Source organism: Struthio camelus, chromosome 12, assembly GCF_040807025.1.
Source record: "Struthio camelus isolate bStrCam1 chromosome 12, bStrCam1.hap1, whole genome shotgun sequence".
NCBI classification, from domain to species: Eukaryota; Metazoa; Chordata; class Aves; order Struthioniformes; family Struthionidae; genus Struthio; species Struthio camelus.
Genome location: NC_090953.1, coordinates 2,132,659 through 2,248,299, shown reverse-complemented (window position 1 = coordinate 2,248,299; position 115,641 = coordinate 2,132,659). Strand labels below are relative to the sequence as shown.

Here is a 115,641-nt window from a genome sequence, read left to right as displayed (position 1 = left end):
GGCCTACCTTATTCTGTCTGGAGAAACCTACTTTTAGTTGCAGTAGATCAAATTTCTGCTTAAAAATGAACTTGTCAACAAAAGGAAGAAAATATGAATACCAACGCACTATTGCATGGTTTGTGCAGCTGATATTGGTCTTGGTACGCCATCTTCTGACTTCACGTTCATCAAAGCTAAGTTAATATTAAGTGTTCAATGTGAGTCTCTTAAACCAAAACCAACCCAATAAAAAAACCCTAGCAGAGCCCTTGCACTGAGATGAATCTCTATGTACTGAAGTCTCTTAGGGTAATGGGTTTCAAATCCAGTTTCCTCTTTTTGGTCTTCTAATTATTTTGATTGATTTTTCCTGTTTTTCAGTATGCTTATGTTGAACTTAGAGCCATACTTGCTCCCTGGTGTTCTCTCTCTCTCTCTCTCTCTCTCTCTCTCTCTCTCTCTCTCTCTTTTTTTTTTTTTTGAAAGTTGTGCATGACATAGGAAAATCTTTTTTTTTTTTTTTTTTTTTTTAATAGAACTGGTGGGTCATTTGGGCTGATCCGTTCTTGTTAAAGAGTGAAATGTGTAAATAGCTGGAATGCATTTTTTCAGGAGATTCTTTAAAGTAAGAGTAGGGGGAGGGAAGGAAGTGATTCTCTTGTGTCCCAAAGTCCATGTCAGAGAGTAAATATTTCCTCTGGTGTGAAAAATATTTTTTTAACTGGTTGAAAGTGCAGGTAACAAGTTTATCAGGAAAGATAGTAAGGAATACAAAAATTAGCAGATTCTTGTCTGAATATCTAATGTCCAAACTATTGATTGCAGCTAGTAGCTTTGAGCATTGACAAGGGCCACCTTTTGCCTATGAAGTTGTCTCGAAATCTTGCATTGATTTAAAAAAAAAGAAAAAAAAGAACAAAAGAAAAAAAAACTTTATCCAAGTAGCATTAGGTATTGCTGTATGATCAGTTGTATGGTTATTTGAAAGGTTCACATGAATATGTGGCATCAAAATTGTTTTTAGTGTTTTTACAGCATCACTCTGCCACTAAATAGTTGACTTGAATTTTGAAAACAAATGTTTGTGTTTATATGTATATGTGTGTGTATATATGTATTTATAGATCTGTGTGTGTGAGTTAAAAGTGAGTTAAATAGTTTTTCCCATGCATGTGTATTTCATACATATCTGGCTGATATATATATATATATATATATTTCACCATACACCAATTTTATAATTTATTAAATGTCAGTTAAAAAAAATAAATAAAAGGATAGAAAATGGGAAATACTTATTTTTTAAACTCAGTCTGATTTTGAAGTGATTAAGCCTACATTAGGAATATATCTCATACATTTTAGTCATGAATGCTAACTGGGTAACTTCAGAGCATACGCTTGTAAATCCGTTTGTAAATCTGGAGTAACTTTGCTTCTCCCAGATTGCCGTCAGTGTACCTGGGAGCATGCGTGTCCCCAGCTTCTGAAACGCTTCGGAGAGAAATTCTGGAGAGCTTGTGGCTATTTTACCAACGATTGTGGCAACCTTTCCATTGACCGTATTGTTAAAGATGAGCTGAAAAGCTGTTTGTGTCAGTTTTGACAGTGGTATTAAAATCTTATTAGTTCACATATGAAATTAAATATAGCAAGTGAGTGGTAACAGAAAATCTGGCATCCTTTACACGTCTTTAGCTTTTGGAAAGTGAGGTCAACTGATGATGTCTCCCGCTTCCTCACAAGTGACCCTGAAGGGAAGGAAGGCTTTTCAGTTCACCTTTGTTATTTTTTAACCTCGTTGCCCTACAAAGAAGGGACGGAAATGCTCCTAGATCCTCCTTTGTGGTATTAATTCCATATGCTTTGTGAGTATTCATATTTCATACTAAGATGTTCTTTATAGTTGATAACTCTCTGTGCCTCTGACCACAGTTAACGTTACCTGGTAGAAGTCTCAGTCTGAGTTCGCTGGAAGTTCCCTGCAAATGTAAATCCAAAACTAAATCTCTGTTTGTTTGCATATTATTCAAGATGCAGTACAGTAATCCGGTGTTTGGCTGGCTTGCAGTCCTGCTAAATTCTCTGTAGATTACAAACTTTATGTAATCCTTAGACTAGGGGTTAACCTTTCTTGTCCTCAAATTCTTCCACTGGAGGGGGTGGGTGTGTGTGTGCACGTGTGTCTCTGTATTATGTATAGTACTGTATGTGTGTATGTATATATACACACAAATATGAGTAAATAGCTGTTGTTTGCATAGCAGGGTGGAAGTGGCTTTGAATCACTCTTGTGGGCATTATTGGTGCATCTTTTAAAAGAAGAAAAACCATGCTAAACTATAACCTATACTGTGCATTACAAACTTTGTAGTACTTCCATAATTATAGACATGATAGCAATTCCAGGCGTGCCCATTCCTCTCCGTGGCAAGGGTTCAATAAGCCTTTCAAGGATGGGATGACTGATAGATTTTCATTGAACTGTCTTGGAACTGCCTCCTAATGCAGAGCTAAGGACTGTGAGGAGAACATCTTGAAAATTAAGTCTTCGTTGCAGTTTAACATTTCAGGGTTTTAAGCACATTTTAAATATATCCAGAAAGGATTTTGTTTTATCAGTGTAACTGTTTCTTTCTCTCTCTCTTTTTTTTTTTTTTTTTTTTTTAACAGAGCTTAGATTTCTAACAAGGGAAAATTGCTGGTGGTCCCCGAAAGTGCTGCTGTTAATTGTTTTAATTAACAAAGGGAAAATGTATATAAGCAGAATATTAAAATTACCATTAATTCCATGAATTTAAATCTGTCATTCATTGCCTTAAAACTTTCTCTTAGTTTCCATATGGCATGCCAAACCCATAAATGGCTTTTAAAAATGTATAGTAGACCAATGTCAGTTTGTATAAAAGTACCAAGTGAAAATATTTATTATATGCATTGGAAAAAATGGTTTACCTATTGAATGTTACTTGTTTATGTAGAAATCTTTAGATGTAATAAAAAGCATTCAGTTATGTTGTGTTTTCTAAAAAAAAAAAAAAAAAAAAAAAAAAAAAAAGTGGGGGGGGAAGGGTTCTGTGAACTGAGAGTTGCAAGGGACCCTTTTGAGCAGGAATGCTTTGCTGCCAAATGTTTTGCAGCATGGAGTGTTTCACACTTGTGCCTCTAAGCTCTAACAATGATGCTTTGTTTTGTGAGTATGTGAAGTGTACTGTTCCTTTTGCTAGTTTTTATTTGGGTAATGTTTACCCAACCAGAGCGGGTAGTAACAGCCGGTTATGATACAGATGCATTCTGGAGTAGTCCAAAGTGATTTTGAGCTGATCAATCCCCATGACGTACAAGCTTTTATGTTGTCTGCAGCTGAAAGGATTTGTTAATCAACTGCTCTGGTCAGTGGGGAAGAATTAAACTGTGTATTGGATCATTTGTAATATGGCTATTGATGCCTATTGGAAACAAATGTTTCTAAATTAACTCCTTGTTTCATAAACTAATTGCACTCACTCTCAGAGCAACAGAAGTTTTTGCTCCCCTTCATCCCCAGGACTTGTATAGCTAAGGTCTGGAACAGCCTTTCAGCTCTGGTAGGCAGAAACCTTTCCACCTTCAAGCTGCAGGCATACCTCCACAAGGTGCTAGTGCACAAAGATCCTCCCTAAAGGCAGGGTGTGTTTTGTGGGGTTTTTTTTAATTTCTTTTTTCTTTTTTGTCCATAATGTTGAGATTAACTGTGAATAGTGGCAACAGAATGGCCAGGGAAATAGTATCTTTTGCTGCTAGTTGGAACCAGTTCTTGGTTTTCTAGTGAACCCTCTCTCTTTCACTGTATTCTGTTTTTCCTGGAGTGTTAGCTGAGTGTCAAACTGCTTGTAACTCTGCCTTCCAGAGAAACAAAGGATTTCCCTCCCCCAGAATAGGAAGAGCTAATGTAAGAAGTTGAGGGGTGCTGTAGATGTTATGCCACTCTTACATCTAGCAAAGTTCATTTCCCCTTGAATCGCAGTCCTTTGCTGTTCAGCAGACCTTTGTATAGATACTTGGTGTGTGAGGATTTGAGTTTGAGCTTATTGGGTTAGCTCAAAACTCATGTCTTGTGAGAGCTGCAGAAAGTTCAGCTTGGCTCCGAATCAAGGGAAGTTAGGCACAAAACTGCCACTTGTCTCAAGTCCTTCCATTCTTGCACAGCGTTCAGCAAGTCACATACCCTCTTGTACTTCTTTTCTCCTCATGTAATAATTTTCCATGAGAATAATACCCATTTCAGCTTCATAGAGATATCATTACTGATTTGGAAGGGTTAAAAAGATTTCCTGTACTATTATTTTCATTTTCTAACCAAGTTCATGTGCTGGTTAGTCATGGTTGTTTTCAAGTGTTGCAGCCATGTGTGATGGTGTTAGCAGAAACCCGAGTCTGCTGTGTTCGTGCTGTCACTGCATACCTCAGTGGGGGATAAACGTGCTGGGTTTGCTGTGTCTGTAATGATTTAATTGTTGGCCGTTTCACAAACAGAGCGAAGAGGGGTGAATTAGTTGCTTCAGGGATAAAGATTCAGAATTAATAAAAGGAGGGAGAGATCTGGATGGATGGGGAGAAGGATGGAGGAAAGGGGGCTCCCTTGGGTAGAAATAGCAGTGGACCTGGCAGGAATGTGCGGTCTACTAATGCTCTTTAAGAGGTTGATGTTAGTTCTGTTGTTGTGCTAAGATGGTCTCTGAAAATTTCCATTTGCCAGCGGAGGAGATCGGCAGTATGTTGTCCTCAATTTTGCATGCCAGCGTGTGGACCTTAAGGAAGACTAGCATGCCATAGTTAGAATAAGGTTAAAACCTACTGTTTTGGGGCAGTTTGGTTTTAATCAGTTTAAAGTCAAGAGAGACAGCCTTTTTTCTGTTGCAAAGCAGCTGAATTTTCCCAGCCGCTGCTATTCCCTGCCTGGCTGTCTTTGGGAGCGTGTTCTGGGCAGATAGCCCAGTACCTGGTGACAGATGCATTTGCCAAGCGCTGCGTTTTTCAAAGTGTTGCCTCGGAGTTCAGTGGCAGCTTAACTACATGGAGACTGGACACTGCAGGATATTGCATCTTGCGAAATAAATAATGTGTCAAAGTAGAGATACAGAGAAAGCTTATTCCTCATCCTCTTTCATTCCTCCAACATATGAAACAGTGATCCGAGTTCCTATGCTTTGAGAGCAGGAGTTGTCCTTCCAGTTTACTCTAAACTCAGTCTTGGTGTAGTCGGAAAAATCCGGACTGCTTGTCTCCGGCCCCTCTGAGTAGTGAAAAGGATGTGGTCACCCTTCAAGTGGCGCTGGTATCTTGACAACTTTGCGACAGAGCCACATGTGATTGGGAGCTACGTTACAGGATCTGTATCAGAGATGCCAGCAATGCTGGAGACCTGTGCAGTTACGCTAAACTTGCCACCATCAGGACATAATCGAGCCTCCCGAGGAATTTTTTGACACACGAAGAACTGCACCCAGGCTCCGGTGTGTGGAAATAGCAAATGGTTATGATTTTTTGTTGACTTTTTGGAATGCAGTCACTGTGCAACATTAACTATAAGTCATAATTTATGCTGTGATCTGTGGACTTAAATGCACTTTTGAAAGAACAGTTGTTTTGTAAGCGTGACACGTTATACACAAGGGAATGCTACATTCAGTTTATTTAAATGACTGAGAGCTCACATTTTCTAAGTGGCAATGTTTTTCTGGAAGTGGGGTAGGAGTTTTCTGGAATGGGTTTGTGTAAGCTAAACTCAAGGCAGAGTATGGATTCTTAAAGGCAAATAGTGATTCCTGAGTCTAAACAGTGACTAGGAAAAGTTGAAATCAAAGTTTCAGGTCCTGTTGTCATCAGATCCCTCATCAGGTCTCTTGCTTTGAATTTTAGTAGTCGGCTGCAGGAAGACTAATGGTGCGGACAAATTCTTCATATTTTATTGTTCCATTTGGTCCAATTTTGGCTTCTTTTAGCAGGTCATCCACTGAAAGTAAGAGAGAAAATATAAAGATAATTTTGGTTTGACATGTATCAGGAGTGTTGTGATCTTTTAAGTAACAGTAGTATGAGATTTGGGTTTTCAAACTTCTATCAGGAGCTGTAACTTCCAGTTGGATGAACCACCCAGATCGCATTTTTAAACTAGCATCAATTAGCACTCTAATTTTGATTTCAACTTTAAACTCTAATGAAACAGTTTGGAGCAGAGATGGCCTCCCCTTTGACTGCTGGTAAGTGTAGTGCTGGTGAAGGTGCTGGAGTTAATGCTGATTGACAGATTGTACCCAAGGTCAGGTCGGTTTGCACTGTGACCCTAAGGATTCCAGCGTCCCTTTTAGCATAGGCAGGTCTTTGGTGTTTGAAAGCAAAGAATACCTTCTCAGCTGTGGCTCTTAAGGCTCTCGCTGAAATACACTTCTGAAGAAGTGGTAACTGTACAAATTGCCACGTGAGTGCAGCGATGCTTTTCATTCCAGCTTTGGGGATGCCTTGGCAGTGACATCACTCACCTAACTTAAAATGTTCTCTTCTGTACAGGCTAAGCTATTAAAATTCATAGTTTGGTATTTTCCCCTTCCCAAATAATAAATGTCAATAAAATAGAAGTACATAAGTAACACATGGAAAAGCAGTATTAACTGTTGCTGAATGAAGTTGCCACTGGGAATTAGGTGCCATATCCTACACAGGAGAGGAGGAGGAGAATTCTCTTGCTTATTTACCCATCACATATAGCGGGGTGGGTGCTCAGACAAATCTAAGAGAATCCCAGGAGCTTGTGTTTGGTAGTGTTTTGGGTAACAATTCTTCTGATACGGTATCTAGTACAGTCCAGAAGAGTGTTTTTTGCTTGCATGCTTGCTAATGTTGGGTCCTGTGTGTCAGGTTTCACCGGTGTGGTGCCATTTTCGATGGTTTGGGCCAACTGCCTACGAACAATATCATGGCTGGAGAGAGGGCCAGGCTGGGCAGCCTGCCCTGCAAGGAAGCCCTTGGGTTGCGGACCTGCATTTATCATATGCTCAGTACTTTAGTGTTGTGCCTTCTAGGTGTTCAGAGCCCGTGAGCAGACTGAAACAGATGGATCTCAGGTGGCTATGAGGCCACCAACAGCACAGAGCTTCCTTGACAAGTGGGAATAACTGCAGGTCACACCTATCTGCAGACCAAAACAAGAGGCACAAAAAAATCTGAGAGGAATCCCATCCAATCCCCTGAATTAGACTCCTCTCCCATCTTCCACGTGCTAATTGAGTCCTCTGCATATCGCTCCTGTCCGGGCTGGAGCCACCTGGCCTTCCCGCGTGCTCTCCTCTGCCTGCCAGGAGAGCGACCCAACCCTGAAGCGTGTGAGGGCAGCTCTGTGGAGGCTGGCCTATGTTTTTACTAGCCAACAACTCGGCTGAGGTTGCCAGAACAGCTGTTCAGGCTGAAAGAGCCATGGGTGGTGTAAATAAGACTCCTAGTACCCATATTTGAGCACAAAATAACAGCTTTGCAGTTGCCAGTTGTGAAATCCTGGGGGAAGGTGGGGGAGGAGGAAGGGGAAAAATAAAAGGTTATTTTACTGTAAATAGTTCTGTATGGAAAGTCTCTATGGGCAGCATCACCTGCTTTCTCTCTGCTCTTGATAGGGTGTTGGCCAAGATACTGTTTTTCCCTCTGCACCTCTGTGTTTGCACACAGGTATCGGTATGTAAAAGAGGCAGCGCATCCCCGGTGGCCGCTGCTGCTGGAAGGACCTGGTTTCCGAGTGGGGTAAGGGAAGTGCTATGGTGAGAACGCCTTGCAGAGCTGCTGGGCCTGTAAGGTAAGTAACAATCCTTTGTTTTCAAGAGATCTAATCCTGCTTTCAAATGTGCATATCCTGATGGTAATCGTATACTTCCAAGGGCATAAATTCAAAAATAATTAATTCTTCCCAGAACAATTAAAAATATAACCCAGAAGAAAAATGTGTTGTTTCTCATTTGGTAAAAGTACATTAAATTAAAGTGAAGTGAAGGCTTTTCTGGAACCACCGTAAATGAAGGTACGTGCCAGTAGTTACTGAACAATCGCAGATGCTAATGAAATTGAGTCTGTTCTGGCATCAAATATTTATAGCAGCTTAGCAAGCTAGAGTTCATTGTGTCAAGCCAAAGGGGGACTTTCTAGTTGAGAAGAAACATGGCTTGCTGCCTTAGCATGTGCAGGGCCTGGTTATGAGTTGGTGTGTAAGCCACCTGTCCTCTTGCAGGATGATGGGGAATGTTGTCTCGCCCCCAAGCGTAATAGCAGTTCTTGCTAGGACGCCTTTAATTAGGGCTAATGTCTCCATGGCTTCACTATGTTTTCAGCTCTTACAATAGCTCTGCAAGTGTTTTCAGATGTAAATAGCTGTGCAAACTGTTACTCCAGTTAAATAGTTGAGGAAAATGCTCAGATGACCTGCCTTATTGGTATATCACCCATAAAGAAGACTTAGCCAGTGGGGGCGATAGAGCAAGGCCTGGCAGTCCTGATCTCGTGTAAACGCTGATGTTAGCAAAGACAGTTCTTGTGCCCTTTTGGAGCCTAACGGGCTCTGTACAAACTCCAGAACCCTGGTAAAACTCACTGCTGGACCATATCAGACGTCTGATAAGTTTTACTAATGCTCCATCTTTGGCAGAGACCGAATAATTTTGAAGCTCCAAAGCCTCCGCTCCGCCACGTGGTAGAAGGGGCGAGAGCTCTGTGCGAACCTGCAAAGAGCCGAACGCAAAGTGTGTGGCTGAGGCGTTTCTGAGCAAGGAAGCGACAGGAGCCCTTAGCACATCTGGGCTTGATAGGGAATTGCGCGATCTGAGAAACGGCACGGCACGGCTGACTTCCCTCAGGTCTAGGCTCCCTGGCTCATCCTATGAAATCCTGAAAGTATAGCATGCATTTAAAAAACTGTTTATGTACGTATATAAACTGGCTAGGCCAAAATCGGGTTCTGATTATTTTCAGCTTCCTGGAAATTCCCTCCAATTGAGCCCCTTGGGCAAATTTCTGACAAACCGGACAGTGGTGGGTTTTTGAGGTGATGGTGGTGGTTGTGTTGTGTTTTTATTTTTTACTCCTGATTTTAAAAGTCCCACTCTGCCGCTTTCAAGCTGCTCTGCCACAGAGCTAACCACAGTGGTGTCCTTGGGAAGCTGCCAGTTCCCCTGTGTATTTCTTCAAGCATCTCTAGAGCTGAGGACACGGCCGCTTTCAGAAGGCCCTTCGTGCCATAGATACTTGGTAAAAATAGGGAGTCATCTCTGAGCAGAAAAAATGTCACTCGGGAAGCAACTCGAAAAAGGGAAAAGCTCTCTTAGTTACTTGGCAGCTGGCTTAGCCCTTCCCCAAGATGCTGCAGCCCTGAATTTTGCTAGCACGGATGATTTGCTTTTTCCCAGCTAGGTGCCTTTCTGCTCCCAGACCCACCTAAGGTGGAAAATCAGAGAAGAGAGAAGTAGAAGATGAGTATTTGGCACGTCTGCTGCGAAACTGTACCTTCTTCCTCGGAGAGCTTTTCTCCTAGTCTTGTAAGCTTGGCTCTCAGTTCTGAAACGGTGATAAACCCTTTCTTCTGCCTGTCTATCATGGACAAGGCCGTGAGGATTTCCTTTTCGGGTTCCTCCTGCTTCATTTGCCTGTACATTATATTCAGAAAAGTGGAAAAATCCAGTTCTGCGTTTCTGTCTGGAAAAGTAACAGCAGGTTCCTTATGGACGTGGCAGCATCGTAGTTTGGATCCTGCCCTCACCGTTCCCTGCTCCCCTCCACGGCTTCCCTCCCTGGGGCACCTCTTCCTTGTCTGCCCGGCACGGTTTGGACCAGAGGGGATCTGTCTGGTTTCCGCCTCTCATTGAGGCCCTGCATTTAAGACCATTGCACTGTCCTGCCTGTTGCATGGCACCCTGTGGTACGTGCAAATCGGCCGGGTTTTCCTTTGAGGTTTGCAGACTGCTCTTGGCCTCTGCCTTGCCAGCGCTGCGGAGCGTCACTCTCCGCACTTGCAACGGAAGGAGCTTCTCCAGGTCATACCCTTGGGTGCCTGTGGCACTGCAGGATTAACAGAGCTGGTTGTTTAGGGTTCGTGGCAAACGGCAAGGGCAGCCAGAATTTAGAGCGAGCCCTCGTCTTGTCTGGTGTGTATCAAAAGAATGAAAAATGGCCATCTAGCGTAGCTATGTGCATGGGCAGAACGGAGCAAGGGGCCGTGGAGTGACCAGACTGCATTTGAGGTCGCCCCTCGGGCTTTCTCCAGGCCTGAAAACTTGTCCAGAGCTTTGCTAGACTTGCGCTCTGCAAGCTCCGTTTCCCTCACCTTTAATCCAACGCGCCTTATCTCATGGTTCTTCTTCGATCTTTGTGCTCCACTTTGAGTACATTTATATGTATTTGCAGATTAATATCTTTCTGATCTCTTCTACCTCTGGTTGGACTGGACAGTGTCCCAGTCTCAGAAACTCATAATCTATACTGCATGGTTCCCTTGAGCAGCTGCAGGATGCCTCCCCGCGCCTGTCTTGAGGCTGCTTTTTTTTGTTTGTTTGTTTGTTTTAACGGCGCTATTTTAAGCAATGTGCTTGACTGACTGTGTTCACCATCTTGCACGTTGGACCAGGTTTTGGTGGCTGCTCTTGGCTATGCTGTATTGCCTGGGCTTTTTCACCTGAGACCAAATCATCGATCTAGACTCTAGCCAGCATCATTTGCTTTGCGCACAGACTCCCGACCACAGAAAAGTGGAGTTTTAACAAAAACCTGCCAAGGCCAAATAGCTGACTCTAGGTTGCTCATCCTCTTTGAAAAATTTAGACCCGCTTTCTGGGGCTAAGCTCCAACCATAACCCCATATGTTTCATTAATGCACTACAGCCGTGCTTTACTCACCGATTTTGTGCAAGTGAAGGTGTTTCTGGACCTCCCCTGGCGTTGGGCTGGCTCCCAGGCACCGCATCACAACGATCAGGTCAGTGGCTTTTATCTTGCCTTTTTGTTTCTTATCGTACAGGGAAAAACATTCCTTGAACTCTAATTAAAAGCCAAAACTGTGTGTTATGCCATGTAGTGGTTACATTGCTCTACAAGTGACGCTTCTCCCACAATTGGCTGGTCAGACAGGGCTGGTAGGGTTCCAGCTGGGATATGGTGTCCCTCCGGGGGTGTCTTATTTCAGGAAAGATGATGGGCAGTGGGGGAGGACCCAGAGAAAGGACCAAGGGTAATTAGAAGTCTGGACCTGAGAATAACTGAGCTAATTGAGGTCTTTCAGTCTAACGAAGAAAGTCTGAAGGTGGAGCCAGGTTGTTCAAATACGTAAGACTTGAAAGTAATTTTCTCTGCCTTCATGATGGGTGGGACGTGATGTAACAGGCTTTAAGTTGCAATGAGGAAGACTTGAGGGTTTCTGTCCAGTGCCTGACCTAACCGTGAGGATGAACCGGGATGGACCGCCAGGGAGGAGCTAGCTCTGCTGGGCACCGCGTGGTGGAAAGGGGCTTGCCACCATGCACACCCCAGTTGGCGTCCCAAATGTGGGGTCTGTGCGTATGGGCACTGTCGGAGGAGGAGTAGAGTGGTGTATGGGAGCGTTTAAACTGGAGTTAAAGAGATTAGCTGTGCCCTGGCGGAGGGACTAGTCCGGTCACTGCCATCGTCCCGGCAGCGCCGGGCACTCGTCTCCGCCTGAGCCTGCTGCCGTGCAGATGCGCAGTTGGATTCTAATAAAAGACAGAAGAACTGAAAATCTAGCTTTGGTGGAGTCTGAGACTGCCAGCTGCGTGATTTTTGCAGATGAGCCTCGGCTGCTGCCTCCGCGGCCCCTTCTGGTGTTTGACTTTCACCCCTGTGCTCCTCCCTCGCCCCTGTGATCCCAGCCTGGCTCCTCGCCTTGCGCTCTCCCTGCTGGAATACCTACTTCACAGTTTTTAAATGAATAATTAAGGGTTGCGGCTGACCTAGATAACGCTGTAATCTCTCATCCTCCCTTCCCACTGAGCTCTCTGCAGGGGCCGGCTCCTCGCCTTGTGCTCGGTGCTAACCTGCAGGGTTGGCTGGACGGGGGTTCTCTGTCTGCAGAGCATCCTAGGAACGAAATAATCGGCCTTTCTTTGGTTTGATCACCTTCCTTCCCCCCTCGTCCATTTACTCTTGACCATGGGGCTGGATTCTCGCACTATGTCTGGAGGGAAGAAGAGATTCAGCAAGACTTGTGAGCCCTTACGGCAGGCACGAGCCGAACCGCCCTGTGCCGGGCGCTGCCTTTGCACGCCCACGGCATTGCACCGCGTGGCAAACACTCGCCACCCACAGCGTCAGCAAGGACCGACCGCTGCTGGACAGGAGACTTCCCTAAATATCCCTCCTCCTTCACCGAGTGCGTTACTGCACGGGGGAACGCGAGGGGCCCTAGTCGCGGGGGCGGAGGACGTGCGCTCGGCACTGCAGGGAAAAGGCATGCGCTATTCCAGAATAGCGTGCGTGCGTGTGAACGGTCTCGTCTCAAGGCAGGGCGAAGAAATGGATGACCTTTAGAAGTCCTTGGCCCTCTGTCCCACTGTTGATAGGAGCCAAGGTGGCCCGTGGCCACGGAGAGCCCAGCGGGGCCGGGCAGTCGGAGGCCCGCGAGCGAGTCCTTGCGCGGGAGCCGAGGTCTTGCCTGCTCTGGCCGCTCTGCGAGAGCGCGATACGCTCCGGGGAGCGCGGGGGTTATGCGTGACGCCGTGTCCCGGGCGCGCCAGCCTCGTCTCCCCAACCCCTTACTTATTTCCACGGCGAACGGCTGCAGTGCCCGACAGCGCTCCAAAGCCTTCGGTTTCTGCAGCCCCGCGGCGGCCGGAGCCGGCTCGGCCGGTCCCGCGGCGCGGCGGCCCCGGGCTGCGCCTGACCCCGAAGCAACGCTGCGGCTCCGCCGAGCCCCGCGGCGCTGCAGATTAACAGAGCTGCGATAATACTCTTATTTCAGCTCTCTGCCGTGGTTCTCTGCGGCCGCTGACCGAACCCTGCCTCGTTTCTGCTGGAGAGGGGAGCCCTGCCCCGAAGAGGCTGCGCCTTGCCCTGAGCCCCGCGAGGGCCGGCTGCCTCTGTGCCTGCTTCCTCCCCCTCTTCTTCCTCCTCGTGCCTTCGCTGGCTCCGTGTACGAAACCTTGCGGGACTCCACGCTCGCAAATACTGACCTTCAATATCATCTCGCCGCTGCTAGCTTCTCCAGAGCTGTTGTTTTTAAGAGGCCGGGAAGTAAATAGTTAAACCTTTTGCCTGCCTCACTGTGCAATCCAGCTTTTTGGATTTTAAAGAGCGCAGGTGGTGCGAGCGACCCCCGCCCCAGCTCCCCGGCCCGTCCTGGTGCTTCGGCCGGCAGCCCCCGGGCAGCGACTGCATCCGACGGGCTCTTAAGAGAAACCGCAGAGCACCGCGAGGACCAGGAGAAGGGTGAGCAGTGGAGTGAAACCCAGAGCGAGACCCTTTCGAGAGACATGCCGTTAGCTGTAAATGTGTTAAACTGCTCTTAATTAAAAAAGAGCAAAACTATACATACCGTTAATTTGATCCTGGGACAGAAATTTTGCCTGTAGCGTGGGAAGGGGGGAGAGAAGGAGAGGGAGAAAGAGAGAGAAGACACAACAGCAGCTTTAAAACTTGTAGCAGGGGAGCGGGGACGTGCAGCCTGTCACCCAAACCCCTTCGCTCACCATTATCCTGGGGTCCTTCCCTTGCGCTGCAGCTGGCCGCCAGGATGGGGTGCGTCCTCCTACCTGCTTCCTATTCGAAGAAGGGCTAAAGTCCGCGGCGCCGGGTGGAGCGCGGCCGGGACTGTCATAAATACCCGGCTGCTATGGCTACGCGGCCGAGGCCACGCTGGGGGCTGGATTCCCGCGGCCGCCGCCGCCGTTAATCGCCCCCGCGAGCACGCGTATTGGCTTTAGAAGACGGGCTCTCCCGAAACAGCGAGATTGCTGGGGGGACCCTGAGCGGTGACGCTGTCACCCGGAGCAGGGAGCCCAGCGAGAGCGCTCCTCTGGCTGCGTTTAACGCTGTTTCAGCCCTTGGGGCCAGGCTGGATAATGAAATGAGTCGGTTGAATACAAAAGGGTGGATAATCGCGAATAGAGCGCGCTGCACGGCTCACCCTGAGCTTAAATGCTGCCGCTTGGGGACAAATGCGGAGTTGCTGACATCCAAGGCGGCTGTTCGGGAAGGATGCAGGGGGATTTACGTCCTCTTGAAAGGGTTTTGCTGTTGGGCAGGAGAACGAGATGACTTTTTAACTGCACACCCCAGCCGGGCTCGGTGCAGGGTGGCCCCAAACATTGCCGTTTGTCCGGCCCGGCCGTGGTGCCGCAGCGAGGAGCGGGACGGCCTCGGCTGTCTGCAGGGGTCGAACGTGTGTCCCCGAGCGCTGGCAGGGCCGGAGGGCTGGGGATGCTAGAAACGGGCTTGAGAAGGGGTTTTTGAGGTGGTTTAAATGCTCTCAGTTGTCTATTTTTTTGTTTATTAACATTCAACTGATCTGGTTGGGGGCGTCCTCAGGGACGGCGAGTCCTCGTTCCCACCCCCTGCTGCGGCCCCGAAGGACTCGCTTCCCTCCCCGGAGGCCTCGGGGAAGAGGATGCTCAAGGTGTCCGCTGCCTCGTTGTTTTTTTCAAGCTTGGTGTGCGGGAGAGGTAGCAGCATCCACCTTTTGTGGAAGAGCCTCGACAAACAGCTGTATCTGGTCCCGTCTTCCGGTCCCTTCGAGGGCTGCGCGGGGGGGGATGCTCTGCCTCTGCGCTCCGCCGGTCGCCAACCGAAACCCGGCGGGTCCGCCCATCGGGCAGCAAGTCCGCAGGCAGGGCGGGCGAGTGCTCGAAGCCAGACTGCGACTGACAGAATAAAATTAGACTGACAGAATAAAGACCTGAGAATAAAATATTTAGAGGCCATAACGACCGCTGTAGCGTAGCATGAAGCCTAACGAGTGCAGCTCTTGGCTTGTTATAATTACATATCTAAGATACGGGTCCTTAAATCCTGCGGGACAAGGACTCTCCCTCTGAAGAGCAGAACGGCTTCAATAAGTAACTTGAGTCACACAACTTTTACCAAACGTCTTTATTCTGCGTGGTTTGCTAATAACTTTTTTTTCTTTTTACACTGAGGTTCTGTTGCACAGGGGTTTAATACAAATGTTATGGACATAAACCATCACAACGATTAAGCTGAAGAGTTTTAGGAGCTCAGCTCCATCACCTGAGGACTTGAGGATTAGCGAGCGGTGCTACAGGAAAGAACTACAGCGCGACCACCCGGAAGGGACGGCAGATGGGCGAGACTCACTGGGTCACGTACACACACGCGCGGCAGAGGTCCTCCACCCGCTGTTCCTTGTAGGTTGTGGTTGTGAAAATTACTGGATTCGCTGGGAAGTCGGAGGCCCCGTGCACGGCTGGTGTTGGCAGCAGGGAGCGCGGTCTCCGTCCTCCGGTGGGGAAGGTGCCTCCTGCCGGCTCCGTGCCACATCCCGGAGGTGCCGGATGCCCGAGCAGGAGCAGGCTCGCCAGCCACCTTGGTGACGCTTGTGGCTTCGCGTGATGCTGCCGAGCAGCCCGTACCCTCTCAAAGCCGCGGCTCTGCCTCGTGCGGGCGGCTTCCGACTCGTCCAGACGTCAGCTGAGCCCAGGGCCGAGAGCCTGGCGGGGCCCGGGCGCCCGGGCGTGCTCCGGGGACCCCTGCCTTGAGGAGGAGGTTGAAGGACGGGCGGTTTCACGCTCCATCTGTCTGAGCTGCAGGCGGGTGAGAACTGGAGCAGGGCTGGGAAAGGGCTTTGCCGCGTTTCTGGCGTTTGGGCAGCGCGCAGCCCTGTGCGACGGGCGCTGACGGAGCAGGATGCGGCTTGCCTGGCCCTTTCTGTCCAAGGGACAGCGCCAGGTCCCTGAACCAGGGCTATCGCCCTGGCGGTGATGTTAGCCCATTTTTCACCCGTAACGGGCTGTGCCAGCAGGCCCAGCCTGGGGGCAGACGCAGGGCTGGTGACCCCAGGGGAAGGAACGAGCCCTTTCTGCAGCCGCCTTCAACTCCAGTCTGCCTCCATCCAGGCCCTTCCTGCTCCTGCGTTCAGCAGAGGGCTGAACCCGAGCGCTGACAACCAAAGCCCCGGCACCAGCGCGGGGGCGGGTGCGTGTGCGTGGGGCCCAGCCCTGAGTCCCCGCACCCTGCGGTGGCGGGGAGACGGCCGGCGCGAGCAGAGCCTGCGGCAGCAGGTCAGGAAGAAGTGCCCAGCCTCCTCCGCAGCGCAAAGCCCTTCCCCTGCCTGTTTACTCGGGCTTGGAGCAGCGTAGGAGGAGGGGATAAATCTCTGCTGCTCCGTGCCAAGGTGCGGGGAGGATGAGCGCGCGCTGAATTCCTGGCAAACCGCTCTCGCTAGAGGACGGGAAGGCTCGCTGCGGTAGCAGCAGCGGGACGGCCGCTCAGCAGCAGCGTGGACGCGCGCGCTGTTACGTACCACCTCGGCGCAAAGCTGAGGGGCGCGCACGCACACAGGACAGAGCTGCTGAGTCTCTGCTCTGATGAGGAAGGGAATTGCTGCTGTCCTCTAAGCACCCAAAAAAGGTCCAGTATAGAGTTGCGTTGTCACAAACTAGAGATGGTTGATGCGAGGCTAGGGGAGGTAACTGTGCCGTGCTAGCAGCTTCTAAAGCGTTAACAGTCACAGGGACTCTCTTTCCCTTTTGTTCAAACCACCCCCCTCCTTAGCTAGGTCTGGTTAACATATGATATGCCTTGCAGCTAATGTTGGTCAGTAATTTATTTGAAATATGTCTACATTAGAAAAACTAGATATTTTTTCTTCAAATCACTCTAAAATATCAAAACTTATAAACTTTCCTTTGCTGCATGGAGGTTGTTCATGTGCAGGGTGTAAAATGCCCACGGCTCGGGGATATAGATCACGCCAGGGTACTTCTTCCTGAGAATTTTGTCATTCCACAGCCAAATCACCCAAACAGCAATTAGGACTAATGTTATGATGAAGGAGTAGAACAGAAAAAGCCCGTTGCTGTCCAGGACAAGTCCTTTGCGTTTCTGGTGCATCACTAAAGCCATCATGGCAAAGAAAGTGAAAATGTAGAGGATGAAAATCTGACCCTCTGTCACGAGATACCTACAAAGCAAAAAATACCCATTAGTGCCCTCTGGGAGGAAGCACAGAGCAACAGCAGCACCCAGCTCTTCTAGTGTTACTTGGGTAAAATGTCTCACCCTGAAGTCTCCCCAGGAACCTCCTGCGGGAGATGCGACCTTGACAGCAGGAACTGGCCCTGATGCTAATACCCAAAGCCCCCGTCTTCTGCTCAGACAGCTGTGTTGTGCCTGAAGAAGTGTTTTGCTCTCTAGCAAGCTTTCCTGGGGCAGATTTGCAAGCCAAGCGCTTGGGCACCCGTGATGAAGCTTATCTGACCGCCTTCTGCTGCGAGAGGCAAGTATGTACGAGAGCTGTGTGAACAGCCAGCGTCACGCTCAGCACCGTCTCCCTGCTCTGCGTCTAGGTAAGCAAAGCTGTGCTGCTGCTCTCTACTGCCATCTTTTAAACTCATTGGTTTTTAAGTTTCTTATCAGTAATTCATCAACAGGTTTCATTAACAGAGCAGGTAAAGAAACGTGTGTACCCGATATGGGTTTTTAAAGGTGATGGTCCCACTGTGTGAACCAGAAGCTTAAAGGCAAACCTGAGGCGAGGCTCCGTGTCTAACCCTGCAGGCGAGGGAGAGGGGCTCCGGTGGGAACCCGTGGCAGGCAGGGCTAACCCGCGGCCCCGGCCCCGCTTTGTTACAGGGCAGTGTTGCCCTTGCACGCTGCTCTTCATGGCTCTGTCCAGATTGTTTCCAGTGATGGTAAAAATAGTCATCGGCTCCTCGTTTTACACAGGGAAACTGAGGAACAGCAGGAAAGGTATTTTTCTAAGGGCCACAGTAAAGGTCACTGGTCAAATCAACCAGGGAGCCAAGGACTGTCTTAAACAAGGACAGCAGATGTACAGAGTGCTTGTACTCTCAACACCTTCTCTGTGTGGAGCCCCAGCACAGCACGGGAGGGTTTAATCCTAAACTCAGGGTTGAAGTAATAAATACCATGTCCTCCCTGTTTGGGATCTGACTGGGATACACAGATGTGTGGTCATTTAGTCCAAAATCCGTATCTCCCCCCTGTGCTGTATGTGGCAGTGGCCAGTCTTGGTTGCTTAAGGAAAAGGGTGTTAGTGAGACAGCAAAGCAAGTTACCCTTCTGCGACACACCTTCCTGACTGCTAATCAGCTGCTTAGAGACTTCCTGATCTGCAGGCTGCATCTGGGCCGTCCTGTCTGACTGCCACACGGGGAACTTGTCTTCCTTGTGTCTCTCTGGCTGTTCTGAGGCCATTCGCTCCCCGAGCCTCCCTGTTTCCTCTGGCAGCGAGTCCCACAGCTGTAATTACACGCTACATCAAGAAGCACTACTCTTTCATGTTCCTTCAAACCTGCTGCATGACGAGGCACTGGGTGCGCTCTAGTTCTTATCTACAAGAAACGGTGAATAATCATTACCAGGTCTTTCTTTGTTTTTCTGCATTGCACAGACCTCTGAGCATGAATCAGTACGGTGCTCTCAGTCTGGCAGAGTCCAAAGAGGCAGCAAGCTCATCAGGACCACTGGAAAGCAGACACTTGGGATGATAGCTCTTGAGAGAGCCCATCTGCAGGGGGTGGTGGAGTTAGCAAATGGGTGTCTCCTTAAATAGACCTGCACTGAGAAACTGCCAGGCTGACAGGAGGAAGTGAAGGAATTACACTTACTTGTTCTTAAATTGCTAGCACACAAACTGCAGTTTCACGCTGATGTATTTAAAGGAAGTGCAATGGGGTAACTGGGAACTGACCAAATCATCCTGATGACTTTGACTATCAAAAATTAATTTACTGTATAAAAACAGTCTCAGCAGGGGGTACAGCCATGGGCAAAAGAGAACAGCATCTCTGAAGATGAATGACAAGTTGTTTGGCTGCCATCAGGGAAACCATTTGAGAAGATGAGGCTAATGAAAATGGGAAATAAATAAGACCTCTCTCAAAAGGCTATTTGGACCCGCAGGGTGGGCTGCAGAGGCAGCGTAAGAGCATCACACAAATGGTCTGCGCTCTGTGTAAAACCTCCAGACGACTGATGAGACAAATCTCCATTACCACGAACAACCTGAGATCAGGTGGATGAGCTGCAGGCACTAGGTGACTGCCCCAAAATCTTTAAGGAACACAGTCTCCTTTGACAGCGACTAGCAGGCTTTAAAGACGGGACGACAGCAAGTACAATGGAGGCTGAAAGCCTGAGCTCCAGAGATAAGAATATCTCAGGAATCCTGATATAGGATAGAGGAGGAAAAATACTGACTTGACTGTTAATCAGGTGGGTTTGGAGCAACTGGTGCAGGGTGGAATCAGTGCCAGAAGAGACTATTTCCCACAACAAAGGGAGCGGACTTGTCTCCAGAATACACCAGCGTCAGGACCATCAGTAGAAGGGTTATTTATGTAGGATGGAAAGGTGCCCCATAGTGCACAAAGAAGCAGTTCTCCACTGCAAACGGATGACCTTTCCTCCGCTCAGTAGCGCTGCTTTCTGGATGAAAAACATACTTGTGACTCAAGGCCTTTGCCAGCACAGAGCTGAAGTCTTGCCCCTCTAAAAAAGAGGGTGCTGCCCTTGCAGAACCGGTTGGGCTGAACCTACCTGCTCCCACCCTGTTAGTCAGTGGGGGACGACACGGATGAAGAAACGCACCCCGCAGTGACAGAGTGCGCTGTGCTGACAGGTGAAGCTGAAGTTGGCCCAGCTGACCTCAGGCCCGGACAACTTGCACAGGCTAAACAGGCCGCAAATTCCAACAGACCTGGTTTGATTTCTGAGACCTGCACAGCACAAGCTACAGAAAATTCCACTGTGGAGAATGGAGAGCTCCTGCCTGCATGCCTTGAGCACATGCTGCCATCCCTCCCCTGTCCAGAAAGGACAAAAAGCACTTACCAGTAATAAAGGCTGCTTGGCCCCATTAGAAGCAATGCAGCCAGTGGCATCCTGCTCTCTTCTTCAACAGGAGTAAAGCAGCCAGTGAAATATATAAACAGTATCAGAAAGAAAGGGATGTACCTGTGAACAGAAGCAGACCTCCCATCAGAGGTGTGACGCTGGAAAACAGCATCTCTATGTACTAAGCTCTGGAGCCTACACTTTGCCCTCACTGCTGTATCACGGCCTGGCTGGTTTTCCACATGCATTCATCCGTTATGTCTCTATTATGGTCTCAGACGCAACGAAGGAACGGAGATCCTTGTGGTAACCGACTCTGCTTGCATTACGCCAGCATAGACTAGCCCTCAGCTTCCAAATGTGTTCGCTCTGCTAATCTTTCACCAGCAGGCAAGTGTTTAAACCCTGCCCCCAAATCTAAACGCTGCATGTAGACAATTCCTGTGTAGGAATTGCCAAAGAGCAGAACCAGAGGCCAGCCAAGCCTGCTCCAATCTTATGTGCTCGAGTTGGTGAAGCAATGTGTAACTGGACCGCCTGCAAAAACCATAAGGTCTAATGCCATAGTGTCATGCTATGACCACAGTGACTGTAAAGCTATAGCTTCTCTGCAAGTGTCACAGCTGTTGCTATGAGATTACCATCATGTCTAAGAAAGCCCGGCAGTGCCTAGTGTGGGGCTATTGTATGTCCTGGCTCTGCAGAGTGCTTCTGAAGATTATTAGACTTCTGGGGCTCTCACAGGAAAGGCCAGAGTTTGCTGATTAGATCAAATGCTGGGTTCAAGTGCTTGGTCGAACAATTGCATTTGTTACGCTCCCAGCCTCAAAAAGCTGCTTAAAAGTGCATCGTGTTGTGGTAAAAGCTAAACCACAGGAAAGCAGGACGTGGACCAGGATTTAAACAAACTAACAGAGCCCCTTTTTAAAGGAATGGAATTTGCTTGCTTTGCAGTTCCTGAGGAGAAGAGAAATCTGAAGTAGCCTGATGAGAGAAAGGCTTCCCTCTGCACTGTCAGAGAGACCTAAGGTTATCTGGCAGCAATAAAGGGATAGACAGTTCTCTCTGGGGTCTTCAGGACACGCAGAGCCGTGAGACCAGTCCATGCAGGATATGGGACATGTCTGCACTGATGGCTGCTGCTCTGCCACCGTCACTGCCTGGCTGCAAGAGCCACACCAGCCAGGAGGGTGCAGTCCTGGACCCGAGGCACAAGCAGGTGATCAGCACATCTGCAATACTGCAGGAACCTGGCCTTGTTGGTTCAGATGCAGCCCTCCAATAAAACACTCTCCATAGCAGCTTGTGCCCACGTGGATTTAATGTGGAAATAGGATTGTCAAGGCCTGCATCGGCAGGGCTGGAAGCAACCAGCACCATTCTGCAGAAGTCGCATATTCAAAAAGCCAAAGGTGCTCTAGCAAAAGCGTGCTGAGGTCCTGGAAGGAGAGGAACCTGCCTGAACTGAGATTGAGTGATTTAGACACATGGGGCTAAAATCACAGATCGGTGCAGAGGGTGGACACTTGTTCCCCTAGAGTGAATCTGTGCTCTGGAGCCAAGGGGGCAGTTCTGTTCTGAAGTGTGATCCTGCTGTCATGCTGAATCCAGCAATGGTACAGCCACGCATGACTAGGGGTATGTGGCTGTTGGGTCAGCAAGTTGATTCAGCATCACGTGCGGTCGCACAAGGGCTAGGTATACTCTGAGTAGGATGCAGCTGGAACTGCAGTCACGCTGGATTAAGCCTACTGTCAAACTGGACCAAGTACTGCCAGGATCAGCTGTTGACAACAATGCTGCCGTGGTGGTGAAATTAGAACTTGGACCTAACTGAGCTCCCTGAATCAGCAAGGCTGGGAGTGCTTGGGCCATGTACTCTCTCTGTCACTTAGTGGCATTGGTCTAGCTACATGAGCAACCCTCCGCTCTAGCTGGAGGGTTGATAAATGAATGCATGATAAAGGAGGGAAATGAGCAAATGTCTAGAGCATCCTGGAGAAACCAGGCAAAATCGAGCTGTTTTAAAGTCAACCTCTAGAGGAGCAAAAACATGGGTGGTCACAGTCAATGAGTTTGCCGAATCCTTAAACTTGCACTATAAACTGTCTCTTTATCTGGGTATCCCATAAAAGAGGCAACTAAGAGAGAACAGAGGAGCTGTTCCTCTGTTCACTGCAACTGTCAAACTGCATGTCCTAGAAATATCAGCGAGAATGGCAGATATGGTAGACACTAGTAGGAACAGGCAATTTTCAAAGCGAGAAATCCACGGTAATCACACTAGCTGTAAGAATGTTACCTCAACTATATCTCATCAGCTGTGTTGTTTTTCTTTACATATTAAGCTACGAACAGATCAGATCTGCCTTTCCTTGTGTTATGTCCTGAGGCCACTAGATAAACTGTAAAATGCTTACCACATTGAATGACCTAAATATTCATCGTAGTAGTACAGCAGCTCAAAGGAATCAATCTGAAACACAATGAAACATTTAAAATGGTAGAGGAACAGGACATTATTAAATAAGAACAAGCAATTAATATTTTTAAGTAAGCGTTTGCATCAAACACAGCCTCTTTACCAGTGTCTCTGGCTTCAAGTTTTTGATGATTGGATTCTCTCGTACAGACAGATGGTGCTGGTAGCCGCTGAAAATCAAGCGATGGTTTACAGAGTCTCCAACCAAGTGGATGCTTGCTCCCATGACAAACACGATGATGCTGACGTACACCATTGATCTTGGTAAGGTCTTAGGGGATCTTTCAATGAGCTAAAAATATAGAGACATACTGAACAGTGAGGAGGTTTGAGGAGGGAAGCACGGCGCTGTAACCAATTCTGCCCTCTCTAACTCAATCGTGGCTAGCAAAAATCATCTAAAACCAAGCAAAAGCCTGTAAAAAATACTGTAGGTTACGTTGCCATAGCAGAACTGAGCTGCTGTCCACAGCTGTTAGCACCCTGACTGGGAAATAAACATAGCCCATCATGGACAAATCAGTGTGACCGGACCAGAAGAGAACGTGTTTCTCTTATTGCAGTTTTGACCCCCAACACACATCTCCAACACATTTCCATTAGCCTATGTGGCTTTCAGTTTTGTGTACGCCTTCTATCCCTTTTTGCAACAAGGAAAACTGACTTTGTGGCCTTGTTAAACCTTTCTGCAAAGCAGCACCCCTTACTAGAGCCAATGCTTAGACTGAGTCAGTCATCCAGTATTTCTAATACAGTACTCAAGGCAATTTATTCACCAGATATGCTCCAAAACATGATTAATTAGGAACAATAAGGCAGCTGCTTTCTGTAGTTCCTTTGCTAAATCTATTGGAAAGCCTCTCTGTGCCCTCCAGTGGTGAGAAGAACCTCTAGCATCACTCCAACTGAGAGCACAGTGCACTTAACTCCTTTGGTTAAGAGACATTTGTTCATTTATAATTCTCTGCTGGATGTTTTTCAAAAGTCTCTTTTTTGATTGCTTGGGTGTTTCTTCTTCCCCTCCCTAAACCCCTCCCTAACGGAATTTGACTCATTGTTCTCTGTGCATTTGCTTCTAAAGAGGAAGCTTCATTTAAACCAAACTAATATATAGGAAAAAATATATTAACCAATAAAACAGGTTGGTGACTGAGGCAACCCTTTGAGTACCAGCAGTCAAATTTAATGATGGAGTGCTCCCTGTACCCTTTTGTGGTCTGCTTAGGTCTGGGTGGAGACACGTACGTGTGGCTGAGGGGGAGCCCCAGTATGACCCAGAGTCTGGGGCAAGCTCATGCAGGCCAGACTGGGGAAGAGAAGTAAGATCTATCTGGAAGGGAGCTCTCCACTAAAGTTGCAAAGTAAGAAGATATCAAAATGCATAAATCTCAGCTAACGTACTTTGTGATTTGGGACCCAGGAGATGGAAACCTGAAACATTCTCTATGCCTCAGAGAATGAACTGCAGAGACCTATCAAGAGAAAACAGCAATGTGACTACTTTTGCGGTCATTTCATAGAAGAGACGCATGCCTGGCTTGCTTGTTTGAAGTCGGCCCTGCTTTCCCAAAATCTCACTGCCTCTGTAAGGAAGGTGCATTAAGAGTAAATTCTAAGTCGGCCTCAAACGCTCGGGGTCAGCGTGAATGCGTCAGCCTTGCCCTGCTGGAGGATCAGCAGTGGCGACCTTTGCCCTTCTATCTCTGTGCTGCCAAATCAGCTTTGCAACCCTTCATAGATGGTCTCTATATGCACTGAAAAGCTCCTTATTTGTATTTAATTTTGAGGCTTAACTTTCTCTTTCTCTATAACTGCTGTATGAATGTCAAAGGACTCGCAGATAGGTGAGGAGAATAAAAGGCTCAGGTAAACTCTCATCTGACAAGAGAAAAGGTTGGACATTCCTTCGAGAGGGGATTGGATAAGAGAAACGTATCCTGAGTGACAAATGGCTTTTTTGTGCGTGCTAGTCCTTCATGCTCTGCTGCCAAGGAAGTCAAAGACAGCAAATTTTCACCCGATGAGTACCTAACCTGTAGAAATCAGTTGTGTCAGACTGAGACAGATTAGACTGAGAGTTTCATATACTTCAAACCGTCCAAAGGACTGGATATTGAATATTCTCTTTTTGGCCACAATGGCATTTAAAAACTCCCAGACTCCCAGAGAGAGAACCACTTATGACTCGGGACAAAATTCAATTTCTAGCTAATGAAGGTTAAAATATATTTATAATTGCTTTCTCATATTTTCCGGCTGCTAACTATTTAATATAAGAAGATTTCTAATGATATAACAGTCTTTAACCTCGTAAATGTTTTATATGATCCAGCGGCTGGCAGCTGAAGCTAGATAAATTCAAGCTGAAGATGTAATTCTAATGTCGAAGAGCAAGTGTAATTAAGCACTGAACAATTTAGAAAATCTTCTATAGTTCCAGCTTTGTTAAGGTCTTTAAATCATGGATGGATGTTGTCTTAAAAATATGCTTTAGCTCAGCCAGGGTGAAGGACTCAAAATTCTACTGAAGCTGGCGTTACTGTGGGAAATAATCTGCTTTGTATATGCAGGAAACATGATTAATAAGCAAAATGATTTCCTCTGGGCTTAAATTTCTGCCGCCTTCTCCTGGAACTTGTGCTGCTGCCAAAGGCTGGAGGCTGACTCAAAAGGGTCACATACAGAATCCAGTCTAACCATGTCTGCTTCAATTCATAAAAAACAAGTCAGAGGAACTAGTCTGGACTCCCACTAGTTCATGATAAACAAACTGCATAAAAATGAGAGAGACCAAACGATCTTTCTGTGGCCAGGACTGGCTGCTGTAAAACCTGCTGAAAACACTTATGTCAGCAGGGTGTGGAGATGGTCACGGCCTTGCTCTTTAAGAGACAGTACCTTGAATTCTTTCTGGAGTAGAAAAATTCTAACTACAGTAGGACTGGCTCATTTGCAGGAATTTGTGAGTAACTAACACTTGTTCAACAAGCTTCTGATAAATTCTTGTCCTTTAGAAAACTGTATTAGGAGCCCTGCTTTTACAGGTAATATTTCAAAAATGAAACACCTCTGCTTTGAGGTTTACCTTTAGCAGAAGAAATGGTGTGATAACATTGTAAGCCATGTGGAAATAATCTCCAGCACTTGGTTTGTTCAGTGGAAACCACTCCAAAGGTAGAATAATCTGAAGAGAGAGGAAAGAAGCACATCAGTACATGCTCACGACCCAGCGGGCAATTACCGTGTTTTGTTTTCAAAGCATCTGCAGCCCCCAGCAACTGGCTGAAAGACAGTGGGAGAAAGTCTTTGTTTTGGACTGCTGCTGCTTCCTACTTGTTACGGTTTGAGTTAACAGCCAACTAACTGGCTGACTTGACTTCACATGTTAATAACAAAATGGAGTAACTCTTCTTGCAGTAAACACAGCTAAAACATATTTTGGAAATATGCACTAAATGAACAGTATATTTACATCTCAGCCACTCACTCTTGCAGTGCCACCAAAAGCCGATGGTGTGAAGCTGTGTGGCTAGGTGAAAAGGGCATTCAGGAATCCTACAGTAACACATTCCCTGTTTAACACTTTGTCATGGTCAGATGCTGGTAACAAAAACAAACAAACAAAAAACCACACATACTTTGAAGGCAAAGACCACTTCTGTCCTGCCATGCGTTATCTGGAGAGCTGGATTCTCAAGAGTTCCTAAACTGCGGACCTACCGGCAGGGTAGGGTGAAGAACAGCATAAACCTCTCTAGTTAGCTTTTATGTTAGGAAAACATAAAGTTGCAGGATAAGTGACTTGGAACCAAGTTTCCCAGATACCTTCCTTTCTACTTGCGCAACACACTTGGTAACAGTTATTCACACCAATATACCCCAGAGGTCCTGATTTCAGAGACACGTTCCTCCAGGATGTCACTTTGGTGAAGGTACGCAGCGTGTAGAAACAGTCTACCAGCCTACGTGGGAAGTTCTGGGTTGAACTGTCACAACTCTGCTATCCTATATCCTAAACAAGCGAAGTGCACACACCCAGCGGGCCTGCCTCTGTCACACTCACCATCGCAATAGGACGCCCGAAGTCCAGCACCCAGTTCTGCAGAGTAAAGTAGAACCACAGATCAAAATGAAATTGAGGAGTCTTAAAGGTATCTTCACTCTTGACTGCTCCGTGCCTAATAACGACAGAAGTCAAAGCGTCAGTCTGCTGTGGTCCAGCACAGTCAATGACTCCAGTTTTGTACTCTTGAATGTGTGTGGGTTTTTTTTTTCCCCCTTCCTCAATCATCCCTCAAGATTTGTGTAAGACTAGGGCAGAGAGCATGTTTCAAGTGATCTGGAAAAGGACTATCTCGCTATATGCGGTGGTCACAGACCGTGTCTCAAGCAGCAGAAACTCACACAGCAAATAAAGCAGGGAGAAATGGGCCAAATATCTGATGTCATACACCAGGTTTCTGAAGAGGCAGGGGACAGAAGCCAAGTCTGCGTCCCTGCCCATAGCCTGTGCTGTCCTGGCTGACGGTGTATTTCCTGGGTTTGAGATCTGCGGAGGAACAACAAAGTTGAAACTCCTGACAGAGGAGGAGGCAGTACAGAAAGGCCAAGCATCATTAACAAAAACTGGTGCACGCCTGTAAGAAGGCTGTCAGTGGCGGCGAAGTGAGCACAACAGCAGGAGGAAAAGCTTTAAGCCTTGAATTAAGTGCCACTATTTTTAATTTTTGCATGACAAAGCAAAATTAAACTCCCCGAGCACTTCTGGTGAATGCTAAAATGCATTGATGCCTGGTGGTACTCAAGCACAGGGATACCCTGGATGTGCTTTCACCTTGAGCTCTGAAGATTATTCTCCTCTACTTCTGCAGAACAACTCTGCTGAAGCCTTTCCACCATATAACACCCCAGCACTGTCAAACCTTCACCTCCTTACAGGAAAAGCAGCCGTTTTATCTTGGCTGTGCCACAAAATGCTCTTCTGTGGGGCTGCGACCAGAGGGGCATGGCTGCGCCGCGCTACCTGAGCGCGAGGTCTGCACCTGCGCGAGGGCAGAGGAAGAGCGAGGGGGCCCTGGACGAGCCGGTGAACCTGGGGCACCCCGGACAAGCTGGAGGTACCCTGGGCGAGCGGCGGTTCCTCGGATGACCTAGGATATCCCGGACGAGCTGGGCACCCTGGACGAACCTGGCAACTGCGGGTGAGCTGGGGCATCCTGGATGAGGCGGGGTAGCCTGGAAGAGCTGTAGTTCCTTGGAGAGGGCTGGGGGCACCCTGGACGAGCTGGGTTTCTGCAGGAAATCTGCGGTAACAGGGATAAACTGGGGGTGCTGTGGATGAGTTGGGGGATCTGGACGAGGGTGGGGCACCCTTGTGAGCCGGGATATCCTGGACAAGGCTGTGGCAACCGGGACGAGCCGGGCAGCCCTGGAAGAGCCCGGGGAGGGGGGAGGAAGCAGGATGAGCTGGGGGGCCAGGACAGGCCGGAGGGCTCGGGGGCCCCGGGTGAGGCGGGGGCGCCTCTTCCTCCACCAGGCCCGGCCCGGCCAGGCCCGCCCCCCCCGCGCGCCCCCCGCCGCCGCCGCCGCCGCTCACCTGCCCTGGTAGAGGGGCCCGGCGGGCTGCGGGGAGCCCGGGGCCGCCGCCGGGTGCGGCCGCCGCCTCGCCGAGCCCTGCATGTGCCTGCGCCGCCCGGCTCGGCCCGGCTGCGGGCCGGCCCCGGCCGCCGCGGCTCCGCCCGGGCCCGCCGCGGCGCCGCCGCCGCCCCAGTGCGGCTGCGCGGCCCCGTCGCCATGGCAACACCCCCTTCTCCGCCCGGACCGGCCTCGGCGCCGCCGCCCCAGTGCGGCTGCGCGGCCCCGTCGCCATGGCAACACCCCCTTCTCCGCCCGGACCGGCCTCGGCGCCGCCGCCCCAGTGCGGCTGCGCGGTTCTGTCGCCTTGGCAACACCCCCTTCTCCGCCCGGACCGGCCTCGGCGCCGCCGCCCCAGTGCGGCTGCGCGGTTCTGTCGCCATGGCAACACCCCCTTCTCCGCCCGGACCGGCCTCGGCGCCGCCGCCCCAGTGCGGCTGCGCGGCCCCGTCGCCATGGCAACACCCCCTTCTCCGCCCGGACCGGCCTCGGCGCCGCCGCCCCAGTGCGGCTGCGCGGCCCCGTCGCCATGGCAACACCCCCTTCTCCGCCCGGACCGGCCTCGGCGCCGCCGCCCCAGTGCGGCTGCGCGGTTCTGTCGCCATGGCAACACCCCCTTCTCCGCCCGGACCGGCCTCGGCGCCGCCGCCCCAGTGCGGCTGCGCGGTTCTGTCGCCATGGCAACACCCCCTTCTCCGCCCGGACCGGCCTCGGCGCCGCCGCCCCAGTGCGGCTGCGCGGCCCCGTCGCCATGGCAACACCCCCTTCTCCGCCCGGACCGGCCTCGGCGCCGCCGCCCCAGTGCGGCTGCGCGGCCCCGTCGCCATGGCAATACCCCCCCCTTTCTCCGCCCGCGCGGGGCGGCTGAGGCCTGGCGGCTCATCACACGGCTGCGCCCTCAGCTCGCCTTAACGTTGTAACAAATAACCTCGCCGAGACGAGATCCGCGACACGCGAGCCCGCCAAGCCTCTGGGAGGGATTTCGGGAGGGAGAACCACGTAGTTAGAGGGCGAAGGCAGCAGAGGCCGAGTGGGTCGGGGTGAGGGCCGGGGGAGCTGCGCGCTCAGCTTCTTCCAGCAGCAATTCCCCCAGCCAAATAACCCGGCAAAAAGGCCGAAACAGCCCCCCACGGCCAAGCTGCCGGGTGGGGTTTGCGCTTTTTTGTACAGACGGGCCCCCCGAAGCGCAGCAACGCTTTAGGAGAGGTGTGGGTGATCTGGGCTTAGCTGCCGAGGGAGGGAAATCATCGCCAATCCGTCGAGCCCGCGACCTTCCCCCTCCCAGCGCCGTCCCTCTATTCCGCACGGAAAATCTGGGCAGCTTATTTTATTTGCCTTCCCTGGCCAAAGCACGCTCGGATAATCTTTGCTATTTTTAAAATAGAGGAAGGGGAGAAGGATGACGTTTGACGCTTTACATGCCGTTTGGCTCAAAAGCGGTTGGCCCTGAAGTAGCTCTGCTGTCTTTATGTGAGTCCTCAGCTTCTGGCCAACAGATTCAAAGGTGAAAAAAGGCCGACAGACAACGATGGGGAAAATACACATTGTCTCACGCGTTCGCTGTAGCATTTTAAGCACCAGGTTTAATTGCAATAAGGTATTAGAGCCTCATGTGGCTCTGCTACAGAGCTGGCTCGTTGCCATGAGCAAATCAGTAAATGTGGCGGGCCTCGTTTCCATTACTGCTGCAAAGAGAAACTTGTGTTTTGCACCTGAACGGTGTAAAACAGAAGGACCGTTCAGTCCTCTTAGCTCAAAGCTCTAAACATAGAAAGGACAAAACCTAGCATGGGAGGAATTTTGCATCTCTTCGTGCTGAGTTTGTTCTGATAGACCCGTTTGGCATTTTTTCCGTTTAGCTGCCAAGTCCAGCCAAGGCCGGTTGCCTGCCCTCGCCGGAGGCAGTTCAGGGGAAGGGACTTCATTCCAGCAAGGCGGGAGCTGTTGGTGCTGCTCCCGGCTGTGCTTGGCTCACTGTTACGCTATGTTTGTCCCAGATCGAATCCTATCAGGTCAGGATAAAACAGCGCTCACTTTTCACTAGTAGTAAAAGTGTGAGGCAGTGAAGAATTTGCACCCCGGGGCTTGTATTTGAGGGTCTAAAAGGGGAGCTGCGTCTGCTTTTGAAGCAAGGAGAGCTCCTCAAATGAACGTAGAGTCTTAAGACATGCTGCTCGTTAGGGGAAATGGATATGTAATGGCCTAAACTTCCCTGAGACTTCCCTCCAGCTTCTGACCCTACTCCCAAGTAGTTTAATGAAACAGACTTTGGCTTTTGAGGGCTGAGCACGAGGGAAATCAATGACTTGCACAGAGCAAAGCCCTCTCAGGGTCAGCTTCTAACAGATATTAGCAATAATTGCACTAATAAGTTAGTATTTCTGTTTCCTTGGCTGTGTCAGTCTACAGCTGAGACGGTGACTGTGGATGATAATAATTCAGAGCTGTGTAATAGCTTTCACACTGGTGGTGGGCCGTGGTGGGGACTGCCATGAGCTCTGTATGAGGAGTTTCCCACCGACTTTCCCATGGGGGCCCTGAGAAGCTGCGGCCCGGAGACCTCAATTTCTGTGCTCAGAGTGATGCTCTTCAGGAGGGACACTGGCCGCATTAGTGTTTCTTCAAAAGGAATCTCGCCGCACCTTTTCAGCCAGTAGGTTGGAGAACAGGAGCAGCGCTTGGAGACCTGCAGCTTTTGTTGGGAAAAAATTATTTCCATGAAAAACAAAGGAAATCCTTGAAGTAACGGAGACAGGTTCCACTTAGCGTGAACCCCGCGTTGTTGCACTGTAGCGTACGCGTTCCTGTGACTGTCAAAAGTTGATCCGTGTCGACCGAACAACTCCGAGCTGACCGTGTCCTGACTCGCACTGCTCCCGTCTCCTCCGGCCTCATTTTGGCAATCGCCTCCAGCACAGCCGGGCCTCATAATGCATGGCCCCGCTTGTACGAAGCTTTCCACAAAGAGCCGTGGCTCTAGTTGCATGATTTTAAATTAACTATTAATACGGCCGATGGCGTATCCCCTTTAAAACAAGGGCACGGAGCAGGCAGCGGCGCAGTTAAGTGCATCGCTTAAGTACAACGCCATGTATTCGTATCGTGTGCCGAGTCGCTGTGCGGCGCAGCGCCTAAGGGCTCCCGGAAAAAAAAAAAAAAAAAAAGGGATGCTCTGTACAAAAAGGGGCGAGAAGGGGTGAAATCCGGCTCGCGGTTTAAGCTGAGAGGAGCCTAACGAAGCTGCCGGGCGTAAGGCGAGAGGAATCGCTCCCGGGGGGCTTCTGTCCCGGCGGCCAGGGACGAGCCCCCGCCACCGCCGGTGCCCGGCGCGCGTCTGGGAGCTGAGGGCCGCCTGCCAGAGGGCGGCAGGGAAGCGAGGCCTCGCCCCGGGGAAGGGCGGGCGGCCGGGGGCGGCCGCGGCCTGGCGCCGCCCGCCCGCCCCGGAACGCCTCTGCGCCGCCGCTGTTTCCCGGGGGCGGCGGGCGCGGCGCTTCCGGGTTCGCTTCCGGCGGCGGCGGCGGGCGGGAGGGAGGAGCGGACCCGGGACGTCAGTCTGCGCCGCGCGTCCCTTCCGGCGCCCCGTAGCGGCGACCCCCCCCCTCCCTCGTCCGCCGCCCCGACCGGAGCGCGGCCCTCCGCCGGGGGAGGCGGGGGGAGGTGCCAGGCGCGTTCCGCGTTATTCGCCCTCGGCAGGTCCTTGCGGGCCCCCGTACGGGGCGGGGGGGAGGTGTGCGCGGGGCGGGGCGGGGCGGCGGCCGCCCCGGGGTCGCGGGTTCGCGTCCCCCCTCCGGCACCGGGCCCGGGGGAGCTGCGCGGCGGCGGCGGCGGCGGCACCCCGGGGGATGGGCCGGGGGACCGGGGCGGGCGAGCGCAGCTGGGCCTCGAGAGGCAGGTGAGGCGGCGGTGGGCGCTGGGGCTCCCTCGCCTCGATACCGGCCCGGAGGGGCTGGCCGGGCCCGGGGGGCTGCTCGCCCCGAGGGGGCCGCATGTGCCCCCCGCCGGGCACCGAGGCAGGACGGAGGAGGAAGAGGAGGAGAGAGAGGCCGCCCCGGCCGTGGCCCCGGCGGCGGCGGCGGCGGCAGGTAGGCCCGGGCGACGAGCCCGGAGCCGGGAGGAGGAGGAGGCCGCCATGGAGGGCCTGGCGGGTTACGTGTACAAGGCGGCGAGCGAGGGGCGCGTGCTGACCCTGGCCGCCCTGCTCCTCAACCGCTCCGAGAGCGACATCAAGTACCTGCTGGGCTACGTCAGCCAGCACGGCGGCCAGCGCTCCACGCCGCTCATCATCGCCGCCCGCAACGGCCACACCAAGGTGGTCCGCCTGCTCCTGGAGCACTACCGCGTGCAGACCCAGCAGACCGGCACCGTCCGCTTTGACGGGTACGTAGAGCGCGCCGCCTTCGCCTTGCCCTGTTTCCTTCCGGGCCGAGCCCGCTGCTGCGAAGGACCCGGTTCAACCCGGCCTCCGGTGCGCGCGTGTCCTTCCTGCGACTTGCTGAAGCTAATCGCGCTCTTTTTATTGCTCGGCCAGCGGCCGAGAAAGCCACGAGCGGCTGTGCTGGCGCTGGAGCACCTCACAGACCGCCTCCGCCGGCGTTCGTGTAGCGGCCGTAGGAGCTGTAGATGCCTTTGTTGTTCCGAAATTCCCCCAGCGGAAGTTACAGAAGGGATAACGGCCTAGCCACGGGCTGGAGAGTCCCCCGTCGTGGTGGGCAGGTGGCCTTTTCTTTCTCCGAGCTGCACCGAAACGCAGCACTCTGTGACATCACCTGGCGTCGTGGGTCACAGGAGGCTCGGGGTTGTCCCCCGGCGGCAGGGCGAGCGCAGGCTGAGTGCTGTCTGCGCAGCAGGAGCCCGGCCTCTGCCTGCTCGTACCGTGCCTTTTCCCACGTCCAGTTTGGACAAATGTGCAGGTTGCCCAGGAGTCCTCCCTGCCTTCACCGCTGAAGGCCGACGCGCGCGATGGCCCGGAGCGATATGTGATGTTTTAAGACAGGAGGTGGAGAAAAGTGTACCGTCTGTCCGATGCAGCAGGGGGAGGTAGGAGGAAGGGAACGCGTTGCCTTGAACTGGGATGGGGCCAGGACAGTGGTGTTGGTGCTCCTGTTCTTGGAAGAGGCTGGTTTCTGATCTCATGGAGCTGACTGAAGACAGGTTGTCCGGACGTATGGCACCCCGGGATGTTTGTTGTGGTGGTAGGCCAGCACGCTTAGGAAAAGGAAGAAGACGTTTTCATTGCTGGTAGCAGCTAGCTCTGGTAGCCGACGTCTGTATGTAGGCACTGTGTTGTCAAATCATGTTTGTAAATGGGTTTGTTCTGCGAAATGTGGCCAGGTCATTGCAGAAAGCCTGTTTCTAAACAAATTTTAAGTTCCTGACAATGCTGATGTGCATGTTTTGGTTCAGCAAACTTTATGTACTGAAGCGTTACTAGATTTTGAAGCAATGCTATCTGTACTCGGGTTACAACTGTAGACTCCTGTATTTACACGTTCCTGAACTTGTTTTCATTAGCGTCATTCTCCCTCTTGCTTTTAAAATCTCCCACAGTGCTCAGCAAGTACTTGCTCATCTGTGATTCTTGAAAGTGAGGCTGACTAATCATGAAGCTACGTTTGTTTTACGAACAGCTTCAGGTTTTGCGCGTTGCTAACTGTATGCTGCAGGTATAGAGAGGAGAGCTCGTTTCAGGTACTGAAAGAGGACTCCTAATGGGTCTCCGCTGATAACTTTGATCTGGCTCCTGCTCGATGGGCTGCAGTTAGGTCTGCGTAGCTCCACCTAACTAAGGAAAGCCTAATTTGATTCTCATATGCGGAGTGGAGGGGGAAAGGCTGACTTGCTCCTGTGATTTTTCTTTTTTCCCCCTCTTCTCCTTTCACAAACCAAAATTGGGAATGCCTAGGGTGAGGGGGTCTGGCCTGATTTTAGATAGAGGAAGGGCCTCTGCTGGCAGGAACATAGAAAGGGCCCCGCTTTGCTGCTGAATTTTCTCTTTGCTAATGCTGAACGTTGATGGGCTGGTGTCTCTGCTTGCCAGAGCCTCTGCCTGATAGAGATTAAAGGAAGTGTTGTTCGAGACACAATGGGCGCAATGTGCCATCACCTCTTCTCCGGCCTCAGTAGGAGGGGCAGCCTGGTGAGGAGAGAGGGGGCACGTGTCCCCACGTCATACTTGCCATTATTTTCATTCTTCTTGTCATAAGATGACACAGAAGATCCACTTGTTTGGACTTGTGAATATATACACCTGTAGCACACCTATAAATTACTTTGTTAACAAATCTCAGGTCCGGACTCTGAAATCTCTGCTCCTGTGTTAATATAAAAGTGCTTTAGTGTGGTTATTTGCAAAATAAAGAACTTCTTACTGTGAGTAAAGGTAGCCACATCTGTTCTGTAGACACTTCTGCATTCCACGTGGCCTCTGAGGCGTTGTCTAGAGGTGCTGGAGTTACAAATAGCCACACAACTATTCCTACTAAGCTACAACAGAGTCTTGTTAAGTGGTAAAAAGCATCGTTAAAACTAAGTTGGTGCGTTACAATGTTTTAACTTTGGCAAACGTGACTGTGTGGGCACGTGGAAATAAGATATTTGTCCTTCCTCTGTGGTTTGGGATGTGCTTTGAGTGTATATTAACTGCGGTGTGAACGCCTCCTGTTTCTACGTTTAAGTGCTGCTTCAAAGACCTGGCAGAATGGAAAGACCATCAGCCTTTATCTTTGTAGTTACATGACATGCTGAATTTGGGAACGCAAACAGCTTAAGAAACTGTGATTCCTTTGCTAAAGCTAACTGTCCCCTCATTTATGAGTGCCAGTAAGCTGTCTACCGGGCCATAATGTAAAACAGATCTCTGAAGCAAAACTGCTTAGAATAACCTCTGCTTATTTATTTATTTATTTATTTTTTAAACAGATTGCTGCTCTGGCTTACAGTGTGGTCTCGCAGACGTTGGCAGAACGGAGAGGGTGGCAAATGGCAGCACGGGGGCAGAGAACAAGCGCTAGGATATGAACTTCTTGGGCCAGCTTTGCTGCCAAAGCCAGTGTGTTGTATAGCTACGCCTCTATTCACATCTGCGTTCTGTCCTCTTTTTGTCAGTACGTGGACTTTAAGTTTTCCCTCTGGTGTGTCCGTTTCTCACATGCGGGATCAAATTGACAGTAATTCTTGTAACCGTTCTTCCTGAGGCCTGGGCAGGCTGGGGGCTGGAGCTTGAGGTGGGGTCTTTGAAGCAGCCCAGGAGGTGCAAGTGGAAAATGTGGCTAAACCCCGTGGCTGCTTTGAAGTCTCAGCTTCCAACGTTTCCTCCTTCAGGAAGTCCATGTACTTGATAAGCCTCGTTCTTTTACCTTGGCCATTCCAGTAAATTCCTTCAAGCATAAAAACAGGATGGCTATAGAAAATCCTTAATGGCTAGGTATGTGCTTCTTTGCATACTGTTCAGCTCTCTTTAAAAGAGCAGCAGTTTAACTGCTTGTTTCTGTCTTTACATTTTTAGCTTTGTCATTGATGGAGCCACTGCTCTCTGGTGTGCAGCAGGAGCTGGACACTTTGAAGTTGTCAAATTGCTTGTTAGTCATGGAGCCAATGTGAATCACACTACAGTGACCAATTCGACTCCCCTGCGGGCTGCGTGTTTTGATGGCAGACTGGACATTGTTAAATACCTGGTAGAAAACAATGCCAACATCAGCATTGCCAACAAGTATGACAACACTTGCCTTATGATTGCGGCTTACAAGGGCCACACGGACGTGGTGAGATATCTCCTCGAGCAGCACGCTGATCCCAATGCCAAAGCCCATTGTGGTGCGACAGCGTTACACTTTGCAGCTGAAGCTGGCCATCTGGAAATAGCGAGGGAGCTGGTCAAGTGGAAGGCCGCGATGATGGTGAACGGCCATGGGATGACTCCCCTGAAAGTAGCTGCCGAGAGCTGCAAGGCGGATGTCGTGGAGCTGCTGCTTGCTCACGCTGATTGCGATCGAAGAAGCAGGATTGAAGCTTTGGAACTTCTGGGTGCCTCGTTTGCAAACGACAGAGAAAATTATGATATAATGAAGACTTATCACTATTTATATTTAGCAATGCTGGAGAGGTACAGAGACAGTGAGAATATAATTGAAAAGGAAGTTCTTCCACAGATTGAAGCTTATGGAAACAGAACTGAATGCAGAACTCCTCAGGAATTAGAGTCTATTAGGCAGGACAGAGATGCCCTTCACATGGAAGGCCTCATTGTGCGTGAAAGAATTCTGGGCTCGGACAATATTGATGTGTCTCACCCCATTATTTACCGCGGGGCTGTTTATGCAGATAACATGGAGTTTGAACAGTGTATCAAGTTATGGCTCCATGCATTGCATTTAAGGCAAAAAGGCAATAGGAATACTCACAAGGATCTCCTGAGGTTTGCTCAAGTGTTTTCTCAGATGATACACTTAAACGAGCCTGTTAAAGCCAAGGACATCGAGAGTGTCCTGAGGTGCAGCGTCTTGGAAATAGAACAAGGAATGTCCAGGATCAAAACCACCCAAGACACTGACATCCACACAGCCATGGACAACTATGAATGCAATATTTTCACCTTCCTGTACTTAGTCTGCATCTCTACCAAGACCCAGTGCAGTGAAGAGGATCAGTCGCGAATCAACAAACAAATTTATAACCTGATTCATCTCGATCCCAGGACTCGGGATGGCTCTAGTTTGCTGCATCATGCTGTCAATTCCAGTACGCCGGTGGACGACTTCCACACGAATGATGTCTGCAGCTTCCCCAACGCGCTCGTCACAAAACTCTTGCTAGACTGTGGGGCGGACGTGAATGCGGTGGACAACGAAGGAAATAGCCCGCTCCACATCATTGTCCAATACCACAGGCCCATCAGTGACTTCTTGACGTTGCATTCCATCATCATCAGCCTGGTGGAGGCTGGGGCGCATACAGACATGACAAATAAGCAGAAGAAAACCCCTCTGGATAAAAGTACAACAGGGGTGTCTGAAATACTCCTTAAAACTCAAATGAAGCTGAGTCTCAAGTGCCTGGCTGCCCGAGCAGTACGGATCTATAACATCAGCTACCAAAACCAGATCCCCAGAACTCTGGAAGAATTTGTGAAGTTTCACTAGGCTACGTAAACTCTTTCGTGGTGGTGCTATTCCGTGAGGACATCAACTGCAGACAACAGAATACATATATATACACAGAGATTTGTTTTTCTCCATTCTTTGTTTGTTTGATTCCTTTACGTTCAGTCTTCAGCCTAAGTTCTTATGCAGATTTGGGGGGGGGGGAGGGGGAGAGGCCATATAATTTTCCTGTAATCAAATCTGATGTTTGAGATTTTGGTCTTTTTTTTTTTTTTAATTAAAATTTTGCTTTGTTATCTCTTGTTTTATAAACAAAATGAAAGGAATACAAATGTAATAAGTGCAAAATATTTTGTTTCAAATACACATTTCCACCTATGATTTGCAGTCGAGTACTTTAAGTAGTTATTTACAAAGGCAGCTCTGAAAGCCCCTGTCCCCATGCTACCAGTACAGTAGTTTTGCAAGTTGTAAATCTTCCTGGAGTGAGGTGAGAAAAAACAATTGGAAGTTATGTGGTAGCTGGCTACAAGTGAAGTCTCAACGTACAGAGCAGCCCGTTGCTCTCATACCTCACCATCTTTTTTATGCCTTTCAGTTAATGCTGAAGATAGTGGTAACATTTTAAATTTTTATTTTTTTTAATTAAAATTTGAACAGCAGTTATCAGCAGCTACAGAAGTATGGAATGCTCTGTTAGGAAATACAGGTTTCAATTCAACTATGGGTATGTTCATCTAAGAACAGTTGAATTATCAAGTTCTTCATTTACAACACTACAGTGAGTATTGAATGACTTCTGAGGAAGGAACTTGCACATTGATCTAAATGAACCTGGATCATGGTTTCTCTTTATGTAGCTAAGTTGCTCATATATAAAGATCATGCATGGACACCTAGAAAGCTTGTAGGGTATTTGTGTTTGTGTGTGTCCCAACATTTCAAAAATGCTTTTAACTTGTTTTTGTTATTTTAATGATGAACATGCACCTTTTGGACTCAAAGTATGTAGAAGTGCACTCTCGAATTCCAAATGCTGTATCTTCCTAATGGAGTAGTCTGTCGCCAAAGAGAGTCTTCCTTTGGAGCGTGGTACTGCTCGAAGCTGGTTTTCCCAATAAGCGTGGAGTCTGTGCCTCCCTGAATTGGACTTGAGAATTTTCCCATGATTTTTACTCCTTTCATTATGAAAACCTCTATTAAAACTGATTTTTAAAAAATTGTCCTATCACAAGATCTTCTATGATAAGCAACTGATTGTATAATAAAACTGTTGCTTGAGAAAGTACTTCTCCTTGGTAGAAGTTGCAGGTACTCCAACAGTAAAATGTCACTTGTTTTGACAGGCTACTGAAAACTGTTTATTTTAAATGCAGCTTTTTAACTGTCAGATGATGAAAGAATGTTCTGTAGGTTTTTTTAAACAATCTGAGTAGAACTTTAAGGCAAGATTTGGGCACACGTTTCTATTTGTATTACAAATAAATAAACATTGAATGTGGAATTAGTTTCTAACTCTAGTTTTTGTCTAGTGCCAAGCAGATTAGTGCTGCTTAGATTGTACGGTACTGTAAGCGTTGGCTAGTGTGTCTCCTTAAAGGGAAAAGCTTTAGAAAGACTGTGTCTTCTGAAGTGCAGACTTTATACTCTGCTAGAATGAAAACTAGCTCCTGAAATGGAAATTATGTCTGTTATTTATATCTCAGGTAGGTTGGACTACAGCATAAATTAAAAAAAGAAAAAAGACTCTGAACGCCGGGGAAAATGGCAAAGCCAAATTCAGCCGCCTGGGGCCTTAATGCAACAAGTGGACGTTATTACACAGTTAGGAAGGTTTTAGTGTTCCTGTAAACTGCTGTCCTCAATGTCTTCCGCCTGCGCTCTGAAACGTATCAATTCGAAGCCCTAAGGAAAGCTGGAGCGCTGTGTTTTTCTGGGACTGCACCATGGCGATTTTTAGCCTGACTGCTGGAAACCCAAAAAAGGGTTAACTCACTGTGGCTCATCTCATGAACTGGTAAATGCTTTGGGATTGTGTCCATTGCAGCGCAAGCTTTGGACCTGTAACTCGAAGAACTTGAGACCACCCACCAGATGGATTTTCCTTAGTCAAGTTGCTGGTAGTAGCTCACTTCGGTTAAAAGTAACCAAGACGTGAATCGATGTGTACGTGTTAGAGGGGGAAAAAGTCTTCTGGTGTGCTGTGCCACGGGCATCAAACAGAGCTCCAGTACCTGCTGATCCTTTTTACACGTGCACGTCTATAATTCGTCATGTGCATATAGTTAAAAATGAGAATCAGTGGTCCATGAATCTGTTTGACTTGGGAGAATGGGTGAAAAGAGGGGAGAGGGCTACGCACTCATTAGTGACTAATACCATTTGTTATATAGTTAGTAGTAGATAACAGAAAGGATTCGCCATTGCTCCAATGGAAGTAATTACCAATTGCTGGATGGTTGATTGAGACAGTATTTCCTCGCACTGTTTTTCTCAGGATCTGTTTCTGACATACAGAATAATCTGAGTGTTGTGTTCTTGTGAAATACCTGCATAAAGCCGTTCTTGGAACAAGCATGCATGTTTGAAATATCTGTCGATAATAATAAGGTAAAGGAAGCTCCTCCTCCCAAAATTCTGCTTTTTAATAAGAAAAAATTGTTACACCACGCAATCTTCTGGGAAAGCTGCTGCTTCCTCGCTGGCTGTAGCTCCGTGCACTGATCCGCTCCCACCTTTGGCACCATTGCAGCATATTTTCTGAGGTTCCTCTTGGATCATGCTGTTGCTGGGCTGATTTCAGTATGTGAAGACCTGAGGAGAGAATATGCTGTTACCCAAAAGCAGCAGTGAAACCTCGCGGCAGTAGTTTGCAAAGCACAATTGTGTAAAGAGGGGGGGGAGCGTGCCTAGCTGTGCTGGAGAGGTTGCTCTCGCCGTGGTGGGCGCTGTGCTTTGTCCTGGGCCCAGAGGCGGGTGCGTTTCTGCACCTGCAAACTGGGATGCGCGTGGTGCCCCTGCCGTTCTGCTACCTTTCGTACGGCAGTAAAAGCACGTGGCCAACGGGTTGGAAAAATCACTGCGGCTGGCCCGTTTCGCCAACTGCCCTGCTCTGTTCCTGCAGAAACGCCCGTCACGGTTCTCAGCATCCTTCCCGCGCAAGCCTTGATGGCTGCAAGCGGCCGCTTGTTCTCTTCCTGGAGGGTTATTTAAAGCTCTCGACCAAAAAAAAAAAAAAAAAAAAAAAAATCTGCGCAAAGCCCATGGGTGCTCCTTTGGCTGGGAAGGGGAGCGGGGTGACGCCCCCCGCTGCGTGCGCGTGGGTGCCTGGAGGTGGTGGGCTGCCAGCTAGAGCTGTGACCCCACCAGGGTCCAGCAGCAGGCGAGCCGGGGGCCGGGGGGGGGGGGGAGCCCCCGACGCGCAGGGCAGGGAGCCGGCGTTCCCCCGCCGCGCACGCGTCTCCGCGAGGCGGCTAAACTCAAGCCGCGGCCCTTTGCTGCTGCCTGGGGCCGAAGGCTCTGGTCCTGGCATCGTGCGGCTGCTTGGAAATCACAGGTTTTAACTTATTTATTCCATAGGCTTCTGCACCTGCTGCATGGAGGAAAATACTGCTCAGCTATACTTTAGCAGCCCAGACATCAGCGAGCAGCGGAAAGCACGTCACTGAATTAAAAAAAAAATTTTTCCTGAAAAACCGCTCTCACATTTTTTTTCAAATGGATGGACCCAAATTTTTGGGTTTGGCGTGCCGCTTGCCCGCTACTACTTTTAAGAGTTGCTTTGTAATCAGGCCATTTGTGGGGCTCGGGAACCCCAAGGATGTTGCTCTGTTGGGTTTATTTCACTCTTGTGGTCATACTGATGCCTTACAAACAGTGCATTTTTATTCCTTGTTTGATCCATTGAGTCCTGTTCTGTTGGTGGTACATAGGCCTTTTCCAAAGCTAAATGTGCGCAGTGCCGCCTGTCTCAAATACCTACAGGAAAAAAGTCCTGGGAGTACTTTTAATAAAAAGCGATATTTTATGGCTACATAATCTAAAATTTGCATCCAAATTTCCGGATTGTTTTTTTCTGAGAGTTCACCAATGTGATTCTTTTAGGTTCAGTGCATCTCGGCTCTGGCCTCGGCTGCGCTCGCGGGCAGCGCGCCAGTGCTGCCCAAAACAGCTCCTGCTTAGCCTATGTCAACCTGCAAAATTAAACTTTTATTTGAAGAAAAAAGAGACCAGTTTCTTTTTATCTGGGTCAATATTAAGGTGAGCCCTTAATATACACTTGATTTATAAGTGGTTTTTTTTTTTTTTTTTTTAAATGAGTTTTTTTTGGCTGCTCCAGTGCAAGCACCTGCCAAATGGGGACTTGGGCGCCTGGCCCAAGCTGCCGTCCTGTTGTCACTTAAATTGATTAAATAAAAAAAAAAAAAACTTGTTGGCATAAATAAACACACAATGGTTTTACCCGAGGTCTCAGTTCTGTAGTTATTTAAAAAAAAAAAAAAAAAAAAACCCTCTTTCTTTGCATTTTGTTTGGGCTTGAATTGAAGGTGGAGACCCGTCGCCCCTTGGCAGCCGCGTTTCGGGAAGGCGCAGCGCCGCGTGTCGCGCGCCAGCCATGGCTCCCGCATTTGCTTCCCGGGGCGAACGGGGTCCTTTGCAGCTCATAGACACTCTGCGTTTTGTGGCGGTTACAGAAAAAAAAAAAAAAAGGGAATTTTTTTTTTTTTTAATAGAAGAACCAAACCCAATTTGATAAGCACTTCTGACCCGTACTGACAGCTTTATAGCTAAACGTCTGGTTAAAGTTATTCTCCCTGCAGCTGTAGGAGAAACCTGTCGGAGAGCAGCAGCGCTTCCCGCTGCTCCGCTGCGGCAGCTCGGGCGTTGTGCAAAGCAAGCCGGCAGGGACACGTCCCTGTTTGGAGACCCCCGGGGTGACTAGGGGCTCTTAAATGTCTTGCTTTTTTTTTTGGTTAAAGATGTGCTTCTCTGCATTAAACCCATCCCCGGGCATGGCAATGGCGCTTGTTTTTTTTTTGGTACCCAGGCAGGAGCCGTCTCCATGGCTTGGCGTCCTCCTGCTTCGTGCTGAGCGTGTTTGGCCTGACGTCTAACAGCGATGCAGCTTCCCTTCCCAGGCCGGCTGGGGCTGTCCCAGCGCGGGCTCAGGGAGCCCCAGCCCTGCTGCACGAGCCCAGCGGGCGCCCAGCCGCTGCGCCCGCCCGAGCAGGGGTGCGGCAGCTCCTCCGGCCTGCAGTAAGCGATCGTGTTTGCGCTAGGGAGATGCAACTCAATTACCATCTCGCAAATTAAACAGGCAGCACCCCGGCCTCATCCCACGGTTGTTTCTTCCTGTTCCTTAGCCATCTCGGCCCGGCGAGGCTCCTGACGCGGGGGGCACCGTTTGCTGGCGACAGCTTTTGCTGACCTCCGGCGCCGCTGGTTCTGGGCCTACGATGCAGCGTTTCCAAAGCACCGTGGTGTGAGCCGGCTTTAACGATAAACCACGAATAACTAACTGACAGTTGAGCCCGTGTATGCAATGCTGAAAAATTGCATTTCCCAGTATTTCAGTGTTTACAAAGGTAGAGGCAAATATTTAACCGTGTTTACGGCCCCGGTATACAAGTGTATTGCTTGCAGAGCTTACAGCAGCTGCAGCGCTGGCGAAGCCCTTGGCCCGGCTGGAAGCAGCCCGCGGCCCTTGCAGAGCCTTTCCCGGGACGCAAAACACGAGGCTGAGCCGTGCGAGAGCTGGGACTGGTCGCAAACCACCCTTTCCTTGCAGCGCGAAGGAAATTAGCTAATCTGAGCTAGCTACAAAGCGCCAAGCTGGCCAGCAGCTAACCCACTGGCATTGCTATTTGCGGGAGCCCTTTGCAGGCAGCCGAAAAGCCGGCGGCCGGGGACGGCCCCGCTGCAAGATCAGGCCCGAACGATTTCTGACCTCCAGGTAGCTGTTATTTTTTTCCAGAGGGTATTGCAATTAAAGTATGGGGAGGGAGGAACAGTGTAGCAGAGCGAGAGCTGTTAGCCTAAAAGAGAAACAAATGTCTTCCTTTCATGGCACCAATATCCCAGACCCTTTCAGGCTTGAACCCTTGCAAAGCGGTTGTTACTTTTTTTTTGGACGAAATGCTGGGAAGAGACCTTCCGTACTCTTCAGGTATCCTGCCTCTGTGCTCTCAGTGGCATTATGAAAATTGGTTGTTCATGAAGAAGGAGAAAAAAAAAAAAAAACGGGTCTGCAAAGTTCAAGGTCTTTGGTGCGCTAGCTGGGCCGCGGGCGCGTTTGCCGTTCCCCATGCCGTAACGACTCCAAGGGAGCACATCCAGCCCAAACCACCCCAAAACGGTGTTGCGAAACCCCTCCCAGGACCTCAACGCCGGGATTTTTGGCTCTCCAGGCTAGCCCAAGACCCCAGCCGGGATCCGAAGTCAGCTAGAAAGCGACATCAACACTTTCTATTCCAGCTGAGGATGTCAGCAATGAAAACTGGATTCCCCCCCCGCTCAGCTCCCGATTTATTTAGTTGCCAACGTGAGCGAAGGCAAAGCTCAGCGGGGCTGAGCCTGGGCCACGTCCTCCTCGGCTCGCGGCACCAGCCCCTCGTCGCCCGCCTGACAGTGTCCCTTTAAAAGAAGGCTGCTCTGCAGTCATTCTGCAAAAGGCTGTACAGCAAAATAAATACGTGGGGAGCCAGGTTTAAATCCAGTCCTCTTCCGCTCTCTCTGAAAGGGATGCGAACAATTCACCCACTGATAAACCGGTCACTGGGGGAAGTGGGTTAACACAGAACGGTATTGGAAACTATGAATTTTTAAAATACTGTATTTTTAATCCTTAAAAAATACTGAGACAGTATTTAACAAACTTCATTACACATCAGGTGGACATATGCTTTGTTTTCATCCATAAAATTAATATTAGCATAAATAATTCTATTATGCAAAAAGAAAGATTTTTGTCAAACAGCACTGACCATCCGGTTTTGCATTACACCAAGTATATACAATTATAATACACGTTTGGATTCTTGCTGGACACATGCTCTTTGAAACTGCTCAGTTTGTAGAAAACACTTCAAACTGGTTTTTGATTTTTTTTTTTTTACATTTTTTGCTTTTTTTTTGTTTAAACAGGTAAATATGTTTAGAATAAGTATATACAGCTGGACACTGGAGATTTGCCTTAAGGTGCTTTAATTTGCTATTATTTGTATTCAGTGCATTAAAAAGAAGGCAAATTAAAATCTCCGTTCAATTGCTCCGTTTAGGCTGAGGCAAGCCGACTTGTGACCTGCAGCTTCGCAGCGAGCCGTCGCCCACCAGGCGCTGCAGCCTCGCAGCCCGCGGTGCAGCCCTGTGCAAACTGCTCGATCTGCGCTTGGCCAGACAATTTGGGGGGACAATTTTTGGTCTCTTTCCTTCGGCTGAGAAATTGCATTCCCTGGGGCATGCCCCGGGCGGGTGACGAGGCCGCGGGCCGGGTTCCCGCGGCGCCCGCAGCCCCCGCGGGCAGCAAAGCCCTGGGGTCTGAGACAGCTCAGCCGCGGAAATCAGCAACCCGCGTTTTCTGAGGTCCCCCCCGCTCTCGCCGCAGGGCTCGGGTAATTTGCTCGCCCTGGTCCTTCGGCCGCGCGCCCGCCGCGCCGGCTCTCCCACGGCGTCCGCACGCTCAGGACGCACCGCTGGCCCATCCCAGGCCGACAGAGCTGTTTTAAAACCAGTTTGAAGTACCTTTGCTGCGTGTGCTCCCGTGGCATAGGGCCACCAATGGTTTGGGTTTTTTTGGATTTTTTGGATTTTTTTTGGAACTGCTTAGGCAATTTCACGCAAAGGGGTGTTTTCTCATCTCGATGCAAACAGAGTTCAGCACACAAATCCCTCGGCATCAAGACGAACATATACTCCGTAATCAGTAAATTACTAGGAAGGTGGTGATAGATAGACGAGCTCTAGTGGCCCTCGCTGGGGAAGCCTCATTCTAACACTTTGGCACTCTGTTCCTGCTCCGTATCTCTCTTGCGACTGCCACTTTTAAAAAATCCAAGCTGTAGGAATTAAAGAGAAGACAAAAGAAAACCCCACCATTACTTCAGCTGATTACTTTGAAGTGCGTTTCTTTTAAAGGGATACTGCCAGGCAGTTTAGGCCCTAAATATTAATAAAATGAAAATCAAAAGAGGTCAGAGAAGCCAATTTCGAAAGAAATGTGTTTTTGATGTTAAAACGTTCAGCGCGCGTTACTGAGGTGGGTTTACGTTTAATACTTCCTTGCGATATTGCAGAGTCCTAAGAAGGCCGGCAAACCACCGCGGGAAGGTGTCTAGAAGCAGAAGCTTTCTGACTTTTTCTTTTTTGCAATCAGCTCAGACTCCTCCACCCCAGATGCACGAACAGATCGGAGCATTGCTGCCTTTACAGAGCAGCCCCGATCCCGGCCCTCCCCAGCCCTGCAGCAGGATGGCCCAGCGTCGTGGAGCCGGTGCAGAGCCCCCCCAGGGCACCCTGCAGCCCTCGGTTGCAGCAGGAGCCACGGGAGCCTCCCTGCAGCCTGCTGGGTCCCCAGAGCGAGTGCGTGGGGCTGGTCGCTCCCCCGTGGCTTTTGCCCCCCACCCCGGTGCGGGGAGCTCAGCGCACACTCAATGCAGCGGGCGTGCAAAAGGATTTCCTTGGCTCAGCCCCCCGGTGCCCAGGGGCCGTGCCGAAAGCTGACCGTGCGCAAGCCTACGGCGCAGAAGCGGGACCCCTGCCCCACTGCCAGCACAGCCAGCTCTAACCCCACCGGGTTAATAAACATCAAACGGCAACCCTGGCAGCCTGGCGTCCTCGCAGCAGCCTTCTCCGCCCTGTGCTGCCCTGCCGGCGTTCGCAAGAGCGGCCGGCCGGGTCTCAGCCCGTGGGAAATACCCGCGATCTCCTCGTCGAGGGCCTGGGAGGCTGAAGGGTTTGGGCGTCACTCCCCCACCTTCCCTTGAACTGTGGGGACCAGACCCAACCGTGACTGTTTTCCAGGCACTGGTGGCACTTGGACGTGTGGCCTCTTCCCCGGGATGCCCACGGACGCTGGTTGGGGCTCCATGGCAGGTGGCGAAGCTGGGGCTGGAGCACCAAAAGCCGCGTTTGCTCCCCAGCAGGGCCAGGGCCCGTGGGTGACAGGCTGAGGGACTCAGCGGGGCTGCTGGTACAGAGCAGGGGGTGGCCCAGGCCCCTGAACGCACAAATGGGAAAAGAAGTGCCCATCTTAAAAGAGCCTCCTCACCTTCCAGAGCGCGAGGACGAGGAGGGCGAGGAGCAGGAGGCCTCCTAACGTGCTCCCAAGGATGATCCAGATGGGGATCTGCGACTCCTCTGGCTTGGAGATTTCAAACGTTATCTGCAAGGCAAAGAGCGTAAAAAACATACTGTCCCCGGGGGCGAGAGCCAGGCTGCCGGGAACGGACAGGGCGTGGGGACGCTGCGGGCAGCAGGGATGATGCGACGGTGGGGATGCTGGGGACACGGGGGAGGCTGCCCACCCCGTGCATCAGGGATCGCTTGGGTTTCCACAGCTAAACCAGGGTGCTGCCAGGGCCCTGACTGGCTTGGGCTGCCCTGGCTTGGCCAAAGCTGCGCTGAGCTGCTCCGGGCTCTGCAGAGCCGGCTCACGGGCACCCAGCGCCTGGCGCAGGGAGGGTCACTCCTGCCGGCTGCTCTGGCACTTCCCTGCTGGCTTTACTGATGGAGGGCAGTCTCTGAGCATGGAAAATGGGTAATTCCTCTGCTTTCGAGCTATTTGGGGACCACTGCCGGGTCAGACGGGGCCAGCCTGGCTGCCTCGACCTGTCTAAACCGCTGCCGGGCTCCTTCGGTAGCTGCAGCGCGCACGGACAGGGCTAGGGCACCCGAGCATCCGTATCTGTCGTCTGCCGCGTTGTCGCTGGCGTTTCTCAGCCCTCGGGCCGGCCCCACGGCGGCTCACCTGGCGGCTGGGGTCCTCCTCGCGGAAGACGAAGGGGCTCCGGAAGCGTCGCTGGAGAGCGGCGTTCGTGGTGAGCTTCAGTGACTTGAACTTCAGCTGCGCAAAGAGAGAAGGGGCACCCGGGGCCGTGCCTGAGCACCGGCAGAGGAGCCAGCACCCCAGGCGGGCACCCGGGCGGCACCCGGCAGAGCCCCCGCCTGCACCCAGCCCGTCTCTGCTCCCGCACGGGTTTGCGGCTTCCGCTCTTCGGCCGCGCTCGGGACTGGCACTGAGGTTTCTGCCTGCAAGGCCCCGTTCGTGGCGGGAGGATGATGGAGCGAGCGTGTGTTAGTGAGTGTGGCTAAATCTCTCCCGAGAGGGCTGCGTGACTGCTCTGCATTAAATTCCCCCGATGCTGCGTGAGGTTTTGGATGCAGACAGGGCAGGGGGATACTGGCTCGTGCAGATGGAATAAACAGGATGTGAAAATGCAAATCGAGCCACGCACGCCGGGGCTTCCTGGGAGGGAAGGCAGTTGTAGGAGGGAAAAACAATGCATTTGCATTGTGCAAGTTTTCCTTTGGGGTATTTCTCCTCAAAGGCCACGAGTCTGCTTTTGTGGGACTTACTGCTTTCAGTGACTTCATCCACAGATTGCCACGTAAGTGAAAGTTCATCTCCTCGTTAGGTGCAAGTTTCACATTACAGTCGATAGAAATGACGTCAGAGTTACTGTGGTTCTGCAAAAGAAGAAGTTTACGTTCTGGTAACGTCACTGTCGAACGTGGCTGGGCTCAGCTCCTCCTCTACCCGTGCAGGATTAAACATATCCTGCACTGCCCTCACTACACAGCCAGGAAAAGAAAAGACCCTGCCGGCTGGCTCTGCTTTTCCTCTCGTTGCACACCCTGAGAAAAGGGGGAGAGGAAAATCTTGTGAGCGAAAGGGAGGATCAGACATCAAGCCTTAGAGATTGGACTTCAACCAAAATCCCAGGCGTGAGCAGCCTCCGAGTTTGTGTGGGAGGAGAGCCAGGGGTGAAGCTGCAGCTGGGCTTCGAGCTCCTCGATTTTTCCTGCCTTGACATTTGCTCCCTCGCTTTGCGTGGGCAGAACCGGCCCCTTGCAGCGGCAGGAGCCGCACGGCCCAGCACCAGGCACCGGCATCCCAAACCGGCCCTCTTGGCGACGGCTGACGCCTTGTTAGAGGCCAGAGAAGCCGATGGAGGCAGCGCCGGGCCGTGGGGCACCCAGCGGCACCACTCTACCACCCCTCCTGCCTGGCCTGCTCCTGCTCTCTTTGGAGGCCACGGGGAGTTGAGTTTGCCAGGCTCCCGCGGGGCCAGGGCAAGTCTGGGCTGCCGCTTCCCGTCGTGCCCTGCAGCCCGGCCAGCTGTGCACCGGCCAGCTGTGCAGCCCTCCCGGCCAGCTGTGCGCCCAGAGACACGGGAAGAGCCTGCCAGCGGGGCAGTGCCCGCTGCCGCTCACTCTGCAGCTCGTGCTGCCCGGGAGGGTCCCAGAGGGGCCGGGAGCTTGCGTGCCGATGGGGCATCCGCCTCCCTTCGGCTTTGTCTCACTTCTGGCCGACGGTCCAGCCGCCATGGGAGATGCGGCTCAGTCCCGGCGAGGGGCCGGGCCCGCGATGCAGCGTGTGCGCGCAGCATACCAGGTGGGGGGTCCGGAAGAGGTCCTCCTCCGTGGGTGTGCTTCGGTAGTCAGTGGTGTTTCCCCAGACGTTGCAGGTTGCGTTCTCCTTTGGAGGGGGAAAGCAGGAGGGCTCAGAGAGCGGCTTTGCAGAAGGGGCCGTGCACATACCCCGTGCGCCAGGAGGGCAGCCACAGCCTGTGCCACTTGTGTGCCTCTGATACCCTCTCCAGGAAGCCCCTGCCCTCCGTGGGGCGATGGAGAGCAGGGAAGCCTGGCACCTCCAGTACCTACAGGACTTTGCCAACAGCTCGGGGCAGCACCGACCCAGCACAAGCAGGGGCAGCTCCCACCTCGGCGGCACGGAGCCAGAGAAAGTCTCACTGCTAAACCCCGGCTCTGCAGCAAGGACGCTTGGGCGAGCATCAGAAACAGCATGCAACGGGCAGTGCAGGGCTCTCCTAACTAGCCTTTTAAAATTAAAATAGTGCTGTCTTTGGAGGAACGACGTTAGCCTGGCTCCTCACCCAGCTCTGCTGGAACAGGGCAGAGTTATCTGCGTGGGACTGCTCGGTTCCTGATGGTCTGAACTCACGCTCCCCGGTGCGTCACAGATCGTGGGCTATTTTTGTTCTCCACCAAGTAAACGCTGCCCGAAAGGAGGAGTCCAGCATCCTTGTGCAGAAAAGTTAATTCCCGTCTTTTGTGCCTTTTCCCCAACAAAAACAGGTCCAGCAGACAGCCTTCCCCAGGACATTGACTGTGTGCCCTGGGGTGTTTCAGGTGACACAGGGAGTTTGCCAGAGCTGGGAATACAAAAAACCCTGACTGAGGCCAAAAATAGCCCTTGACACACTGTCTGTTATGGAAGGCTGTGTTTTATTAGACGGTACGTGAAGTATGCATGGCTGCAGAAGCAATGTGAGTCACAGGATACCTAGCTGCTTGCTCCAAGCTCTCTTGCCACTTTATGGTCACTCAAGCCTCCAGCTCGTTCCAGAAAGTTAATTCTTTCAAGACCCTCAAGAATTCATTAAATACCAGAGGGAAGTTTAGCGCTGAGAACTATTTGGCCTAATCCCTTTGGCTGTAACCATTTTCCATGTTTCCAGCCAAGCAAACACCAAAGGGAGAAGCCCCAGGACAGCAGCAAGAGCCAAGGCTTTAATAAGGGCATCCGCCCAGGTGCGAGCACAGGATGGGAACTTGCCCACGGAAGGGAGCTACCTGCTGCGGGACGCCACCGCCGACCCGCCTCCCGCGGCGCTCGGCCGCGTTGAGGAAGCTGCAGCGGCAGCTTTGTCCCCACCTCACTGCTGGCCCTGCGGCCCGCACCCTGCCTAGGAGGGGACGATACGGGCTCCCAGCACCAGCGACTCACCCGGCGTTACTGGGGCAGGACCCCCCGCCTCCTACCTGGTCCGTAGTGAAATCAGTCAGCAGCAGAAGGCGATTCCCTCCTCTGGTGGCCACTGGGATGGTGAATTTGATGGTCACCTCCTCCACGGGGAAAAAGCCCAGGTTCTGCAGCTGCAACGGCGGAGGGGGATTTTAACACCGTCGGGATCAGCCCCCAGCGCGAGGCCACGGCTCCCGGGGCACCTCGTGAGGGTCGCACGGCTCCTTGCAGGAGAGGGCTTCTGGTGACCGACCTAAACCACCTCCTTACCTTAAACATGCAATGAAACGGGGGACCGATGCTGTCGTATCTCTCCAGGGAGCTGTTCGACTTGATTTCATAGTAGTCCAGGCTGGATGCCCTGTCGTGAAAAAGTAGATCAAGTTGCACCAGACTCAGAGGGAACAGGAAACAGCCTTGCACCCTGCACCTCCGCAAAGAGCGGCGACCCCACGCTGGGCCACCGAGGCTCCCAGCACCCTGAGGATGCCCCGCTGCCCGGCTGGCGATGCCCCAGCGCCCGGCGCGAGGCCACGCTAGCTCCTCTTGCAGGCGTCTTTTCCAAAAAGAGGGCTTCTTGCCTGGCCTCTTCTCGAGTGGAAACCGTTCCCTGTCTGTACCTTACGAAAATTAAAAAAAAAAAGGGGGGGAAGGATTTTCACGCTATTCTGCCTCTGCAGTATTTTCCCCTTCATTATATAATTTTTCTCACGTCTTTAACATAACAGAGACATCCAAGGCCTTGATCAGCGGTTTTAACGTCACATATAAATCTAAGCAAGTAAATCAAATTTATATTTCGCAGCTGGAGAGGAGGGGAAGGAGCCAGGAGCATCTGATCTGTGAACTGCCCCGGGCCGCCCACGCCAAGGTGGCGTGCCCCGCCAGACAGCAGCGCCGCGGGAAAGCACCAGCACCGCTCCGCGCGCGCTGCTGCCAGCACGTGGGGCAGCGGCCAGAAAACCCAAACGCCCTTCAAAATGACTCCTTTCTTTTTCTCCTAAGGTACCCAAACGTGCGTTTTCTGTTGTTACCTTTTTTCCAAGCTCTTCCTCCTCCTAGAAGGGCGATTCTGACGTTTGTTAAAATTGAGAATCCTCCCCCCTCCATACATTACAAGTAATAAAGTGGCTTTATTTTCTGTGCCCCACTGCCTCAAATACAAAAAAAATGACTGAAGGCCTCTAAAATCTGGTAAGAATTACAGTGGGTGGTGCCAGGGAATGTGCTTCTTGGGTCTGCATTTTTTCTTATAATTGAGTTAATAAACTATCATCTGTGCCTTTGCTGCCTCCTCTCCTTGGACAGAGGATGCACTCCACTTAAGGAAAGCATTTTAGTTAATGTCGATGCCCAAAACCCTTCCATGCATGACCTTCAGCTACACTTCTGGTGAGGTGATTTTAAACAGTATGGCTACCAGCCCAGACACAGCGCTTTCCAGTCGCAGCACTGGCTAGTAACACATGTTATGAACATTATCATCTACAATAAGTATTTTTTTCCCCTTAAAAATAAAATAGCACTTGCACAGATTTATTGACACTTGCATACATTTGTGCATTTAAACGTTATTAAATGCACAGCACCTCATTGCTTTTTACTGTTGATTTTTCTAAGTGTCTGCTGAGTGTCATGTGCAGCAGGCAAGAAGCAGCAAAGCAGCCATCCCTGCGCGAGGAAGGACCTGCGCTTGCTGCCGCAACAGGCTGCAGCAAATCTAGCTGCTTGGCTTCAGGGCAAAAATGCAACCCTGCAGGCAGGGGCCTGGGGAACCTGCCAGAATCGCCCTCGAGACCCTCTGGGCTCCCCACTGGGGCCTGGGATCGCACCTGGTGAAGAGCAGGTCGGCTTCGTACTTCAGGTGATAATTCAGGAGGGCGGAATTGTCCTCCTTGGTGCTCTCGTTCTCCTCGCTGTCGCTGAAACACAAGCAGAGCACGGGGCGGTTAGGTCCCATGGCTCGCTGCCCAGGGGCAGGCTGGCAGGATAATTTGGGCATGTGGCACCACAGCAGGGTCCTGGCCCTCAGCTCCCAACAGCACCCACCACGGTCAATTTATCAGCCGTCAGAGCTTGCAAAAAATACATGCATAGAACGGCTTTTATTCTTACAGGAAAGTAGGGGAATCCTCTGGAGTGCAACAGCATCAGGCTATTACTCCTGCCTGCCTCGGCACCTTCCCTAGGCGGGACGGGAGCATTTCCTGCTGGCACAGCGCGATTCACGGGCTCTGCAATGCTTAATCCTTTCCCCTTAGCGCCTCCGAGCACAGGGGAAGCCCACCCATAGGGAGAGGCACGGGCTGCAGCGTGCAACCGCGCTGCCGCTTTAGCGTTTTGCCATGCTGGTGGGGGAAATGGGTGGCTGGCTCACCTTGGACTCGGGCTCTCGCATTTTGGGCCACGGGATATGGGGCATACGGGGTCATCTGAGGAGGGTTCCCCCAATGGGGTGGTGGAAAAGATGCTAAGTGTGTGTGTGTATACACATGCACGTGCATGCACATGTGCAGGGGCTGGATGCTATGTCAGCCTTTTGTGAACACTTTCCCTCAAGCCCAGCAGGACTGCTAAAATGAGCTGCGCCTGGGTGAAAGAGGAACACGGGTGACCGCATGGGTTGGGACCTCAGGCCTGCTCGCTCCAGAGGCCCAGGCTGCCAAGCCATGTAAATCTGGTCATAAATGCATCAAGCTCTACCTTAAACCCCATTAAAGTTTTCTGTCCTGCGCTGCTCCTTGGGGGGCTATTGGACAACGTCACCTGCCTCCTCTTCTTCCTTTGCAGCCCAGTGGGGCCAGCATCCCTGTGCTTTCTGGTGCATAGGAGCCATAGGGAACACATGGGGGAAGCTTGAACAAATGAGTTTCAGCAAAAGTATAAAAAGGAGCAATTTTGCTCAGTAACTTTTATTAGCCCAAGGCTCTAAACGTAGATCATTTGGAGAAAGGTTTCTGGTACCCTCGCTGGAGCATAGAGCGGTCTCAAAACAGTCCTGCACGTGCACCAGCCCCAGCACAGGAAATTCTTGGCTGCCCTCCGGTACAGTGATTGATGAAAATGAAGAAAACCCTAATAAGATTTCACTTGGCTGTCAGAACAATTTACCTGTGCTTGGAAAGTGAGTGAGGAGAATTTTGCAAAGGTGTTATGAGACATTTTTTCCTGGGAACGTTTGCGGTTGTGAGAGGGGCTAAATAAAAAGCTGCGGTTAGAGACCCTTTCTGCTCAGCTGCAGAACGTGGCAGCTACAGCACAACCCTGCTATACATACAGAAAGAATATGAATATATACATAAACAAAAATATCCTGACTTCCAAATTCATTGCTGCATGCTCTGTAATAACCCATGGTAATCTAGTTTCCATGCAGTTATTCCCTGAGGGGTAGCGCTGGAGCAAAGCCGCCAGCACCACTTAGGCGTGCTAGCAGCTATTGAAGATGGAAACCCCGGCTCCTGTCAACAACGAACAGAGCAGCAGCAAGTCTGTCCTCTCCAAACTCACTCCAGGGAAATGGCTCAGGCTGCAATTGCAGAGCGGGGGCAAGCGGTGAAACCCAGCAGCTACTGAGCTGCAGGGAGGGGGGGGGGGCGGGGGCAGGAGGCAGGATCGGTGCAGACAGCACCACATCCGGGCAGCAAATATAGCAAGCAGACCCGTGAAAAGGGAGCAGAGAGAAAATGCAGTCATTAACCTGTTGGCAGTCAAATAGATCTCCATGCTTTGAAGAAAAATTGACTTGCTGAATTCAAAATCCAGGCGAAAAGCTACCTGCAGAGATTGAGAACAGAGTGGAGAAGACATTAGAAAAAAAAAGAGCACGCCATCCAGGTGTGGAGCGGAGCCACAGCAGCGAGCACATCCTCTGGCCAGCCCTTCTGCTGCCCCTGCCGTTCTGCGTGCCAGGCAGCTCTACAAAACGCGACGGCAGAAGCCACAGGCTTTAGGCAGTCTTATCTTTGCAGCGAGAGAAGAGGCCGCACCCAAGGTTTGCGGGATTTTTTCTCTGCCTGTATGCTGTATTTTTAGTTCTTAGGCCGGAGAACAAAGAAGCCCCCCTTTAAAAAGGCGAAATCTCCAGGAGTTTCGTGGCAAGAGGCCATTAACTCCCATCCGCGGCACAGGGTCCGCTGGCAGGGGAAGGAATGCCAGAGAGAGATTCCAACAACAATAAAATGTGATAAATGTCACATCTGCAAGAGCTGTGGCAATGACCTCAAACTGTCTGGGACTGCACAGCTGATTATAATATTAAAGCTCCTGCTGCTCTCCGGCCAAATTTCCATTTCCAGCTTGTCTTTGTTTTGGCAGGACCTGGACTACCTGATGCCACGCAGATGCATTCTCAGCCCCTGTAGGTCATGGGGAATCAGGCTGCTCCATTTTCGTCTATGGCCACAAGCATCCAAGACTATTTTATTGGGAGCTTTAAACTCTAGAGAGGTGCCTGAAGCACATCTGTCATTTTCAAGCTTCTGACAAGCAAAGGCTTCAGACTAATATATTGGTTTGTGTCTAGGAAAGATTTTATCATGACCTGCTTGTTTATATTCCACTTATATCACCCCACTTTCCTGCGAGCATGTAGGACAGGCAGACAGTATTTAGTAAGGGATGTGGTCAGGTGTTTGCATTGACCAAGTCAAGTCAAGCACTGTACAAAGTAAAGGTGGAAATCTGGATCTTGAAGATCACAAAGTTGCATCTGCCATCACTCTACAGATTGCCAAACCTGGCTCTAGGGTCAAACTCAGGTCTTGCGAAACCCTCCACCTGAGGCACGCGCCCACAAAAGCAAACTTTTCGGTAACAGGCCAGACAGGGGAGCCAGAGTCTGCTGCAACCCTGCGACAGACTCTGCAGTTTTGCACTTGAGCGCCGTGTGCATGGTGAAGCGGGCAGCGCTGCAGGGAGCCCGGCGGTGCTGGCTGCTAGCTCCAGCACCAGCTCGAGGAGCTGATAATCTGCAAATCTCTCACGCTTTGGGGCAAGCTCTTCTGCGTAAGGATTATCCTGTGTTGCCTGTAAAAGGGAGGCTCAGATTTGCGGAGCCTTTCATGTGGCAAACCTATTATGCCTAAGAGCGGTCTTAGCTACAAGGTCCGGGTCTGGGTGCATGTGACATTAGTTTGCTTTCCATCACATACATTAATGCTGCATGTAATGTTTGCAAAAGTATTCATTGGTATGGAACTAAAACGGTTTTATAGCATTTAAAAAAGTGATACTAACTGAACCTGGCTTTATGCCAAGTGCTGTGAAATGCTTTAAGACAGACTGTGGTCTGGAAGATGCTACCACCCTGGGGGCCTTGGGCAGACTTATAGGAGGGTCTGGATAGACCCCGGGTGTTCAGAGCAAGAAAAATAGGAGCGTGCTCTACCTACCAGCAAAAGGTGACTCATGTTGCAGGGAAGGGAAGTCTAGTGATAAATGACCAGAGGTGGCTCAAAGCCAACATTAAACTGCTCCAAAGGATTACAGTTAAATTCTTTGACTCAGAGGAGCTGGTTTTGATTTTGTGGCCTGAAGATCTCCTAGAATTCAAGGCAGCTTTTAGGCAACATCTTGGCCATCCAAGGCCCCCCAATATGTCTTTCAAACACCAGCAACACTGAGAAAAAGGGAAGAAGTCAAGTATGTTTACAAATCCTGTTCAAGCCCCCTGTCTGCCCTTCTGCAGTCCGGGCCCGAGGGGGTGATGGGTGCAGGGAGCAGAGCACAAGGAGAGCACGGACCCTGCTTTGCCTCGGCACGGGGCTCCCTTCCCCAGGCGTGGCAGAACGCCCTTTCCCCATGCACATGCCACCATTGGAAAAGTGGAAGGGAACAGCTTTACCTTGGCCTTAGCTCGGAAAAACGGGTAGCTCACGTTGCACACTTTCTTGTTGGGATGCTTATCTTCAGGCATGCATTCAATGTTGATGTCTGTGTCATCCTAAAACGGGATGCAACATGTCCATGAGACCGGGAACAACACCCCCTGCTTTGCATTGGTACCAGTCCCGCAGCCAGGCTTTCTATGGACACCAGCAAACACACCTTTCGGGGCTTGGCATATGGCCTGGAAAAGGTTTCAGCTTGGGGGTGGGAGGGTAAAAACCATGTTTGCTGCAAGCTACAAAATCTTCCCCATGCAGCTTAACTTCTAGGGCCATTCGCACCGAGGGGCATTTCTAACAAGCAACTTCAAGCGTTCCAATTTAAATCCTGTTTAGAAATTTAACTGCAACAATGAATGAAAAAGACTCAATAAAACTGATGATTCTTGGCACAGTAATTGTAGTGAAGAACATTTTTCTATGATCAGGAGTCACGAGGAAGTATCAAGAAATAACTTGAAATATTATTCTGTGCAGTCATCAGCTAAGGAGTAATATTTAATTTACTAGTCTCAACAGTTATGTTCCTGCTGCTTGAACGGGTTCCAGCTCATCAGCTGAGCTGGGGAAGCTCTTAGCCTGCTGCAAAGCACAAAGCTTGGGCCTGCAGGGAGACTAGGAACTACTTGGGGTCTCTTTTTGGCTCTGTGTTGGAGCAGCTCCCACAAGGGCCTTGGGTGCCCCCCACAAGGGCCTTGGCACCCACGGGTGCCGCTGGCTGCTGCCACCAGACACATCCTGGAGAGCAACTGGAATGACGCGGCCCCGGCCGCAGCGGGGATGAACGCTCTGCCTCGACAGCGGTCAGCAGCAGCACGCAGCTCTCCCACTCCTTATCCTTCGAGATCATTTGCTTTCTAGGGCCACGACTGCTTTACATTCGGGTCTCTGTACAGCCTCCAACACGTCCCCTCTGGTAGCAATTTGCTTATTTATAAGCAGTAGTAGCCAGGAACACATTAGCAGAGTGACGTTCTTATAACTAGCTAAAAATATTTTCTGTAAACGCTGCTGCGTTGTGCTGTTACCTAGCATAATATTTTTTCTTGGTTAATTTGGAGTAATCTATCAGCAAATGCCCAGTGGCCCCCTACATTTTTCTTATTTTGTGGGCAACGTGTCCCACAATTTTCAGTTGGCAAAGCATTTAGAATAACAAATGCAGGATATGCGATCTGCGGGCCGGTTATGAAGTCATTAGTGGATGAAGGGAGGCTCAGCAAGATCAGCATATTTACCAACAGCAGGATGTGGAGTTCTCCAGCCCAGGAGCACCTCTGGGCACATGATACCACCAGCCCTGGAAACTCATCCCCTCCTAGCTAAAACAGGGCACCAGAGCTCAGCCCTGGTGCTGGTGGTGGCTTCTCAAAGCAGGAGCCACCCACCTCCCAGCTCTAATTGCTTGGGGGCATCGGGGAGGCAGGAGACTAGGGGTGCTGAGCTGTTTGGGAGCCAGCCATAAAGGCACAGGGCAGCCTCTTGAGGAGGCAAAACCTCTCTAACAAGGGGGAAGAGTTGCACTGAAACGAGCAATGGCAGGAGCGAAATATTTATCAAGGTTTGGGAAATAGCAGCTCTTCTGGTGAGCGCGGTATCTGCCGCCAGCAGTGAGCAACGTGCTATGGAGCGAGCTGGAGTAAAAGGGAAATAATGGTGCAAGCAAAGAGCGTCTTCACCTGGAGGACACCCGTGTTTGCAGGAAAGGAAAGCACAGGACTGATAAATAGCTGCTCCCACAGGGTCAGGGGAAGCCAGAAGAGAGACCTGAAATGGGGCTGCCCTGTGTGTAAAACTGATTCACTGGAAAATTTCTGGCCACATCTAGGCTGGACGCATCTCTGGAAGCCCAGGGGGTAGGGAAGCCAGCCCCAGGAAACGCTGGGCCCATGAGGGTATCCCTGCGATGCCCTGCGGCAGGGGAGGCTGGAAGGGGTCGGGGTGGCCAGGGCACGGAGGGAGGGCGCCCGGGACGCTGGGTAGAGCTCACCCGTCGGCCAGCGAGGGGGGCACCGTGGAGAAGCGGCAGGGACTGGCTCGGTGCTAAGCTACGGTCATGTTCCCATTATCAGCCCATATTTTCAAGAGTTATAACTCGGCTGCAAGAATTCATCCCTGACAGAAACTTGGCTATGTGCAACGATATTTTCTTACTCCTGTAGCTTAAAAATACGAGTGAGAGATACTCTCAAATGCCGATGAAACTAAGAAAAATAAAACGGGAAATAATTTAATCTGCATTTGATCTTATTTCAGGCTTTTAAAATTAAAATATTTTTGTCTCTGCACGCTAAAGACCTCATAAATGCTTAGAAACTAACCCCACAAATACACCTAATTTATGAGGTATAAGGAAATTACTGGGCTCTGGTTTAGGACTCTCATCTGGCCATCTCTCTCATCTGGCCAGGATTAGAAGCTTCTGTGGAAAGCACTGGATCTCCCTCAGCAAACTCGTGCTAAATAATATGAAAGTTCCTTCCTGCTCCCCAGCAGTGAGTGACTAGCTCTTCCTCCCTGCAGCATGAGGATTTATCGCCCATATTTTTCACAGTCTTTGTGGGAGCAGTACATGCTTTGCTTCTTCACCCAGGCAAAACTGCCCTCACTTTGCAAGCTCGGTTGCGCTCTTCTCTCCAAGGTGCCCGCTTGCACCGCGGATGCGGCAATTTGCCCTCACGAGGCTGCCTGACGCCACCTCGAGCCCCTTCAGGGCCAGCTGAGCCCCTTCCCTAGGCAATCCCTCGCCAGCCTTGATGACCCACCGTAGCCCCCACCTCACTGCAACTTTTCTCCTCCTGTAATCGCAGTCTCTTGAAACTCATCTTTACCTTCTGAATCAAGCTAGCAAACTGGAGGTTTCTCGAGAAAGAGATGTTTAGGACTGTGCTGTAGGCATTTTCACCCCTGTTCTCCAGCGTCGCCTCAACGGCCACCCTCCTCCTGGTGCTCTCGATGATGAAGATGGATGTGTCGAAGGACAGCGTGTAGGCTGAGCAGTCTGATGGCGACTTTCTCAGAGCTCTTCTGCAAAACTCCCTAGAGCAGGAGGAGAGAGGTACAGGTAAGTGCTGCTTGTAGAACTTCCCACAGACCTGTCTGCGCCTAAGGGAGACTTCATACAAGCTGTGACCCTAAGGCTTGGCGGGATTTTTAATCTTGCTGTAGCCAAGCTGGCTGCTAGCAAATAACGCTCTACAGCCCTGTTCATACGCTCTCTGGGACCTCGGCAGAGCCTCCTCATTTCATAAATCCCCTACAGCTTGTAGTACGGTTGCCGTAAATTCAACAGCTCATCTTATCACCAAGATAAGGAGAAAAAGAAATATACATTTGTTGCTGTGAATGATAGTGCAATTAGCTCTCTGCCCATGTGTCTGTCATAGGCCATGCTACTATGGACAGAAGAATCACGTGTTCTTCACTCAGGCTGCAGAAGAACGTTATTTTGCCTGTGACTTTTGGGTAATGCTGCCCAGCTGCCTTCTAACCAGTTATCTCTTAATACAGTTGATATTTAAGAAAAAGTAGATTCGATACCATTAGTAGAGTAAAGATAACATTTAGTTTCAGTCTGGCCGCAATCTCTGTCCAGTTCAGTTTACCAAAAGCTACACTTGGGGCCAGTGCAGACTCTGCTATAGCAGCAGACAAAGTATGGTTTTGCAGACTTGATGGATGTTTGTGCCTTGATTTTCTATATGAAAAAGAAAAGGAAAGGAAAACGTGAAGGGGTGCACATCAGGGCTATCTTCTACCTCTAATGGTGAAGCAGCCAGGACACCATTTCAAAGAACTAGGTGTATTCTGACAAGTAACTTCAAAAGTGATTTTCTCAGCAAAATAACCTCTATATTGGTTTCTCTTGTAGGGTGTGATCCAATACCCACTAATGTCATCAGGAAAGCTTCACGAGCTTTGGGAGGAACTGGATTAGAGGCCTGGCACACCAGTAGACCACAGCAGCTGCCCACCATTTATTCACAGGACTCTAGCCACTAAGATATGTGAATAACCCACTACCTACAGCTCCTGTCAAAGCCCCAGGCCCCAAATGCATGTGGGGCCCCAGCACAAAAGGATGAACCACACAGTTCAGGCCACGCCTCAGGATCAAGAGCTTTACAAAAGACGTGGAGCAGTAAGTGTAGTGTTATGGAAAACAAGCAAGCTTCAGGTAGCAGTGCTGGCCGTGGATGCAGAGCCCGCTGCTGTCAGCGGGAGTCAGAGCTTCAGGCTCCGATGTTCCTCCTAGATAACCTTTACTGGAAAGCACTTTAAGCAATCAGACGTAGCGTACAATTACTTCTGCTGCATGAGTCAAGGCTATAATTGCCAAGTGGGTAATGCCAGTGTTGTATTTATTGCCCCTGTTATTTGCTGATTTGTCTCCCTGGGACTCATCACCATGGCATCCAATATTATTTGTTTTGTGGATTCCCTGAGAAACCACCCATCTGTGCCAAGTATGGAGCAGGCAGGGGACTCAGCAGAGGGGATGGCAAGTTGTTTGGATCTTTGCTTGGATCAGAGAGAGTAAAGCAAAAAACAAAAACCCCAAAACCACCCCCAAAAACCCACACTCCACCCCACACAAAAACCCACCCCACACAAACCAACCAAAAAACCTGACACGCAGAAGGCTCTGAATATGTAAGACTAACTCCCTATTGAGCTGTGATGCCATTTTGTACCCTGCCACTTTTCTTTGGAGTCCAGAAAGATCTGGTGTGTGACCCAGCCTCTCTGCGCTAATGCTGAGGAGCAGAGACATTCGACTTGTCCGTGCTTGGCATATGGCGACCCTCAGGGACAGGGCAAAACGTGTGCTGGAAGCCCAAACTAACAAGGACAAAACTGAAGACACCTCTGCAGAGAGTAAAGCATCCCAGCTAGGGGGAACAAAAGCTCATGATATTCCAGTAAGCCTTTAAGAAACAAATGCAAGTTCTTCACAGAAGATAAAGGAGATTTTTTTGATTCACTTGCCCAAGCTTTGCTCTTTCTTATGATGGATTTCATCACCAGCTCACATACGCGTACTTGCTGGGCATGGAGGAGATGCAATTAACGCCAGTGCAAAAGCAAAGGTGAGAAGAGACACCAGAATATAGGAACAAACCCTCCGTGGCCCCAGTGTGGTTGGGTTTCAGAGACATCCAGTTTGTTGCACTGGTTAGGAGGACGCTCTGCCCCAGGTGACCGACTCACATGGCACTTGGAACGTCACTTCTAGCTTCAAGGACCAGGTCAGGGACACAGTGCTCATCCTCATTGCATCCGTTCCAGAAAGGCACCTGAGGGGAACGACAAGAATAGCTCAGCGACGCTTTGCGATCCAGGTTACATTCCAAAAAGAACTGGCGTATGAAGTGATCCTCAGACTGCAGAGGATACCAAGAAGTCCCACAGCTTCCAAACTTAAGTCCATGTGACTTATACAATAAACAGCACACACATAATACATTACTATCATGGGAGAGTGTGGGAATTACGGCCCCAAGACAAAGATGCAAATGTTACATTCAGAAAGAAACGTGCTGATCAAGTTTACCATCAAATTGCCTTTTTAATTTCAACTACAGACACCAATATCCTCTACAGTCACTGAAACTATCCAGCTTCCACAGCTACTGGCAACATTAATCATGCTTGAAATGCATGCACCCTTCATTCACTAAGCTCTCATTTTTAACTTCTGCTTAAAGTCAGCTCTCAGGGAAGGCCAGGGGTCACCTCCTGTTCCAGAGGAGCATTATGTACGCAGCGGTCAGCAAGCACGCTTGTTTAGTGTGATGGGAAGAGGCTGTGCGTTCAGCTGAAATTCCCAAGGGAGGGATGGAGTTACGCAGTTCCCAGTGCCTCTTGGCAAGCCTACCTTGGCTGTGAGATCCCCAGGCACCTCTTCTCTGGCTAGGTCAGTACAAACTATTGCTGTGACCCATTTTGCACCATCCTATGCCCGCTGCTGTCCTCCAAGTATTGCTACGTACCGAGACCTTGAGTGAAGTTGGCCAGCCATCATCCAGCATGGGACCATCTTCAGGGCTCACCAGGTCATAGTCTATTGAAAATGTCACCGGCTTCACATAGTCAGCTGTGTCCTACAGCAGACAAAAAGAGGTCGTTAAAAAAGGTAGGACTCCAACTCTTGAAGGGCAGCTGGGTCAGAGAGCAAAGTAAGGTAGAATCACAGGCGTGCCTGACTGCGTTATGAAATAAAAGCTTTGTGGTTTGGAATACTTGGTACGTAATCATCTTATCTCTCCAGCTAATCCTTACATAGCGACAGAGGCAACACAGACTCAGTGGTGCTGTACAACGCCCAGCTGTGTGCGTGTGCGTCTCTGACGGCACAAGAAATGCTTCGTCCTGGAGACTCTGGCTATGAAAAGGCGGATACTCCCAGGAGTATGCGACTCCAGGCCATGTTGCTAGGGTAGACAGAGCTGTCCTGACAGTCCTTACGTGAGACTTTTTGGGCCAGTAACAAAGGTGCACCTTTCCCGTAGCTGTGTAAGCTCTTTTCATTCATCAACCTGGTTGTATGAAGCGCATCTAGCTGCTTTGAAGCAAGATGCTTCTTGGGCTAAATCACAAACTCAAACTTCAAAAATCAAATTTCCCAGAAGTTCAGGGCAGTTCAGGCTGGAGATTGAGGCTGAGCGAGTCTGGCAGCGCAGCCCTCTCTGGCCTCCGAAGAATTCTCATCATTCATTGGGAATGCTTGATTTTGGCCAGGTCTGTGCATCAACTGTTCCTTGCTAGCGAGGCAGAGGGATTCACTGGCTACCGACGCTGGGGGAAAGGGACTGTGATGGTAGGAGGAGTGCAGAGAACGAGAGCACCTGGGGATTGACACAAAAGCATTTGGTTTTAGATCAATATGAGTTTTCACAGGATTTGGAGTGGGATGGACAGCCTGATCCAGGAGTCATGAGTGCACACAGTCCCCGCGGGCACTGCTGGCACGGCTAAGGCTTAAAGAAAAAAGTAAAATGCAAGCTAGGATTGTGATGAAGTCACATCGCCGAGACTGACCAGCTGCAGCACTCCAGCAACTTCCTTGGACAGGATCTGTCCCTAACCACATCAAACCCGGTGATAATAAATCTGGGCTTGGAGACTGAGCTCAGCCTCATTTCTAGCCATGTGAGGCCTTTGAGGCACTTCTCCTTGGCCCCCATGTCTGTGTCCTGGTATGTCCCTGTTTTGTAGTTTCTCCTTGCAAAGAGTGGCCTCACTTGGGCAGATTCAAGACCCAGTGCAGACGGTGGGCTTCTCCCTCCGGCTACAAGAGGAAGGGCAGAAGAGAAGGTGCCAGCCCTGTCCTCATTTATACTTACCAATACATGGAAGTTCAGCTTGTCACAGTGTTCTTGTCCAGCGAGCAACGTGAGCATCTTGTGAGTGTGCCGGTCTGCGTTCTCATCCAGATGAGCCCGCGGCGTGTACCTCCGCTCATCGATGGTGGCGTTGTACCTCATTGCTGGAAGGAGAGCAGCTCAGGTCAGAGGTTTCTCCGCGCAGTGACACTTATTCTATAACAAGATCAGGCCAACAATGTGCTTTTTCCCACTTGAATTCCTATTCCCCTGCTAGGGAGGTGAGTTAATTTGTTACCTTTGGAAGTGGCACAAGATGGAGCACACTAAGGAAAAAAAACAGTCTGTAGTTGTTGTTTTGCCATTCTAAGACGACTGCTAAGTCCAAAGCCCCTTAAAACAAATAAGGATGGTTTGAAAGCCTACGCCGTATTGCTCATGTCCATCTGCATAGCTGGCCCCATACACAGTGGGCATGTTCAAAGCAGAGTGTAAAAAAAAAAGAAAAAAAAAAGTTAAGGAAAAAGCTGGGATTTTTTAAAACGGATTTCTTTTTGTTTCAAGCTTCCACATTCAAGGCTGAGTGAGGGACTTTAAAAATGGGCTGTTTCAAGACACTGAGTAAAAGCTGTACAGGATACATAAATATTTGCTTCATGTATATTCACTTGATGGCCTGCACCAGTTGCGAAGGTGTTGCTGCCCTGGTGCATTGTCGTCTCTTAAATGCTTTACTGGGAAATCGTTTCCTGCAGCACTGTTGAAGACAAACAGAAGATGCACAAACCTAGTGCCAGGCAGGAGGGAATTTGCACCCACTACACCAACGCAATGCAAAACACACAAGAAAGTGAGAAGTCAGCATCAGTCCCCAGCAGGCACCCTCCATGGGCTGGCTGCAGGGAATCACTCAGCTTCTTGCCCTGCAAACTCTGTAATTACAGGAGCTGTACTCGATAGCACAAGTTAAAAATCCTTGCTCTAGGGAACAGGAAGTTTTCCTTTGGCTTTGGTTGGGACCCAATTTCATCTGTCATGGAAGGCCCTTTAACAGCATTTGCTGTTGCCTATTGGTGTGGGTTTCAGGAGGGCATGCAGCTTTCATTTCCTCTTGCTCCAGCTGAGTCACGGGCATCCTCTGGGTAGACTCAGGGTCATAGCAATATGCAATGTTTTAAAACCAGAGCTAGCCAATAAATTCATAGAGATTCTCTGAGATATTAGTGAAACTTGTATGCATATGGTCCACAGATGTCTTTCTGAGACAAAGCTCACGAGCTCTGTGTTTCTGTGGGAGCTGGAGTCATTTCCATGCAGAGACTGTAGAAGAAGTGAGACATACTTTTGTGACACCCCTTCTGAAGGAGGGTGTCTCAGAAGAGCGTTCAACGTGCCCCAGCGTTACGCTGAGTGTAAAGGATCCAGCTATGGGGCCCTGCTGCTGGTCCCGCTGACCTGCAAGGTGGCAGGCGACAGCTTTGGCACGTGTACTTGTGACCAGTGTGGCGTCTTAGAGAGAGATGCGCTTGCACATCTTCTATCTCCTGCTTACTGCTCAGACTGGTAAAGCTGTGTGATTATTAGAGAAACTTTTATGCTCATACAGACATGAAACATCATCTTGCAAGTCCCTCAGATCTGTGAGAGGGCTTGGTTCCAGAGGACAGGTGAGAGAGGAAATTAAACACTAATAAGGTTATACCCTTGGGATGCTCCTTAGCATTGCTTAATAACAGAGGTGGAATCCCTTGGTACATGACTTACGAGCCCCGGGGTAACGGGCAAAAATAGTGGGCCTTGGGTAGAAAAAGGATGTGCCAGATAGCACAAGAACAATCCTCCAAATATACCAAGCCCTTAGCTCATTTTCCTCAGCAAAAGCAGGGCTTGCACTACTCCTTCTCGTGGCTGGAGAGCTAAAGCATAAATGAAATAGGTTTTCCTCATGTGAGCAGCAGTGCCACTTACCCACACTGGCCGTCTGGAAGTGGGCAGAGAGGAAGACAGCTGTGAAGCAGATGAAGGCTGACATGCAGGTGGCGTCCTTTCCGTTCCGCTTGCAGTCCTTGGTGAAGATGTTGATTTTGGATGGCTCGAAGCGGATGCTGGCATTGACTTGGACTACGCTGCGGGACCTGTGGGGCAAAGAAGGGATAAAGAGACATGTTGTGAGGCTGACCACAGCTCGCTGTGGCCAGCGGAGCAGGGTCAGGCCTTTGCAAGCCTTGGGGCCAGAGGAGCTTGCTGCCTCACTCGGCAGAGCCCCAGCCACCCCTGTTTCCCGCCTGCGTAGGATGCCTCCACGTGGCGGCAACAGCCTCCAGGAGGCTCTCGTGTCTCTAGAATCATCCTTTTAACACGTTTCCTCGGCATCAAAAGGTGCTGAGGATGACCAAAGGCCACCATGGCATGCTCCTCTAGCCTTAGCTTGGCTGCATAGTAGTTGCAGAACAAGATCACTATGCCATGCACACATTTGCCTCCTGCTTATGCCAGTGAATGAACTTGACGCTGAGCAGGACTTGGTGCTTTGCGCGTACGTAGCACTTATCAAGCCAGACGCCAGGGTAGGTTTGTGTAGCACATCTCTGCTGGAGGCTGTGGGGCACAGTTAGAATCCATCCTAACAGCTTCATGGGACTTTCCAAACATAAACCAGTATTTGAAAATATTAAGTTGTCTTATTTAATAAGAACAGAGAGAATCTGGGCAAGTCACAGTAAATAAATTAGCTGGTTCGAAATTCCTGGGGAACTATTGATGAAACTTGATGCAGAATAACTCTGACATCTTCTAGTCCTCAATCGCACTGTAAGACAGCATCTGAAATCCCATGGCCCCACTGGACAGGGGATTGTTATTGTGGAAAGACTGGTCCGATTTTAAGAGTGAAACTGCTCTTAAAAAATGTCAACATATGGCAATGAACTTGGAGTAGGGGACAGTGCCAAATGAGAAATAGCTAACCATAACAGCACGGCATTCCCAAGAGAGCCAACTGCTAAGTCTATGAGTCCATCTTCATTCAGATCCAGCTGTCCGTGGATACTGCATCCAAAATACATCAGGCCTGGTCCGAGGTCCACAGCGGCTATCCTCTGAAAAGCAAAAGGGAAAAATCCAGCCTCGTTTCCGGTAGGAGCATCGCTGTCTGCCTGCAAAGGGAGCCTCTGTGTCCACACCCCCATTAGTGAGCCGAGGAAGGCGTTTGCGCGTGAATGCGGGCGTGCATTTTGGGAGGCGAAGGAGTGTGTGTGGGAACAGGGATGCCAGGCTCGTATTGCTTGTTCGAATTTGAGGGCTCAAAACCTCCCAAGGCAGGAGGGTGTCCCACAGCCCAGCACCCAGGACCTGAGGCAGGGAGGTGGCTTGGCGGGCCCCGTTTCTCTGCAGGTCCATCACTCTTGCGACATGCTCGTTTGCGGTCACGTCCACTGAGGTTGGCCAATTCAAGTCTCCACCATGCTACTAAATTACTAAAAATGCCACTTTAAGTGATTGCACCAGTTTGAATTTTCCAGGAAATCAGAACGGTTTCTCCTCGGAGGCGCCATCCAGACATTTCCACTGAAATTTCTTTGCATGTTTCCTATTTCTCATGAACATTTCTAATAGCTCATTTAAAGCAATCCAGTGCACTAAGTGCTAAGCATTCCCCCTAATTTCAAGCTTATTTTCCATATCTTACATTTGTTTTGCCTTGGACCTATCACAAGAAAAACATATCTAGTAACAGTAAGCAACACTTAAACGCTGGATGTGAATTCCTGGCCTGTGGAAATTTGCAGCCAAACATCCTTTGACTTGGCTGGCGCCCATAATTCGGAAAGAGGAGAAGCGAAGCACCAGGGAATTGTACCTGCTTGTATTTCTTCAGGATGGTCTCTTCAAAGCCGTGGAAGATGTATACGGCTCCTTGGTGGTCATCTTCCAAAGGAGCCCCGACGACGACGTCGTTGTAAGAGTCCTGGTTGAGATCAGGGACCGCGGCGATGCAGGAGCCAAACCGGGAGTTCTGGTAGCTCTGCAAGTCGTCGAGGGCCCCGCTGAAAACAAAGCGGTTCTGCGAAACCAGCCAAAGAGAAAAAGAAGAAGAAAAAAAAAAAAAGCATCAGCAGCAAGCCTGGAAAGACGAGAAAACCCCAAAAGGCAAACAGACAGACACATCCCTTAAGAGTCCTGCAAAATAAATAAAGCCCAACTCCTCCCGCCCACAGAGCCTTTCATCCAGCGAGCCAGAAACCGTGCAAAACAGAAGGGGCATCTCGGTGCCAGGCAGACGCCCAGCGTTCCCGGCTGGAAACGCGCCCGTCGCGCACGAAGCCGCGTCCAGGAGGCAAAACCGGCCGGCGGCGGCACCGTTTGGCCCGTCGAGACGTTAACCCCGCGCTAAGGGCGGGCGGGACGAGGAAGCTGCTGCCGTTGTCAGCCGCTCTCTGTCGCCCGTGCCCAAACCCCGGCTCTCAGGGGTTGTAAAATAAAACACAGAGACGGGGCGCTGCCTTGCCAGCCCACGAGGCCTCGCAGCCCCCACCCCCAGCCCCAAACATGGCTCAGAAACGGCGTTTTGACCTCGACACGAGGATTTGAGGGAAAGCCGGCGTCTCCACCAGGCCGCGAGGCGCCGGCCCATGGAGGCCCCTTCCTGGGCGACAAGGTGGCCACACTCTGGCCCCTTCCCGGGGTCCCCTCCGGCAGCGAGCACCCCCCCCCGCCCAAAAAAACAAGGAGGACAGGCAAATCCTCAAGCTGGGCAGCCGCCACAGAAGCTAGGAAGCTGCCAAGCCGCGTGTTTCCTTCAGACGGGGCCGGGCCGGGGCTGCCGGGAGCCCCCCGCCACTGCACACGCGTGTCCCCCCACGGCGGGGCGGGCACCCACCTCTCTCAGGGCGTAGACGTAGACCTTGCCCCTCTCCCTGCCCTCGCTGAAGTACATGGGGGCCCCCACCAGCAGCGCGTCCGTCACGCCGTCGCCGTTCACGTCCACCGAGCTGATCTCGCTCCCGTAGTAGGAGCCGATCTGGAAGAGGGGGAGAAACGGTGGGAAGGTGAAGCAGCGCCTCGCCACCCGCTTCGGAGCGACGGGGAGGACGGCTGGCGAGCTCGGGGCAGCTGTCCGGGCAGAGGCGTTTGAGAGCACCATCCGGACACATCTCCACGAGCACCACCACCACCCTCCTCCATTAACACTCAGAGGCGGACGGCCGCGTGCGCTCCTCCAAGGCCCTGCAGCCGCTCACCGAGGGAGAGGGCTGCCAGGGCCGGACACGGGAGCAGAGACCTCCAGTAAGGTCGCAGTGATTGCGGGAATTAGTGTCTTCTTCTGAATAAGAACGCACACCTATAAAATCTGAACTGGATACACTTCTTTTGAGGTCAGTAGATATCGGGCCACGTCCACCAGGTGGAAAAGCCAGCCTGGGAGAGGAAAACAGTGGAGAAGCCGTGGTGGACGGCTCTTTACCTGCTCTCCTTTCAGTGACTGGTGGATGGTCAGGTTCCGGTTGTTGTGCATGGTGAAAATGATGACTTTCCCCGTGTGGTTGAACCTGGGCGCTCCGGCGACGTAGACCCGCTCGCGCTCGGCGGATATCACGGAGGAGACGGTGTAACCTGCGGGCGAGCAGGGGGTGAGCGCGCGGTGCAGCCGACCGGGCAGCGAGGCCGGCGCTGCCCCTTCCCGTCGGCCTTCGCCCAGCGCCCGGGCCGGGAGCCGAGCCTCGAGGAGGACACGGGCTCGCCGGTCCCCGCCGGCTGCCTGCCTCCTCCGCCGCGGCGCTGCTTCCCCCACGGTCTGCTTTCCATTAAATTCCAGCCGCTAACGCAACTCTGGCCGCTTCCCAGATCGGCAAGCTATATATATTTCTTCAAAGATAAAGTCATGCAAGCCAGCCCGGCTACTACAACCTCGTGCTTGGAGTTGCCTTGCTCCGGTCCTCAGCGGCGGCGCTGGCTGCGAGGGCTTTGGCATGGCCTGATGCAGCTAGCAAAACCCTGCTGCCCTCGGGGGCAACTCCAACAAGTTGCCCGATAATCGCTTGACTTCGCGGCTCGTATGAAGTCAAAGGAGCCGCAGCGCGGAAGACGTGCCTACCGCCTCGCTCCCTGAAAGAGCCCGGCAAAAGCCACGTCGTCCAAAACGACGTCGCAGGCACGGCAGGTTTTGCTGATGTTCGATGTTAAAATCCACGGTCCAGTAAAACCGTGAAGCCGAGGAGAACATTGCTCGCAAGTCCTCACGCAAACAGCCCTGCATAAGCTCAAGACCCCGAGGGAGCCGTTTTTCCTGTCCCCAAGAGGCGTTTTCTGCGCAGGGATCACCAACACCCTGGCAGTCTCTGGGGACTGTATTAGCTTAAATCAGAATATAAGGCCCCAAAATCCTGTTGCTCAACCCTGCAGCTAACTCCAGGCTCTTGCAAACTCACAGTCAGTTTGAAAAGCTACTTAAATTATCGGAGGCTCAAAGTAGGGCCACCTCCAAAGCTGCAGCAGGCTGCTCAGGGCTGTATCAGTCGGATTTTGAGTATCTCAGGACTGTAGAGGTTAACAGATCCCTTTCCCTGGACATTGACCTCCTTAAGCAGGGCATGGGACTCAAACACCCTGGTCCTGGAGCTGGGACAACTGGGCTGCTTTGCAGCAGGACACACAGGGCTTTTCATAGTACTTGCACTGCTTTTCTTTTTTGAGCCAATGGCAAAGATGAGGTCAAAACTCCCACGTATTGTCACGAACATTTTTTGCACAACTGTAGCGGTTCCCCGCTCCAGGCACTGACACTCAAACCGAGGTGATGCTCTGCTGTTGTCCCCAGAGTTTAGCTCTACTATTTCTTGGAGGAAAACCACGTGTCCTGGGGCTCCTGATGTTCCCGACATGCTGATGAGCTGCCCGCGGCCCCCGCGCAGGGGACAGCTGTGGCGGCCTGGCACGCACGGCTCAGGAGAGAGGCTTCGCTGTGCAAACCGGGCTGCTGTTACTGCTCTGGGGCTTCAAGAGCTGCACATGGAACGGATTAACACAGCAGGTATTTCCTCCCTAGGCATGAAATTTCATCAGCGTTTTTCAAACCGTTCCAGTAAGTACTGTAGATGACCCGGACTGGCCAGAGCTCACGTCTGAATTACTTCTGCATTTAAACGCTTTTGTGTTGTACGTTGCGGTAGACTTTGGACTCTTCCCAGGTGAGGTGCTCACTCAGGCTTTATCAGCGAGCGAGCGGTAGCACAGGTCTCGCACAGACAGGAGCTCACAGACAGCTGGGCACTTTACAGCGTGTGCTGGGAGCACTGGCAAATATTAGTCAGTGGTGAAATATTGTGTGTTTCCTATTATTAAGTGTAAAATTACGAATTCTGCCCTGGAAACAGAGCCTATTTTGGCTCCCTTACCTAAATAAGCGCCATGATTTTTCAGCTCTTCTGGGAACTCCTGGAGATACGACTCCCGGAGAGGAATGACCTTCCCGCTGCTGGTTTCCTTGAGGACTGCTCCGTTCCAGTCGTAGGCACCCACCGCCCCCAGCAAGATCCCATCCTAGGGGGAAACGAGCGTTCAGCATCGGGGCGTTTGGCTATTCAAAAAGTTGGAAGTCTGAACAGCAAACGTCTTTGAACCTAGGCAAACTGCACAGACGGCGAGCAGCACCTTCCAGCTCTCGTGCAACAAGAGGACCAGCGTTACCCCAGGCTCGGCACTGCACAGGCCACCCCAGGCTGCCCCTGCCCTCCAGCCACGGCCCCTGCCCCGACGCCCCTCTCGAATGAGACCCCAACGGATCACAGCATCAGCGGCACCACCAGCGCTGTGCTCCCACCAGCCTGACCACAGCTCAGGGGCTGCTTAATTGCAAATGTACCAAAATCCGAAGTCTGAGCTAGCACTAAAATGAAATTAAAGAGGGACATTGAGTACAAGGTCAATTGCTCTTTGTTTTGCACCAAATCAAGCTTGCAGATTTTGGAAAGCAACATTACTGGGCTCATTAACAGAGGGCAGAGATGCAGGCGTGTGCCTCACTTAGACTTTTAAAGCCCCTTCAGGTTCCCATACCAGGGAGGGCTCTCAGCAGTGGGTTGACACCCCAGCTTCAACTCTTAATTAGGCAGGTTATTGCTTTTCACTAAAACCACCCGTGCCTGGCGAGGGATTTGCAGCGGGATCCCACAGTGCGGCTCCTGCTCGCGTCCGGAGACACCAGGAGCCCCTGAGGCTTTGGGGAGCGCTGGCAGCGAGCCCTGTTGCGCTGCCTCGGCCACCCACGAGGCTTCGAGCAGAGGTTTCGGAGGCCCTCGCTGTTTCCGCGTTGCGGGCAGCGTTGGGTTGATTTTGAAGCGCTGCTGTGAACGCAGGCTGAGGATGGCTGCGGGGTTGGGGCCAGGCCTTGAAACACAGCAAGGTGCTCTTGGGAGATTAGCTAGTCTTTCCAGATGGCCGGGATTTGGACAGATCCTGTTGCCTTTTTCACGTTCAGGTGGCTTCCGGGCTGGTTTCTTGGCCTCTTTCCACTTATAGTGTTTCTTGCCAAACGGAGACGATTCTCCCCTTCGCTGCCCAAACGGGCAGAGCCGATTTGTGCCAGAGAGCCGAGATGGACGAGGGGAGCCTGATGGGCTGTTCTTGTGTGAGAACATGTACTGGTCTCCTTAAAAGCCCGATTCCTAGACAACACGCATACTAGACGCTACAGAGCGCCGAAGAGCAAAACAGCAGAGCGGTCCCCCCCAGAAATCACACTTGCCATTTACAGAAACAGGGAGGAACCTCACAAGTGGGGGGGGAAAAACCCCAATTTCAGCAGCATCTGCAGCTGGTCCTCCCACCCTGCACTAAGCCTGCAGCCCCTGGCAGCCAGTGGCGCACACTGTCTAGGTTTAACTGTTCCACCTCCTCCGTGCTCTGCATTCATTTTGATATTTCAAGCCACGTAACTTTTTTTTTGGCCAGACCTGTTGACCTGTGGAGCCTGGCGGCAGCCTGAAAACAAAGGTCCCTGACTGTCCCCTGCAGCACGGTGAGGGCTGAGAAAGGGCCTCAAATTTTGCTGAATTTGTGCTAGGGGTGAACTTAGCCTCCAGGCAAGACTTGCGTTTGCTTCAGTAGTGCGCAGTGCAGTCTTGAAACAAATGTGGAAACTATTGAATAGTACTGGTTCCCTTAAAGGATGAGAGAGAAAATACAGAGCAAAACTCAGGGTACTTCCTCTAAGCTCAAGGATCTGTTTTCTCTAGGAAAAAGAGGCTCTTTCTTAGAGATGCACAAAAGGCCCAGATTAAACATTGAAGCACAAATTAAACACATCTTAAAATTGTCACAGACTTGTATTTACAGCCTGACCTCACGCGCTAAAACCCATCCCACCCATTTTCCACAGGTCAACTACCCACAATAAACACACGAGCAGGAACTGAACAAACACATTTGCTCTCTTACTTCCACAATATGCGATGAAAATCCAGTCTGGGACATTTCCAGTCCAAAGGAGATTTCATTCTTGTTGCTGGTTCCTAAAATAAAAAGGAATTTGTACTTACTGGAAAGCTTTCTCGGAGAAGCCAGGCTGTTTGGTGGATCCGGGCAAGACAAATAGCCACCTCTGCCCAGCCTGGAGCACAAATGACCTCAGCTGGTACAAATGTGCCCGTTTCCCTCTAAATCACTGCAATTACACCGGCTTGCACTGCTAACGAGCCACTGGCTAAATACTGTGAGCTCTGCCTTTCCTCCCTGCTGCCTGCAGAACCTGCAGAAATGGGGGTTTGGAGGATTTTGCTTCATCTTTATAGCTGCATGAAGTTTCTCAGGTGGTGCTTTCTACCATTGAAAAATATCAAGCTGCTTGGACCAAGATAACTGGCAAAACTGGTGGGGAGTTTGTGAACTGGTCTGAACCAAGTCCTCCAAGCTAAAGCCCTAAAATGTTTCATTTTAAGTGAAAACCTTTCATCTTTTTGTTGCAATTGTTTGTTTCAGTATGCAATTTTCCTATGAAGCTTACATAAATTCAGTTTGAAGAAAAACGCACCGCAAAGAAATAAGTGTTTTATTTGACAAAAGCCAAATCCTGGGGTGGGTGAGGTGAGGTTCATTTTGGCAGGTGGACAGAACACTTTTGCTTAGATTGATATAAAACAAAAATATTTCCCGATCTCTTCTGTCAGCCAATAAACTAAAAAATCCCACATTATTCTCATAATCCCATAATGTCTGACACTCCAGGGTATCCCTGGCAGCCAGCATGTGGTGAATTTTGACTGCTTATAACTTGGCTGGATTTGAATGGAGTTTGATGGGTAAGTAGAAGACAGTAACTGCCTCCCAGACTACCCGCATGCCAAATTTCAAGCGTCTGCTATACATTATAGAGCCATCACAGCTCTCCAGATAAAGGCTGCCAAAATTTTTAGATGACCTTTGGTGGAGATGCGGGCTCCTTCAGCTTGAGGGGTGCAAAAAGCTCAAAATAAGTTTGTGCCTCAGTATAAAATTAGGAAAAGGAAGATACTCCAAGTACTCTGTAACGAAGGGAGGGACCGATGTTAGAGAAACTCCCGGCACGGCCCGTTCAAATTCAGCAGGCACGTTAAAGGCCAGAGTCAGCACATCTGAAGCAATTCTCTGCAGCCTGGCCGGGAGGAACGCAGAGCGGTTAGAAACAATCTGTCCTTGTTAGAGCGCCGGAAAGGAGCCTCGCTCACCTTCCAAGCTAAATATCCTTTCTCCCAGCGCATCCACAATGTCTTTGAGGGCTGCTTCGTCTGTGACATTGAAGAAATGCTTGTCGTCTGGGTCGCTTGCTATAAATTTTATTTCGTTCAAAAAGGCTTCCGGATTGATTCCTCTTCTATTGTAATAACCCAGTACCTAGGTTTGAAAGAAAAAACGTAAGTCTCAGGCGTTTTCACACAATGGATAGAGCTGTTCCAAATCGTCCAAACGAGAGGCCTCCGCTTGCGAGGAGCCATAAAGTCTGCGCTTCCCTTCCCTGCCTGACATCCGATTACAGGAGCAAATCGGGGAGCAAGAAGTTACCGTAATTCATGCGAGCAGCCCCGGCCTTGCCTGTGGTGGGGTATTTTTCATTCAGGGATCACTTCTGATTTGTACATATGAATTATGTCTTGGTGGCACTGTCAGCGAGGGCCCAATTTCCAGATGGGGAGACTGAGGCACACGGTCATGGCTGCCTTTAGGAAAAGACCCCATAGTCAAGGCTGGTAATTCCCATAAACAGTTGCTCCCAAGGAGCCTGAAGCCACTCTGTCGAGCGCTCAGGGACTAAAAGACAGATGCAGGGCTCAATCGTGGTGCCCGCTGCTGAGGTGCCCGCTCTGGCAGCTGGTGGCTCGTGACAGGCCCCCTCTACTTACAGCCACCGCATAGCGGGTGACGTTGTCCTTCTCGCTGTCCTCGATCACCTTCTCCAGGTCTGGGCTGTCGTGCGACTCTCCATCTGTGATTACAATCATTACTCTCTTTGCCCCTTTCCGGCCACCTTTCTGAAACGCTTCCGAGCTGCAAGTGAAGAGATGCCCCAGGCTGCTCAGAGCCGCCAGGTGGGCTGCGGTCCCTCAACGGCCCGTGCCCACGGCCCCCGCGGTCCCTCATGGCCCATGCCTGCAGCCCCCGTGCTGCCCACAGCCCCTGGGCCGCCTGCCAGGAAGATGCCTGGGGTCACAGAGCCCTTTGGGGAGCCTGGTGGACTTCATAGGGGACCTCTCCTGTGGTGGACCTGGCTTCTTTCAGGAGGAACTCTTAATTCAACACAAAGCCCCAAATCTGCACCAAGAACACCAGTCAGGTCCAGGCCTGGGGGTGCAGTAAAAATTTGCATGAAATGGGCACTTATCCCAGAAAAATAAGGAGAGGGAGCTGTGGTTCAGGGCTTTATTAAGCTCCCAGTTGTCTAACACGGCTGTGAAGAAGAGCTGAGCCTCTACGCTGGGGCAGATGCAAGATTGCATTTGAGGGGGCTGACATCTCAGAAAAGAGGGGAAGAGAGAAGGGAACAAAATCAAATGACGATTGTGAACTTGTTACCAGAATGAAGGTGAGAGATTTTTACCGAGCAAACTCTATCCCGTAGGCTGTCCGGGTTTCGGTGCCACCTCTTTGCTCTATGTGACTGGCAGCTGCTACCACATCTTTTACAGACCTGTAGTCGTTTAAATGAAACTCATGGACGACGTCTTCTCCGTACTGAACAACTCCAACCTAGGGATTAAAGGAGCATCACAAACAGATAACCCCATAACTGCCAATGCATAGAGGAAGGGGAGCTCTTCATGGCTGTAATGGCATTACTTCTATGTTTCCACACGATTTAATCCTCCCTTGGCCCAGCCAGGGTGTGGGTTGCTCCTCTCTCCGTAGCTCGTGTAAGGACATTAATGTAAGCATTATTTCCATGGGCTTGGCTTTAAAATACATACATTGAAAGTTTATTTTGAAAAAGCATGGTGCCAAACTACAACAAATTGGCAGAAAGGGGATTTTGAAAAAGGCTAAGGGAAGCTGCATGACATGGGAAAAAGTATACAGAAATGCAGAAGTACATAGAAATGCACAAGCTGTGCACGGGCTTACTTGAATCTGGCCGGGGCCAATATAAAATTTTTTCAAGATGTTTATCAGGAAGTGCTGAACTTCAACCCAAGGATATATGCTGTTTGACCCATCCAGAACTATGATTATGTCCATGTATGTCTGGCATCCTGTGAAAAATACACAATGTGTTACTGAAAGACCTTGGCAACACTTGTAATGAGGAAATTTATGGCTTTATTCCTTGAAGTCAGGTACTTGCTCTGAAAAATCTCATTTCTATCATTTACAAAGACCTTCAGGTCGTACTCACTTCAGCAAGACAGAGGGAATCCGCATGCATCATCTCTGCCAACAAAAGGGTGGAAAACTTTCTGAGAATAACACCCAGTGATATCTTCTCTGATTCAAATGTGATATCCAGTCTAATACAGCAAGAAGCCTCCTTTCCTCCTGCGGAGCAGTGCTTTACTTGTGTGTTAATCCTCTGATTGCTGCAGAAAAGCCTCGCTGCTCCGGCTCAGCAACACGCAAGCAGGTGCCCGACTCCAGCACTACCTCTGCCGGGAGCCAGGGAGGGCAGCACCCCTGCAAGCATGGCACGTGCCAAGGAGCTCGCCTGGGGAGGTAGAGACCTATTTCTCCTCTGTGCTGATGCAAGGCTCACCACCCCGTCTGCACTCGCTGTGTAACATAAGCCAGGTATTTCCTCAGACAAGTTCCCATTAAAGCCTCAGTAACATCTAAGCCAAAAACCCCAGCAAGAATCCCAGGACCCAGTTCAAAAGTAAGAGCCCTGAAGGATTTATGAAGTCAACTGGTTTTCAGAGGAGAACACTGTTCGAAGTCGTCTCTCTATCTTGCTTATATTTTCCTAGTGGTACTTAGAGAAGCTGCAGAAACCCAGAAGATGTTGAGTTTTCCAATCACAGACGTTACTGGATTACCAGGCTCATTTACAGCAGCCATTTAGTGGCTGGCTTGTCCAAAGCTGCAGTCACACACTGGGTAGTCAATCAACGTGGTCGTTAGCTAGGTAAGACGAGAGGGTTCAAACAAGACTTTGAACTCTCTCTCAAGTCCCTGACCCAGACCGAAGCGCTAACCTGCTATATTAAAATCTGTAAAAACTAATCACCCATGGGAAGATTTCTCCTCCGCGTCCTGCAGCCTCCCTTGATAAGAGGGTGGTCAGGCTGGCGGGTGGCGAGGCTCTGCCGTGTCTGTGCTAGGGGAGCCCAGAGACACAAAAAGCATGGTCGGCCGTGGGCACCCGTGCACCCCGCACCAATCCGGGCAGTGGGGGGTCCTGCAGAGACCCCAGCCCATCCAAGGGACCAGCCTTTCTGATTTCTTAGCACCTACAGGAAAACCAGGAGGCTTATTTGAAACCTCAGAATAAAATCAGGTCCTAGTTTTATGCACCCAAGTATACAAATTTAGGCCAAGATGTTTAGCTTTCAGTCAATGAGCTCTTTGTATTGTGTGGCCAGGGTTTGAATTCTTTCCCTATTTTGCCTTTCTAACTGTGCTGATAAAATATTCTGGCTACTTTTATTTCTGTTTTTGGAAGAATAAGGTATTTTTTTGTCTTCCTCAAGTGTCAATCAAAGGAAAAATGTTTACCAGATGTCCACGTACGAAACCCCCTTTGAATCACTTTCCTGCAATAATTTCCTCTGCTATCTTCCCTCCTTTTACATGCTGACATTACTTTGTTTTCCTCAATGGTACTGGAGCGATTAAAGAACAAAAATTCTCTTTAACTTCAAAAGCCGGGTTTGCATTAGAGGCTACAGAACAGATTGTTTCTCATACTCTGGAGAGCAGGAGCCACAGTCTTGGAGAATCTGAAGTTGGAGTTCACCCTGGAGCACATTCCTGTGGTGTAGTAAGAGCTCCCACACTCGTGGGACCAGAGAGGGCTGCAGGCCTATAAAAATGAGGAAAAAAATAAAGCATCAGTGACGGTTTTAAAACTGCCACTTATTAAGCCATTGCTTTAGAGGTGCTAAAGAGCAGCAAACAGGGTTCGGCACTTCCCATCCGCTTGGGACCTGCTGGCCCGAATGGTGGGACGTTATCCCAGCCAGGGCAGCGAGTGGGAGCTGGTGGAGAGACCTGCCAAGTGCAGCGGAGACCAGCTCCAGGCTCTCCTTTGGCACCTTCCTCCCCCTGGAGATAAGGGAGCACGACCCGTCGGTGCCGCAGCGAGCGGGCAGACACCCAGCGCGGGTGCAGGCTGCACGTGTGCCGAAGCAGCCCTGCAACAACAAGTGCAGCCACCAAGGTCAGCAAAGCCCGGGTTTGGAGCATCACTCAACGGGAAAGGGTGTTTTAACACTGTCAACACAGCAGGCGGCTGAAGGACCACCCCACTGCTCAGGAGCCTGAGAGCTAGATCCTAAAACAGCAAATAGGTGATACAAAGCTGCTGAAAAACATGTATATGCATGCACATATGTATGTACAAATATATGCATATATTTATGCCTGCATATTTGTATAACTTTATGCATTTATACTTATGTATATTACAGAAAAGCCTCGACTCCCTGCATAGGAAGGGAAAGCTACTGAAAACGTCCCGTTCCTTACCAGGAAGCTGTTGTCCTTGGGGTTGGTGGCCAGGCTCAGACCAAGACGCATGTTATCCTTCCGCTCGGAGACGTTGGAAAGCGTCACTCTTCCTTCAGAGAGAACAGGGCAGTTAGCGGCGCCGGGGCCGGCTGCAGGACTCACATGAATATGAAAATCCACATTTCCGTTTTGCTCTCCTGTATCTCTGGAGCAAGAACGGATCCAGCTGAAAGCCCAACGAGAGATAGCTCTGCCCTGTTTACATTGCGGCACTTGTGTTTGTGCTCCGTTTGAAGCAGTTGTCAAGATAAGACTTTTTTTCCTAAATCCCATAACCAACAAAGAGAAACATGTCTTCTAGGGAATGAAATAGTGAGTCAGAAACTGTGTTTCTTTTGCAGTAAATCTTTAGAAATGACACAATGAGCAGCTCTAGCATCTCATCTTTTATTGTTGGACCAACACACATTTAGCGGCTGATTTATATTTGTGCATTTCTTCCATTCCTCGTGTCACAGTCTCAGAACTGGGAACGGCCCACAGGACAGGACAGGACAACCCTTTATTTTGGTTAATGTTAATATCTTTTAGCTTTAACAAAAACACTCTCACCCATTCATTCCTCCAGCATGGTTTCATTAGGGCGTCAAAACCAGCTCAGCCCGTGGTGGCCAGGCAGCCGCTGGGCTCGCACGTGGCCACATTTGCCAGCTCGTGGCACTATCTGGCTCTCCCCGGCTCCAGGGGTGCCTGAGCTCGCCTGAGGGCTCGCCCAGAGCCTTTGTCATTCTGCATAAGAAGGAAACCGCGGAGGAAGTAATTGGGCAAGTTATGGTAAAACTGGGGGCTTGATTTCTTTGATGGTTTCTGTTTGTGGCCTTGAAGTTCCTTGCTGAGGTTTAAATCGAGAGGATGCTCAACTCCAAATGCAAACCCAGACCCACAGCCCAGAGCTTGAGGGATGTCCGTCCAAACTCAGCGTCCTATGCTGGGTAACGTGGCCCTGGACAAAGCTTCTTCTAAAAGTCCTGAGCTTGAGGAAAGCTCCTTCACAGGTCTCATCTGTGCCTCACAGCAAGCGGTTCAAGGTCATTTCTAACACAGAAGCTTCTTCCCATTTAATTGGAAGGATATCTGCTCATAACCCGTTACCCCCGGGACCTCTCTCAGCCCCGCTTGGTAGGTCTGACCCGTTCCTGTGCGGTGCAGACCCGCAGGCCCAGCCACCCTGGCTCAAGAGCTGCGGGAAGGTGAGGCGGGCTGGCCACCAGCATCTCACTCCATCCCTGTGGCTCAGCCACACACAACCTGCCTTGCCTTGAGCTGGCTTGAACCTACCGTCTGCCTACACATGACAGCAAATCCGGGGGAAAAGGGGGCTCTAGAGCATGTTAGAAATCTACAAGGATCGTGGCTACAGCCATGGATAATTAACCCATGCTGAAGGTACACTTGAGTGCTGTGGGTACCCAGGTGTATTTGTTGGCATCACAGCTCTGCGATGGGAACCGGAATGCTCTCAGCCGTAGCTGGCTCGTGCTGATGTCTCCAGCCTGCTTTGCATGCAAAAGGAAGTGGCAGACCCAGAGGACAGCACGGTTCCATGTCAGCCCCCGCTTCGCTCCACTGTGGTCATCCCTGCTGCACGTTCTCTTGCAGCCTGACATCCCCAGAGGGCAGCTCTGCATCTGGCTTTATTCAAATGGATTGTTCTAACTAGACAAGTTAATTAAAAATAAAAAATAGCATGAGCACATGGAACCGATCTTTTCATTCAAAATTTGTCTCTAATGGAAAAAAAATTGATTTTTAGCAAAATTCAAATTTACACACAGAAGAGATTTCTTTCCTTGAAGAATTTTGATGTTGTCATTAGAAAATAAGAGAAAAATGAAAACTGAATGCTTTCGAACAAAAATAGAGTTGGCTGCCGTTTTTGTCACTTTCAGTCAGAAATATTTTCAATGAGCCAAGGTTCTTCCAGCCTTATCAGCTTTGAAACCCAGAATACTTCAGATTAATAACAAAGGAAAATAAAATGACAACTGCACAGCTGCTCCAGTATAAAAAATCCCAGACTCTTCCCTCAAGCCCAGACAATGGTCCTCAAGATCATGAGAAAGTTCCCGGCTCCTACATTCCCTGCTGCCTTAGGGACCCACCCATCAACGATGTGGGTCTCGGGCTCACTCTCAGCAGTGAAGGGGAATTTTTTGCCCTTGGCGTCCCAGCGCCTTGCACTGCTCTGACTGGGCAAGGTCAGGTCGCAGCATCCCAATATTCTCGTATTGGCACGGTCAGGGCTTGATTAGCCCAAGAGGAGAACGCTGAGAAAGAGGTCTTGGACTTGTGCTGGAGGAATAGCATGATGCTGGCCAAGCTCTCACTAAATAACTCTGAGCTCTGGCACTCGAGACTGTATTTTACAGTCATCCAGCAATGCGGGTGCTGCTGCGATAGGTTATTATGGCTGGGAGCTGGTGGCTGACTTCATGTATTTTTCCCTGTATGTGCATGAGTCTGCACGTCTCCTGATGGTGCTCTAGTGGCTGAATGGCACTTTTGGGCTTTTGCATCCATGATGTTACGCAGGCAGCTTGGGGTTTGGTGGTGACCATGCTTGAGACATTGGTACAGCTCAGATGAGCTCCTCCTACACTTAGGCCTCTGCAGACTAAAAACGCATACAGATTGCGGCAGTATAGAAGAAGTGGACTTCTCCGCCTCTTCGTGAGAAGGGTTGTCCTTCCCAGAGCTGGAGAGGATCTGGCTGTGGACCTCTCCTTCCCTGGCATCTGCTCCTTGTGCCAAAGCAGCATCACGAGGCGATGGCGCTGCACGAAAATTTCTATTACCTGAATACCAAAGCTGCAGGGGCAGGCTTGATACCGGCAGCAAAACCTGTCCCCTCCCAGGAAATTTCCTCTGGGGGACACGTCATTCGAGCATCCCCCAGAAGCGCATACACACACGGGAGTACGCAGCAAGCTGTTTGCTAGTGGGGCTCAGACCTGGGATGTGTCAGCCCAGTTATCCCTGTTCTCACTCAGGCTGCATCGAAGGCGGGTGCCATCCAGAGAAAGAGGGCAAGTGCGAGCTAATCTGGCAAGCGAAGAATTTTATCCACTGACAATTTTGTCCTCATCAATTAATAAACGCAACGATTTATGTTATAATAAATAAATAATAAATAATAATAAATAATGAATAATTTTTGTTTCATCCTGAGTTGCTTGACTTTACGCTAATGTTTCTTGAAGCCTAGCACCAGGAGTTACATGAACACCTGAGTTCATTTCTTATCTAAAAATCCTCCCTAAACCTGCTGTCCTCGTGTTCTGGGAGAGAATTTGGGCAATGTGCCAGGGGGCATTTTTAAAGACCCATAAATAGCCCACTCACCCAGCTGTGTCAAAAAGGCACTGTTCCCTCCCATTCCCCAGCGGCCCCGAGCCCAACGCAGGGTGGGTGCCAGGTACCTAGGTTGAGTTTGGTGCAGTTGCTGTGGGTGTCGCTGTTCACTGGGCACTTGTAGACATCTCCCGTCTTTTGCTGTCCATTGGTTTCGTAGGGGGCTCCCACCACCAGCCTGCAGGAAAGAGGTTTCCGTCAGTACGCAGAGGCTGTTTGTGAGGGCCATGTTTCAGCAAAAAATGAAACCCTATCCCCACAAAGAAGTGGTCAAAATGCTTTTGGTTATGGCTTCTTGTAAGCCACAAAACCCCATTATATCCAACACTAGAAGAGTCAGGAGAGGAAACATGAGGAATTCCTGTTTGAGGGAAACATCTCTGAGCTTTATGTGATCAAACTGGGACTTGGACAAGGCACTTGGCTAGAAACAGCCATGTGAATAAAGGTTTTCTTGGTCACATACTGCTTCCCCAGTGGCACAGAACAACTCAATGACGTATCCTTTCCTTTTCTGAAAACAGGCATAAACCTCTACGCGTATTTATCTATATGCACTTCCACGCATGATGGTGCCATTTCTGATGGCTGCAGGCAGCTGGGGCCGGTCTCCATCCCACCCGTCAGTGGTGGTAACCCACCACTGGAGCCTTGTGGAGAGAAAACATTCTGATGGCTGGAAATGGATGTCTCGGTGGTTCCTGCTAGACATTATTTCTTGTGGCCACAAAGCACCACTTGCTGACCTCACATGCCATGCTGCCCCACGCTTTTGCCTGGAGCCTGGGGAACAACCCCCAGCCAACATCGTGGGGTGACAATGGCGGCCAAAGTTACTTATGGCCCAAGCACTTCCCACATTGCTTATGACATGTTGGAGGGAGTTTCCTCAGTCCGTGACTCGCTGGAAGGGAGAGATGGTTGTTGCTGACACCACGCTCAATGTGAGTAGCCAACAGCCAGTTTGACTCGCCTTTCCCACAACAGCAGGGAGAAATAACGTATGATAAAGCGACTCATTTCTGCTTGGAAGTAACAGGCAGAGCAGAGCCCAACGAATGCCTGCAGCGAGGTCTGCAAAAGCATCCAGCCGTGCTTGGAGGGGCTGAGGTCCCCCAGCCACCTCCAGCCAAGGCCACTGCTCTGTGAGGGTTGAGAACGCAGCTCCATCGCCCAGCCCCGGAAGCCAGGACTGGTGCTGAAGCTGTCAGCATCCTCCTGAGGACACTTTATCGGGCCACGGCGTCCCTGATTTCTGGTGGGGAAAGAGAAACATCACCTCTTGGTGCTGTTGAAGGTATGAACCTTTTAATGCCAGGATGGGCTTGAGGATAGAGATGGTTACAAACCTCACTAGAAAGGAGAAACTTCCTGCCTAGTAACATTGAGAGCAAAAGCAAGGAGCTGTTATAGCGGTGACCAACACTCATACTAGGACCTTTGGGGAATTTTCCCCGTAAGAAAGCTCAAAGAAAGGATTTCCCAGAGTTTCGCTCTGAGCTTGGCCTGTTCACTGATGAGGAGCCCAGAGTGGCACACGAGGACAACCACCGCAGTGGAAGGCAAGGATGTTTGGCATCTATCTGTGCTTTAAAATAAGAGGTTCATCAGCTGATAAATACACATTAAGGAATAGGAATACTCCTATTCAGGGTGCAGGCAATCAGCTAGGCCACTCCCTGCATGTGTCTGGGATGTTGCAAATATTTTTCTCGCTTTTCCTTGTGGACTTGACAAGAATAGCACAAACCAGCAGACCAAAGGGGGAGGAGAGCGGGACCTGAGGAATTCAGCCATTCCTTCCAGGCTAGTTCAAAAATACCCTGAACCACGGATTACCGGCATCTTCTGCTCCTAATATGTTAGCCCAAAACATATCTGCTCTCCTGCATTTTGCTTTCAAAATCCTTCTGGTGAAGGCAAGCTGAAACAACCCTCCACGTCCAGATCTCCAAGTAAACAGAACCTCTTTTGTTCTGCATCACCCCATAAAACAGCTGGAAAAGCAACTGTCCTCAGCACAGATGTTCCCAGTTAGACCAGAAACGGTCATTTTTGTAACACTGCTTCTACAAAGACATTAAACACTAATTCTTTCATTGCATCACTATAAAATGAGATTGCTCACCAATCTAAAATCTCCAAAATCTAAGCAACGCTTAAGGATTTTAATGGAAATACTTCCCCTCTCACAAATTCAGTGCTAATCAGGAGATCAATTAGGATAAAATAGCAACAGTCTGGAACTACTCTCAATAGCATTCAGAAGTTTGGGGCAATCTGGATAACTGCTGCCCCACCAGTGCAAGGAGCTCAGTCGTGTCTCTGCTCTACCTCACTATCGACAGCCGCTTACTCATGCTCAGAGCGGGGCACAGAGTAGATGTGAAATGTATTGAGAGATGGGATGGGCGAGAGAGAAAGTCCTTGGAGATGAAAAGAAATAAAGGTTGAGATACCTCAGAAGATGGGAAAGAGAAATGACCCGACCCATGGAGAGAAAGGGTCTCTCGGTCCTACTTCATATCACAGAATCACAGAAGGGTTGAGCTTGGAAGGGACCTCTGGGGATCATCTAGTCCAACCTCCCTGCTCAAGCAGGGTCCTCTAGAGCACGTATCCGTTTTTCATTGTACTCCTCAGGAATTCCCCATGAACAACAGCACGTATCCTCATTTTTTATTCTTCATCCCCCAAGAAGAATCAGGCTTTAATGGAAACTTCCCAGAGCAGCTCCACCTTGACGGCACAAATACCAGGAGATCTGAACATCACCTGGGGCTATCGGAGCCACACCAAGTACTGCAGCGTTGCGTGGGCTCCTCTCTGTCTTCCTCCAGCAGTAGAGTCCCAGCTAGGCCACTCCACTCAATACTAACGCTCACCAGCCCTAAACAGGAGCGCTCATTAGGTCAAAGCAAGTCTTTAAAATCTGAGACTGCAAAACAACACATTCCACCAATTCCCCAGCCCTACGTCAGAGCTCAAAGCTAAAAGCAAGCCCAAATATTTATAGACGCTGCCATAAATGCAAAGGGGTTGCGAAGCTAATGAAAACAGAATTCTTGTCTCCCAAAGACAATGGCATTGTTTTCCCTTTTGGGTTAAATTTAAATGATTAATTAGCTGAAGTTGTCGAATTCTCATGGAAACTTGGCAGTGAAGGAAAAAGGCTTTTTCAGCTGTTTGAAAGGTGACTGCACCGTTGCAGGAGCCATGCAGATGTTCACCAGAGTTCAAGAGCTGCTCAGAGACACTGGCCTACTCGCTAACTCACAGGTTGGTTACAAGTCTCTCCTATTTTTGTGGTTTCTAAGCTGTGGTTTAAATGTTTCTCTAAAGAAAGGGCCCTTCCCGAACCACCACAACAAATGCTTGGGAGAGGCCGGCCAGCCACAGCACCCACCACCGACTTTGCATCGCCCTGGCTCACGCCCCGCACTCTCCTGGGACGGTTACTGCCTCCGACGGGGCCCGAGCCTAAGCAAGCAAAGCTCTCTGCAAAGACTGGAGGGGCAGTCACCGTTTGGCTAATAAATGAAGCTTTAAAAGAAAATAAGAACCAAACGAGCCTTCTCTCCCCCCTTCCTTCTCATGCACTCCTTCTGGGGAAAACAAAAGCAAAAAAGGAATTAAATGGGAAAAGCGCAGACTGCTCAGAGCAACATGTCTGAGGACATATTTTTAACTTTTATCCTGGAAAAAACTTGAAAACCAAGATTTTAGTGGAAACATTCTAGGACTATCTGTGCTGCGTCTGAAGTAAGGAAAGCGGAAATTCAATTGCTACTTTGCAAGCCATCCGGACATTTTAGGCCAGGCTCTATCCCACTTTATGATGTCCCGCACAAGCCGCCGTCTGGAGCGTCGGTGCGGGTAACTGCAGGACGTTTCACATCAGACAGCAAAACGATGCGTCAGATTCGGTTCCCTCTTTTTACGTTCTTTTAAATGATTTCATGTGAACATTGACAGAGTGCACAGTGCCCTGCTGCTGGCGTTTTAGGGCAACATTATATCTAAAACGTTCAATTATTGCCATGTTTAGAGCAATTGTAGGTAACAGCTACTTGGTACTGATTGAATCACCGTTTTTGGTTGTTTTTTTTTTTTTCCCCCCACGGTGCTAAAACATTATCTGACCAACTCCTGTGTATCATAGACATCATTTTCTCCCAACTGTGCCTGCATTGAGCTCAGTGAACTATGTTTGGCTGGAGCACATCTGGGAAGTCGTCGCCGGGAGAGCCGGAGTGCTGCCGCCCCAGGAGGGCTGCGACCGAGCCGGTCCCGCACCGTCCCCAAGGCACCCGTCCGTAGCGGATGCTGATAATTTGCTGTGCGCATCGCTGATGCCACGTAGTACTCCCTTAAAACAGTCTGCTGTGCCACCAAGCCAAATTTTACAGAGGGCCTTAACCCTGCAGAGTACCTTCCATCACTTGAACAGATCGTTTCCTTCTGGGCTGCACCTGTATTGAAAGGTTTTTCAAAGAAAAGGTGAATATTGACTAATAGTCCTGCCTTTTTTTCACCGTTGGCGCTAGAAGTTTTGCCCCATTGCTTTCTAAAGCGAAGCCGTTGCTCCTAAAGACGTTGCTGTCCTGCTCGGACGATCTTGGGTATTACCCCGATGGTTTTGCCTCTTTCATAAACGTTCTTTATTTCCTGACTTTTAATTTCTGCCAAATGTCCTTATATAGTATTAGCTTTCAAGTCATGCTTCCCTCCTATTTGTAGCACCCATCACCCTGTCGCGAGCTCTGGCAGCCCGCAGGCTTGCCCATCCGGCCTCTCCGCTCCCGCCTGCCAAGCTCTCCTTCGACAGCGGCCAGGCGCCACTTCGTCTTCCGGACGCAGAGGTTCGGGGGATCCGTTTCTCGTGACCGCTCGGCCTTTCTCTCGGAGGTCAGAACAAGAGCTTCTGGTGCTCGAATGCACAAAACCGGACGTTTTACAACGTCCTCCCGGAGGAAGGCAGCGCCTCGCGCCCGCTGGCGTCTCCCATCGCCCCCGTTTCGCCCGTGGGAACGGTCCGGACGTCGGCCGGCGACGGCGCTTTCCTGAAGTTTGCACCCGGTCGCTTCCCGATCTCGTAGGGAGCAACGCCCGGAATCACAGGCTCCCTCCGTGCATCGCAGAGGACTTGCGAAGCTCATTGGGAGTCCCAAGGCGTTTCGATTAAAGGGAAAGAAATCAGGGAAAGAAGGTACGTCTGGCTGGCGACGCTGGCACGCGAGGAGCGGGGAGGAGCGGAGCAGCAGCGGTGCTTTCCACAGGATTTTTCGATCAGCGGAACACTTAATCTCCGGCAGGACAACATCACTTGTAGCTAATTCGGTCAGGATGGAACTGGACGAAGAAGCGACGGAGGAGGTTCAGGAAAGGGAGAGTTCAGCTGCGGAAAACTTTAAGTGGGTTTGTGGCTCTTCGGGCAGAATATGACAGCGGAACGGACTCTGAAATGTGGTTTTTTTTTTTTTTTTTTGCTATGACTATTTTTTCACGGCGACGAGCGAGGCGACGGAGCCGTCGCCTTACAGGGATTGCATCCGGCTGCCGGCGCGGCGGGACGCACACGGAGCGACGCCGGGCCCGGAGCGCGCGTGGCGTCCCTCGCTAGTCACAGAAATAGGAGCGAACCAAAGCCGAACCTCGGGAGTAAGGCGGCGTTGTCAAACAAACCCCAGGGCTTTCCCTTCGGGAGCCCGCCATTCGAGGTCGCTCAGCCGCGCCGATTCCAGGCGGCTTTGGGACTGCCCGGATGCCCTCTCCGGCACGCAGCGCCGGCCTCCCCGAGCACCGACCCATCGATGGCCGGCTTCTTCCCGAGCCCGGCGCCCGGCCGAGCCGCGCCGCCCGCGGGCGTCCACCCGGGAAGGGGGGCCGGGGAGGCACCCGGGGCCGCCGGCGCACCGGAGCCTCCAGCCGGGCAGGGGGCGAACGAAGGCACCCGTTCGACGGCCCCGGTCAGACGCTTTGGCGCGCAGCCCAGCCGTCGCCCCCCGGGAGAGGGGGGGCTGCAGACAGCTCCCGCCTGAGCCCGACAGCGTAGCACAGCGAAGCCGAGCGCGACGCAAACCGCAGCGGGAGGTTTAATCCAGCCGAGGAAGCAAGGCCGGGGTTTGCAGCTGGGAGCTGGAGGAAGAGGATGATCACGGCGCGGGAAGGCATTCGCGCTGTCTGCACGGGGCTCCCGGCCTCCCTCGGCTAGGGACATCGTCCCGGGCTCTGCCAGCCGGGAGAGGACAACGCGGAGCCGAGGTCCCGAGCTGCTGCCCAGCAGCAGGGGCGCTGGTCCGGCGGGGGCGCCGGGGCCAACGAAGCCCTTACGGAGGACGCGCGCAGGGCGCGCATCGGGATGCACGCATCGGGATGCACGCATCGGGATCTCAAGGGAAGCCTTCGGCGCCCGGCTCGGGGCCGAGCGCTGCTGGCGAAGCGGCCAGGGCTCCTTCGGCGGCGCGCGCGGGCACCTCGACGCCGTTCGCGAGGCTGCGTTGTCCCTAGAGGGACTTGCAAGCCACCGCTCGGACGAACCGTTCCCCGCGGAGCCGCCGAGTCGCTTCCAAGTTTCCCTGTTGCCTATATCGGAACGAGTTCGATCCGTAAGCGGGCGCCCGCTCTGCGGGGCGGCGCGCGGGGGACCCGGCAGCAGCCCGTCCTTCCGTCTTTCCCAAGCACAAGCAACCGCGCTTGCCTTTCTTCAGGGCTGATCCGTGTTTTGCCGGTCGAATAGCAAACCCTTCTCCTTGCAAAACGAAGCACGAGCGGGGCCGTCCCCAGGGACGGGAGGCGTCACCCCTCGCTCCCGCCGGCGCGAGCCATCTCCAGCCACGGCTGTTTTAAGCGAGCACAGACGTAACGGGAAGCAGCAAGGGCCGCCGCGGGCGACGACCCGCAGGGACGTGGGACGCTTGGGCTGCTTCGACCGGGGCCGGGCGCCGCTCCGGCGGCTTCGAGCCGTGATTAAAGGGCAGAGCGTGTCGAGCGGGTGCCGGGCGAACCAGCCTCTCCGAAGAGCGGCACCAGCTCCATCGGCGAGGTTTGGTGGGAGCTGGCGACGTCCTGGAGAGGACGTCGAGGAGCCCTCGAGCCTCCGCCTCGTCCCGGCGTTTGCAGCACCCCTTTCGCAGCAAGCCGCGAGTTCTCCTGCGGCGATCAAACCGCCATCGCAGTAAGCACAATTACTGGAGTTCTCCTTAAAATAGCATATGACGGGCGCGCTGCAAAACATGTCTCAGGAACTCGCAGAATATTGTGGTCAGCAATAATGATACTCTCCTACTTTTCCTGGTGTAATTTTTTCCCTTGTACTTAGGGATATTGTAATGAAGAGGTGTTTACAGGCGAGGCCTTTCAGCGAGGTTTCCACCGCGGCGTCGGGAGCCCCGGCGCTGCCGGCGTCAGGCAGCCCCTTCGCAGCCGGGACCTCGGGGCTCGCGCCGTTCCCACCTTCCTTCTGGGGGTTCTCAGAGCAAACCCTGCTCTGCGATTCCAGTTCTCCCCGGCTGCCTCTCGCTTTCCGAAATCATCCGTTTGAGCAGCAGCGCGCTCAAACGCTGGGATGCTGCGGAGCGCGGTGCTCCGTCCGGCTGCCCTGCGGCGCCCGAGTGCAGGGACTGCGCTCCAGACCCTGCATGAGGCTGTGATTGCAAAGGCCCTTCTGCGGCTGAGCTGCAGGGGACGGGAAGGAGCGGGACGCCCTTTCTCCCTGCAGATCCCTGGACGGGAGCCCGGGGATGCTTTGCAGGGCGCGTGCGAGGCGGAGGCAGGACGCGGTTTCGGGACACCTCTAACCTCCAACCGCGGGAGGATCGCCGGGATGCTGATGCTGTGCTGTAACGAGGATGCTTTGAAAACCACTAAGACAATGTTCATCTGTGTGCTGAGGACCCAGCAGTGGAGGACGATGGGCCTCCGAGACGAGGTGATGGCCGATCCGGGCGGCAACCCCAGCTCCCGCCGCTGCCCGCCTCGCGCAGCCCCTCCGTCTCCTCCGTTTCTTTCCAAAAATCCTGGTGCACCTTAGCACGGGGACGCACAGAGTGGCATCAGAGCAAGCAGGCGCGAGTCAGGGAACGCTGCTTTTGTTCTGCTGGTTCAGAAACCCCGGGGGAAACCCTTGGCATTGGGGCAGAGGAAACGCTCAGGCCCTCGGGGGCCGGCGAGCCTTGGAGGTGACGCGCAGAGATGGTGCAGCAGCCGGGCAGCGCCTCTGCCCACCCGGCCAGACCTTCCCTGGCACCTCCGCATGCAGCTGCGCTGAGCCAGGAGCCGGTGCACGCATGCCGCGTCCATCGGGGAGAGCCCTGGCCGCTGCCTGGACCTGCTGGCCGGCCGGGCAAGTGACCCAGGAGCATCCCCGCAGGGCCAGGAACCGCTCCGAGGAGCTGCTCTCCCTGCCGGGGCCAGTGCGAGGCACCGAGCACAGCCTGCCCAGCCGGCAGCGAAGGCTGAGCCGCACCGAGAGGCGGCTCTCCTGCAAGGACAACGCGGGACCGGGTCTATTCTTCTGATTAGGCCAAACACTTTCCAAAAAATAAATAAATAAGGGATACAAGCACGCAACAGATGCAGACCGGCTCCAGAGTTTGTGACAGAATGGCACTGATTTGCACCAAAGGATGCTCAGGAACGGGAAGTCTGTGGGTGCTCCGTGGTGCCCCCGGGCAGGCGTGAGGCGGGGGCAGCCCCGGAGAACCCGGGTGCTCGCGACAAAGCTGCTGGGTTTCCAGCTAGATCCTGTTTACGTGACCCAAGGATTTTACCCACGCCGCGCACAGCCACGAGCCGCTGCTCCTGCTGTCGGGAAGCGTGGACGGGCGGGTGCTCCCTGCGAGGCGAGCGCCGACGCAGGACACCCCGAACGTGCGATGGGAGAAGGGAAGGGGTGAGGCGGGCTGCACCCCGTGGCCCCGGCGCGGCGGGAGCAGACGTTACCCCCGCGCCGGAGGAATGCTTCGCAGCTATGTACCCTTTCACCAAAATAACCCGCGCGCTCGGGAGCTGGCCAAACCACAGGAGAGCTGCAGCCAAGAAAGCCTCTCGCAGTAGTAGGGAAATAGCAAACCCTTTAACTGTTTTTCCAGATCAGCACAATTACAGCTTCAAATCCTCCGAGCAGATTTTCCTCCCTCCTTGGGTTACGCTCAGACTGAAAACGTCATGTCTGCGCCGGCAGCGGCCGCGGGGGTCACAGCTACCCTCGCCCGCGGCGGTCCGGGGCCGAATCCTGCGCTGGGGCTTTGCATGCTGCAAAGGGGCCGGGGCAGGGCGAGACGCCAGCACGGGGCCGGAGGGAGAGGGCAGCTCGGGACCATCCGTCACCCCGAGTCCTGACCCGGCGCAGCCCGGCCGGGGTGATGCCGCCTCGCCGGGAGCACGGCACCAGCACCCGAGCCAGCTCGGGAATGCGTTATTTATTATTTTTATGGTTTCTGAAGGCTAATAGATGTTTATTTCCAGGGCCTTCCTTCCACAGCTCGTTCTTCCCAAGCTTTAGTTTTTTGCATAGCTGAAAATTTTCAGTCCCCAGACACAAACTGGTGCGGGGTAAAGAGCGCTCGCAGACTGGGGCAGCGATCCTGGTGCTTGCTGCGCGGAGCATCACGTACACAGCGAATCATGTATGGGGTGCATCGCCTATGGGGTGCATCGCATACAGGGCCTCCTGCCGCTGCAGCACCTGCCCCCCACAGCCCCATATACATTTTCCATTCCTACACGTTTCCTTTGGAGGAGGGCAGGGAACAGGCCATCGTTTAGGTGGTGATGCAAAGCCGAGAGCCGCAGCTAGCACGCCCCGCTGGGAACGCCGGCTCGTGCACGGTGCCCACCTAGGACCGAGGGCAGGACCCCAGCTCGCGATCCGCCAAGGGCGGGGGGTCACCCTCTGGAGCAGCCACTGTGGCCGCTTTCCCCCACGACGCAGCGCATTTCTGCGTGCATCCAGCTCCTGCTCCGGAGCAGCAAGACCTCGATGATGGTGAGCAAACAAGAGACGCAGCCAGGAGAGGAAGGTGAAAGAGGGAGAGAGCTTCTTCCCTTTTCACCCCAATCTCGGACCTTTAAGAACGTTTCCCCCCCCCCCACACACACACTCCCAACTCAAATTTAGGTTACATGCAATGCAAACACCCACGTGCTGTGTAAGGGTCACGGGGCTCTGCCAGCCCCCCGGGGCAGAGGAGCACCCCGATTTGAGGGGTGTGCCCCATGTGCCTTTGGAGAAAGGCTCTACATGCTTGACCATACTTATTTTGCCCTAAGAAATCCATCTACAGCAACAAGCCACTCTGGACTCGTGCAATTCACACCTAAAATACCCCAAAACACTGCATGGACCAAAACGTGACTTGGGGCAGAGGAGCAGCTCCAGGCCGAGACACCCCTTCGGGATAACAATGCAGTTGCCTCTGCCCTTAAAATAACTCCATCTCCTTTAACCAAAACCTCTGTCTGGCCACTTTATCCCATGTGCAGATGCCTGGGAAGCTCTGATTTCCCAACAAGCTTCACGTTCCCCCCCGGCACCAGGTATTTTGGGACATTCAGACCTCAGCGCCCTGAGGTCCCAGTGCCCTGCCTGTGCTGGGAGCGCTCTGGGGCAGAGCATCCCCTGAGTTACTGCTGCTGTACAAAGCTACGATGCTCGTTGGTGTGGCTTTCGTTACCATTTTTTCCATACACATATTTAGAGAAAGCTTAGATTGCACCACCAACTTAATGAGAAAGGGAGAGGAAGCGTTGAGAGAGAGGCCCGAGAGTCACCCTCTGCTCTGGGAGGCAGCGAACAGAGAACGCGACCCCGCGAATCGATGGGCTTTTAGAGCTGAATGCATATCCCAGTGTTTTTCCCCTGGAGTTTAATCATCTGAATTCTTTCCTCCCAGATTTTCCACTATCAGGGCTGCAGTTACAGCCCCCATGTGCAAACTGTCTGGCTCCCTCTGCTAAAGGTTAGAAAAGGGAAAATAGTTGCCACTAAGCATATACCTACCAAATATTACGCGTGAGTTTGTGTACATGCACACACACAAGAATATGCCTATATAGATATGTATATTTCTTTGAAATCCTTCTAAAACCGCCTATGCTGGCCAAAAGTAGCATTAAAAGACTCAGACTTGAGCCCGGGTGCCAAAGTACTCAGATTCCACATTTGGTACTTGGCAGCTGAGTTTCCTCCTGTTGTTATAACGATCGCTCCTATACGGGCTACGTTGCTGAGATAACCATTTAGCTTCTTGGAGCTCCTTTGCTCTTCGGTGGATTTTGCTGGAAGTTTCAGGGCTGATATTCAAGGATAACTTTCTTGGCTTCTGCCTTACTAGCAAACCGTGATTTCATCTCATCGTTTGCCTTTCTTCGGCCTCGGCCAGCTCCCGAGCCCATGGCCCCGGCTGACGCGCTGCACAGTCACTATCATGTGGCAGAGCCGCTCTCCCCGTACGGCCCTTGGGTTTATGCTACAGGCGTTTTGTTTGTTCAGGCGTTTATCCTTTAGCCAAAGTGAGTCATGGTGGCTTTTTTTTTTTTTAAAAAACATGTACATGCATTTTAATAGACATTTTATACCATATAATTGCCTGTATGAATGCATAGTGTATTTATATACCTACATCACTTATTTTATAGAGAGAACCTCCTCTTTTTTCAGGAACAGACATGCGGAGGAACAGACAGAAGAGAAAACTACTGCAAAGTGTGGGTTGACGTTGGCAGGGGAGACCCGAGAAGGGCCAAAATGAGCCAGATTTTGCCTTCAAACCCAGCGTCCTGCCGCAGGAAGGAGGCAAAAAATCCTCCCTCCGCCGCTTCCCCGGGGAAACCAGACCCTCGCCAACCGCGGCAGCAGCCCAAAGGCAGGCAATAAGAGCATCTCTACAAACAGCATCTCTAGCTAAGCTGCCGTTGCTGCAGCCCGCAGCCCCAAAAGGCTTCCCGCCACCCGCAGCGACGTGCCCACCCGTGGGCACGCATCGCTGGAGGAGCGCTCCGGCACCGAGCGCCTTGCAGCCGTGCACCCGGCCGCCGAGCTGCTGGAGGTTGGTGCTTGCACGTGCTATTCCCTTTGGGTTGTGCTGCTCCCTTCCAAGGGGAAATATTCAGCACTTTCAGGATGAAAATTTTTTCCCCCCCCACAAGAGTCTCCGAAAGCAAAGGTGGGTGGGAACGCGAAGGCAGAGACGCTTCATTCCTGTTCCTTATCTGCTTTGGGGAACCGCAATCTCTAAAGAGAGTTTGCTGGGCTTCGCTCTGACCCATCAGATGCCTCTTTGTGGAAGCCAAGTCTCTCGCCGGGCCCAGTTCAAATACCGTCACATTTTTGGGGATTTTGGACCAATTCCTAGTACAAAATACTGCACAGCAGAGACCAGTGCAAAAGGAAAACTAGCCTGCGCTGCGGTGCCAGACGGGCAGCCCCGGAGAGCGCGGTCCCCGTCACACCGTCGTCTTGCAGGTGTGCACACCGCCGGTCTGCTCCGAAACCAGCCTGACCCACACGCCCCAACCCACAGCTCCCTGCATCAGTCATCTGTATGCAGCGGAGCCCAGGTGAGCGATGCCGGCACCGGGCTGAGCCGATAGTCCCCTGGAAGCGAAGCCCGCGACGCTCAGCTAGGCTCTGTGCGCTTTCGTGGCTGCAGCAGCCGACTGCTCACAGCCTCCTGCTGAGCCCCCCTTGGGTGCATGAGGAGGCTTCAGTTTGGGTTCCCGCATTAAGCCTACCAAATCTGAACGGCTAAGCTCATGAACTTAGACTAGCAGAGCCTGTCCAAGACTCCGAGTGTCCTGACACGATCAGCTAAGCAATTAATCCTGGGTTGTCACAGCAATCGGCTCCAGGATCTCACTGCCAGCCACGTGTCGGCTTCGCCCCCGGGAAGGGACGTTCGCGCCCCCAGCGTCTTGCTCAAACCACCTCAGCTTGGCAGCACAACCAGACCGTCCCCTGTGCAGGAGGAGCTGAGATAGACCCTCAAGGTGTGACAGCACCCCAGCACGAGCTGAGCTGCCCCAACTGCTCCAGCCCACGCAGCTGCAAACACAAAGCTATGCGGGTCATGGACCAGCACCGCACGGAGATCCCTGCTGCAGCTCCTGCCCGCTGGGCACAAAGCAATGGGGCTGCACTGGAAACTGCGTGTTTCCGGGAGTTTGCACCCATGCCTGGCTGTGGACTTGAAGGTTCAAGTGAAACTGTGACATTTCCATCCAACACTAAAGCAGCTCTCTTGCCAGTAAAGCAACAGTCCCTCGGTTCAAGGGACTGTCATCGTGAGTAGTCCCCGTCAGCTCTGCCTATGCCTTGGGCAGGAGAAATAGCAGGAATTCACGTTATTTGTGCAAATCTGGAACTATTGACAGCAGTGTTTACTCCTGGCTTCCTTGCCTTTGGCCACAAGCAGTTGTGTTCTCAGGCTACCCAAAACTCCCCCCTCCCCCCCCAAAAAAAGCATTTTTCAGGGTAAATATCCATGTTCTCAAGCAAAGAAGGGGCAGAGGTTTCTCTTCTGCACCAGGAGTGAATGGCTCCTGGCTATTAAACGTGAGCTGCCCAAGCAGGGAACCGTCACGTAACTTGGGTCCATAGCCAGCAAGAACAGAAAGGATCCCAGGAGGCACCTAGTCCGTGTCACTGCCCAGGCAGCAACAGCTCTGCGGAAAGGTTTCCCGATGATGTTTGTGGACCTGCACATGGATGCACCCCGGTGAGGACATCCCCTGACACCCAGAAGCGGCCACGGTGCCTAGAAACCCCCTGGCTGAGAATCGCTCCCGGCAAGACGCCTGCATGCGCGGGCAGCGGTGAATCAGAGGGAGGATCTGCTGACAGCACCGTTCAGAGCAAACCGCCCAAAATGTCCCCGAAACCCCTAATTGCAGGGCATTTGGCTAGCGTGGTTATTCTTCTCCCCTGCTCAGTTTTAAATGCCTGAGTCACAGGGAAGTGGGGTAACAGTTTGTGTTGACTTAGCAGGTTCTCCCTGAGCCACGAGGGTTTTAGCGTTTCACTTATCAGTTGGTAGCAAACTGAAGCAGCCGGCAGCACCCTAACTTCTGCACACATGCTTGTTCGCGCTGGCTTTCTGCGGGCTGCAAGCGGCTTTGTGCCGCATGTGAGCTCTTGAACTGAGGGACTGGCACAGGGACATGAGGGTTTGGACCTCCGAGGAGAAACCTCAAGGATGAGCCCCATAGGGTTGTCTCCTGCAGCTTGCACACAGCAAGGCCTAAAGCAAAGCAAGAGAGAGAGACCCGGCTGCCAAAAATCCCTGCTCAGGACCTGCCCTGCAATGGGGCCAAGGCGGCCACCCCTGCTCCCGGGAGCGCAGAGCTCGGGGCGGCCAGGAGCCGCGTGGGGAAAGGGTGCACGGCTGCCCTCCTTCCCACGAGACACAGGACCCCGCAGGAAAGCGCAGCATCATCCCACCATACAACCCTTCAGGAATACTGACCTCTGTCCCTGCTGGGCAGTGGAGGGAAACCACGACCAAGAACTGGGAACAGCAGTGCATATTTAATTGCTAAAAAACTCACCAGGGTCATTGCCGAGAGCGCTAGATCCCTTATCACCTCCTTAGCCCCAGTCCAGTGCTCTGGACGCTCGCAGATGCAGCATTACCATCGCTGTTTATAACAGCCCCCCTGCCCGCACTGCTACCAGCGGCTCCATCCATAATTAACTCAATACATGGTACAATTTGGAAAAAAACGTGCAGTGCCCATGGCCTTACAGCACCCGGGGCACAGAGCCAGCAGAAACGCTCACGCGGGCTGCAGGGCAGCGTGCCTGGGCGGATAACTCCAACGCGGTGTCAGAGAGAAGGGAAACGGGGACTAGGGATGCTCGGTGGTGGTGACAAGAGCTGGGGAACCCGAGGTTACATCCAGCCCTCTCCAGCAGCCACCCCGCACCCCTGCGGCTCGCACTGAGCTATCGGCTGAGCACGAGGGCGGCAGGACAGGCTCTGCTTCTTTTCAATCTCAGAGGTATCGGTCTGCATTCAGTGTTTACTTGCTGCTTTAAACCTGGCTGTCGTGCCACCCTGGGCAGGTTGTTGAGCTCTGCAACTGCCGGGAGTTTCATGTGCTTTTGAGCTGCCCTCATCGCTGTAGTATCTGGATGGACTCCGGAGCACATTAAGTGTCTCCTCCGGCATCTGCCGAGCAGCCACTTAGCACCGGCTCCTCTCCTTTCCCAGCTGCAGATAGTCCCTGGCTAGGGCAAAACTTCTGTCGTGAAACCCAAAACCTGAGTAGAATTCATCCAAGTTTCATCTTGCGTTAGTGACAAATGCAGGCCAGTTTGATCACTTCTGCAGACCTCAGCTCTTCAGTGGAAACTGTATGAAAAGGAATGGCCTTCACCCAAAAGTCAAATGGGTTTCCACTGAGTTTTGGAGTTGGAACAACCCCAGGGAACTGGGAACCTGCCGAAGTGAAATCGAATCCCAGCTCCCAGCACCTGCCCCAGCCCAGCTGTACACACCGGAAGGCTGGTATGGTGCAAAACCACCAGCAGCATCAGGCTCATCTGCCACTGAGAACCCTGGGGGGAAAAAGGCATTTTCCATGGCAGAAGTGTCACAACAGGTTATCTCCACCTGCTGCCAGGGGGCCCTCTTGTCCCTGGGTCCCACAACACCCTGCTGTCTGGATGCAAAAACCAGCCAAAAAGCCCTCTGCACCTCCCTAACAGCCCCATTTCACAGACACAGGAACCCTGACTGAGGCTCACCCTGCCAAGCCCAGCACACAGCACTCCAGCACTGCCCCTTCCTTCCCCTCCATGCACATACAACTGGCACACATTAAATACACTATTAACCCTCATTTAGAGTTCCTCTTTTTGACAGGAGGAGATTTCTTTTCTCATCTGGTACAAACCCACATCCCATGGCCTGGCCTGGGCTTGGTACCAGCATCACCCAGAGCAGAACTTTGATTTCCTTCAGCACAGGGAGCACAAGCACAGCCCACCCCACACCAGTGGCAGGACAGAGCAGAAGGAAAGACTGGGCATTTTGCACAGGTTGTTTTAGACCTCCCTCCTCTTCAGACCAGCACCAAGCTCACTTACCATTTCTTCCCCCCAATGTCATGCTGCTGCACTGTGTAGCCAAAATATGCCTCCTTAGAGCCAGCTATGATTTTGGGCCTCTTGGTGTCAATATTGAAGGCATCACTGAACCCTGGGGAGAGAAAAAAAAGGGGACTCCATCAGTCAAGGTGCCACACCAGCAGGAGCACACCGCAGGGAAGAGAGCAGAGGAGACCCAGGTAAAGAGCAAGGCACTTGCACAAGCCCAGCTGCACCTCCACAGCCAGCCCAGGAGAAGAGGAGCCCAAGCCTCATCTCACCTGCAGCACCCAACACCACCCCAAAGAGCACCCCCAGGGAGCCGCTGGTTTTAAGCTGGGTCATTTCAGGTTTAGAGGCCACAGCTGCACAGGCACCGGGGAGGACTCTTCCTTCTTCCCCAGCCCACCTGTGGCCTGCAAGGAGGTTTCATCCTTCAGGTGCTGACGTGCTCCTAGGGAGCGCTGCGGTGGCGCCAGCCATCTCTACCAAAGCAAAAACACGCTTCTGTTTTATGAAAAAAAATACTTTATTTCCTCTAGGCCATTGCAATGGCCATTGCCAACGGAGGCAGCTGCTGCTGGGCCTCTACGGTTGCTCCGGGGGCGAGGGAGCCCTCCCCGCACCGATCCCCCGGCCGGGCCACGTGGGACCCGCGGGACCACGGTGATGTCCTGAGCCAGCATCTGTGCGAGCGGTGCAGCCCTTGCAAGGGGACAGGGAAAGTCCCAGGCAGGACCGTGCTGTCTCCCGCAGCCCGGGGGCACCCACGCCAGCACCCCACGGGTCGCCTGCGGCACCCTCCTCGCCCACCTCCTGCAAACCACAAACGCTGCGCCGGCAGCAGGAACTCAGCAGCTTCCACCGAAATTTCCACCGACCACCCCAGAAAGTCACGGCCGAAGCGCGGGCGGCCCCGCGTGAATGGCATCCTGTGGTGGTGGAAGTTAATGAGAACAGTCAGTTCTCTGTGCGCTATAGGGTTTTCTTTAGGGACGCGTCTTGTCGCTGCATCCCGGAACGTGAACGGCGGGGAAGAGGCTGCCAGTGGGACGCGGAGATTTCGCGCTGCTCCTTGCAGGCGCAGAGCCGCCGCAGAGGAGCCCTGCAGCGCTGCTGCCATCCAGCGCAGGAATTTTAACGGCCCCAAACGAGCGGGTGACGCCGGGTTTTACCTGCGCCGTGCTGCAGCGCCCGTGCCCTCGGTCCCCGTCAGCAGCAGGCGTAGGCAATTCTGGCCGTCTCCCCCACATAAAGAGACTTTTTTGTAACTTTGAAAGCCAGGGGCCTGGGCTAAGCGCTATCTTTTTGCAGCTCTCCGTGTGGTTTTCTGGGTGAAGGCGCGGGCAGACGCGTACACGCGCTGAACGTGGGGCGAGGAGGGCAGCGTTGCTTGGAAAAGCGGCAGGAGAAACACCAGCCAGGAGGAGCTGCTCGTGCCGGCTTTGCCCGCTCTGCCTGCAGCCTTCCCCTGGGAGCCCCAGGGAAGCAAGGCTAAAGCAAGAGCCCTGGGCTGCGGCATCACGGCTGATTTGGCCCAGAGGAGCCCAACGCCCACAGCAGCAGCACGCCTGGCTGGATGCACCTGCAGGAGCAATTCTTATGCCATGGAGCAAATCTCGGTGGTCTATGGGGGATAAAGCTGGCCATTTCTCTCTCTTTCCTTGCTTTCCTTATCTGAGCTCCTCTGGCTGCAAGGATCTAGGCTGGTGCCAGGCTGTCCCCCCGGGAGTTTTGGTGTTTCCCAGCTCCCTGAAGACCTGTTGGAAAGCGATGCTGAGCATGAGCCTGGCAGCCAGCCCCTCACTGAACTCACTCGCCGGTCGTGCTCCTAATGCTCCCACCGTAGACGTGTCTGGGGAGCTGCACCAAGGTTATTTTCCCAGCTTCTCCGATGGAAAAGCTGCCAGGGCTGGGAGACCACCCTACGGAAAGAGGGTTTACGCACACCGTGGGGCTCAGATGCAGATACTGGCCTGGAATATTCCGGTGCATGCCCTTATGCACCCGCCGGCTTAGCATCGCATCCAAACCCTCCGCGCACGTACGTACGGCACCCCTTCCTTCTTTACAAGATAATTTTCCCCTCGGGTCTCCTGAAGTTCAGATGTGCGTGGTCCAAGTCCCAGGCAAGCAGGGAATGCGCAGGAGACTCCGAGGAATAAGGGGAAGTAGATGCGATAGCCGGGATGTCCCTGCTTTTTGTTTGCCCGCGGGCAGCGAGTAGCTGCTGGATTTCTCATTCTGTTATAAATAGAAGGTTTTGGCACCGTCAGGAAAGGCGGCTGGAAGAGCAAAAGAACGCTCCGAGGGATCGCGTTTGGTATTTATAAGGGATTGTCACCAGGAGAAGCGGGGAATGTCGCTTCCCAGGCAAAAAATTCAAGACGGAAAGTTGTTTTTATAGGCAGGAATGTTGGGAATAGATGTGATTTTTTGCCGTCACAGTAACAAACCTGCAATGCTGGCTTCCTAAGCCGAGAAACTCAGCGTCTCGCCAAGGCGGGCTGAGGTACCGACCTGTAACATCCTGCAAAGAGACATTCTAGAAAGCAGGAAAAAAAAAAGGAGACGCGGGGGATCAGATCCAGCATATTTTGCAGTAGATTGACCTTATTTAACATTAAAAGGCATATTAAAACGGCTTCAACTTAACGATTACCCAATAGGGAAATTAAGGTCTTGTTACCAAGACTGGTCATCAAAGGACATCACAAAGAAAGGGGATGAGCGGGGAAAGGCCACGGAGCTGGGACGCCGCGGGGCGGTGACACATCCAGCTGCCACTTGCTACCGTGCCGCTCCACCGTCTTCCACGAAAAGCTGAATTACTCCCGGTTTGCAGGGGAATGAGCCGAAGAGCAGGGGGCTCCTGCCCACGGATGCAGGCGGCGGGAACCCCAAAGCTGCCCAAGGCATTTCTGGGGGGAACCGAGCGGGCAGGCCCCTGCTCGAGGATCCGCCTGCAGGGGGGTGTTTTGGGAGGCAGCGCTTACCGCGATGGAAGGGGAACCCGCAGGCTGCAGCCCCCTCCCGGCTTATTCCCACCTCCCGTCCGAAACCCGCTCAAGAGCGTTGTCTTTGATTTTTAACGTGTTCTGCAAAAACACCGTTTATTTTCTTTGCTAAATGGCTTCAGTGTTTTCCACGAGTTCTAAGTCACGTAAAATTGTAAGCTTCATCTCGAGGAAAAAATATTCGCAGCACCGCCGGGCAAGCTGCGGTCTCAGGTCACGCCGAGGGAGCGCCCCGGCTTTCCAAGGGTGCGGAGCCAGGGTCAGAGAGGCTACACGGACTTTGCCTCTGGGTTCGTGGCGCTTGCGCTCAGCAGCGTGTCTCTGCTTTCACCTTTTCCCGGGCTCCCGGGAAAGCCCCCCGGCACGCGCTCCGGCTTGGCTGCCCCCCCTCCAAAACCGAAATGGCACAGCTGTGAAAGAGCCAGACTAGCCTGCAAATCGGGGCGGTTTGGTTACATTTCACTAGTGCTGGGGATGGGGGTGGGGAAAGAAAAAAACAGAAAGGCAATGAAAACAAAGTCATTTCAGGTCTTTTTCCCTCGGTTTCTATGCTGCCTCCGCGTCTCAAGCCCTGAGAGCCGTCGCTGCTTGTTTGACGCTCACGCAAACAGCCTGTTGCCCGAACCTGGCCCAAACCTGGGGGTTTTGGCCCCAGACATGAGCCCCCGGCTGTCGGCTCGGGACCCCGGCCGTCCCGGCCGCCCTGGCCGTCCCGCGAAGGTGAGCAAGGCGCGCGCCGCGTGCAGGAGGGGGAAAGTCCGGCAAAACCCCGCCGGGGCGCGAGCGGGCGCCGCCGTCCTGCGGCCGGGGGGGACCGGGCTGCTCTGTGCACCTTCGAGGGGCTGCAGCGGGGCCACGGCCGTTGGAAACGCAGAGCGAGCGGGAAGGAAGCTGGAAACAACGGATGGCAAAGTGCGGGGAATGCACACACAGCAGGGCAGGGATTTCGGAAAGCAGACAGATGGGGGTGCATTCGAGGCAGGAAGAAAAATCTGAGAGTATTTAAACTGGATTAAATTAATCAGAGCCTTCTGAAAGGTTGTCAGGGAGATTTAGCAACCCCAAGAACCAAGGCCCATTTTCTTGTCAGGAGTGACATCACGGTCATAAATAAGTGACCAAAACCCACATGTTTTGCTTGCGATCCTGCCAAGGCAGGAAGCCTCAAATATCTCCTTTCGGAACTGGAGCTTTTGTCGGGTCCAAACTTTTGATTCGTGTCAGGTCAAATATTGAAAAGAAAGAAAGACACATTTGGGAAACAATACTGGGAATGAAAGCCACCTCTCCTGCCAAAAGAATAAAAATAAGCTCTCGGCGCAGGGGTGCTGAGGCCAGGCGGCCGGAGCTGCCGGAGGGGGATGCTGCCGGCGCTCTGCCGGTGCCTCCCTCGCCTCGCCCGGGTGAGGGGCTTCGCCGAACCGCGGCGCTGGAACCGGCGCTGCCCTCAGGCCTCTGCCCCCCTCCGCCTGGGGAGACGAGCCCCGGGCGGGAGAGCCGGGTGAGAGGCGCTGCAATACGTGCCGCAGTCTGCCCAGAGCCGCCCTGCAGCATCCTGGCCTCGGGCAGCCGGGGCAAGGAGGGCACCTGCCTCGCTCGCCTTGCCAGCCGCCTCTGCTGCCTCCCTCCGGCCGCAGCTGGCGTCGGGGCCCCCCGGGAAAGGCGGCCGAGCTCGCGTGCCGGGGAGACCTGCGCCGCTGGCTTGCCCTGCAGCGGAGCTTTAGCGCGCGATCGTTGCCTCTGAGCCTCGGCAACCTAAGGAGAATCGAGCTGGATGGTGGAGATGGTGGAAGATTTATTTATGTATTTGTTTGTTTTGGATGGGGGGGGAAAAAAAAACGCTGTTCTGCAAAACTAAACTGCTTTGCCAGCCTTGGGGGCAGAATTTCTCAAGGGAGGAAGAGCAGATGTGCAGCCTGGCGCTCGGGGCCTCCAGGCGCAGGTTGAAGGCTGCGTAAAGCGCAGAGGAACTCGGATCCGGATCCGCACCACCCGGCCTGGCCTGACTGTGGCCGTGTCGGGCCCGTTCCCCCTTGGAAACCCGAGGACAGCATCCTGCGCGTGCAACGGGAGCAGCTGCGCGTCAAACGGCACGATCCGGCACTTCAAAACGCACCGTGCTGCTCTCGCTCCCGTTTCCTTTCTCATCGCTCCAGCCCGCATGCGAGGAGCATCCTCTGCTGCGGGGCGGCACGCGCACGGAGCCGGCGCTGCCTCGGCAAGCTTGCCCGTCGCGCCGACCCCGCGGCGTCCCCTGCACGGCACCGAGCACTAGCACCACTGCTGGCGCTGTGCTCCGGTGGGTATAGCGTGGCCCCACGTTGCAAAGTCCCTGCCACCGCGGGGACTTCGGTGGCATCGGATGCTCCTCTGGAACCCATCTGTGATGCACATTTTTTTTCTTTTTTTCTTTTGGAGGACTGAAATGTGTGGCTTAACTGGAAAGCCTTTGAGCTTCATATAGGGTATGCGGGCAAAAGCTAGCGGGCCCCGAGAGGGAGCGGGTCAGACCAGATGTTCCTGTGCCTCCCTCTAGCTTTAACTTCCACCAAACACCCTTTGTACAATGAAATGCTGAAAACACCAAATTCCTCTCCAGGTCGCTATCGCAAAGCCTGCGTTTGTCATCAGGCATTAGGAAACACTGGTTTCTGGTCACTGATCCAGCTGCAGATAGAAAACCAGGGAATACCGAAGCTGACTGTGCCATCAGTCATCGCGAGCCCGCGTTCTGCAGCGTTCTTGGTTACCCACAAAATCTTCAGCAAACAGCCCCAGAGCGCCAGCTACAGAAGCACCTTGTGCTCGCACAACTGCAGCTTTCTGTCCCCGAAAAGCCAGGGAGAAGCTGTTTTGTTGCTTGTAGAGCTTGGGACCACGTTTAAGAGCATTCGGGAACGCATGCAAAGGACGGTAGCGGGAAGGGGTGGCTGCAGCGCTCTCGCGGCTGCTTTACCAGGGCAGGCGCAGAGAGGGGCATGTGCGGCGGGTCGGGGTGACGGGGACGCGGAGGTGCCGCTGGCGGAGCCCGTCCTGCCGCGGCTGCCAGGGCAGCCCCTGCCGAGCCGGCAGCCGGCCTGGGCAAGGGGGGAAGTAAAAGGGAGATCGGCTGCGTGCCCATGTCGAGACGGAGCGTGCCCCAAGCTGGTGCTGCAGCGCGGAGCAAACGCACCAACAAGTTTGGTGCATTTGCCTGAACGCCCCCAAAATCGGCGCTGAGCTGGCGGTGGCCAGCAGGAGGGGTCTGCAGAGGGGTCCCTGCACCGGCCAGAGGAGCGCAGTGGCTGTCGCAGCCTCCTGGCTAGCTGGGGGTCCGAGGGTGGCTGCGGATGGCCGTGTCCCGCCGGCCGAGGCGAGGCGAGGGTCCGCACAGCCCGGCCCCGCTGCCCAGGCTCGGCCCCGCGCCAAGCCTGGCGCCAGACCACCCTCTCTGGAAACCCCGAGCAACCCAGAAAATCAAAGGGGCGATTCGAAACAACGAAAGCAGCCGAATCTCAGCATCTCCTCCCGGGATGCCCCGGAAGCGGCCCCGCTCCCCGCTGCGGGCAGGGGACCCGAAAGCCCACGTCAGCACGGCTCGGCGGCGAGTCGCAGCAGCCCGATGCTCCGGCTGGGACCGGCGAGCGCGCCCCCGCCGCCGCCGCTCGCCCCCCGCCGCCGCCGCCGCTCCGCCGCGAGGCCCCGACACATGTTCCCCATTAAGCAAAGAAAGGCAACTGCGCCGCAGCTCGCCCTGAACTATCAAGCAGCAGCAGCGCAATGAGAAAGCGCAAAGTTGGGGAGTGGGGGGGGACGGACGGATGGCGGGAGGAGGAAAAACCCACCCCACAACCAAACTGGCGTGTTTTTCCCTTACGATGCTTAGAGAAACGTTGGCAGCGGCGAAAGCGTGCCAGGGCTGCGGGCTCCGCGTCCTCCGCCCCGCCGCTCCGCAGCCCGGCTGCCTGCCCGAGGAAGGACGTCCAGCACAATCGCGGCACCACCGGCGGCGGCTGGGGACCCTCTTCCGCCTGCTACCGAGCTCCGAGTGGCAGGCAAGTGGCCAAGGATAAGGAGCGCGGTGGCCCCCGCCGCCGCCCCCCCCGGCCCCCCCAGCGCGGCGCTCGCGGCGCGCACGGAGCCAGATGTGCGGAAAGGCTGCGAGCTGGCGGCCCAAAGCGAAACGTGTGTGTGTGTGTGTCCCTGCCGCGCCGCCTCCCCCGTCCCACATCCCAGCGCCGGGAGCTTATTTAACCCCAAGCGCTTTTCTCTGGCGTGCCGAAGAAGGACAGGCTACCTGGGGGGTCGCAAAATGAGCTCTGCCTAAAACCTTCCGCTGCCCCCCCGCCCCCCCCGGCCACTTCGACGCTTAGGAGAAACGCTCGGCAGCCGCCCGGTGCGGCCGCAGCCCGGACGAGGGAGGGCGGCTTTCCTCCTCCCGTGGCCCCGTCAAAGCCTTGCATCCCTTTCAGCCCCCCTCGGCCCCCCTCGGAAGAGCCCAGCTGCCCCCTGCGCCCCCGCAGGGACCCTTCGCTCGCCGCCCGCCGGCCTCGGCGCTTACCTGGCAGCAGGCAGAGAGCCCAGGCGACGGCGAGCCCGCGGCGGGGGTCCATGGGCCCCGACCATCCGCCGGAGGCACCGAGCCAGACTGGTAGCCTCGCTCGGAAAAAAACCCTTTCCCTGCTCCCCAGCCCTTCCCGGCTCCCTGACAGAAGCCGACGGTGGGGAGGGAGTGGGAGGGACGAGCGGAGCGTGTAGGAGGTACAGCACGAGGGGACGGGAGGGAGGCCAGGCTCTGCCCCGGCACCCTTTCGGGAAAAGCCCCGCGGGACAGCTAACGGCGAAGAAGCTGGAGGAAAACACCAGCAAGCATTTTTTTTCCCCGCTGTTGGGGACTCCCCGGATCGTTTCCGGCCGTTCCCGCGGCCCCACCGCTCCTCTGGCAGCCGCCGGCTGTGATTTGGGGGCCGGTGACCTCCAAGCTGCATTAACCAGCTGGGAGCGTCTGCGGCCCGGCAAAGTCCCCTCCGTCCCCGTCTTGCCCCGGCTGGGACATCTTGCTCTGGAGGAGCCGCCCGCGAGGCGGGTTCCCACGGGAACTCGGCACTTTTGGGTCGGGATGCTGCCGCTGGCTCGCGCGGGAGCTGCATCCCGGTCGGCGGACCTGGGCCTCGAGCAGGTTTACAGCACCTCTGAACTTTGCTTGCTACCACGTTAGCGGAGTCAACCTGCGCCTCTCCCACCGGGGAGGTAGGACCAGCTTCTGCCTACAAGTCCCCCCTTTTTCCAAAGGAAGGGATAACTATAGCCCTTGGTTTAGTTATAGGCAGTAGACACGACCCTAGAGGAGCTTTCCTGGCCCCTTTCCCCACCAAGTCTTGTTTGCAAGAGCGCCCTGGAGCATCTCACATGCTACCTGTGTCCATCAAGCTCTGGGAGACCCAGATCGCCATCAGGAGGTGAAGCAAATCCCAAGGGAATTGGTGGCAGAAGGGAGCTGCTGCGGTGCCAGTTTCCACCCTGAAAAGCAGAAGAGCAAGAGGAAGGTCCCGAATGGGTTTTGTTCCCTCTTCCCCGCCAGCCACCAGTGAAGATCTCTTGAAACGCGTCCAAAGGCTGAAGTCTGTCTCCTGAGCGTCTGTCGGCTGCTCGGGGGCTGCCGAAGGAAGATAAGCTCTGCTCGAGACATGCTTTTGAATGCTGCAGAGCGCCTGGGAGATCCAGTTGCTTTTCATCCCCTCCCGCCCTTCCCTCCAGAAAATATATATTTGGGGACTCCAGCTGGGAGAGGACACGTCTGGGATGGAGATCAAAGGAGTAGCGGGATCCAAACTGTTGCAGAGATGTGGATGATGCTCTGCAGCTCATTTGTGCAGCACCCCTTCCACCAGCAAAGCGCTGGGCAATGAAATCAAACATTTTCAGTTCTTAACTGTGTTTTCTAGCTGTTACTCCCATACCTAATTCTGGAACAAAAATCAGAATTTCAGGGGACAGCAAGAGCCAAAGGGAACAAATGTGTTTCTTCTTTCAGTGAAAATTAAAAATTTTTTTTTTGGAAATATTTAAAAACTCAGAGAACAAGCACATATGTAAAAGAAACATATGAAATATGAAATGTAAAAGACAGAGGGAATGATCTGTAAGAGCTGGTTGCTTTCAGCAGAAGTCATCAGCTACGGGCTCCTGTCCGCGTTAGGGGCCGGAGACCAGGCATGCCGGGCTCTGGGGATGCTCTGCTTGCCAAGGAAAGGGCTGTCATTCCCATGTGGTGACCGCACGCATCCAGCCCATGTAAAAATTGCCTAAAATTGTTTGATTGCCACCCTCTGTACAGCTGGAGCATCTCCAGCCATCTCGCACCCACGCCACGTGTGTCTCCAGCTCCCCGGCTTCTGCCTGCTGAGCAGCGTTGGGCGCAGCGGGACATCCCGCGTTTGCAGAGCAGTTCCCTGCGCTCGCAGCCGCTTATTTTGGGAGCAAGGTCTCCTTATGGGAAACCTGCATCCTGACTTTGGAAGTGCCAAGCCCAGAAGGTGATGTACAAAGGCAGGAGAAAAGCCTCAGAGCCTGTCGCGTGCAACGGTTTGATGTTTGTTCGGGAGCTCGCTGAGCCCCTGAGGGCAGCTCCGGACACGGCTGGGCGAGCGCTGGCTACCGTGTTCCGTCCCAGGGCCCCTGGGTGATGCCCGAGAACAGGGAGAAATTGCTCACCGGGAATGAAACTCTTCCACTGAGTGGAAAGCAAAACCAGCTTTTTGGGAACAAAAATGACATGAGGCCTGTTTGATCTGAAATTTGCATCTTGGTTGAGTTTTCAGAGGGACTCTTTGGAACCTGATCGCCAGAACCAGCCAGTTTATAGGGGTAAAAAAAAAAAGAAATACGGCAACAGAAAAGGAGATCTGGGCCTCATTTATCTCTCTGTCTCCCAAAAGAGTAAGAGGCGTTTCAGAAGCTGAGAAACAAGAAGAGGAGCTCCACAGAGAGCGGAGCAGAAGCAGCTGCCACCTCCCGCCGTGGACTCCCTGCCCTGAAAACCTGCGGAAACGTGGCCTTTACAGGGATCTGATTTTCCCCTTCTGCCAGAGGATTCTCCACGAGGGAGTTATCGGCATCAGTTATGCTTCCTGTGCAGAAATCCAAAAGGAATAATCCTGAGGTTCTGCCTTGGGTTTTATGATTTACATCTATTAGACACATTGCTGGAGATCATACGACTAAACCTCCGCAAAGCTGCAGTGTGCAGACCGTCCAAGAAGCTTTTTCCCCAATAAGAGAGACAGATTTAATATTTGAGGATCTCACCAAAACCCCTGTTTTACTGTAGAAGAGGTGGGGGAAGTTAGAGATCATCCTGGTGGCTTTGAATTTGAGTAGCAACATTTATTTCCTGCACTGGAGAAGAGCTGCATGAGGCTTTTCCTCCTAGCAGTTTATCTGAAGAAGTTCTGCTTCGCTTCTGTCAATTGTCTGCAAGCAGCTTGTAAAGCTCTGCGGGCTTTGCATTAGTCAAAACTGCACCGATTCGGATGGCAGAGGACCAGGATCTTACATCTTCTGCAAAGCCGGTCTAAACCGCACAGCTATTCATGTGGCTGCGTTGCCATGAGGACTCCTCTGCGGAGTTATCAGGGCTCGCGATCGGACATCTTAATGTAGCTGAGCATCTTCGCGTGAGCGAGAAACGCAGAGGAGAATAGCTTTGCTGTGATGATATTGATGTAACTCTTTCAAAATGTAAACAGCTGACAGTAGAAATGATATACGGGAAAAAAACAACAAAAAAAAGGAAATAATAGTATTTCAGCCCCTTGCAAAAAGCTGTTTGAGGAACGCTGAGCTGCTATGGGAACATCTCATGGTATTCTTGCAGAAAATTAAGAAGCTGGGCTCTTTAATGTCTAAAAAAAACCTACACAAGATGATTATCACATATTCATCATATGATACTAATCCTGCAAAAAGAAAGAGCTGGGCTCACATTAAAAATTGCCTTCCCACTTCATTTTTGGATCCTGCTCCTATGCGAGCACTGTTTGATCCGGGCCAGGCAGCGCTTTCCAAGGGCTCCGCTTGCAGCCGGGCCGGGCTGAGCTGGACGCGCGCTCCCGCGGGAGCAGCCCCCGGGAGAGCCACGCGCCCTGCCAAAGCGTGGAAGTTGAACCCAGCCAACTGATTGCTTTTTAATAAAACCATGATTTTTTTTTTACGCCCCAGCTGTTGATTGCAAAGCGCTGGTGAAAGGGGCAGAAGCGGCAGGAGAGGGTTGGAGCCGCCGGCGTTTCGGGGTGGGGGGGGCGAGGGCTGGCCAGCGGCGCGGCTTCCTCGTGGCCGCGGGGGTGACGCAGAATAAACGTCTCCAAGAGAGACCGGCAATTCTGGAAACAACAAGCGATCCCGACGCGGAGCTCGGATGTCTGGAAGGGCCCTAGGAAAAGATTTGCTATGAACTTTGCCTGGCTCTCGAGGAGCCAGCCCAGGGATGGGTTTCCTTATTTTGGGGCTGAAAGAGCTAGAAGGATGAGGACAACAATAGGGCTGCAAGGACTTTTGAAGAAGTTTGCATCATTTTCTCTTTCCCTGCTGCATGGGGGTGGCTGATGGATATTTTCCGGTTTCATAGATCCAGCTGTGGTTATTTCCGTAGCTGCGCATCCAGGGGCGCGGGGACCTGTGGCCGGCACTCGTGGGATCCACCCTGACACTTCATCAGGAGCTGGGCCAGCTCCCACGGGCGCCCCAGAGCCAACCGCCACCAGCAACCAGCGGCCTCGAGCCCCACGGTCCCACCAGCAGCCAGAGAGAAACTGCTGGGTCTGAAGACGCCGAAGAAAACAAGGGAGGAAACAGAGGGTTTTTCCCCCAAACCAGAGCAGGGTGGCAGCTTTTGGTGGGAAAGGTGAGCCCTCAGTTTCAGACCTGGAAAATTCTGGCTCCCAAACACAGTTTCCGCTCATAGCTCAAACATCAAAAGTTTGTGACTGAAAAGCTCTCATTTTTTTTGGCAAACATGACTCTTCCAACGAAAGCGTTAAGGGGCAGAGTAGGGGTCCTGCACCGTGCGGATCGTGCACGCTCTGCAGCCAAAGGCACTGCGGGCCGTGGACCCCCCAGGCTGCAGCAATGACTAATGCATGCTAACACTAAAGAGCCAAATTAATTTCTTCCCGTCGAGGGAATGAAGAATTGATTTACTGCAACCTCACGGCCCGCGTTGCAGCTCCCAACTTGCGACGGACACCACAGGGCAGGGCTGACGGCTGCGCCCTGAGATGCTGCCACCTCGCATCCTGCCCGCTTTTAACTCGCTGAGCGCTTTTGGGTCAACATAAGCAGCCCCGGCTCCACGCCAGATCATCCCCCCGCCAACGGGTGGCTGGGGCATACCTGCAAATGAGGGGTTTTTGCCCCACAAAACAGACCCCGACCGAACCAGTTTGAGGACGGAGCCAGAAACAGAGTTCCCACGCTTCCCTGCGTCCGGCTACAGCGCAGAATAAGCTTTTTAGGCACCTCTTAAAAATAACGGCCTAACAGTAACTTTTTAGACTTCCATCTGTGCTTCCGAGCCGAGTCCTGGCTCCAGCTCCCACCCCGACGTCTCCAGAGCTGAAAACAGACCCCGGACACGAGCGCACGCTACCAGCTCGCCACTGGCCTGACCTTATTTTCCCTCCGTTTGGAGAGACGCTGAAGCCGTCCCAGAAGTTCACCGCACATTTTCCCACGTGGGCTCATTTTTTCCCCCCTCTCCGGCCTTTCCCTCCCAGATGCTTCCTCGTGCCTGACCTTTCCAAGGATGTAATGCACTGGATGCTCTTACTGCTCGAGTTTTGGAAGAATTAACCTAGGATACAAGGAATGTAAACAGAGGCCAGGAATGAAAACAAAACCCCTAATTCAGCAATATAAATGGAGGAAGGGCCAATGGGGTCCTGCGGGGTACTTCATCGTGAGCTGCCCCGGATGGCGGTGCCGCGCTCGCCCTGCGACCGCTTGCGCTGGGAAAGTTTTCACCGCTTTTGCGAGAAGTGCCCGTGTGCGCAGGGGTGGGTTTGTCCCTCTGAAATCCCTGCTCCGAGAGCTTGCCCCAGACGCCGTGAAAGGCGATCTCATCCGCTCAGAGCATCACTAGATGCTCGCCAGCTCCGGCTGGACCACGTTGCAAAGAGCTCCCGCTGCAGTCGTCTCCTTGGAAGAGCTTGGATTCAGCCCCGAGCTTTGCTGCGGAGACCAAGCCTAATTAAAACAAAATGCTGCAAGATTTGCAAGCCCAGACCGCAGCCTCGGCCGGACCCGGGACAGGCGTACCCCGCAGGCTCGGCTGGACCCAGGACAGGCGTACCCGGGCACCACGTCCCCGCTGCACCAGCTTTCCCAAGGTGATGGAGAACAGCTTGAAGCCATCTGCCGAGGGCGAGCGCGGGCTGGCAGGAGCGTGCGATCCCGTAACGCCTGGCCACCGCGCAACTTCAGTGAACTAATAGCTCTGGAGAGTTGGTTGTCCAAAACAACAGCTGATGTAAACACACAACTATCCCTTTCCAGAGATTATCAGTTTTATACCAAGCCAGGAAATGTTGCATCTTTAAACAGCACAAGACGAGTGTTAGAAGTATTAAAACAAAAACATAACCAAAGCAGGGACATTGCAGGGAAACAGACTGAAAACAAAAGTCCCCGGAAAATAATCAGAAGGGGTCTCAGGGCGAAGGAGTTGGGGTCTTTTCCTCGCTCCCCCGCTGCAGCCGCAGTGATGCCAGGGGCCGGGGAGGGACGGGCAGCGGGTGCCCACGGGCTGACGCTGGGGACCCGGGGACCAGGCACCAAGGAGCAGGGAGGTGTCACCAGCTGCAAGAGCTGGGAAAACCCCAGTTATGCTACGAGACCGATGTCCAACCTCGGCTTTCTTGTTCCTGGCACGAATCTGGCAGGCCTACCTCTCCCATCCGCGATCACCACCAGCAACGCCCAATTCCAGCAGCAATTTCAGGGGACAAAATATGCACTAAACCAAGAGAAACTCCTCCAGTGTAGCAGTGCAGCAGAAACCAATTTGATTTTTTAAAAGGGGAAAGTAATTTAACCTCCGGAAAATAGAGATTTGGAATGTGCTCTGTGTTTGGAAGTACTTTGGCCCTTAGCTCCCAGCACTCAGTTAGCCTAAGCTTTATTTATTAGCCCCAGCCAAAATGCTTCTCTCCTCCTCTTCTCTGCCACCAGATCCAGGCTCTGGCCAAATGCTCTTGGAGCCTGTGCCAGAAGGTTTAAATAAATACACATTTACACGGTGGGCTTCAGGGGGTGCCAGGCTGCGGGGCGCAGAGGCAGCAGAGCCTGGCAGAGGCTGGTTCTGCCCAAAAGCGATGCCAAACCCCCGCAGTTGGGACAGTCGCTGCTGGACGTTACTCAGCTGACTTGGCAACCGGCGTCCCGCTATAAACATCCACCTCCGATGGCTTTACACGCAGAAAGCGGCTTTCCGTAACGCGTCGAAGCGCTGCTGAAGGCGAGTCGGTGAAGCCCCCAGCCCTGCCCCAGGGCACTGGTTTATGGGGAAAACCTTATATTTTATGGTCGTTCCTCACCCGGAGGGGCCCTGGGTCCGGGTCTCCCTGATGCTGTCGCAGGGATGGATTTTGGAGCCATCCCAATGACTCCCTCACTGCTGCAGGTCTCGGTCCCACCGGCCAGCCCGGGGCAGGGGGTTTACATACGCTTTGGGCGCATTTCAGGCGTTTCGAGTAACGCGAGGCAACAGCTCTTAGCGCAGTCTCGGAGAGGGCTCGCTCATGCGTCTCTCCCAAAAGATCAAGAGCTACCCCAGGATGAAAGCAGCTTCTCAAATGCCGCATTTACAGACCGTTAACCTCAGCACAAGTGTTTGCTACTGAGGAATTTTCTTTTGTTTACTTAAGCCAGCAATTTTTTTTTTCTATTTAGTCTCTCTCTGCTTATTTCTTCCTTTGAACGAACAAACATCCACGCTGCCTTGGTGATGAATAACGGTATTGAGATCAGTCCCTCGGGAGAGAGCTAGTTCTGGGTAACTGCAAGCCGAATTCCTGCTGCTGACCCGGGGCCGCTTCCCCGCGCCTGGGCCAGGCACGCACTGTCTGGACGGGCTTCCCACGTACCGCGGCGCGGCCCCGGGCCCGCCGCGGTCCTAACCCGTGCCGTGCAAGAAAAGGCACCTCCTGGTGGTTTTTCCCAAAAGCAGCATCACCTGCCCAGCTTCCGAGCATCCCTGGCACATCACCCTCTCGACAGGCCCATGGAAACAGCCGGAGCGGACAACTTGCCCAACCAGCAGTAAATCCGCACTCAAACCAGGAAAAGATGCCAAATCTTGCGGTTTTGCACTAAATTGGATGGGACTCCTCTATCCCCCGACCCTCTCCCAGCACCTTGCAGCCCATCTCCCTCCTTCACCGAGCTCTCTAAAACGCTTGGAGGCCTTGAAGTTTGCAGCCCGAGTCAGAGCCGCGGGGTGCAGAGGTGCCGGAGCCACGTGCGGGGCAAACCGCTTTCCTCCTTCCCGGCCCCAGAGCCCCACCAGAGCCTTACAGCACTTCTGCTACCGCTCAGGACTGACAGTAGGGATCCTCGCACTCCATCATCTGCTCATGCACTTTTAATTTACAGAAAAGAAATTAAATACCTCACCAATAAAAACAGAATCTTTCCCCTGGGAAATTTTCCATTGCAGGAAAAAGCCTCTTATGTAACTATTCTGAACAACTTAGTATTATTTTATCTCTTGCTCCACAGAAGCACAAGTCACAGCTGTACATTTTTGCTACCTCTATTTGCCTGTCTATAGCAATTACTCTCTGCTTGGAGGCAATTGCTATGGAACATGAGCATGAATTCTGTTTTTTTTCTTCCAAAGTGACATGCATACTTAAGCGCTAAATACAAATGGTAAAGCCATCGAAACCTTGGTTTGCTAAAGAAGATGCCAAACTGGCTTTGTGCAGTTGGCAGTCCATAAAAATCATAGAACATCAGAGGAAAGCGTGATTAATATGCTGTTGAATGTATTTGAAGGGAAAATATGAGACAGTTAAAGTAACTCTGGGCAGAAAATCATTTGCAAAGAGGGAAGAAAAAAAATTTAAAAAGGGTTTCAGACCTGCTTTCTTCTCCAACAGTAAAGAGGGGGTGCCCAGCTGGTAGGAGGGGGCTGGACATGTCCTGGACGCATCACGCAGCTGGTGGTGGTGCCCAGCCCTGGCCGTAGAGCTTGGCATTTTGCTGAACAGAGCTAGATAGTAGACTAAAAAAAAAAAAAAAAAGTGAATTATTTACATTGAGGCCAAAATGTGTTTTTTCTTTCTTAAAGGGAAGCAACGCAATGGTTTCAATGCCAGCTTGGAGAGAGAACTTCAGAGAAGGGAAATGCAATTTGACCCAAAATATGGTCAGGATCGAGATCAAAGCCGAAAGCAGTACTAAGGCATGAGTCACTCCGACTTGTCCCTGCTTCTTTCTGCCCGGTCCCAAACGCGCCACAAACCATCGCTCCTGACCGGTGAGCCCGGCCCCGCTTCCAGCGGGAGCGATTCCTCCCTTGGATTCGGAGGAGGGACCGAGTCTTTTGTGGTCGCTTCTCCAGAACAGTCCGCTGCACAAAATAAGCACGCTGCCCACTCCAAGATGCAATTAAGTTACTATAACGAGCCTTCAGACTTCTACAAAGCACTTCCTCTGAGCAGCTCAGATGCCTCTGCAAACCGGAGACGTGATCACGCCAGCAAGATCAGATCCGCGTCTCCCCGTTCACCTGACTCCGAGGGTACTCAGCGCCGGCATTTTCTGGACAATCCCCTTAAAAAAAAAAAAACAAACGCTATTTTTAAAATCTGGAGATAGATTTAACATATTCCAGCCATCTGCAGAGAGCTCTGGTTTGCAGGCCACGCTGCAGTCCCTTCCTGCTAGGAATATTATTCGATTTGTTCTCCCGCAGACAAATAAAATAAAATTCCCTCTCCTGCTGGATTTACTTTACACTTGTGAATCCACTTGCAAGCAGCTTTGCACCCCTTTCGGTTTATCTGAACATCACAAGTTTTTCTACGGTAGTTTCAAGCGCAGATATGCAAGTTGTAAAGCTGCATTTATTGGCCCTTGGGCTGCTTTGAAGCAAATGGACTTTTCTGGGAACAGTTAGACCTTCTGATTTCCAAAATACTGTCTCAGCCTCATGCCAGCTGCGCCCCTGTATTGACTGAGAATGCAGCTGTTCAACAGCTATTAGTTTTGAAAGAAAAAAAAAATATATATATAAGCTTCCCAGGGTCTAACTCATGTGAAGGCGCCCGGGATGGCATGCTAACACGTGGAATAACATGGCACGTCCGTGTCCGCTTTGCGGAGAGCTGCGCCCAGCCAAGCGTCGGGTACGGTGCCGATGCAGCCCACGGGCAATGCTGAGAGCGCATTGCATTCACAGAAAAACCACTTTTTCCATCAAGGTGGTATCTCTTTATCTGCACTGGTCATAGATCCAAGACTAGAATTAGCGCGAAATTTTCTGCTTATGCCAAAGAAGAATTTGACG

General features: G+C 52.1%; 4 protein-coding genes across 5 annotated transcripts; 1 reads left to right on the top strand and 3 right to left on the bottom strand.

The window, feature by feature from the left end:
* Nucleotides 1–3,693: 3,693 nt before the first annotated feature.
* Nucleotides 3,694–13,935, bottom strand: CALML4 (calmodulin like 4). Its single transcript, XM_009667263.2, has 5 exons — nt 13,689–13,935; nt 13,535–13,565; nt 10,888–11,028; nt 9,502–9,690; nt 3,694–5,977 (listed from the first exon to the last, which is right to left on the bottom strand). The coding sequence occupies exons 1-5, from the start codon at nt 13,689–13,691 to the stop codon at nt 5,880–5,882; spliced, it is 462 nt and encodes a 153-aa protein (XP_009665558.1). The 5' UTR covers nt 13,692–13,935; the 3' UTR covers nt 3,694–5,879.
* A 2,827-nt stretch (nt 13,936–16,762) lies between these two features.
* Nucleotides 16,763–28,235, bottom strand: CLN6 (CLN6 transmembrane ER protein). Of its 2 annotated transcripts, XM_068958517.1 has the most exons (8): nt 28,113–28,216; nt 27,705–27,944; nt 26,580–26,694; nt 25,602–25,700; nt 22,620–22,808; nt 22,455–22,510; nt 20,032–20,154; nt 16,763–17,137 (listed from the first exon to the last, which is right to left on the bottom strand). In XM_068958517.1, exons 1-8 carry the CDS (start codon nt 28,193–28,195, stop codon nt 16,849–16,851), a joined length of 1,194 nt encoding a protein of 397 aa, XP_068814618.1. In that variant the 5' UTR covers nt 28,196–28,216; the 3' UTR covers nt 16,763–16,848. The 2 variants fall into 2 exon arrangements, with proteins under 2 accessions (XP_068814618.1, XP_068814619.1); XM_068958518.1 differs by lacking the exon at nt 27,705–27,944 and having other exon boundaries at nt 28,113–28,235.
* Nucleotides 28,236–31,681: 3,446 nt separating this feature from the next.
* FEM1B (fem-1 homolog B) lies at nt 31,682–38,755 on the top strand. The gene is made up of 2 exons (XM_068958506.1): nt 31,682–32,527; nt 35,655–38,755. Exons 1-2 carry the CDS (start codon nt 32,280–32,282, stop codon nt 37,288–37,290), a joined length of 1,884 nt encoding a protein of 627 aa, XP_068814607.1. The 5' UTR covers nt 31,682–32,279; the 3' UTR covers nt 37,291–38,755.
* A 5,633-nt stretch (nt 38,756–44,388) lies between these two features.
* On the bottom strand, nt 44,389–105,786 carry ITGA11 (integrin subunit alpha 11). The gene is made up of 30 exons (XM_068958505.1): nt 105,634–105,786; nt 98,077–98,188; nt 82,055–82,164; nt 78,594–78,685; nt 77,814–77,928; nt 76,038–76,165; nt 75,517–75,665; nt 74,822–74,966; nt 74,150–74,315; nt 72,885–72,958; nt 70,844–70,988; nt 68,914–69,062; nt 68,329–68,469; nt 67,309–67,512; nt 66,417–66,547; nt 65,418–65,584; nt 63,471–63,613; nt 62,118–62,228; nt 61,336–61,421; nt 58,956–59,163; nt 56,082–56,180; nt 53,937–54,013; nt 52,069–52,158; nt 50,507–50,597; nt 50,254–50,367; nt 48,860–48,946; nt 47,824–47,934; nt 47,216–47,311; nt 46,517–46,630; nt 44,389–45,305 (listed from the first exon to the last, which is right to left on the bottom strand). Exons 1-30 carry the CDS (start codon nt 105,683–105,685, stop codon nt 45,234–45,236), a joined length of 3,579 nt encoding a protein of 1,192 aa, XP_068814606.1. The 5' UTR covers nt 105,686–105,786; the 3' UTR covers nt 44,389–45,233.
* Nucleotides 105,787–115,641: the final 9,855 nt, after the last annotated feature.

Excerpts from the sequence above, each read along its gene's own strand:
- FEM1B (XM_068958506.1), top strand. The coding sequence starts at position 32,280 with ATGGAGGGCCTGGCGGGTTACGTGTACAAGGCGGCGAGCGAGGGGCGC. Across the intron at positions 32,528-35,654 it reads GGCACCGTCCGCTTTGACGG|CTTTGTCATTGATGGAGCCA; the intron begins GTACGTAGAGCG and ends TTACATTTTTAG.
- CALML4 (XM_009667263.2), bottom strand. Across the intron at positions 11,029-13,534 it reads GTCCCAGGATCAAATTAACG|AGTTCAAGGAATGTTTTTCC; the intron begins GTATGTATAGTT and ends GCTTTTAATTAG. Across the intron at positions 5,978-9,501 it reads AAAGCTCTCCGAGGAAGAAG|TGGATGACCTGCTAAAAGAA; the intron begins GTACAGTTTCGC and ends TCTTACTTTCAG.
- ITGA11 (XM_068958505.1), bottom strand. The coding sequence starts at position 105,685 with ATGGACCCCCGCCGCGGGCTCGCCGTCGCCTGGGCTCTCTGCCTGCTG. Across the intron at positions 74,316-74,821 it reads TCACCCGCTATGCGGTGGCT|GTACTGGGTTATTACAATAG; the intron begins GTAAGTAGAGGG and ends TTTCAAACCTAG. Across the intron at positions 47,312-47,823 it reads GGATGAAGTCACTGAAAGCA|CTGAAGTTCAAGTCACTGAA; the intron begins GTAAGTCCCACA and ends CTCTTTGCGCAG.
- CLN6 (XM_068958517.1), bottom strand. The coding sequence starts at position 28,195 with ATGCAGGGCTCGGCGAGGCGGCGGCCGCACCCGGCGGCGGCCCCGGGC. Across the intron at positions 22,511-22,619 it reads ACTTGAAGCCAGAGACACTG|ATTGATTCCTTTGAGCTGCT; the intron begins GTAAAGAGGCTG and ends ATTGTGTTTCAG. Across the intron at positions 17,138-20,031 it reads CCAAGCAGCCTTTATTACTG|GTATCTCGTGACAGAGGGTC; the intron begins GTAAGTGCTTTT and ends TTTGCTTTGTAG.